Raw genomic sequence first — 118185 nt, 5'->3', positions numbered from 1 at the left:
ACACACTCTACTTTTACAGGACTACACAGGGCACTAGAATTACTAGGACATTATTTACACAGGCAGGGTCAGCCGCTGGTCATCGTGCTGACCCTCAGACTCTTCCCGGCTACCACTCCCAGCATGCCCAGCGGTACTACGAGCGCCTAGGGGCGCTTCCTCCTCACCACCAGGCGAGGGCGTTACACTGCCCCCACCTGAAGCGTCTGGCGTCTCGCCGACGTCGAACACCCCCCTCAGGCTGTACTCGTATTCGGCCAACTGCTGCGGAACCCTGCGTGAGCGGCCGCTGCGCCGCGGTGACGGCTGGCGATCCACGGACGCCCCACTATCGGCCGGCTCCGGCCCCGGCTGCTCCTCTGGAGCCTCCCCACACGGCTCCTCCTCCCGGGCCCGGTAGGGGGCCAGGCGGTCTCGGTGCAGGACCACCACTCTCCCCCGTGTTCGCAACCGGACACGGTAGCAGACCTCGCCCACCACCCCGAGTACCTCAGCGGGCCCCTCCCACGACGGCGCCAGCTTAGGACTGAGGCCTTTGCGGCGCCGCGGGTTGTACACCCAAACCGAGTCCCCGGGCTGGAAGGCAGGCCCCCTGCAGCGCAGGTCGTAGTACCGCTTCTGCCGGACCCCCGCCTGTGTCAGGTGGGTCCGTGCAAAGCTGTGCACCCTCTGCATCCGCTGCCGCAGGTCCCACTCGTAGTCCGGTCCAGCCGGCGGTGCCGACCCGTCTCCGGGCGGCGGGCCGAAGACCAGGTCCACCGGTGTTCGCATTTCCCGGCCCAGCATGAGCGAGGCCGGGGTGCACCCGGTGGATTCCTGGACCGCGGTCCGATACGCCCAGAGCGCAAGGGGGAGGTGGCGGTCCCAGTCCCGTTGGTGCCGGGACACCAGGGTGGCCAGCTGGGTGGCGAGCGTCCGATTAAACCGCTCTACCAACCCGTCGCTCTGGGGATGCAGCGGGGTGGTCCGCGTCTTAGTAATCCCCAGGCGCTGGCACACTCTGGCGAAGACCTGGGACTCGAAGTTACGCCCCTGGTCACTGTGTAACTCCTCCGGCACCCCCAGCCTGGCAAACATCCCCTCCAGCAGTGCATCGGCCACCGTGGGGGCACTCTGGTCCGGGAGGGCGTAGGCCTCCGGCCACTTCGTAAAGTAATCCATAGCCACCAAGACGTAGCGGTTCCCGGCCTCGGTGCGCGGAAACGGGCCCAAAACGTCCACTCCCACCCGCTCCATAGGAGCCCCCACCTGGTGTTGTTGGAGGGGGGCCCGAGAGCGCTCGGGGGGACCCTTCTGCGCCACGCACACCGCACACGTTCGGCAGTACCGCTCCACGTCCCGGTGGCAAAGACCCCAATAAAAATGGCCTCGGAGACGCTGCAGGGTTTTTTTACCGCCGAAGTGCCCCACACCCGGTTGGCCGTGCACCGCTCGGAGCACCGCCCCGCGGAGCGACCGAGGCACCACCAGCTGCCACCGTACCTCGCCACTGGAGGGTACCCGCCACCCCCGGCGCAGCACCCCGTCCTTTACCTCCAAGGCCTCCCACAGGGCGCAGAGGGCCTTGACGGACTTCGGGTGCGGGGCGAGCTCCTCTCGTGTAGGCCGCACTCCTGCTGCCCTCCAGCGGAGCACCGGGCCCACGTCAGGATCAGCTGCCTGACGCTGCGCCAGGTCTGGCAGGCCCACCCCCAGCGGCCCCTCCCGGGCCGTGGCCGCGGCGGTCACCCCCGCCACGGTGCGGACAGCCTCCTCACGCTGCTCCCGCCGGGCGCAGTGATGGCAGTCCGCGGCCTCGCAGGGGCGCCGCGAGAGAGCGTCGGCATTGAGATGGCGAGACCCCGCACGGTGCACGACAGTGAAGTCGTACTCCTGCAGGATCTCTATCCATCGCGCCATCTGTCCCTCTGGCTCCTTAAAGTGGAGCAGCCAGGTGAGGGACGCATGGTCGGTCCTCAACCGGAACCGGGTCCCGAACAGGTACGGCCTGAAATGGTGGACCGCCGCCATCACCGCCAGCAGCTCGCGACGGGTCACGCAGTAGTTCCGCTCAGGCCTAGTCAGAGCCCGACTGTAGTAAGCCACTACGCGCTCCCCATCCGGCCCCTCCTGCGCCAACACCGCCCCCACCCCCGAGTCACTCGCGTCGGTGTCGAGAATATACGGCAACCGCGGGTCGGGGTAGGCCAGCACGGGGGCCCCCACCAGAGCTTCGCGCAACCGGCCAAAGGCAGTCTCACAGCCCGAGTCCCAGTCAAAACGGCGGCCCTTGTCGGTGAGGCGGTGCAGCGGGGCGGCGATGCTGGCAAAGTCCCGGACGAACCTCCGATAGTACGAGGCCAACCCCAGAAAGCTGCGGAGCTCCGCGACGGTGCGTGGAGTCGGCCAGCCCCTCACTGCGGCGACCTTACCTGGGTCCGTAGCCACCCCTCGCGGTCCAACAACATGTCCCAGGAAGGTCACCTCCCGCCGCAGGAGCTCGCACTTGCGGGGGTTGAGCCTCAGGCCAGCACGGCGGATGCAGGCCAGCACCGCCTGGAGGTTCGTCAAGGCCTGGTCAAAACTCCGTGCATGAACCAGCAGATCGTCCAGATATAACACGCACTGGTTCCGCGGGACCGATGCCAGCACCCTCTCCATCAGCCTCTCGAACGTCGCCGGGGCATTGCACAGGCCAAAAGGCATGACAGTAAACTGCCAGAGGCCCTGGCCGATGGAAAAGGCCGTCTTCGGGCGAGCATCGGGAGCAAGCGGTACCTGCCAGTAGCCGCAGCGGAGGTCCAGGGAGCTGAACCAGGTCGACCCGGTGATATAGTCCAGGGCGTCATCTATCCTCGGCAGGGGGTAGGAATCTTTCCGGGTGACCTCATTCAGCTTGCGGTAGTTGACGCAGAACCTCCACGAGCCGTCTTTTTTTTTAACCAGTACGGCTGGCGCCGACCACGGGCTCGCGGAGGGCTCAATCACCCCCGCTGCGGCCATCTCCCGGATCTTTTCCTCGGCGGCGGTCCGCTTGGCGTGGACCATGCGTCCTGGTGGGATGCGGATGGGCCGAGCGTCGCCGGTGTTGATCTCGTGTTGGACCAGGGCAGTGCGGGTGCAGTCCTCATCCCTCGCCGCAAAGAGGTCTTCGTTCTGGGCGAGTAGCTGCTGGAGCCGCTGCCGCTGGTCCTGATCGAGGCCCTCGCAGCTCCGCTGGAAGAGGTCCTCAACGGCACGCTTCGCTTCCACGCAACGCTCGGCCCCCGCCGCCGCCTTGTCTGGCCCCCCGGCCGACTCAGGGGCAGGATCCGGCACGCTCGCTCCCCGGCTCGCAGGCCTGGTCTGCCCCGGCGACTGACGCCGCCGCCGCCGCCGCTGCCTCTTGTTCCCCCGGCTCCGGCAAGCCCGCGTCCCTCGGCCTTCGCCGGACCTGCCCTCCACCAGGTGCAGTCGCTCCCCCTGCCACACCAACTCCTGCCGGTCCAAGTCCAACCTGGCCCCCACTCGCTGCAGTAGGTCCAGCCCCAGAATGCAGTCCTCCTGGATGGGTGCAAGGTAGCAGGGGTGGCGCACCGTCGCTGCACCCAGACGGAAGGCAAGCACCCGTTTCCCCCGGACTGCAGCGAGCTGTCCCGTCACGGTCCTCAGCCGCAGGCTGGAGGCCTCCCATCCTGGGGGGTTGGTGCCCTCGGTGTCGGGGAGGACGCCCGGCCGAAGTAGGGTCACTGATGAACCGGTGTCGAGTAGGGCCAGGCAGGGTTGGTCCTCAATCCGGCAGTGGAGGTACAGGCCCCGGCTACAGCCGACTCGCCCCACGGTGGCGTGAGGGGCGCCGGTTTTTACAGCGCTCTCCGGAGCGGGGGTTGAGGTGTTCAAGGGCGGCCTTCCCCGCGCTGAGCCGCCCCGTTCCCGTTTCCCGACGCCGATCGGGGAGAGCGAGGTTCAGGTGCCCGGCAGACCCGGGCTCGGTGTCCTCTTTTCCCGCAGCGGTCGCAAATCAGCGTGCGGGGCTGCTCCGCGGCGGTCGCTGCACGGGCTGGCTCCTCTTCCCCCTCGCTGGATTCCTCCGTCGCCGCCTCGGTCAGCCGGCAGGGCGCACTGCGTCTGCTGGCGCTGCCAGTCACCCCGAACACTACCTCAGCCCGTGTAGCAAGGGCCAAGGCCTGCTCCAGCGATGTTGGCGCGGCCAGCTGCACGTGGCGCCGCAGCTCCTCGGGCGAGAGGGCCTTGAGAAAGGCCTGGAGAGCCATCTCCCGCTGCGCCTCCCGGGGGAAAGTTGGGTATCCTCGGCGGGCGAGGAACATGACATCCGCGGCGACCGGGCCCAGTCGCTCTCCTGGTCGGCGCCGCCGCAGGGCCAGCCTCTCCCGCATCAAGTCCGGCGCCTCCTCTACACCGAAGCGCAGCTGGAGGGCTGCTGCCAGCGCCGTGTAGTCGCCTCTGTCCTCCTCCGGGACGTCCAGGAGCACCTGGCAGGCCGCTCCTTCCAGCGCCGCCGCCAGGCGGCCGGCCATCTCCGCCCGGCTCCAGCCATTCGTCCGGGCCGCGAGCTGGAACTGCGCCTTATAGGTCTCCCAAGGCGCCTCACCATCGTAGCGACCTGGTCGCACCCGCGCCGATGGGTGTGGGAATCGCTGATCGGCTCCGGCAGGGAGGGCATCCTCTCTCCGGGGCGGCCGCCCCAATTCCACTGGCGGGACCACTACTGGGTAGCCCTGGTAAGGGCTGTGGCCACCTGTCGCACCCAGGAGTTGCTCAGGCTCCCTATGTGCGCCGCCGATGGGTTCTGCGTCTTCCAGCGTCAGCCGGCGCTTTATGGAATCGGGTAGTGTCTGCCACGAGTTGTTCATTCTGCCCGCTTCTGACACCAATGTAGCGTATTGCAGGTTCTTTCTCAGAACTAAAGAACAGTGGAGACGCGATTAACCAAGCACTGGCTTTATTTTACAACCACACCAAAACCAAACACAGGATCTACACACACATGAGGAGACTGACGAACACGTACACACATTTAGGGTGGTAATTACCTAACAACACACTCTACTTTTACAGGACTACACAGGGCACTAGAATTACTAGGACATTATTTACACAGGCAGGGTCAGCCGCTGGTCATCGTGCTGACCCTCAGACTCTTCCCGGCTACCACTCCCAGCATGCCCAGCGGTACTACGAGCGCCTAGGGGCGCTTCCTCCTCACCACCAGGCGAGGGCGTTACACTATGGATCAGGAAGGGTAACTCAAAGTATAACTACGAGAAAGCCGCTTTTTCCAGTGGTGGTTGATTGTCTGTTTGAGGATCATAATATCTATAGATTGGCCACTCGAGGGCGTCAAAGATACCCCTCAAAGCTTGTTCTGAAGTAAATTGTTCACTAATTTGGTTTCACACGGGCGCAGTGGTTAGCATTACGGGCTGTTTGTATGTCATCTTTTTCTTTTCGGTTTCTTCCTGATGCTTTGATTTCCTCCCGCAGTCCAAAGACATACCCTCTTCTGGGAAAATTAGCCCTGGTATAAGTGTCTGTGTGTGTCCTGTGTTGAACTGGGATATCCTGCCTTGCGCCCATTACTTGCCGGGATAGGCTTCGGCTTCCCTGTGACCCCTTATTGGATAAAGCGGTAAGAAAATGCATGGTTAGATAATGTAGGTTGCAGAACAAGAAAACTCCAGATCAGCATGGCCCCTACTTGTGTGGATCTCAGGGTGGCTATATAGAGACCCTCACACATTAACCCAAGAATGGGAAAACATCATCCTGCACAGTGGGAAGTGTTTCTGAGGTTTTTGAAATTAAGATTAATTAATCTTCTTAGTTAAATTCATTCTCCTTAATTTTGGTTCCAATTGTTGCAACAATCCCACTCCTTGGTGGGACTAGCAGTAGATCAGGAGTCATAAGATGAACCCACTTGCTGAGTAAGAGGCAGATGAGACCCAGGTGAGTTGCAGGAAAAGGATGGTGGTGTATCAGGCAGGGATCAAATCTCAGATTGCGGCTGTGTAGACAGGTAAGCATACAGACATTCAGAGATTCAGCTGTGCAGACAGGAGCCTCACCGCGGTCACAGAGCTGCAGGCGTGCCCCTGTGGTGGCAGCAGGGGAAGAGTTGGGGGCTAATCCAAACAGGCAAAAAGTCCAAGAGCTGGAGAAGATTAGGCTAGGTTGTGTAGGGAAAACTTTAAAGAAGCACAGGAAGAAATTGTGGTCGAGGGAACAAGCCAGAGTAAAAATTAAAAAAAAAAAATACAGAACACGGCAGTCTTCAAAACAAAGGGAGTGAGCCTCAGCTCAGAGCTCAAACTTTATATCAGAACCTTGAGTAGAGTTGGAGTACAGGTAGCCCTGAATCACCTGAAGCGGTGAAATAGTAATTGCCTTCAGGTGATTCAGGCCCCTTGTCAATTGGTGTCCATTGCAACCAGTGCTAAGTGACAGGTGGGTGGAGCAGAGGCTGATGATTTAATAATTACAATAATTCCTTATACTTATATAGTGCTTTTTGAATACTTCCTTCAAACCTCTTTACAGGTAATGGGGACTCCCCTCCACCACCACCAATGTGCAGTATCCACCTGGATGATGCGATGGGAGCCAAAGTGTGCCAGTACGCTAACCATAGACCAGCTATCAGTGGGGAGGAGAGCAGAATGATGTAGCCAATTCATAGGTGGGGATTATAAAGTGGCCATGATTTTTAAAGGCCACTGGGAAATTTGGCCAGGACACAGGGTAACACCCCTTCACTTTTCAAGAAACGACCTGGGATTTTTAATGACCACAGAGAGTGAGGACATCGGTTTTACATCTCATTGGAAAGACGGCGCCTTTTTACAGTATAGTGTCTCCGTCACTATACTGGGGCATTAAGACACACACAGATCACAGGGTGAATGCCCCCTACTGTCCTCACTAACTCCATTTCCAGCAGAAACCTTAGTTTTTCCTCAGGAGGTCTCTCATCCAGGTACTGACCAGGCTCACACCTGCTCAGCAGCAGTAGGTTGCCAGTTGTGAGCTGCAGGGTGACATGGCAGCTGGCCATATTTAGCTTAAGAACAGAGTTGAAATGAAAACTAGCAGAATCACCAGCCCTTGAGGACAAGGATTCCAATCTTTACATTAACCTTGCCAACACTGAGATACGTTAAAAACCCTGGAGGCCTCTGGCCTTAATAAATGTTAAAAATAAAAAAAGAACAGATTCTGTAAGTCAAACTATACTCTAAACTAAACATTAAATGATGGTGGCTTCCACCTGCAATCACTGAAACATAAGCACTAGGTAGTAAATAAGCAGAACATTAAAACAAGCAGAATTAATTCTTTGTTGGGTGGTTGTAGCACAGTAAGAAATACATCTTTGGGAATAACAGTATCCAGGTATCCATGCTTCCCTGACTTTCATTTCTATATCTCCTGCACCAAAATTAGTTCCAATCTCCACATCTGAAGTTAAATTCTAAATTCAAACAGAATGAAATTCAAAAAGAAATATAGTTTGTATATGGGAATGGTAGATGGAGTGTTTTAGCTGAATAAAAAATTAATTTGTTGCTCATGACATACTGGTCTGCCTGTTTCGTCTGCAGAATGCTACTTTCCAGCACCAAGTTCATGTGAGATAGGCATGAGAGGTCAGACAACACGTGTCCTCCTAGTAAAGAATTCTGGTCACCTTGAACACCACTTGGTAGCCTGATCTCTTCAGATTTCAGAAGCTAAGCAAAGCTGGGCCTGGTAAGTATTGGGATGAAAACATCAGTATTAGGGTTTTCTAAGGACAACTATACTGTTCCTGTAAGTGATGTTGGTGGACCAGTGTAGTGGTGCTCTTCCTCCTGGACCACACTTTCAAAGCCAGTTGCTCAGGTAAATTGACTTGGGACACTGTGCTATCATCATTCAGATTAGACCCCTCAAAAAATCATGGTTCTGACTGTTTGGTTATTGCTTGGGTTAGCAGAGTCCTAGCCAAATTCTCCAGTTTGTGCAATCTGGCATTCCTAACGTTTTCCCATAATTTAAATGGTGAATCATCTCCTCACTTCTCAACATGATCTGCTGTGAAGTAGGGCTGATGGCACATTATGGCTTCCACATGTCTCCCAGGTGGTTGCTGCACTGTAGTGGTGAATTAAGTGGGTCCCCTCTTACATGTAAGACCTTTTGGGATCCCTTGGGGCTATAATTTATTTTTTTAATTGAAATAAAACCTTATCCATATACTAGCTCTGCATTTCACCCAGTCCTTCTTGTGTCTGGCATGTATTGTACAACATTTGTAGATTTAATATGCTACACATACATGAAGCTCAATAGAAGAGATTTTAGTGGTGCTAAAGTTTATGTAACAGTTAAGACTTCTGTATTTCTGGACATTAAAACAAACTACCTTATCATAGCATATAAAAGAACAAACATAATGAGGGAAAATAGACAATAATGTCAATGTGTAAAAGAGCAGTAGCTACTATATACGTTTTTGTATTCCCTACTTCATGGATTATATTAATTAGGAAAATGTTTTGAAATGTTCTCCTTTTAACACGCAAGAAATCATAACAATCGGAAAATAAAAATACAGGAAAATGTAATGCTTCCGATTACTAATTTTAATTATGATGCTTGATATACTGGCAAATACAAAGCTCATTTACAGTTAGTAAAATTATTGCTACATCAGAAATATAGTGAATATTTGAAATAAATTCTTATTGTCTTGAAATCCACTAAGAACTTTTGCTGTTAAAAATGAAATAATCATTTACTTAAACACAAATACCACATTTTAATTACTATTTGTTGGAAAAAGTGGAATAAAATAAAAATGTAAACAGAAGTATAATTTATAAACTTATACATTATAAGATCTATTTGATACATTATATAATTTATAGATTTATAAGAAAATTCTGATTCACACAACTAATGATAACAAATTAAACCTGACCTTTTTCGGATTAGAAATTCCAAAACTGTGATTGACACTATTAATATTATTTGAGCAAATCTATATTTTTACGTAATTAAAACAAGGATTGTGGAAAACGTATATAGTTTATATTAGTGCATGTTTGCTCAGGCACTGTTTTGATTAATACAGTATGTGTTATTTTTGACTAGAAGAAAATATTTTCCAGGTAGGTGTTGAGGAACACTCCTGATGGGTCCTGCTTCTCCCGGATAGAGCAAAACTTCTGGAAACCAGGGTACATCTTCTCAAAATCCTTACGGGTGCAATTGTGAGCCTGGTACAAACATCATTTGATTTGGGTTAATATTTTTTTTCAGGACATACCAATACTGCTCCTACAGATGAGTTCTGCTTCACTTTAACTCTCAGTGACTGAAACCCTAACAGAACTGCTGTATCTTCAACTGTTTAAGAGTTCAAACAATCATAAAACATCTAATAAAATAAATCTTATACAATAGCCATTTGTGCCTCCAATACAATAATGAAATTTTGTGTTTCAAGGGAGAAACAGAAGACATGACGTTTTGTACTGTATATAGATGGACTAAGACATCCAACCATCCATCTTCTTTATACACTACAGGGTCAAGGGGGAGCCGGAGTCTATCCTGGCAAGCAGTGAGCGCAAGGCAATACACCCTGGAAGGGGTGCCAGTCCATCACAGGGCACACACAAACACAAGTTATTTATTCCTTAGTAACATTTTTATGGTCTATCTTAAATGCTTTGGTACAGTATGTTCTAAGCAGTGACAGTCTAATTTCAACTTCGCTGAAATCACAGACAGTCTGTAATCCCATTTTGAATGGAGCAATAAATCAAAGAGTTACCTTTGCCCAGTGAGGCCTTCCTCCTACATCCTTCATGATGTTTTCGTAAGCAGCCCAATACTGCTGTTTGGGCACATCCTTTCCATAAGGCCTAGAGATTCACAAAAAAATACAGTGAACCATTTTTTTGTGGCAATTTTTCAGAAAACAAAAGTAAAATGTTGAAAGTAAATGAATCTATTCAATATATTTAAAAAATATATAAAAACCTCGCTAAACCTTTAAATGTTTCTTGACATTTTCATGAGGAGCAGAATTATATAATCTATACTCAAACAGGATTTTATTTATGATGCTGAATATCTCCATGACACAAGTTTTCTCGTGAAGCAGACACTTTCCCTAGGGCTTTGAGACTCTCGATCTGTACCTGTACAGGATGATGTTGATGTAGCAGCTGTCTCTCTGAAAGCAGGGGCTGAGGAGAATGTTGTCTCCCCGAGCAAAACGCACTTCCACCGGGAAATGAGCTACTGTGTCTGGGTTATTCTCCAGCCAGGCCTTCAGCTGCAGCAGAGCCTCTTTAGTCTGTTCCCTGGAGGAGAAAGTGTTGACTCAGTCCTCCTGTTTGTGAAGTGGGGTGTGGTTACATCAGAAATGGTGGTATAGAAGCAAAAGGAGGTCACTAGGAAGGAATTCCTTTATTCCTTCTTTTATGTAAGATCTGCTTTGGGATTGATGTATGGACCAAGACATAAGATTTGCTCTGTTTTAAATGTTTTGGAATCATAATTTAAATGCAGGTAAAATAAACACGGTTAGAGATTTTAAAGTAAGCACAGTGTGTACTGTATACATATATATAATCTAACACAGTTACAGTATCTGCAGTGTTTTTCCAGTATACTCAGTTTCTCTTATCATTTTTAAAATCAAATTCAAAAGCACAGGGAGTTTGATACCATATTCTCTTGGAAAGAAGGGTGTTGTTAAAGTTATCTTACATGGGAATAGACCAATCCTGTACGTGCTGTTTGAAGAGACACTCATAAGTGAAGACCTTGTCACTGCGGCCTATTCGCTCCTCTTTGCCGCTGTAGAGTAACTTGAAGAAGAGGTGGTTGATCCAGCAAACCAGGCCAGGAAAGAAAGTGCTGTAAAAATTGCACAGTCAATCAATATTAAATAAAATCTGTAATGCTAGTATTAAACATTTAAACCTGCTGCTAAATTTAGTTTGTTGCCAGACCTTTCTATAGCAAAGGAAACAGTAGAGGGATATTTTGAAAAACTGTTGTGATGGAGAGATTTGTGTTTAAGAAGCCATTGAAATCCAGGAATCCATGGTATCGGCTTCAACACTATGGCTGGGTACTTTTATCCATCCTTCACTCCCAGAACAATTTGGGTAGAGGAGTGCCTCCTGTTCTTCCTCTTCAACACAATTCTCACCTGTGACCCCCGGTTCATATTTCTTTGTTCATCCTGATCCTCTCTGTCTCCTCCCTGTTGTCCTTCTCCACTTACTTCCAGATTATACTGTCTGCATAGGGTCCTGAACTATGCTTCAGGAAGCCTGGACCGGCTCCCGTTACATCTTGCACTTACAGTACTTCCTTTGGTCTTCACTGAATGTTTTCTAAAATGCACAAATTACTTAAGGACCTAAATATGAATAGGTAGGTCAAAATAAGGTAAAATAACCATGTCTAATTTTGTTTTTCTAAAATGGAAACACAAATACATATTATTTTACAATTGAAAAGATGGTTTCCTCGACTAACTGCTCAAAAGAGTTTTAGTGCATTTAATTTTAACATAGAATGTGTGATATGAATCATATCAAAATTCTAAATTAGCATGTAATAGGAAAGGAGATACATACAGTATGTGCAAATACTTATTATGTATATTTATATGACATACTGTATAATACATTATATTGATACATATGTGTGATTTATATCTGACAGCACTTTGCAATTGTGGTCCAAAGAAGTCCATTCAGTTTTAATTGCTATGAAAAGCTGACAAATTTGTTCCTATATACATTGAATAACAATGGCCAAAAATCAGTTATTGCTATGATAAATATGAAATTCTTGGTTAACAACAATGACAGAGAGCACTGGAGTCCTTCATTTAATTTCCCAGGCAGTGTATTGAGAGCCGGTATTTATTTACAGTCCTGTCACATGCAGCATGATTGAGAATGGATTTGTGTTGTCCCTGGTCTAAAGGGGCAGAGGTCAATGGGGCTGCCTGGCTATAATGCAGAAAATTAATAGCACCTACAGGCAAAAATGAGGGAGGGGGAGCTACAGATGAACAAATTACTCCTGAGATGGATGGCATTCAAAATTTGCAAATAAAAACTTCCCAGTAAACATTACTGTTTAGAGATAAATAGGCAATGTTTTCATTACTGGAAAGAGGGGCTGGATGGCACCCCCACACGATATGCATTTGCTCACTAGATTTATGAGCACAGGGCAAGGAATGGAAATGAAGCTTTTGAATGTATTCAGAGAACAAAGCTTGTCTTTCTGAACCTCGTTTTAAAACACAGGACAAGCAGAAATTGAGGAGAGTCACTGACGTGTGTGTGGGTACAGACAGACAGATGTGTACTTCAGAATATGGGAAGAATGACCTTACAAACTTCCTAAATGTCTAGCTGCACTGTATGTGTGCTTGTGCTCATCATAACATCTATACAAAACATCTTAGAGTCCATTTAATTACAAAACATGGAAACAATATCTCTAGATTTTCTATCTCTATGGGTTATCCAAGGACTAAATAAATTCTGTACCTCCCTCGCTATAACATGATACCCGTAATTACATTTTAGTTTTCTCTTTTTCACAAAAGCAGATATTTCTGTATGATTTAGCCTGTCATCAACAAAGAAAAAAACTTGGATCAGAAACATGACTGTCGCCAGGCTATCTGCATCTCTGCACCTATGGTCCTAGAATGTGAAATCAATCCTTACTGTTAACAGACAGACTGCTAAAAAAGATCAATCATTTGTTGAAAAATGGCAGTCCCAGAGCTAACTCCAAACACCCACACTCGGTGGTTCTCTGCCAAATGACCATCAAAAGAAACTTAAAAGAAAAATAAAGTATGTGGATATTGATTAAATGTTTTCAGTGGCACTTAGATTGATTGACCATTCTCCATCATAATACACTCAAGTGACTTCATCTGTTGCATAAGTGTTATATCACCTCATTAGTGAGAGAGTTGATTGGGCACAGATGATGAGGTTATTTAACTTGTTAAATGTCAAAGCTGGGGAAAATCAAAGAAAAACACAGAAAACCAATATGTCGCGCTTATAAAGAGAACAATGCCTTCATGCTTCTGTTTGGAAGTTAAAATGTGTCTGCACTGTCGCTCCCAGTCTGAGGTCACAGCCAGCAATTTCTAATCTAGAAAGATGACAGGCACAGTCCATCACTGAAAGCCATGAGGAATTTGTATGTGACATTTAACCTGTGAAAGGTATACCATATGCCCATTCATGTTGAACCTAAAGGTTTATTCTAAATATACATTTATAAATATACTATATATAATGTCCTAAAATATATTCTTAATTAAACTGATATTTATGGTAATTGAGATGTTTTAAAGCAAAATAAGCTGTTTGTAACAGACCACCTTTCAAACCTTCACTGAACTGCACTATGACTTCTTGCATCCCTATACCCCTAACCTATGTTACTATTTTATAACCTTCTCGGTAGACCCCTTATTTAGCAAATTTGTTGCTGACAAGTGTTAATCAACATAATGACTTAATCCATGTCAAGTCTGTTCAATAAAAGGCCAGTACACCTGCTGCAAAAATGATCATCTGATTTTGCTCACAATAACTCTATGAATTTGTTACAGTTGTAGGTGATGGATTTCTTTTCATGCACAATTCCACAGTAGATCGCAGATCAGCCTTGAGCTGGAATTCACCAGACTATGAGCTCCATTCTACATTTCAGGTGGAGGGTTTTACAAGATGAGTCAATTGTGAGCAGGTTGTAGGTTAGTGGGAGATTGAAGTTTTAGGTTTAGGTTAGTGGGAGATTGACAGTAGGCAAGTGGCATGCTGAAGGCCATTCCAACCCACAGTATAAAATAACCAAATTATGGTCATCAGGAGAAAATCATATACAGTATGTACTTATGTGAGAGGTTATGCATTGTTTTTCCAGGCTTAATTTAAAACACTGGATTTTCTGTTCATTCCAAAATAAGGAATGTGGCCTGAATTCAAATGAGATGCAGACAGGCTCTATGATCAAATATATTAATGGCCTTTTATATTCATTAATAAGATGGTAAAGGAAAGCTTCAGTTTTTCTGACTCAGAATTGATGCTCCTGGCAAGCTATTAATTGTAACAAAATTCATTTTAATACTAGCTACAACAAAATCAATGCACCTACATCAATACCTTGAATAGTGACATACTGGCCTGGCATTAAAGAGAGAATTAGACATTAACAGCTTTGTAACAGAGAACTGCAGATGTGAGTTTACAGTTGAAATATCATGGCCTCCTAATGATCCTCATCTATTTATTGGCTTCCTCACTCTGTTCTCCTCTCCACTCATAGCTGATGTGTGGTGTGTGTTCTTAGCACACTTTAGCCAATCAGAGTGAGGTTTTAGAGGCCAATACAGTCACAGAAAATGAGTTAACTTTGGTCCTTGACAATAATGCATTCAAATAAGCAAGAGTGACAAACAATGCCAAAAAGATTTAGGATGAAAACCTAAATAGTCTGTGTCCCTACAGTGTCAGTCCCTACTACATTTCAATTATGTTCATCAAGGAAAAATTCAGAGGTGAAGATGGGTTCTAAGTCTGTCTTGGCTCTCCTATCCTGTCGCTATTCTCCTGCTGTATTCTTCCTGCCACACTTTTTACCAAGGATCTTCCCCTAGTACATCACATCTTCACAAGAAATACTGATCAGCTTCTGGAAATGTCTGCATATCTGTGGAGCCAGTGGGTCTCGACTCAGAGTGAATCTGCTTTTTTAACTAGACAACTAGACATCCCCTGGTTTGTAGACTGCTTATCTGAACAAAAATCTCAGCTGTCCCAACACTTCAGATACACAATCTTCCAGCAGTGGTGCTACAAAATGAGGGACAATATTAATAATAAACTTACACGTTCATTTTAGATTCAACATGCCAGAATGTTTATTATGCACCATATTAACAAACTTTCATCTCCAGCAACATTTGGGTTATACCATTTAAATAATGACATTATTATAGTCAAAATATTAGTTTTAGTATGATATTTGATCCACATAATGCTCACTAAAAGTAGGAGGGTATTCAAATAGTATTTCAAAACTCAGCAAATTACAAAAATCATGCAAATGCATTATATTCTATTATTGTAGTTTGAAGTTCGCAATCTCTGGTCTCTTCCTGAAGCATTAAACTATCTGGCAATGTTATTGGCAGCTTTTCTAAGTTCAGAGATGGTTAACAAACACTGAGTTTCACAATTAATTTAACAGTGAAAGTGTTGCTTGTCTGTAATGCATGCCCCCTGTCATGGAGATCTCTACCCAGCAGCAGAGTGAATGCTACTGGAGATGTCTGCCAAGGAGATTCCTTACGGTTTAAAAGCAACAGGTGTGTTTCACAGTAAAGATACACAAAGGATTAGCCTTGGCATTTGGCAGGCAAATTTGCAGGCAATCATTAACTAGATAACAAATGATGTTGTGCTAAAAAGCCACTTTTCATTCTTAGTCACTTATGTGCTGTTTCTAACAGAATCTCTGACACAGTTGGCTAGTAATAGGATCCCAGCTTAAACCTGTAATCATATAGCTCAACCTGTACTCAGGAATTCCCAAATGCTAATTGTCTAATGTTACTGTACACTATACTTAATAAAAACTGTGATCATATGGTAGTTTATAAATGGCTCCTTCATTTTATGGTATTCTAAAATCTTTAACGTTTCTTTTTTGCATTCATTCTGTCGGAGTTGTTGGGAAAAGATCTAAGAGGATCTTATCTACATCTGGTCACTTCAATTTTAGAATACAGGGAGTGTTTTGGGACAAGCACTTTAAATATAGTATATTTTGGACTTAGAGGTTTGAGAAATCACTACCCACTATAACGTTGTGTGCTACAGTTTGTAGTTTCATCTGCCCTGTTTCGGCAAGGAATGTACAGTACATTTTCAGGTAAAAAAAGGAAGCACTGATTTTCTGACTTCTTGTGTGATGAAGTTCGATTGTGGTGATCTGCTTGCTTTTTCAAGAATAAATATGTACGGCAAGCACAACCTTTTTGTTTGTGGCAAGACCTGAATCACTGAAATAACTGATTTTGCTTGCTAAAGGAAAACTAGAGAACAAAGAAAGGTTTCAGAGCTGAAAGCAAGCAAGGTGCTTCAAAAGTGGAGCCAGGTTTAATTTTTCCTGACCTTATTAGAAACTAGAAGCTTATCCTGTGCTAGTCTAAAAAGTAACTTAAAAGAAATGCTTCTCTGGGTAGTTTTCCTGTGCTTAATATAGACACAACTGAAAGATTCTGGCTAGTGGTGAGGTGGCATCCCCAAACTATCACAATATTGTGACTAAAAATGTTGCAATATAAATGAAGTGGACAATGTTTTCAAATTAAACTATTTAATGAGAGTTTTGTAATTAACTCAGCTGGAATGTTCAACTGCATTTTGTATGCTATTGTGTGACTATTTTGATATAACTAATTTATCATCTTATTGTCTGTTTTTTACATACTGTGCTGTACTTGTGGGATCGTCATAGGAATGGAATAAACAATAATGATCAATAGGAATTTATCACTTTATGTGCAACTTACATTGACCTGAATTTCATAAGTGCAAAAACGTTTTTTTTAGCTTCTTGAATACGTACTTTTAGCTTCATGAATATGTATGTCAACGTCAGTGGATTTTTCTGTTTAATTATGATGGATTAGCTACTACAACCCAATTATTGATGACTCTCATCACAGTAATGGAAGATGGCTAAATGACAGTTTGGGGATCCTTGACTGGACCACATTCCCGAGGAAATGGTAGAGAATGGGCTGCTTGGTCACCTGAGCAGTTGCTTGAAGACAGCTGGACAGCTCTATGTACATCCATGACAGTCCTGAAACAATATATGGACACCAACCCTTACAGTCATCAAATGAATCATGACTAATAACTGCCTGATGTTGATGATGACATACCCTTTCACAGCCATCTGAAGTCTAGAATGCATTCTGATTCACCTGAGAATATCACGTGACCAAAAGACCACAGTCTTCAGTTGTTGTTGCCATCCTGTCTAACTGTGCCTGCAGGTGTGTTTGTCTGGTAGGTTTGTATGGTTGTTTTCTAAAATATGATGTGCTATGTTATGGTGTGAACCCCTGTGGCTTTTGCAATTAGTAGTTCAGTGTCTTGGTGATCATCTGCTGGTGCTGACACTGAGTGGTTCATCACATACGGCTACTATTGGATCAATAATTTAAATTTGGAATGGTGTTCAGTTGACTTTCGTTGGTAAAGCAACAGCATATTTCCTTGGGTCCTTCTGCTTTCCACTCTTTTTATTTGTTTGAATTCCTGTCCAACAGTGTACTCTTCACTGCATACTCACATTCCATATCAAAACATTTGTGTGGCTCTGACTGACTGGATGCATCGTTTTCTTATTTGTCACTTGGCATACATGAAAACCTCTTTCTGCAAAAGGAACAGGATCTCCTTGATGCTGTGACCCAGGAGGTAATAAATAAATAAAATAAATAAAAGTTAAAGCCTGTGAACTAAGCTAAGTTGGCAGAATGGTAAGCAGGGTAAATGCCCAGATTCCTTTTTAACCAGAAACTGAAGAATTTAGTGCTCAGAGACAGATCTTGTTTTCTGTTTTGGTATCTGATTTTACTCTTTGAAATAAAACCATTCGATACCTTATGACTGTTTCTACTTTTTTCTCCAAGCCTACCTACCTCTGCAACACTGTGCTATCCCACATATCAAAATATGTTTGCATGTATACAGTACATTTATTTTTTAGGTTCAAAATAACTTTTTTGTTAGTTTATTTATAGCGTTGCCCAAAAAGTAAAATTTTCTACACCAATTGTAATATAAGCATGATGTCTTGCCAAAAATACTAAAGGAAAGGCAACATTTGTTGTCTGTGCTTCCTTTAGAATGTTAAAAACTGTAATAGAAAAGATGATTTTGGACAGAGATGTGATTTGTGCAGTTGTCCACAGGAGGTCAGTACATGTCCATCTTCTGAAAAACATTCTCCCACTGATGTATTCACTGATGTATGGCAAGTGATGCTCATTAATCTATAACTTAAAGGAAAAACATTCTGCTTTGTTTACATCTTGTACTCGGAGAGAAAAAATGAATTGTGTGCTTTCTGAACTGTTTTCACTGCTTTTACAGATCTGTTGCATCATAAGTTTCTCATTTCTGATTAATTAATATGCACCCGTACCCACTTTATGTCTTGTTTTACATTTCATATGATACACAAATGTTTTCAATAAATGACTGTGGAAAAAAATTAGGTTGAATCACCTTTAAAAGCCACATGGTAAAAAATATTCTCAGCTTAGTCTGGATGAGAGTGAGATGAATACAATATTGGTAGGCTGTGACCCAAAGATGTGGTTTCACTGCCTGCATAATGCAGGAGACCTGTCTTAATGTGTTTTGTGGGGGTGCAGAGGAGGGGAGTGGGCATGCAGGACAGACAAAACAGAGTGAAGAGTGAGGCCCATCAATTATGTGACTCAGGGCTCTTGGCTATGATGAATGATGACACTTGTCCTACAGAATGGAGCCAAGTTCACATCAGGTGCATTGTTCACCCCATCAATCAAGACAAAAGTTAATGTGGTGTCTTTTCATTATTGCTAAGTGCCAAAGGATTCTGCCAAATAGAATGGGCCTGTGACAAAATGCTTGAACACATTTTAAAAGGAGGCAAGATTCGTTTTTTGGACTTCCATTTGTTTATGATCTATAGGTAACCTCATTCATAAACCCTTCCTAGAGCATTGATGAATTGAGCAAAGTTACAACACTTGCATTAATCTTGGTGGCATCCACAAACAATACCTAAACCCAATCTAATTTCCAGCAGTATTCTCAGAACATGGACTCTAAAGGTACAGTATGTGATGGTACCCTGTGTTTTCTTTTTGTGTTGCTACAAGGGTTGTACGGTATGTGTTTCTTTTTTTTTGTGAGAACATACATTTAAAAATGTTGTTGCATCGTAAGACATCTCTCTTTTTGATTCACCTTCATTTGACTATATGATTTGTGTACACATATTCAATGTTAGCAGATATTTTTAAAAATGTTTAAACCAATAGGGAAAAATAAAGCATAATCATAAAACATATACAGTGGAGGCTAAATTAGACAACTGGAGGTAGAAAATATGAGCTTAATGGGCTCAGGGATGAGCAATCAATGTCATTTGTCAGTGCTCCAGTTACAAATAAGGTGAAACAAACAGTGTCTAAATAAAGAAGTTGTAACCAAGTAACCTTGTTTCATAATTAACAGACTTTTGTGGATTTAATTAAAGAACTAAATTGGCTCAAGATAAATTAAAATGTGACACTATATGCTCAATAATAATGAGAAGAAAAACAGAAAACCTGAAGCTCTCCAAGTCCTCTTCAAGTATTTCTAGAGAAATTCTATTAAGACATTCAGGAGCGATCACATTAACTCAGTAAAAGGTTTTTATTTGTAATTAAGACTCTGCCTCGGTGAAAAATAAACTTTTACCAGATCAAGCTGAATTACAGCGTCATCAGTACATAACACACCAGGATAGATTTTAAACAACCTGTGCCCGTCTTCCTTGGAAGACACAAACTCAAGATACAGTATACTGTATTTAGTAAAAAAGTATGGAAGCATTGTATTGTTCCCTATATATCAGTTCTCTTTCTTCAACCACTTTGACTCAAAAGAAAATTAATGAAGTGTGCTTTTTAGAAATGTCCCAAAGCAGAAGTAAAAGTCTAAAATATGTTGAATATGTCCCAAAAACACCTTCCTTTTTACACACTGGTCCTAGCCTCTGATACCCGGCCTTACCATAAAGACTTTTAATTGAGAATAAAAGAATCAATAGAATCCATTACAGCTAGATGGATCTCATAGGATGAGGTTTAATTCATTTTATTACAAATAAATTAGAAGTGCAAAATAAGAGCTGGGAAGTGCTGATGTCTATGCTGACTAAGACTTTGATAAAAGGGCTTGACATTAAAAATCATGATGAACCTAAAGAACTAATTTGTATTACCACAATAAAAACATCCAGCTTAGCAGATTTATATGCAATGCCTGAACTGGAACATTTTCCCAACAATTGGTACCAAGTGAATAGATAATATTACATGATTTATTTCACATAGTTTTATGTCAGAAGATACTGTAGCTTTTTCCTGGTTAAGTACCTTGCCACCCAATATTTTTCACTTTTATTACATTGTACTGCTGTTTAAAAGATACCAAAAGGATAATAACTAAGTACAGAAAAAGTGAACACCTGAGTTAAAAAAAACAGGAATAACCTATGGATCATTTATGCAGTGGAAGCATAAATAACAGAGTGTCTCAGAGAAATGTGCTCTGAACATACTGTATAATATTCCCCTGAGAGTTGGAAAAAGAAATCCTAACAGCTTCCATTCTTCTGAAAAAAACATCATGGAGCTATAACACAAGCCAGCATCAAAGGAATTTGATTTCTTAACACAATTAATATGTAGAAAATGGGTTCAGGGGATCAACATAATGCATTTTTCACTTAATCCAGCTAAGTGAGAGAGACATAATCATCCAATTTTATGTCTTTTTACGAGGACAGAAATTAAGTGAATGGTACTTAGTTGTAAAATGTTTGTTGGAATTAATCATTGTCCTCAACTCTGATGAACTCAGTTAGTCTGACTTCTTGAATAACAGACAATGAACACCTGCAGAGAAAGAGATCTACGAGCCCAGATTAATGCAAGCCTGGACCAAACAGTGCAAAGCAATTTCCAAGATTCGTTTTATAGGGATAACTTATCACACAGGCTAAATGGGCTGAAGGGCCTCCTCTTGTTTGTAAACTTTCTTATGTTCTTAACTCCTCTTCCTAAAAACTGTGGTTGGTATTTGTTCTTTATTATTTTATTCTAAGGGTTTTGGGGGTGGTGTTACCGGCATACAGAACTAAGCGAATTACTATTTGTAGTGTATTGTTGTGCATATACAGTATGGTTTTTTAGTGCAAATAATATTGAGCCATTTTTCAACTTTGCTAAGGAATTGTGCTGTTTACTAATGGGTCATATGATTATGAAAAGAAAAAGAATAATCTACAGATATGAAGCCTTAAGAAAATGTGATAACGCTGGTAATCAGGTGGATTAATGATGGGCAGCAATACTAGTCCGTCTTCCAGCAGCTTAACCGTTTCTCCACTACAGAAGTCACTGTGGGCACTGCATGCTTGTTTCACTTGGCAGAATTCCCTGACATTTTCTTTCAAATGATAAAGTGCTTCACATATTTCTCGCCTCTGGGAAGTAATAACAAATCCTTCACTCAAAAGTTATTCTTTTTGTTTTGCCTTTTTGTGAGCATTTCTTTTCTTAGCCTGCGTGAAACCTTTACATTTTAGAAACAACTCAGCAAACTAAATACCAACAGCATGAGATTTCTGTGGTTACCCCATCCTTCATCCAGGCATTTTCTTTACAGACTGTTCCAGCATGATTTACATCCTCAGTATCATACAGAAGACAGCAGTGAGCAGTCCCACAGCCTCTGTTTGATGAGGCAAATTATATATTATATGATTTAGCAGAAATCACCAAGCTTTCATGCAGACCTGTCCTGCATTTCTTTGGGAATTTACCGTGGGAAAAACCCCCATGCATGGGGGAATGATTTAAACTCCACACAGGGTTTCAAAGCTGGAATCAAACCCAAGATCCCTGAGTAGCAATGCCAACCTCCACTCCACTGTACTCTGTATTCGTCACGTGAGATGAAAAGTTAAAGTTTGTTTTAATGAATTAACTATCAATCCTGCAGAAACAAGAAAACAAAATATGGTAGCTTAGTACTTACAAAAGCTTAGTACTACTAAACAAGTACTACTAGAAAGCATTTTCACAATTAAGAGATCATTTTATGTTTTGTTTTACAACAACATCAGAATGAAAGAATTAGGTCCCCATTGTATTTCCTTTATACTGCAATTTTTAAACATAACAACAGTATGACAATATCAATTACTTTATGTAGTTTTAGATCTCCTCACAATGTTTGCTTGTCATCCCACCTGTGCCAATGTCCAAGTTTCTGCTGCCAGCTTCATATAAATCTTCAATAACCTCCGGCTGTAGCAGGCCTTTAAAATTAATGAGTCTGAAAAACTTTTTAAAAACTGTTAAGATTGCAATATATGCTGTGACATTTAAAGAAAATTAGAGATTAATTAAAATGGAGTTTTCTGGCCTGTTTTTCTGGTGAGGGTCATGTTATGAAAGTCCTGTCTCCATTCATTCTGAACTCTTTAATCATGAGCAATGTCTTTAAAGAACAAAGCTTATTTGCACAAAAATACAGAACCATACAAAATACAAAATGTGAAATGTGAAAGAGATGGATCACATAAACAGATCACATAAATATCACATAAATCTTTCTATAAAGCACAATCACAAGAATATCTTACTCAAAACAAAGCCACAGATACTTCAGGATGAGGATTTAACACCTCAGCATTCTACTTTCTGTCAGCCATATCACCCAGCAACTCACAACTGGCAACTCTCTGAAGCTTGAAAGGTGTGAGCCAAGTCAATACCTGGATGGGAGGCCTTCTGGGAAAAACTAAGGTTGCTGCTGGAAGAGATGTTAGTGGGACCAGCAGGGTGTGCTCACCCTGCATTCTATGTGGGTCCTAATGCCCCAGTATAGCGATGGGGACACTCTACTGGAAAAAGATGCCGTCCTTCAGAGGAGATGTAAAACTGAGGTCCTGACTCTCCCAGGGCGTTTCTTGAAAACAGTAGGGGTGTAACCCTGGCTTCCTGGCCAAATTTTACATTGGTCCTTACCAATCACGGCCTCCTAATAATTCCCATCTATGAACTGGTTTCATCACTCTGTTCTCCTCCCCACTGTTAGCTGATGTGTGGTGAGTGTTCAAGTGCACTATGGCTGCACATTGGTGGTGATGGAGGAGAGTCCCCATTACCTTTAAAACGCTTTGAGTGGAGTGTCCAGAAAAGTGTTGAGCAATTATTATTATTATAATTACTTGTGAGTCAGAAATGCTAGTCTTTTGAAGGAGGGGAAGAGCAAGAGGTAAGCATACAGTACATCAGACAGCCTTTTCCTGCAAGCCAACTGCTGTACTATCCTTGGGGATCTTTCAATTTGGGATTATGAAAATACAAGAAAAAAATCAATCAAGTTATTTATTTTCTTACAAAATTTACTTAAAATAAAGAATAGAAATAGGTTAATTACAGGTTAACGGGTTCTATGTTGTTTTTCTCCCTTTTCTCCCTTTTTTCTCTATTCTCCTTTTACTTGAAAGCTTCATAGTATGTAACCATGTTCATAATGTTTGGTGGTGTTTGATGCCCTATGATTTCTCTTTTCCAGATGATCACAGAACTCAGACCTCAGAGCTATAGAATCAAACTCAATATTAATACACAAACACAAATATCCTATTCACCGAATACAATGTGTTGCTCAAGCTGCAAATGTCTGTTTCAAATCCAATGTGCTGGTGTACAGAGCCAAACCAAATATTGTCACTGTGTTGCCCACTCTGCCTAAGAAGGGGAATAAGTAAGATATTCTCTATTTTAGGTCCACAAGTTTCAATCAATCAAAATCAACTAAAACTGTTGTCCATGTCTTCAAAATCTGAGAATGTACTGTACATATTGTTTGTATAATAAGGAGATGTGGGGTTGGGTATCACAACCTGTACAATGGATGAACAGATATGAAAATGTGAAATCAATTTTTTTTTCATGCACAGCAGATGTATATATTGTTAAACCTAAAGGTGATGCAGGAATCAGTCTGTGGTTTAGTTTTATTTTGTCGGTAGAATCACAAAAATATGATAGTTCCTACATAGTGCTTCAAATTTCAGTAACAAAAGAAATTAAAGGTTATTTTCCTTTTGTTGTGAGGCTGCCCTTCATTAACATAAATTGAAATGAAAGAAACTATTTCCTGAAGCCATTCATTTTTATTGTTGTTGCTCTTTTTCTATTTCTTCTGATATTGCAAAGAAGACTAAACTGGAAAAAACATGACAGTACAGAAATTTAAGAGCTGTGAGAGATTGGTACTAACACCAGTGATTGCATATTACATTCTGGAAATCAAATCTCTGACAACAAAGCCCAAGCTTAGGGTTCAAAATCATCCATTTTAAGCTATTTGTTTTAAAAAGGCTGTCAAAATACAGTGTGTCCAGCAGGTCACATGGAAACCCTAGCTGTTGTGAGAGTGGAGAAGCTAGCAGCTGTAATCTCATGGAATCTGCAGTTTTGGTTGGTGGATGGAGATTTAAAGCTTTTGGATATTGCCATCAGCATGGCGAGTAATCGCACATCCTTCACATGTCAAGGTTGTTTTTCACACAATGGAAGGATTAGAGGAAATAGTGACCACAGAAGCGCATTGAGATGTGAAACTATGAAGTACACTTATCCATTCTTAGGTGTCTGGAGTATTTCTTTTGGTTTGGTCTCTAATGGTGGTTTTTCCTTGAAATGTAAATAAAGAGCCTGTAAATTTAATTTGTTTAGCCTTATGTCTGTGTGTCTATTGTCATGGATCCACCAATTTTAAAGATTCTGCTACATCACATGCAGTGGGGGCGTCACTGAAGGAATCTTTTATATTCTGTTTAAACCCTGGTGAAAATTACCTCTGAAGATACTTGTCACCTACCTGACCCAAAGGACAAATTCCAGTAGATGATATCCAACAGCATAGCTCCAGAACCAGCTGGATGTACACTGTGCAGGCTGGAAAACACAAATGCTACTATTAAATTAAACACACAAAAACAGCAAAAGTAAAGATGATAAAGTGGAAAGCTCATTATATAGTAATTGTGGTAAATATGGTAAGTATGGTAAATATTTTCCTTTTTTCTGTGGTAAACAAACTAAGAGAAACCTCCTTTCTGCTTTGATGCATTATTTGGCATAGAAAGATAGGTTCCTTCTGGTTTAGCATCAGTTTAGAGAGCAGTTTTGTCCTGAGTAGTGTTCTATTTTACAGGGAACTATCCTAATTATTTTCTTTACTAAGCTTGTCTCATTCAGATGGTATTGGGATCTATCATTCACTGAGATACCTTTGTGGTGAGAGGCATTATTTTGTAAATAATGTGTGATTGTTTTGTGTTTACTCTGTTAAAACGTTTACAACTTAAAAAAAGTTCATTTGTTAAATTATTCCTTAACATTTACTCTGAAATTACTCTATGATAGGAAGAAGAAGAAACCTATCCATGCTCAACATAAAGGGAGAGCACTATCATCCTCTATTAATTTTCTTACAAATCAAGCTGCTGAGAAGACATACTAATTCTATAACTACCCCCTGTTATTTGCAGTATTATCAAGTTAAACCGTTAAAATATATTCTCCATGTATATTTTTATCACAGCTCTGAATACTTCGATTTCAAACCCTTTAATACATGACACATACAGTACATGGGTACAATTTGGGTCACCATGATAATTCATAGAGTGATTCCATTAATTCGTTTAATCATACTAAAACATAAAACAAATTATTCAGCCTGAACAGAAGATATAAAAATTCAGCATGAATAGGAGATTACAAAAAGCTCAAGATTTAAAAATCATTAAGGGTACTAAAAAAGTCAATCCAATATGCTGGCTGAATTTCAAATGAAAGTCAATGTAGAAATACCAAGGGAAGAAAATAATTTTAAGACTTTAAGAGTAAAGTAATGATTTAAAAGGGAAACGCTACATACTACAATCCTACAGCAGGTGTTTTTAATTGTTACGGAGCCCTAGTTGTTCCCAAAACATTGGAAGCCATGTGCAATTTATTCGTTGAGCTGATAAATACCAACCAAAACTAAAACAGACAGCTCCTTTAAAGGCTCCATTTACAATCAATGCAGACCACAGCAAAGCCTGCACCCTACAGAATCATCCCTCTTTTTTCATCACTAATGTCTCTTGCACATTCAGCTTCCTTGAAATCTTCGCTGGCATTGGTAGATGAACAAAGATTAGCTGAAGAAACAAATTGGAGTGAACTAAGTTTCAGTGAACTTTGCCCCGAAAGAGCAGAGAAGACATAGAATGATGGATTGGATTTAGAGCTCAAGTCTTGCTCACATTCTCACAAAATTACACCCAAATGAATCCAGTTCAGTGGTTCAATGAACTGAAATGTTCCAGAGAGAAACTAAATCAGTAAATGAAAGTTTTAGGAGTTCATTTAGTCAAATTATTTGAGTTTATGTATTGTAACCTTCTAGGATATGAAGATTAAAACAGCACTCCCAATTTTATGAAATTCTGATGAATGACAATTCGTATTTAATAACTTTTTTTCAAAATCAATTCTGTTTAAATCAGGCAAACTCTGTTTTTTAGTGATATCTCCTCTTTTTTGATTCAAATACCAAAGTGAAGTTTTTCCCTAATAGTACCTCTACAAAGTTCATATATACATTCACAGAGGAAAGCTGCCCATTTCAAATTTAAGGTCAACAAAGGCATAAAGATTAAAATCTTTTGCTGTGCTATCTAGTTTTAGGATGGACTTCTTCCCAGTGTAAGTTGTATGATTAACAAAGAAGACATCTATGCATAGTATTTTATATGCTGAGCAGAGAAAAACGTTTGTTAAGCTGAAGTAAAAAGTGCATAGAGCCCACAAAAAGCCAAAGCTTTTACTTCAACAAGAAAGACAGAACATTTCCAGGAAGACAATTTAAGACTGCACAGTGCTTGGATCACTGCTTCTTTTTCAAAACAGTATCAAAGTCTTACCATAGCCAACATTTTGCCCTAATCAGGGTCTTACAGAAAATTTCTGGCAATGTTTTTACAAATCATTTCAAATTGCAAACGTCAGGAGAAGAAAGAAAGACTCAGTAAACCTTTGCCAGATTACCATAACCACACAAAAGGAATGTGAGACATTTTATAACAGTCTATTTAGAAACACATGAAGCCCATGAGCTAAAATTGTGACTGCTTTGAGAGGTAATACCATATACTGATGCATTGAAACAGCCATTAATGTATTTCAATGTGCATGTTGAATTTTTGCATATGTACTATAACCCTTATTTCATACCCATTTATGCTAAAAATGATATTGAATGTATCTGATAATCAATGCAGTATTGCACTTTCATTTATTATTTAAAGATCATTATTAGTTTGAGTTGTGCTTGTCTGTGAAAATACTTAATAGGCATAATTCTGCTTGGGATTTAAAAAGACGATTAATCAGACATTGCTTATCATTTCATTCGTAGCCATTCATTAAAGAAAATGGACAAAGGACATTTCTCAACCCCATGGGAAACCAGTACATTTCATACCTTTTCTGTGCGATCCTGATATATTATTCTGACATGTTCTGTATTGGGAAACCATAGGAATCGGAAATATTCTGACTTCTTTCTGTGGAAATCCAAATTATCCAAAACCTAAAAAAACAGCAAAGAATAAATGACAAATTATGTCACTTAAAGAGAAAACATTTGAGAGCTCAGAATGGTTATCTTTCCTGTACATTTTCAAACCTCACATCCCAATACTCAAAATGCAGCTCATTAAACTTTTTCAGATCCACACTTTATAGCTTCTTCTGTAGTATGATGACTTAATCTATGCAAGGTCACAATTTGATTAAAGAGACTAATGTTAAAACAGAGTACTTCATCAGTTTGCAGATTGCCATTATTAGTAATACAAAGAGTTTAAATTGAATTGTGAATTACCCAAGTTCATTTAAATTGAACTTTGTTATTCCATTTAGTGGCCATAGTCCTGGTCACAAAAGATGAAATAGCAGGTGTGTTAAATAAAGAAGGGCCATTATCTTTAGGAGGGAGTTGAACCAAACGGTGCAAAATAAAAACAAATCAAGAAAGTCCCATAAAAAATTATATTTAAAATCTATTAATATAGATAATTTAAACTAAGCCAATAAATATTATAAGGCAGCTGCACTACCAAGAATAAAAACAGCATAAGGTGTGATTTTAATTTGAGGCCAGTTTGTAGGCAAGTTATGTCCAATTTCAACATCAATTACTGCAGGTGCTCAAATATTTGGTAGCGATCAACTGCTTTTGGCAACGCTTGACCTTCATAGCCTGTTGAATCGGCATTAGCAATCAGATTTCCAGTTGCAAAACTTTAGTTTCTAGAGATTTGTACATTACACCATTTTTTTAAAGCTTTTTTCACTTTATGTTTTTAATTTCTTAATGTGCTGTGCCGTACTTTTTTTAATATTGTGTGTGTCTTTCAAATATGAAATATTAATTAACTCTCATCTGACCACAAACACTGGGATATGGAACTGTCTTCTGACCTCTTTTTCCATTTTTTATTCATATAAAGTGAAAGTTAAGAGCCATGGAGAATTGTTTCTAATTGGGGCTCATTATAGATACTTTATTGATCCCGTGAGGGAAATTGCAGTGACACAGCAGCTTAACACACACAACACAGCCACAGTGTAACAAATGATTCAATAATAATAATACAATACATACAATACAATCAGTACAGTGAGAAGTGCACTAAGAAGAGTTACTCACAGTCCAGAACACACAAAGAACAAACCAGAACAGAACAGTACACAAAAAAGTCGTATTCATACAATATGAATATAAATATAAATGTATTGCACAGGTCCCTGGCATATATTGCACAAAAACGGTTGTAAACAAGAAAAGAAAAAGAACAAATGTATCAGTTTACTGTTCAGTCCAGAAACAGGTCACTATCAATGTTGCCTCTGCCCAGATGAAAGGTAGATGCGTTGTACATTCTTATGGCAGAAGGCAAGAATGACCTCCTGTAGTGCTCTCTGTCGCACCGTGGATGGATCAGTCTATTGCTGAACATGCTCTTCATTTCTACAAGCCTGTCATAGGGGGGGTGGGAGATGTTGTCCATAATGCCCATGTTTGGACACCACTCTCCTCTCAGCCACTACCTCCAGGGGGTCCAGGCCAGACCCAATAACAGAGCTTGCTCTCCTGATGAGCTTGTTCATCCTGTTAGTATCCACTGCTCTAATCCCAGAGCCCCAGCATATCACCGCGTAGAAAATGTCGCTCGCCACCACCGACTGATAGAACATATGTAGCATCTTACTACACACATTGAAGGACCTGAGCCTCCTCAAGAAGTAAAGTCGGCTCTGACCCTTCTTGTAAATGGCCTCGATGTTCTTAGACCATTCCAGTCTATCGTCGATGTGCACTCCCAGGTACTTGTACGAGTCCACCATCTCCACGCCACTCCCATGGATGTAGACAGGAGTAGGTTTGTATCATCTTAATACAGCTAATTTTGTCAGGTGACACGAGCATTTATACATGTATGTGTCTTACAGGGGAATACCCCGAAGGTTAGGATGTGTGATCATGCTTTTCCAGGAAACTATCGGTGTAAATATTATTTAGTTTCACATCCAATTATTATACTTCAGGAGATGGCATTGTGTCGATGTGTCTCAACACACATCCTAAAGGATTATGTACAGTATACATCTTCACAAACATAAATATATACCTGTTGTCATACAGTACATTTACAACTAGCTATGTTAAAGTGATGAGCTCTCATCAGGGGGAAACAGTTGTCCATTGTTGCTTATTTTCACTTCACATGTGCAAAATGCAGAAGAAGTAGTTACGATAGGACCGAAGCTAATTAATATCTGCATCCATATTTCATTGCGGTTCATGGTAATTCATTCCATTCCGGTTTGGGAACTGAAAATTTCATTGCCCATGCCTATTTAAAAGGTTGTGATGGTCATGCTTTGCCTCAAGCAGCTGATGACTACTGAACATTCACTTCAAAATCCTCTTTGTAAGATATCCATATAATTACTATAGTATTAGCTTTCACTTTCATTACAGTCATTATGTCTTTATAGCAGCTCATACATTACATAGTACATTATTATTACATTATGTAGTTCTAATTTTGCACAGTTTGTTCTTGTGGACAAACATCTGATTTACCCATGAATTACCACACATGCAATGGGATTAATCTGAGGGAAAGCATCTGTTGGGCCACAAACTAACAGTAATGGTTCTCATATTTAGGTTAACGATAAAATAAAAAAACTTGACTGGGCCTAAGAGCTTTGCAAGAACTAAATTAGCCCTGTGGGGTTTGCAATTAAAGTTTCACTCAAATGCTGCATTCAGAATCTCAGGTTACAGATAAAAGGCTACCTCTTTAATAAGAACATTAAAATCTGCCTCGTTCACTGGCAAAAAAACTACAGAAAAGAAAAACAAAATCTTCAGAAGATTTTTGACAGCAAAAATGCTCAAAAACTGTTTTTGATCAATATAAAACCAGTGCATTGTGGGAGTATTGTATTTATGTTTCAATTAAAACTAACAAGACCAAAATAAAGTGCCAATGAAGACACACTGAGAAAGACAAACCAGTTATAAAAAATAGTTATTTGGCCTAAACAGAAAAGTTTTAGTGTTTAGTTAAAGTTTCTATAACATATTTCCTTAATGCAATTTTAATGCAATAACTTTTCAAGATGTACAGTACTTACAAAAAATCAGCTTCACAGTAATCACATCCACATTGAAATAAAACATTCAGAAGACACCATTATGAATTGCTATTTAATACATAGAATCAGGCATAAATGAAATTATGTGAAATATAAGTGAAATAAAATGTCTTTGAATTTTCAGTGAAAGCTTTGCAAGTTGAATATTTTAATTAGCTAAATTTGTATGTAGGTTACAGTCTTACCTTTTGTTAAAACCACTTATTCTGATAAACATATTCTGATAAAACCCTCTTTTACCAGAATGTTATAATTTTTATAAAATGTTATAATTTTTAAAAAGCTTCTCAGAGCTGTTCTGAAGTATACAATGTTTGTTTTGCATGGAGATGCTAATAAGTTTTTCTAGAATCTAGTATTCCCTACTTTTAATCTTGGGGGTTGAATGTCATTATAGCTGACATCTCAAGCAAAGTAAATATGGAGGGTAAGACTTAAATTCACCCTCCTTTTACACATGTCATATTAAAAAAGTTTGACAGATTTATATTATACACTCTCTGTTTTCACCTTTCCTAAAACTACTACATATTTTAAATTGGTATCTGTATTACCAGCACTATTATGGCAGATTTACTTATTCCAATTGTTGAACCAGCTATTATTTAACACTACTCAATACACTTCCTTAATTAGATTATTAACTGTAGATTCCCTTCTTGTTCAAGGTGTATTATAAAGTGTTGCCATATTCTAACTTTGATTTTACCAAACAAAAATGCAAGCAATTAACATTCCATTTGCCCTTTAACAGTCAAATCCAAGACATGCTATCTGACGTGATTGATTGCAATAAGATATTTCATTTACAACAAGATGTTTTGATGTATTTTTATAATGTACAGTATTTCCACTGTAGTTCTGTGTGTGTGGTAATTAGGCACACTCACATTTCCAAGAAGAGAGACTGTTAATGGAAAAGCATGGAAACTGGAACAAACTCCATCGCAAACCTGGGGTAGGAAAGGTATGTCTTGTTTTGCAAGTGTTGTACGGACAAAGTGGACAGATGCAAAATGCTGTAACAAGATGTTTGAGCTGTACAGTATGCCCTGCACAGTAAAAAAAAATATGGGAGAGGCCTTATGTAACACACTCACTGGTTCATTTATGATAGCTGGTGTCATGGATTCTCCACATAATCGTGGGAGTTGACAGTTTTATGCCTGCAGGCCCCAGAACAGATTACACTTTGTCAAGGCCGCCTCAGGCCCAAGCAGAAGGCGACAGATGAGCTGTCCAGGGCAGGACCCTCATTAGCTTTTGGATAGCTTTCAGTACGCACAAGGGAACCCAGAGCTGCCTGGTAGCTATGACCTGTCACAAAGGCCATTAATCAAAGCACCAGCTGTCACTTGTCTAAGGGTTTTTGTACGAATCGCACAAGCCTTTACTAAGGACAGATCAAAGCAAGGTTTTATCAGGTCAAATGTGAAATGGCTTTTGAATTCTGGAATAGGACATTGAGCATGCTAATTATTTCAAAAAGAAATTGGGGAGACGCAAAAATGTTCAATCTTAGAAAAGCCTATGGAATAATCAATATAATATACATAATGAAATGAAAATACAGATACACAAATATTGCATTTATTCAACATGCATCCAGCTTTTAAATGCATTCTAACCAGATTTGAGCCACTAAGCCACTTTTACTTAATATTTACGGAATAGTTCATTGCTACACACTGAAGTAAAAGAACTTAAATATCTGATTTAACTTAAAATGGGTCAAAGTCCCAAATATGTACAACATGTTTTTACAAATACTAGATATAATACAGTGGTTCAGTCATAGAAGCAAATGATTCTGCAGTGATGTTTGATGTCAATTCCTTGAAAGGATTCAATAAAAAACTGAATAGCATCACTAATATGATGTAATTATTAATCTACTAACAAGCAAATGAGCAAAGTGAGTTTTATTCTCTCCTCTCTTCTCTAAACCTTTTTGTGTTCCTATATGAACCCTCCAAAGCTGGACATAGCACCTATTTATAAACAGACGGAAAGTGTTTATTAACGGTTCAGACATCTGCACCAAGTTCTCATCAATTCCCAGAAAAATAAATCATAGGTGTAGGTGCACACTGAGAAATATAATAGGAAAACTGACCTAGAAAGAGCTTTGGCTGGTCAGAGAAATCCCATTTTGTTTAATGCTGAAGCGATTTTGACATAAATTCTTTTAACTCTAAACATATTCTTGCCATCAATCCGGTATTACATATTTTCCTTAATTTAATGGTAGCACTATTGGTCCTTTTGCCAGATGTGTTGTGGGACAGAGAATAAAATATACGTGATAATGATTTTTATGAAATGTTGTAAAACAATCTTGTTTTAAACATAAAACATGCAAAATAATCCAAGAAGAAATAGAAAGGACATCTTAATGAAGGTTTATTTCATATGTGACCCTGAAAATATTACTTAATATGCCACATTATGTAATCCATTTTTAGTAATCCCGAGATTTGTTTGCTCAGATTTTTACTTGCATTATTCATGTAGACTAATCCTGCTCCACATGCAACAGTGATAAGAATTTGTTATTGTGAATCTATATTTACAGTAGGTTTCTTTGAGACAACACCAATTTGGGGATTGAGTTTCTCTTTCTCAGTACACACATTTGCCAAATTAAATGCATAAATTGCGTAGCAATAGATAAAAATCCTTGTCAAATATTGAAACAAATGTGAAGAAGAATTTTCTAACAAAATTCCCAAGTAACCATTAAGCAGGTTGATTTTTTTTCTGGGTCATTTTTTCTGTTTTTTTTTCAAATCATCTCTAAATATTTTGCATGTGTCTAGTAAGATTCTGAAATAACTAATACACTTACTAATGTGAATCTGGACAAGACCTTATTAGAAGACCTTAGGGGCTTTTCTTTTCTAGAAGTGCATAACCATATATTTTTATATTATTACAGTGTCTGCAACTTCTAACATTCATTTAAGTCTTGAATTGCATTGTTTAGATGGTTTTAAAGGCACTAGAATTCTATATTGCGAAATGTTATACTTTTCTAAAGCATGCTTTACTTGGAAAACCAAAGCAATTTATGTGATAGAGCTACCCAACACTCATGCACTCTAAATGCAAAACCAAGCACATTGAACCATCTCAGTCTACCATAGAGTCTGTATTATAAGCTTACAAACAATATATAATCTTTCCACACTTCACACTGCCAAATCAACACGTTCCTGGCATTTCATTTCCTACCTGCCACACGGTTTGTAAACAGACTTTCAGTTATTGTCGTCATTAAGCTGTGAAATGGGTACGTGAAGAAAAGGTTTGGTATTCACAAAACCGATTCCAAACGTTTTTGCCTGATTCAGTGTGCAAGATCAGAGTTGCTGTACTGCTACTACTATGAAAATGAAGCTGGTTCTTGTAAGAGGGTGGTCTATACTGCTTTGTTCCCCGTCTTCCTTATTAAATTCTACAGATGGTGTGCGACTACGCTTTCAAAATGCTGAGCAAATAAGTATTATTAAAAAAATGATACTCCTGCAGATCTGCATGTCTCTTCTGTGAACCACTGATGATTATATAGTATATTCAGTGTTGTTATCTGCTATTTACTTCTGCTGAGAATCTCATTTGTCTAGAATGTCTTTCAAAGCAGGCCTCCTCGGGAGCAATTGTTGAAAGGAAAACATGACAACAAGCTGAAAAGCTGCTGTGTGGGTTTTATGGGAAATGACAAGGGAAAAATGCTTTATATCACAAAAAAAGAAATGTTTTGGTGCTGTTTGCACCACATGGGGGAAACACTGGCTCATTGAGTGTTCATGAGCATAGCCGATAACTTGTGAACTTTTATTGTCAGTATCATTATCATTTGCCCTTTTCATTGATTCGACTGCGAGCTGCACCACGGATGACGCATAGCCATCATTTCTTTCTTCAGCTGCCCAATTACCGACAACTTTGTCCATGATGTTACATTTGCCATTCCCTTTACTCTTGGTTTTTCTCTACCTCCTATTCCCTTAACAGTTGCTAACAGAAGATCTCTTTCTGATGTGGCTTCTTGTCTTACAGTTCAAACCTACATGTTTATCTTCTGAGTCGCCCAGGGCACTCTCAACATTTCCCTTAGACATTTTGTCTTGAATTGTATCCGTTCTTTTTATCTCTTCTGAATATCCAAGATACACAGTCATACAGTATGTTACCACTGGACATACAAGAGCTTTAATCGGTCTGTATGTTGTCTATAAATTCCCGTCTTTGCTTTTCCATATTGCTGTTAGCTTGGTAGGTACCTCTGTTCCCATTACCAGTCTTGTTTTTATTTCACTTCCACATTCTGCCTCTTCCATTCCCCTGGAGCCCAGGCTTGTGTATTTTCTTGCTCCAGCTTTGTGCCATTTCCATTCAGAGTCACTGAGCCCCCCTTCACTGCTTTGGGACTTTGGCGGTGTCAATCTTTAAGCTTGATTGTTTTGTATTTAGATAGAGGTTAAGTAAACTTTGAAATGGATACACCAGTCATCCGTATTATGTGAATTTGTGAAGGGATGTGTTGTGGGAATTCGTCAGTGTTGGCTGAAGGTTTCTAACCCTTTTTTTATACCGTATAGCCTCATGTACTGTAGTGACAGGTGGTTTGTTTCAGGCTCAGCTGGTTTTTCATCCTGTTCTTTGAAGTTGATCACTTCTTCTTTTAACATGCTAATTAGGAACAAACCAATTACTGCTCTTTTTACAAAAATAGTTCTTATCATACTTTAACAGTCCTTGAGGCATTTTTGGTAACTGATACAGGGGTACAGTACATACCTAAATTTACATCTTCCAGTAAATATTCCCAACATCCCAAAATAAAATTAAGCACTAATATGTAACCTTGATTATATGCCGATATATTTGTCCCACAGGTAAAGCTGTTATCGTATTAGTTTTTGATGTAGTTTCAAAAGTGTATTTCCAAAGGTGTACAGTATATACTGTAAGGAAATATCCTGGTCAACAGCACAAAATCTTTCTATTCGCATATAAACACTGATAAACAAAATATCAAATAGTGTGTATGATAACAAATTACAGATCAATAAGAAGAAGAAAATGCACATTTGAAGTAATATTCTTTTTGATGCTGTTTGCACCACATGGGGGCAACAGTGACTCATTGAATGTCTCAATGAACTGATAACCTGTGGACATTTATGTCAGTATGGAGGAGGATTTTAATTAACCACCATTTTGCAGCATTTTATGGATGCAGTTTAACTCAGAAACACGTTGTAAGAAAAAGCAGACTGATCTGCAAAAAGAAACTTTCTCCATTGACAGAATCCATACTTAATAACTTGCAATTTACTGCATCTCCGAACTATACAAAAAATATTGTGTTAGTCTAAAATGAAGAATAATAAGAAGACTAAGGAAGGAATTCAGTTTTGTGACTCATGTTTTTTTTTTTAATGGACTGAATGGCAAGATTCCCTGAATACTGCAATTGTACATTTAACAGAGTCTGATTACTCTGGAAAAGGGGGAAAAATAGTTACTAGTATAAAATCTAAATTATTCACAGTAAGAGTACTAACAATTAATTATTAATTAATTAATTGTATCTATCTTATTTATCTTCCATCTTAATGGAAGGAAAAACACCATACATATACTGTAGGAACAGAGGGGTCCACTTGATACATACATACATCTGACAAGAGTTAACTTGAGCCAGGATTATGGGGTTAACACTTCAGCTCTTACAAACAGTGTTATGGGATATAGGATAATAAAAAAGCAGTTTCACAAAGGAGCTTGATTTATGACTCATCTCATCCAAATCACCTCTTATAGCACAATGTTCCTTGTCACCGCACTGGGGCATTGTTTTTATAAACCTCTGGCACAAGAAGAGTGTAACCTACTGGTGCACCAATGGCACCCAGAACAGCATCGTGCTTTTTGTTAGTCTCCAATCTGTACTAACCAGGCGCATCCTTGCTGAGCTTCTGAGATTTAATTAGATCAGACTGGGGACAAGTAATGGTGCTGATTCTAGCCAATCAGATCTTTCTCCTCATAACTGATGTGATAAGCAACATCATGATAACATGTTGATATTTCTGGTTGGTGCTTATGACCTGCAATTTCGACATACATTACATTTCACAATCATTTACGATAAAATTAATCAGTTTTTGTAACATATCAGCTTTTGAAAGTGAATCCTTTCAAAACAAACCAATCAAAAGAAATTTCTATGCAAGTACGACTTTCACCAAAATCAAATACACCAAACATAATTTTGTGAAGATCATATCAAGTCCTAATTCTCACTAATCGTATGGAGTAATATAAAGAGGCAATAGCTGTACCAAACAGAAAACACAATGACTTAGATCAATATAAAAAGCTCGGAAATGTTTTCATTCTCAAACTCTTACATTGTTTTACAGATAGACGTTGACTCACTATTTCTGTTGAGAGCTTGGCAGCATCACAGCGTGAAGTTAATGTCTCTTAAAGTTTAGCACGTAATTGCCTGCTGCTCCCTCACTCTCAGATTCAGTGGCGAATACCTCAGGGAATGCCAAGATAGAAGGCGTTTACAAATTGTATATAATTCAGGCATATATGTTATTAGCCATAACTCCAAATTAAGCTTTCCAAGCTAGAAAATAGCCTGAAGAATCAAATTCTCTAAAAATCATGTCTCCTTAGAGTTTTACTTAAAATAAGGAAACCCCAGTATTTACTGTGGTATAGAGAAAGTTAATTATTATAACTTGTGTTACTCTGCAAATCTTAACGGACTGACTTCATAATTGCTTAGTGATTATGGACTGATTTGTAAGTGGTACCCTCGTTAGCACAAAGACTCAAATTTCACCCAGTGTGTGCAATTTAAAATTCGTCACACAGCTTGCAAAATACAGTATATTTTCCACAATTTAGCCCAAGTTAAGTTGGTTACCGTTGATTATAATCCGTAATACTTAACAGTATAACAAGGGTGTGCTTTTTAATTATGTATCTTTCTACCTTGACTTGAGAAAAAAAATGAGCTTACTTGTGTCAATTATTTTGATGTTCCTGAGATCAATTTTGTGAGTATGTTATGTTTTTTTTCCCCATTTCATAAGGATTAATCCACGAGGAATTGAGGTGAAGTTCTACACAGTATTTATAGTCTGTCATTACAGACAGAGCTTCTCAACTGTTTTATTTCTTCCAGACCTTAAACTATTTCCATCAAATATTTTATATCCATTATTGTTTTCAGATAGGCAGAAGGTTAGTAAAGGCGCTTTTTCTACTTCAGACACTGAGTACACGTGATTTGGGATAGTACGAGCCATGGAAGGGCCCAGGATATTAAATTATTAAATAGAGGACACAATGTTGTGAAGACGGATAATTTGACATAACTTTATCTAATACAGTATCAAAGCCCAGACAGCCAGTCTGCCTAAGAAAGCAACTACTCTGACACTGGGCAGGGAAGTTAACTGAAAATGTGACAGCAGGGGCATCCCAATAGACAAGACCAACAGCAAAAGACATTTCTACATTGGGAAGGCAAGTAGTATTGTATGTCACAATTCATATAAAAAATGAGTTCTCCTGACTGTATTTAATAAAGTTGAATGCATTTTGCTTTGAAGTCATCTGCCTTTTTTCAAGGCAGATGTACTTGTACTTGACGTACTTATGATATATTTAAGCATGTGAAATGTAAGGACAGCAGAAAAACAATGAAAAGTACTGTATGTTGTTTTAATGGAGCAACTGTGTCTCTCAGCTGTCTGTGACATTTTGCACTTTGGTGGGAGGCTTAGAGACCAGTTATAGAAAAAGAAAAGACATCCACATGTGACAGGGAGAGCAATATCTGCACCGGCTGTGTTTGATCATTGCTACTGTAGCTCTATAAAAAGTCTCAGAACACAGCTCTAGATGTCTAATCAGCTAGCCTTGAGGTTACACTTGAGGAAAGGATCTATATTTCCTATAAGTTGAAAAGGAGAAGCGAGTTGGCTTTAAAAGGTTGTAGGTTTAAAAAGGCCAAAGCAGATTAAGTTTCCCTAAAACCTAGAAGGCAGATGTGCAGTGTTGATCTTCCATCATTTACAATTAAGCTTACAGAGGAGTTAAGTGAAGCAAGCAAACCAAGTCATGGTTGGTAGGTTTTTACACCAGAGTTGGTCCAGTTTCAGTCCCAGTTTTACTTTTGCCTGCAGGATATACTGTATCTTTTAAATATTTATTAATATATTATTAATAATTAATTATATTTATTAACATTATAAATATTTATTTGCCTAGTACATTTACTGTATATCTTAAATGAAAGGGTCATTAGATTTTGTGTATATTTTGAAAAGTTATTTCTGATTGGTATGATGGGCGTGATTTGTAAATTTCCTAGGATATTTAATTTTCATCCGTTCATAATACTGCATCAGAACGCACCTTCCAGTTTAGTAACATTTGGAATGTCTATGTGTTGATCTAATGGACGTTAACATCTCTTTTTTCTGCTTGTGCCTCGTTTTTAGGAAGCAGAAACAAGATCCAATAGAGCCCTTTTCTAAATTTGAGCAGAGCATTTTAACAGCTGCCCTATGAAGATTTTAAGTATTGATTTGCATTTTTACCCCGTTTTAACTATAACTATTGAATGTAGCATTGTGGATGCTAACTATTGGAGTTATGTTTGGAAAAATAATGCCCATTGATTGGTGATTAACACTGCACTTTTCTTAATGGCACTCCTTCACTCTAATCAATGATTCCTACCTACTGTACATGTTGTTTGCTCTAATGGAAATTGTTTTCATTCTGCTCTGCACAACGTATACAGTTATATCATATGTCTGTTACTTTTAATCAAGATACTGTATGCTGTACAGTTTGAATAAGGACCAAACAAGGGACCTCATGAACTTTTTCTTGGCACTGTACTGAACTGGAAATTTAAATTTAACGAGTCGAGGTGTTAATAAATTATATTTCGGTTTCTTAAACTTGATATTATAACTGTAGCTAACTAGAAACTGCTAGCCCAAGGTGATGCAAGTATAGTACATGTTGTAGAAGGAATCTTTAGGTTGGTCAGGATGTTTGGGATTGTGGTATAAAATATGTTTTGATATATAATCTGGATACGTTACTTTATATCTTATGTCTTTGTGTTATACATTTTATGAGATTATGTTCATTTCATATTTTATATTTTAAGACATTCTTGATATTTTATATCCGAGCATATACAGTGTATTCTCATATACTGAGGACCAGCCTAGGGGGTTCACAAGCTTTTCCTGTATTACAGTATAAACTGTATGTGTGTACATGTATTAAATTCTCCCACATGAATAATCTTCACAATTTGCTGATTTGCTATTACTAACTTTATTGTTGAAGTTTTAAATAAGTACAGTATTCAAAGGATCTCTTTTATAGGTATTTGTTATTTTATTAAATTTCTTTATTGAATTGTGAGTCAAGTTTAGGATTAAGACAACTGTCTAAATACTTGAGTCATAGATACCTGAATACGCACTAATATGACAGGTTAATAACATTTCTGTCTTTGATGCCTATTCTCCAAGGACATGGTACAGTATATGACATGAAAGCAAATTAATTGGTAAGATGACAGTTCAGGTCATCTTACATACTGTTTACAAGAAAGATAACTGGGGAAATAGAAATATTAATTTATTTTACAAAAAGAAAATGTACTTTAAAAGGATTTCGTACATTAAAACCCATCTCTGTATGGATTTAAAATGAAAATGGTACATAATGCCAAGAGAGCAGAAATGTAACCGTATTGAGCTACCTTGTTTTTAATAATGACATTCAGCTTGTTTAGAAAATAAAAAAATCAATAAAAATCAAGCTCTTGAAGAAAACTTCTACTAAACAACGCACCAAAAATAATGGAAATTCCATGCTATGAAAATTAACCAAATTATTCAAGGTCTGATAAAAAGAAAACATCAATTTACTTGAAAATTTGTTGTTTCATTTGTGATGGCTTGAAATTAGTGATGGCTATCCAATCTGAAGAAAAAACTGAATGAGTTGTGATTTCTTTAGAGATCTGTATCACTTTTTGTGTTATCAAAATACAGTATTTCAAATGATATATATATATATTAAGTACTAAAAAACTATTACTAATTGGGAAATGCTGTTCCTGAAATTGAAGTTTGCTGCTTTGGATCTTCACCAAAAAATGGAAACTGGAAGTAATATAGTAACATGTACAGTATATTGCAGATAAGAAAAAAAAACATTTCTTATTATAACCTAGTATCCAAAGAGATTTTCCTAAATGAATACTAACAAACCCACAATAATTTTATTATCTTTTATGTATTCACCGTGATCTTTTTGAAATGGTAGAAAATTAATTGTGGAAAAGCTGACACTTTCTTGCATGTTGTAGAAACCTTGTTCTTTTAAAAAATTACTTTTTTTAATGTTAAATACATTCAATTTTTCATAATGATTCATTTAAGATCAAGTAACAATTGTTCATGTAAATAAATATTGAATTGAACATTGATTATCATCTATCCCCTTTATTACCTTTATTATCTTGTTATAAGATAACTTTGAAAAGCTGAGCAAACAACTGTAATTTAAATTGATTATGCCAGCAATACCAATACAGTCATTAAAAATATATATGAATGACTCAAAACCTACCTAAATAGACCAATATAATGGAAGACCTGCAAGTATAAATGTAGGGAATTTCACATACAGACTATATAAGTTTTACCTAATGACAGCTGTTCTAATTGAGTGATGGTAGCCCAGTTTCACATTTCCCAGGGCTGTATACTGGACTCTGAAGGCGAGTGTGGAACTTTTATTGAAGCACAATTGAAGACTTTTAACACAAAACTCCAAGCTCTCCAAACGTTGTCAATTTCCTCAATGTACAGTAAATATCCAGTGTCGTAGGTGTTGGTCAAGTAGAGAAATTGAGAACAACCTTGACGCACATAAAGAAGTCAGTATTTATTTCAGGAATAGTAAGATATACTATAGCATAAAATGGTCTTATCTGGGGGGTAGCCCAGTGGCACAGTGGTTACCATTGCTGCCTCAAAGTGCTGGAGTACTGGGTGCTGTCTGTGTGGAGTTTGTATGTTCTTGCTGTGCTAGCAAGGATTTCCTCTGGGTGCTCTGGTTTCCTCCCACAATTCAAAGACATACTGATAGGTTAATTGACTTCTGAGAAATTTGCCCCTGATGTGAGCATGTACTGTATGTCTGTGTCTGTGTGTGCCCTGCAATAGACTAGTGTCCTGACTGGAGTATATCCAGCCTTGCATCCATTGCTTGTCAAGAAAGATTCTGACTCCACTGCAACCCTGAATTGGATTAAGTCTTAGAAATTGGGTAGATTTATCAGTAGGTCTCAGTGGGTGTTTAGCTGCTCAGAAGCTTTTATTTAATCTTTTTTATTTTGTTTTCACTCTTCACCAAAGATTTATAAATTTACATTTATAAGAGAAATAGAGGTCAGTGATATGTTACCTACTAAAAAATTACAATCTACAAAGGGTATGGACTCAGCTTGCATCTGACATCATTTATTTTCATTTGTTATCAGTTACTGTAAATTTACAATGTCTGCTAAATTGTCTTAAGTTGACTGTATTTAAATTTGAAAATAAACGTTTTCTATAACACTATAATAAACTATTTTTAATTACACTAGATTAATGAAGTCCAAAGTGGTCACACTCAGATAATCATACCTTTCAAAAAATATTCCTGCAGCAATCAAGCGAACTAATGGGCCAAGCTTTTGGTAATAGTAGCTGTAATGGAAAGCTAACCAGCTTCAGACCAGACCTGGATAATAAAAAGTAATTTACCACACAATTGCTCTTGCAGATAAGGCGAGGTGATTCTAAATGCCACCCTGCTACTTCCAAAATGTCATACAACATAATTTTCCAAACATTATGAAGGGAAAATTAGAGGTGGATTCCAGATCTAAATAAGACATTGTATAGTACTGGAGTTTTCCAATGCGTCGACATCTAGATGATCACAGAAAAAGGACATTCTTTCATTGTAATTTAGCGGCAAATTGTCATATTTCTCTTCAAAGTCAGGATCAAGATATATGATGTTAGAAACGATTTTTCTGGGGGAAAATTTTGGATGATGAGACACTGATAGCCTTCCTGTGAGCAGGTAGTTGAATTGCTCGCTCGCTGAACTGTTGAATTGTTATCATTTATTTTTACTCTTTTTTTAGAGAGCTTGGCTCATGAATACCCTTCAGCCTGTCTGAAATGGCCCTTCTTAACTTGGACACAGTACTTGATTCTGTTACATTGCAATGGATTACCAATCCCTTTAAGGAGGTGTATTGCAGCAGTCAAATGAGTATATTTCCTCATAATAATTATACACTTTCTATGCTTCCCATATTTCTGAGTCAAAAATGGTTTTCTCAAATGGATAGAGTACTAAACACATTTTATTGGATAAACAGAACACTGCATTTTAAACTTTTAACTATTCAAAAGAATAAAAACATGGAGGCTAATAGCACCTAAATTTTTTCTTTATGTAGTCTCCTTTAAACTTCAGTTTTTGCTCAAATGGTTTTAAAATCCATGTATTTCATTCACAATTGGTGCATGGCTAAAGATTCATCAAATCTACTAACAGAAAATCTCCTTTTCACTTTTAACTCCTATTTGGCATAATCCTGATTTCAGAACCAATAAGAAACCTACTGTATACATTTCTCAATTTGAAACTCTAAAGACATTATACAGCTTAAACAACAGTAGCCAGTTGATTCAATTTTCCAGATTAGCCTAATAATATTCTCTCCCCCAAAGCCAGTTATTTCAATATATGCTGTTATCTCAGGTTTTTCTTGGCTCCCATTGTTACTTCATAGTACAAAGATGACAGATATACTGTATTTCTGACCCTTTCAGGAAGTGAGTGTTCGATGTCAACAATTTCAGTAAATAGAAAAATGACATTTTTCACTGCATTTGCATATTTAACTGCAATTTCAGTAATTAAAAAAAGAAACTCTCTTTACATTTCGGTCTGTGTGTTCTCTGGCAATAGAGGTCCTGAATTGAAAGGTTTAAACATGCTGTGAAATGTCAAACATTTTTTAATCATGATTGTGAACAGGAAAAGATCCATTTATTCAATTCAAACATAGTATTCCTTCATTGTCACCCCTATAATTGAGCTGTTCATTAAACACTCAACAAGCAGTTTATTTCGCCAAGTGTTGTGGGGCAAATGGGAAGATCAAGTGTCAATGCTGAATAGCTTTTGTCAACATTGCCCCTCTACTAGTTACACAATAGTTCGGTGCTTTGAAACAGATTGTACTTACATTTCCAGCACATATGTAGATACTGTATATGAAGATAACTTTTCTTTTAATCTACACTGAATGCTCAGAACAAATGTACAGTAGTTAGTATATCTCTAATGGTTTTACAGTTCTATGCCATAACCTCTACAACTTCTGCTCTTCACTTCTTGTGAAGTAAAAATAGCTGAGGGTAGGAAGTCCGAGAATAATCTTCTCATTGCTAGTTTCTTGACACTAAAAATGAAAAACACTCATACAGCAAACACTCATACTACTAAACATTTCATTAATCACTTAAAGTAGTAACTCCTCTTCTCCATATTAAATGGCAATGACTTCATACTGTATATTTAAAAGCCAGGAATCCACTTCTGCACAAATTAGATGTGTCACAAATTCAGGCTTCGAGATTAGTTTTGAGACACATTATGGTGATGCCTAAAAGAATATTAATAAGCCTCAATTACCAGCTTTGTAAGATTGCTACTTGGAAATTAAAATGTACTGTATAAATTACTGAATAAACTGGCTTTCATTTTTTATCTTAATCTCTTTCTAAGGATGTTAAAGCACGATTGCCACCTACGCCCACAAAATGTACCCTATGTTGTTTAGTATATTAAAAGCAATTAATAAACAAAATCTGGCCTTTACATGTTGAATTAAAAAAAGAGTATTTCTTAACAAATTAACCAGTTAGTGTGAGTGTATTTTAATCGTTGTATGCGTACCAGACCAAGGAAATGTTCTATCTAGGCATGTTGAACACAACAGGGATTGATGATATATTTTATTTTAATTCATTCTTTTTTTGTTTGTACTGTACAAATTGATATTCAGTTACCTGATATTCTGCATCATGCAAAAGGGCTCAGACTTGAGAGTTTGACTTCTTTCAGAGCCCTTTTTAAAACTTAAGCAGAGGCAGCTAGACAGAAAAACCAATAGAACTATGGGGGTTTAATTACAATTCAAAGCTTGAAATCAAAGGTAAGGGGAGCACTGCATTCACAAGCTATCAACTGAAGTGCATGTAGCATGTGCAAACGCTCTTGCCAAGACTCAGTCCGCTCATAGTACAGTATGTGTTACCATACACGTTCTAGATATGTAATGCATGCTTATGTATGCAAATTATGTTAGAAGTAATAAGAGCAAAGATATTGTGGCGAAACTGGTCTTGTGTAGGTAAGGTAAGGAATAACAAGAATAACAAGCTGGAGGAGACGTTTTTAGGCTCAGCAAGTAGCTTTATTGCCCTAAACTTTACAATGGGAGTGCTATTCACTGGGAAAGGTAGCTAAGGCCTGAGAGAAGGAGAACAGAGAAAGACAGGTGTGTCCAGTAGGATTGACAAGTGATGAGCCTTGAGAGGAAAGTGGATGCATGTACAGTACCTGTACATGGTGTTCACAAAAACATTTTAGCTGAAAGTGAATGGAAAGCAGATGTGGTGTTCAAGTGAAAACAGCAGAATTGATTATGCTGAAAGTATTTTAAAACTGCTGTGAAGCATAAGCGGTTTATCTTTATGGATATTTGTGAAAAAATATTTATATTTTCCTTTGATGGAAGTCCACTAGCAGAATCTGTATGTTACTCTGTACCTATATAGTGGTAGGAGCTGTGAACTCCTGCTGAATTCACATGCTAAACTCTACCCTTCATGCTTGCTTTAGCACGGATGCTTCTCCCTTTCTGTACTAAACTCCCATCTTCTGTACCAAATACCCTGATAAGGAAGGAATGTTTTAATTGCTCTCTGAGTCCTTGTGTTTCTTGAGTAAGTACCTTAAAGACAGGAGAGGGGAGGGGGGGGGGGTGTAGAGAAACATGTATATAAGCTGTGTAGAGCCATATCCCCTTTGAATAACTACATCAATTATCCTTATTGTATTGTTCCTTGTAAGCATACCATAAAGCTTGGTTTGGTGAACAGACACCTCAAGCTCGAATCTCTTGGTTTCTACACCTTGTTTACCAAAACTTGTTTCTTCTCTTCTTTCTCACGTTCTCAATATTTGCCCAGAGATTTGCCAGGACTTTACTTCCTTCATGCCTCAATCTACTGTATGTTTCCATTATGTCTTGACAAGCTTCCTAGTACCTGCTGATGAGAAGTAAAACCATAGTATGTGTTTCAGAGGTGGTATATTGAACCGCAAACATTTGCTGGAAATTTGTTGAGTTACAGTACCTGGCAGCCATGACCTTATTCAGAGACACTTATAACATTTGACTTGGATTCAGGTAAGGTCATTATGATGTTTTTTTTATTGTTAGACCTTCTGTCACTGATAAGGCTCTGTTGCTGACAGTTGTAACACTGAAATGTGGCTGGTAGTTGCTAAATATCAGTGGAGGGAAATTCGTATTACCTGTAAAATGCTTTGAGTTGAATGTCCAGAAAAGTGCTATATATGAAAATCGTACACATTAAGCAACAAATACAGTGCAACATGCATTCGGCAGTTCTCCATATCACTTTCTGTTGTGATTCCCCTCAGGTAAGATGTTTGCACAATTTATTAAAAATTACAGATGACTCTGGGGGTTGCTTTTCACACCTGGCTCAATTAATATCTGTTCAGTTATTCATAATAGAATTAAGGTAAGCAAATGCATGATGTATATCATAATGCATAAATAATAATAATAATAATAATAATAATAATAATGCATAAATAAAAATTACAGTATGTCTGCTTAAGTACAGTACAGTTTCAGTCCTAGAAGTTAGTCAACTAAATTAAATGTCATGTTCAGTGTGAAAAACCAAAGAAAGGATGTACTGTGGCAAAAATGCCATCAATAAAGTCGCATTGTTTTTCCTCAGGCAGCATTTTGTGTGTCATTTGACATAAAGAATTGGACAGAGAGAAGTTAGAGTATGGTCAAATGTGTGTGCTGACTCGGCAGAATCCAGGAAAATAAGCAAGGGTCTTACAAATATCAGTTTAAAAAATGAATACTGTAGGTTAGTATCTACAGTACAGTACCTTGGCAACTTAATTCTAGTCCTTGAATAATGTTTTACCAATTACAGTATCATTTTGTCACTTTTTTATCAATGCTTATAGGAAAGAATTTGAAATTTAAGTTTTCTATTTTTGTTTTATTTTTCAAAGGATAACATTGTGTAATCCTGAATCTGCAGCACTATTGGATTGAATTATGTAAGATAAGATCACTTTATTAGCCATATACAATTTCCTGTATTAGGAATTTGTCTTTTTGCATACCCCAACTTGTTCTCCATGAGACACACAGACAGGGAGAGAGAAGCTTGGAGTCAGAGCACAGGCTCAGCCATTTATACAGCACCCCAGGAGCAGTTGGGGTTAAGCGCCTTGCTCAGGGGCCCAACAGAGTAGGATTCCTCTGCCAGCTGTGGGATTTGAACCAGCAACCTTCCAGCCACAGGCAAGGATCCTTAGCCACAGAGCCACCACTCTGCCCATGTGTTATTATTAGATTGGGTTATGTGTATTTTAGAGAGCACAGTTCTAATCATATAGTCATAAATGTAACCTTTTCAAAACCAAACCCTCCAGAGACTGGCCTGCCTGGAATGGAAGTGCCCTTAAACATCTGGCATTATCTTTGAAAGAACTGTATAGACAGTGCAGGCCTGGTTGAGGACTTGAATTCAAAGTACTGCACATCTGTAGTGCAATTCTGAGAGAATGAATGGACATTTAGTGTACTTTTCTTTGACTGGACTTACAGTAATCTTATATTGTAATAATTAACATAAGGATGATATTATCAGATGATGTATCACTGTAAACATTCATTTTTTGAGTCATGAAAAATTATATTTGGACACATTAGGAATAAGAGACAAATGTGTTCTTTGTTTTTTGTACCTTTATATTTTTTAGAATGGGTTTTGTTCTTTGTATAGTAGCTTCTTACAGCAATGTCCGGATTAATACATTTTAATAACAGAAATGAAACATTGGTTACATCCTTTTACCTGTATGAAGGGTAACCCAATACTAAACCATTACAATTCAATGGAAATGACTCTGGTTGATTGATGACCACATAAAGTGTGTTTCTTTATAAACCATGTATATTTTTACCTTGGCAAGTCTTAATAAAAATTATTTGAATTACATGCTTTCCATAGTACACTAATCATCTTGCATATTGACAAAATCTAAAACAGCCAATAAATTATTAAAATTATATATTTAAGGGAAGGAAGGCAATGAAAACAATTATCATCCTATTGTATTTGTCACTTTACTTAAAATATTTTAATTTGGATCATCTATATATATTTCACTAGATTTTGATGCTTAGATGTTGATTCATCTTGCTTTGTACACAAGTATAGTAACTAGGTCTTAAATGAAGGTAATTAGTAGATATTCCCATGCTGTGCAGTAAAGCACAGATCTCAGATGATCTGTCAGTTAACATTTTCAGGAAGGTTTATGTGCCACACAATTAGGCAGCAACAGAAAAGTGGTTTTTGCCTCTAATTAGTTTAACAACCAACAATGGTCACTTGAACAAGTGAATAAAAAGGTTTTGCTAGAGAAAAAATACTATACAAATTAATTTGATTTATTTATGTAAATAATTCATTACTACTGAGATACATATTTGTGTAGGTTACACACACTAAACACCAAAGAACAAATTATTAATTAGAAAAAGACATTTTTGTATATATGATATTTTGTATATATTGTATATGATATTTCTGTCATTTATCGATACTCTGTAGTGCTGTAGGTGTCATGTATTTTAAGATTTTCAGATTTGAAAATAACAGATTTTCCTTTTGAGGATGGCTTGATGCTTGGTGACATCATACAGTATATGAATGACCATAAATAATAATAATAATAACAACAACAACAATTATTATTATTATTATTATTATTATTATTATTATTATTATTATTAAATATCTCAGAAATCCATTTTTTATATACAGTAAACATTTATGTGAATGGACTTTGGATTTAACAGACAAAATGTAAAATTCTGATAAATCTGTTTAATATTTTAAAATCTGTTAAAAGTTAAATATTTCTTATGTGGAACAATAGCACATTCATGTAATGTGCAAATACTAAACCAAGTTAAAAATAAACATTGTATATGTTAAAATTTCAGGAATATCAATGGTGCCCTGCAGGCATAGGTCAGTTGCTTATAATGGATGTTATTTGTGTTTATTGTGCTTCAGTAAATTTTAGACAGGACTGTATTATGAACTAGTCTACCTTTTAGGGCGTCTCTTGCCTTAGGACTCCTTGCTGGCATAGGCTCCGGCTGCCCCATGGCTCTTGGGTGAAGCAGTTGGGAAATGTATGGATGGCTATTTACGACACATGACATTAATAGCCTGTATGCTATCTTTTTGATTAAAAAAAAACACAGGGTCAGTTTTCATTTCCTGTGTTGGTTACAATACGTTTTAATTATTTAATTTTAATTTTTTATTTATTTTTAATTAGGTTTTAATTATTTAAAATTGGGTCTTGAATTTTTGATTGCTAACTGTGCCACACATATGATTTAATCCTGGTCTTAGATGGTTTAATATACAGGCTACGTACTGTATTGTTTGGCTAACTTCTAATGGTTTCTTCATTCAGATATTATCAATAACCTGGAAAGCAATTTGAAAAAAAACCCTAATCTTTTTTGATTTCTTGCTTAAAGAATAGATATATTTTTCCTTAGAAAATTGTTCAGCTTAGTAAATAATGGAAGTATGTCCTTTCCTTTGAAGAAAGAATTTGTATAGACAGATAACCCACCATTCTGAAGTAGCACAGAAAAGCAAATCTCTAGTTAAATACAATACGACAAGCTGCAAAGATTCTGTCAATTCTGTTTAAAGGGAAGTCTTTGAACAGAGCAGCTGGCTCACGGAGACCACTGTTTAACAGTTCATGTACCTTCTTAGTGACAAATGCATTAGCTTAGCTTCAGGGGTCAATACTAACAAGCTAGTCCATAATGCAGTTGCTACACTGAGGAACATCACATTAAGATATTGAAACTCCCTGCAGTGAAAGATATGGTTAATTACTACACCATTCAGTCTCAGTGGAGATCAGGACTACAAAGCTACCAAGTATACTGTATCTGACCAAAACCATGAAAATGTGCATCGTATCTAGTTATAGTAAAGCTGTGGCCTAGAATAGACAAAGAATAGTATTTGTATGGAATTTGTATGGTATCATCATATTCTGTAATAAACTCACAATGATCTGTCAGCTTCAAGGTTTCATTATTAGTCTCACACATACAAATTCTCCTGTTTATGTGAAAACACACCTAGTTAAAAGCAAGTGCACTTCCATTTTCTTTGACATAACTTCAAAACCCTACAATTTCCTCTTTAGAAGTAAAAAAATGACAAGAAAAATGAAAGCATATTGCTTCAGAGGAAAACGTTTCAATTTGTGTCTCTGTGTAGTTTCAATTCTAAATACTTCTAACAAATAAATACAGAGCGACTGACATTTTATTTTTGTCATACTTTCAGTTTCATCTTCTAAGTGCCTTATCATCACAGTTCTTTTTAAACTTTTGTTAATTAATTCTAGATGTATTCTACAGTAGATTAATTCCAGATGAATAAATGTTCTTTTCACTCCAGCAATTTCACTTGACCACTATAATGTTAATGCCACTATATTTCTTCATTTTAAACTAATTTTAGACAAGACTGCAAATCTCCTTATAATGCATAAAATAGAATGTGACTACATGTTCCTTGCCAGTCCTCCACAGGGCAATTATGATTACAACACAGTACTTCTCTGTCCAATCTGTCAGCTGCAGTTCAAGAGAAGCAAATGAAAAATGAGAACAGTAAAGGTCTGGGACAAAGAAAGTAAAGGACCAGCGACAAGGTTCTTTAGACTGCACACAACGGGATGTTTTTAAGCACATATCAAAGGATATTCACAGCAATTGTTAAATGATGTAGTAGATGTAAGTGATGTAGTATTTGATTTCATTTCTTTCTGTGTAGACTCAATTATTCCTACCAAATGAAGCTTTGAGGTTTTTTTCCCCAATAACAAACACTCGATAACTTAGAGTCTCAAGCACGTACTCCTTAAAGAGAAACATGCTTTTTCTCAAGGGGACACAGACCTCAAGACAGCAGTGCAGACAGAGGTGAAAAGGGAGATCAGGAAAGCTAAGAATTGGGACAGGGAAAAAATAGAGAATACCATAGCTATATATACCATGTGATACTATATGATACCAGGAAGACATGACAGGGCTTCAGTTGATCAGAAGCAGGAAATTGTAAGCTCAGACCCCTGTATGTATTGTACAAGACTGAAAGTACTAGAAACAAAATGAACACATCACTATTGCAATGTAATTAAGAATTACAATCTACAGTACTTCTGCTTCATTTGATATTACTTTGCAGATGCCTGTTTGGTTTTTAGAATCATAATATTAGGCCCCCGCCTTTGAAATGTTTTATATTCCTCTGTTCTGACAATATTAGAAACACAAAAGCCTCTACTAGGCTTGATTGTTTAGTGCTGTATAAAGCCGCTGAATTTGGAAAGTCAGCATTTTCGGTTAGAGCTTCTGAGTTTATGGCTTCTGAAATACAATAAATCTAGTAGTGAACAACCATCTGCTTTTATATAATTTAGAACTCAAGAGAAACCATGGCTTAAAGCAAAATTAGTCATGTGATGACTAATGTTTTAATGTCTCTGTCAAAGACTAACATCATGTCATTGACCATTCACTTTATATTCAGAATCTAACTTTATGCTATGATTCACTGATAATAATCAAATTAAGTTAACAATCACTCTCGCCTTCTTATATTTGTAATTATGTCATAAATCATACTATGCTTTTATGTTTAATTGAAATAATACCATTTAGATGTATGTAAATCCACAGAACTTGATAAGTGATGATCTAAATTGACTTGCAACTACAATCTTTGATACACAGTATTTTATTTATTTATCATGTCATTATTTTTGTATTTTGTGTTCTCTTTTTTATTGCACTTCACCATTTGTATATCTACAAAATATCTATGTGCCATGTGGTGTGTCTTAATAGTTTTTTATGTCTATATCTTGTAGTTTGTTGGTTGTGTCCTGCCCAGGAACTATAGATGTACAGTGGCTATAAAAATATTCACCCCCTTTGGCATTTTTCATATTTATTTTACTTACATAATGGAATCAAAATAAATGTATTTGGGATTTTTTTGGGATCACTGAACACAACAGACTGTACTCTGTAATGTCAAAGAATAACAAAAACAACACTAAAATTGTTCTTAATTAATCACATATAAAAACAGACCATAATAACTGATTACATAAGTATTCAAACTCCTTGTTTGAATACTTGGTAGAAGCACCTTTACTTGCATTTACAGCAGTGAGTCTATCTGGGTAAGTCTGTACCAGCTTTGTGTCACAAATCGCACGCAAACACGCAGGCATCACCATGTGTAGATCTCCCACATGCCTTATGGCAAACTTATGGCAAAATGAGATTTTATGTGTGTTTTCTTCAATAATGGTTTTCTTTCTGCCAACACCCATAAAGTGCAGGTTTGTAAAGTGCCCAGGCTATCATTGTCCTACAGTATGATCAATTTCTCCCATCTCTGCCATGGAAGACTGTAGCTCTGTCAGAGTTGCCATAGGCCTCTTTGGTTTTTTTATCTTGATGCTGAAGCTTATGTTTGGAAATTCCCTAACCAACTGTTGGATCTCTCACAGACAAGTGTATATATTTTGCAGTCATTTGAAAAACTTTGATTGTACACAGGTGGACTCCATTAAATAATTCTGTGTCCTCTGAAGAATTATTGTTTGTTTTTTATTTGTAATTACGAAAAAGCTTTAGAGTTGTTTTTACATTTGGCATTACAGAATGCTTTGTGCTGATCTGTGGGAAGAATTCCCAAACAAATCTGTTTTGATTCCATGATGTAAGAAAATGAAATGTGAAAAATGCCAAATGGGGTGAAAACTTTTTTGAGCTACTGTAAATACATATTTTTTAGTGAACTTTAGTGCAGCTTAAGAGTTGCGCACTGCCCCTGGTCAATAAACTTAACTTAACCTAAACATCTCTTCCAATAAAAAGTCTGGAGAGAATAGTGAAGCAACACATTACAAAGAACACATGGAATCTTACTGCAGTTTACATACAGAGAAAGGAGGGGGAAGAAGATACATTGTTTAATGTGGTTTATTATCATATTGGCCAAGCAAAGATGTTTGTAAGAATCTTATTTGGTGACTTTTACTATGCTTTCAATGCAGTACAACAACTCTTGCAAGCACAGAAACTCTCAAAGAACTTCAAATTAAACAGTAATGTGAAAGGATGGGTTCTCAACCTCTTAATGGGTCTCAACAGGTCAAAGTGGGTAAATGGTCATCTGATATAAGCTACAGTTCTACTTTATCACTACAGGGCTGTGTCTTGTCTCTCATATTGTACATTTTATACTCTACCAATTCTAAGATCAAACACTCAGTCAACACTCTCGTCATGCTTGCAGGTGACACAACCCTGGTCAGCTTAATAAAGGAATATCATTATGGGCCCTTTCCAAGTGATTTTACTAAATGTTTTGATGAGTTCCCTTTGATGTCAAATGTTTTAAAGACAGAGGAAATGATCATTGATTTTAGGGAAACCAAAATACCCTTCCAACCACGTTTAATTAATGGTCAGAGTTTAGAGGTTGTCAATGACTACAAGTCTTGGAACTGATCATAGACAAAAACCTGAGATGGGACAAATGACGTATCAACATTTATTTAAAAAAGTCAACAGACTTTTTTAAGGTAGATAGAACTATTTGTATTTCAACACTTTACTGCTAAATAATTTATTGAAAATGTTTTGGTTTGGCAACATCATTAATGTTAATTGTAATATTTGGGGAAAATAAGTAAAGATAAGCAGCAAAAGCAGTGGGGAAAATCTTATCAACTGAAATATCCTCTACAAACAGTTTGAAAAACTATGCTCAAAACCCTGTATGCATTGTACAAGAAAACACTGAAAGTACTTGACATAAAAATCAATACATTGTCACAATTGGAATATAATTAAGAATTAAAGTCTTTTTCTGCTTCATTTGATAATTTCAGGTACTTTAGAGATGCCTGTTTGGCTTTTAGAATCATAAATAATCTTAGTCCCACTCCTTTGAAGTGTTTTATATTACTCTGTTCTGACATAAAACATAAGAGCTTCTACTAGGCTTTGCTGGTGCTGTATAGAGAAGAAGGCTAAGAGCATTATGGATTGTCTGGCTCACTCCCTCCAATGAAAATTTACACTACTACCAAATGGGAAACTCCTCTGTGTCCAGAGATGTAAAAGTTACAGACTCAGCAAATCTTTCATCTTCATTACAATCTTACTCTCATACAATGTGAAGCAACTTGCTTACTCTATCTCCTGAAACACTACAGAACTGTCTGTTTTGTTGGTAATGTTAATCCATCTTTGTTGCAATGTTGTGTAGGATTTTACCTTAAAACAAATTTCCCCTAGGAGATAAAGTTTGAACTGAAAATAAACTGCTTTTTTTAACCACAAATTCTGAAGACCTTTATGAATAAACATGGAAGGCAAAAATTTATTTTCCACAATTTCCACCACAGTAAAATTCACTGCAGGGTTCAGTCGCCACTGCTTCCCTTCTATAACTATTTCAATCCTGGAAGTGATTATATCACACATGGTACAATTCTATTTTTTTGCGATTCAGGGTATACTGTATGTACACATCTGGGGTCAGGAATGAAAGTTCATTTCATGGATCCTTCTACAGTTTCTGAGAATGAGCCATACATCTGAAATTGAAGACTTGTTTGGAACATGTGGCTTACTGCTTTTACATTAAGTGGTGGTTTTCAATAATGACCTGATTCAAAGGTCTCTGTTAGAGCCCTCCGCCATCCATAAACCTCCAGAAATGCATTCGAACTAGAATTACATCAAAATGTCTCTGGTGAAGGTGTGGCTATACTAAAAAGCACAAGAAAATGGAATGTTACCATCTCATTAACTTTTAACTAAATTCATTGAGCTATTTCCGATCCGAACAGTAGATGTATAGAGCCATAAAGAGACTAAAATTAATCCCATAGCACATTTCACAAGGCTGTTTTTCATACTATGGACAGATTCGGCACTGAGATCTCATTGAAGTTCAGTTTAATCACATGCTCAATTCAAGCTGGACGCTCCACTGATGGGAGGTATAGTGCAATGAGACTTTTATTGACCTGCTTGATGGAAGTTTTAAGTGGGATTAATGGTCACATCAGGAGACCTAGTGATTAGGTTGTACAAAGTGGAGGAAACAATTTCTTATTAAAAAACGAATAGAAGCTGAATAAGTGAAAAGGCACATTTTAAGTAATTTTCAAGAATGTATACCCTACTGCCTCTGCGTATATATAGATTAAGTGTTCATACATATTAAGATTAAGATTGCTTTAAATGTACATTGCTCAACTCTTACTGTTACATTCACCATTCAGGATGTAACACGTACTGTACATCCTGTACAGGGACAGGGGCGGTGCAGTGGCTAAGGATCTGCGTCTGTGGCTGGAAGATTGCCGGTTCGTATCCCACAGCTGGCAGAGGAATCCTACTCCGGTGGGCCCCTGAACAAGGCCGTTAACCCCAACTGCTCCAGGGGGACCGTATAAATGGCTGACATGGCTTTCTGTATGAGTCCTTACATTGAATTATGTCAGTACAGGAGCAGAGTTAAACACTGTTAGTCTTAAAATAATTACATGTAAACACCCAAATATAGTTCTCACTCCCTTCTAATGATATACTATAATATTTCTAATACCCATTTACCCTAGTCCAATCAAACATACTCAAAATTTATGGTGCTCAACAATTGTCTGCTACCCATTATACAGTATAAGGGAACCCCAAGCAAAATTATAAATCTAGTTTGGAAAGCGTTAGCATAATGTCTTGTCTTAATTCCACTCTGTACTTGCATACTCTGTCCTACCCAAAACCGTCCCTTGATTCAATAAGTGAAGCAACTTCCCACTTCTTTTTCTGATTTGCTCTGTAGTGGGGCTATTAGCTGCAAGTCAGTGGTGGGTGAAGTGAATATCCTACAGTACATGTAAAATGCTTTGGGACCCTTTGGGTCTCCATGATCACCAGTATCCTAAAGAGCAGCTTCAGCTATACATTTGAATAACAAGTGTTTTAGAAATTCAGACATTATTGAATCCAATAAAAAATGGCATTTCTAATAGATCTGTGGTTAGTAAAACTTATTTCTTATAAAATATGCTGGAAAAAGTTTTTTCATGCACAGAAATTTTGAATGCCTATTTTAACATATATAAAAATAAAACTGAACCATGAAATTAAAATTGTTATATTGAACAACATGCAGATCTAATACCTTTTTTAATTTTAATTATTAACAGAAAAGACCAGAAACACTTTATTTTGGAGGTTACTGCAAACGTACTGCTCTCTTCCTTTAAGAGATAACACTTTTGATACTTTAATAATACACATTGCTACACTTTGCCTTTGCAAAATCAGTGGGCCTTTAGATAACTGGCCAACAGATGAACCAAAAGAGCTTATTAAATCCGTTAATAGGAATATGGCATTTTCTACAGAGCAGTAAACTGCAGCTAGTATTTGCAGACCTTATACCATCTGTTGAAAGTAACCTTGGTGTTCAAATAAACTTGCCACCGGGATGAATAAAATATGTAACAGACAAAATGTAAGGAGAAAATTTAATCAGGAAATCATAACTATTGGCTAACGAAAACATTTTACTGGATCAATTATAGAGAGATGGAAAGAGGCTTATTTTAATTAATAATGTCTCTCTACATGAAAATTGAAATTTGATACACATAATTGCCTCTGAAAGCCTTTTATCAAATTGATGTCTTTTACTATATGCATTGTCAGTTTTTGATAAATTGCTCATTAGATACACACCATTGTAGAAAGTACACTGCAGCCCACCTGTTTAATTCATTCAAAAAGAGACCTGAACGGATATGAGTTCTTGCATAAATGCATTTGTGGTAATAGTCTCAGCTGCAGTCTATTTTTAATTAAATGACAGTTTACATTTTTCAACCACAGCGTCTCTTGTAGACCGGTTACTTGAGTATTTACTGGAAGAACAAATTGATAATATAATTGCTATTACTTCAAACACAAAATGATTTGAGTGTGCTACAGTAAGGTACTACCTTGGAAATAAATATGGAATCTTTGTTCTTTTAACCTGAAGTGTTAGAAAATATAAAAATTTAGAATAAAATGCATTAAACATGAAATGTATGAAACATGGAACATTCATTTTGAAATTGTGTATAGAATGTAACTGAATGCATCATACTCACTTAAAACTATTGTTCATGACTTCCAATATCATTTTTAGTTTGATTTCTATTATTTGTTATAAATGATGAATTATTCAGCTTGCAAACCTGTATACAGTAGTCTCAATAATCAATCCTGGGTAGGCCTTATTGGTTGAACAGTCCTGTGTTTGCATAACCTCCTGTAAAAGGCTGAATTTTTGTGAATTACTCTAGAAGCTCAAAGATATTAGGGTTATCTTTTCATTCTTTGTCTCATGAGCAGTAAGAAAAAGTTTCAAACACTTTATATTAATTTCCCCACATAAGATCTTCTTAGCTATTGAAGAACTCAATGGATGTAACCACCGCTACTTGACAAACACACTAACTGCAAAATCGTCTCATCAATATGTCAAAAAGACAGTACGCAGGTCTAATCCTTTTATGAAAAAAAAATCTAAAGTCAACAAATGTTGCCAGTCTTGCCTGGATTACCATCAAGCCTAGAGCACTATCTTTCCTCCACTCTCACACATGAATCAAATGATAAATATTAAAATCCCCATAGCTTCCAAAGCATATTTAAACGCCTTAGTGTTTTGAATGTAAGACCTACTGTGTCACAGTAATAATCTTCAAAATATGACCCTTATACTTAGGTATAAGAGAATTATATTCATGTGTACCTTGTACTATGAAATGACTTCATCTGTTAACCACTATTGAATCTCTTAGATTAAACTGAATATTTCTACAACAGAAGGTGAAAAATTTCTGGGTCATTTTAGAGTGGACCACATCAATGTAACCTTCGTAACTGTGAAACCGTGAACATTTGTTGTCTAATATGAAGGGAAATTATTGTTACAGCTACATGGGGGGTACTCAAACACCTACTGTAGCAAGTGTCAACATGGGTAGTTCTCGGGAGCTTCAAAGCAAGAAAGGAACTTGCAAGAAAGGTGTTTCATGAGTGGAAGAGGGTCTGAGACACACGGATCATAGGAATCTTCTGGTTTACCTGGGTTGATAAAGTACTGGATACTTATGATTAAGAGTCTTCAACAATAGAGGAACAGAGGATAAAACCAGGCTGGAAGGCAGTGAGTCAGACAGAGAGGAGAGAAAGTGGGACAGGAGAAAGAACAGGAAGACACAAGGCAAGAGAAGAGACAGTGTCAGACATGAAGTTTTTGTTCCGATCAGCCTTTGAGAACAGATTCAAGCTATGTATTTGAACCTTGTTAAGGGAGACTGCCATTCTGTTGTTTTTAGAAAACTCCTAAATTACTGGGTTAAAAATAGATCTTTTCCAGTTCGCGGATGCACTTTTTAGATTAGGGAGATAGGTTCCCATTCATTTTGTAGCATCAGGTTTATAGAGTGAGAAATTTAACTCTAGAGTGTATTCTGTTTGGTGTGGAAGGCAGATTTATCCGAGGGTGGTGTGGTGGTTCTGCGGCTAAGGATCTGTGCCTGAGACTGGAAGTTTGCCAACAGAGGAATCCTACTCCGTTGGGCCCCTGAGCAAGGCCCTTAACCCCAGCTGCTCCAGGGGCGCCATATAAATGGCTGACCCTGCACTCTGACCCCAAGCTTCTCTCCCTGTCTCTGTGTCTCATGGAGAGCAAGTCGGGGTATGTGAAAAGACAAATTCCTAATACAAGTATACAGAATGGTCAATAAAGTGATCTTATCTTACAGTATCTCTACTTTTGGGCTGGTGAGGTTAATGGGTTTATAGGATTCTCATGGTAGGAAGCAGTCTCAGATTCTTCTGGTTGGTCAAGATGTAGGACATCAAGACACCTTTTTTGTAAGTAGTGTAGTGTAGCTTGTACAGTACAGTATATTGTATGTTTTATTGTATTTGTGTGTTGTTTAGTTTGTGTATTATTACTAATGAATATTAAATATTTGTTTAACCATGTATGCCTGTTTTATTACTATTTCACCGAAGCTGTGCTAAAGAACAAAGAACTTATTTGCATTTAATTATGCTAACTGCTCAGGTATATTGTTGTAAAAGCTTTACAATTTGGGGGTTATGACTATTTTGCTTATTGACTAACCCTCTCAGCTCATTTTCTGTGTCTATTGTCCCTAAGTCTAACAATATACTGTATTTCTACAAAGCATAGATGCATTTGTCAGCCTTATAGGTTAAAATCATGGAATAGATGTTGAAAAAAACGATCTATGGACTTAACCAACAAATGAAATCTGAATCAATGGCACTGATATAGTAGCTAAGGAATGAATGATTTGATTTACTGTTTTTAGTCATAAGCCTTCATGAAATGGAGGATAACTAGTATCTATACTTTTCATCCAACATCAGAAATTCAATGAAAGTTTTAGTCATGATTAAGGATAATGAAAACATAGTGGCAAATGTCATTCAATTTGTGAAATGGTTGGAATGTTACAAACCTGGCTTTTTTCCCCCAGATAATGCCCCTAACAAAGTAAGCCAGTGTGTAAACACAGTGTCATTAGGGTCTTCTATATTTCAGGTTAAATCCTGAGTAGTCTATTAAACAAATCAATTAAGAACAACTATGTAATTATAACAGTCCTCAGGTGAAATAAAAACACCTTCAGAAACTGACTTTGAGACCCCTGATGCACCGATATTTTCACATACAAAATGTAAGAGAACAACCTGTGTCCACCAAGACTAACCTCTGTGAGTGTGGAGGGGAACTGGCGCTCATGAAGTCGAAAGGCAGGCTGGCACTGGAAGGTGATGGTGATGATGACTCCCAGACAGCCCAGGTGAAGCCTAGCAGCCTGAAAGATGTCTTCATTCACTGACTCTGAGCAGTGCAGTACCTCTCCACTGGCAGTCATCAGACTCAGACGCACGACCTGAAGGACACATCAGAGCTTCATCACGCATCGACATTTGCTTTCAGAGTATTGATCAAATGCTTGTCTCATTCACATGCTTTTTCATTTTCTCCTCTATTTCTTGTGCTGTACTAGAACATGACAAAGTCTACAAACACTTGAAATATCAAATATAACTAACAATATCTTAACTAAAAAAACATCATGCACTTAAAACACTTGCATGAAGTCCTTTATTTAAGTGCTTTCCTTTTCCAACTTTTACTTTTGCTTCTTTGGCAGCTTTCCACTAGTGATGATACCGGTGTTTCATCTACAGAGATTTGTGCCTGTGTTGTGTTCCAAGACAGGTGTTTTGAGAACTAAGTGCTAATTATGATCTTTTAATTTATGAGGTACAGTGCAGGCAAGAATAAACAAGTAAACAAAAAAATGAGTACATACAAACTTTGCGCCTTCACTCAAATCAACAAAATGATTCACACAATACTCCTCAAAGCCAATCAGTCATACTAAAGCTCTGTGAGACAGCTTATACTCCTCTTTGAAAATACAGGACCAACCATTATTCACACACCTGCAAACTCTTTTTAAATCTAGGCTTCCAACCATGCACTTAAACACAGATCAACAAAATTAGTAAAGACAGTATGCAGGGGTAAATACACACAACACAAATAAACAAAGTGAGAGAGAGCACATAACACTAACACAAAAACAAAATCTTGTACTAGCCAGAAGCAGTTAGACAGTCACACACACTGGGTGGATGTAGCTATTCACAACTGTGTGTGTACAATTGTTTTGTGCTTGTGCGTGTCAGGTAATAAGAGCTGAGCTGATGGTGTCCTTTGTTTTCTTGCTCACACATCATGTTTGCTGAGGAGATTGACATGAGATTCAGGAATCAATTTGCATTTTGCCTGTAACGTGGTGTGTTGCGTTACGTAATTCACTGGCCAAAGACCATCGATATGTGGCAGTTGTGGTGCATTAGATGTTAATGAAACAATTGCTGAATTTAATCTGTTTCTCTATTGTGCATGTTTAAATCTGCTTAATATGGAATATAAATATGGTATATATTAATTTTACAACTAAAAGGAAATTTTGCTAAAAATTGAAGTATAACATAACATATACAGTATCTAACGTACCTAATGTAATGCAAATTTCAGCAACAAGTAAGCAGGAAACAATTTAAATTTTGATTATGAAACATATTTCACACATAATGTACTGTGGCAGCTTTTAAACCATACTGTATCATACTGTATATACAGTATATGTATACAGTATACAATCACACTGCAGTTCTTGGTAGTGTTCTCTACTGTTTCGGTACATCTCTGGATATGACATCATATGATTCATGTGGAATGTCGGGAGACGAGACCCAGCAGGTGTTTTGTTTTGATTATACTATGAATCATCCAAGGTTTTGAAATGATAAAATAATCAAATTTTTGTTGAGTTTGCACGAAAGAAAGTGGTACCCTATGAGAAGTGGCGTACTGCTTGCAAAGTAGCTGATTTTAACAAACTTGAAGAGCTTATTTTTGCTTGAAGAATTTAAAATTTGTCAGCCTGACTGTACTGTAGCTTATTTCAATGAGCAGGAAGTTACATTACCTTGCTCTTACAAATCAAAATGATTTGATATTATCTAGCCATTTCCAAATATATTAATCTTAGAACTAATGTAAACCATTTACACTGTACTATAAATATAAATATGTACATATCATTTTGGAAGAAAAAATTTTAAAAAAGCTCATCACCGAACATGATCTTGTTGTCTCTAGTAAAGGTGTAGCAGAGCTACAGACATTTAGAAAAAAATACATTCTTAATAACATAAGTGACAACTAGTACCAGAATGCAAAAATGATTAGATGGCCTGAAAAACATTTTTCCTTTCCTTCTCTGGCATTTGCACAACCTCTGAATACTTTCATGTCAAGATCAAGTTTTTTCAAGAGGAAAATATTTCTTCCTTTCATGAAGAACAAGTGAATGTAACCTCCGAAATAATAGGCACATATTCACATTTATAAATCATTTACAGTTGCCTTCAAGAATTCAAGTGTTTTGGAAAACAAACCTACTGTATATATTATTTGGAGTCTTGACAAGCAATTGTAAAAGGTATTTTAAATTATACTGATACAGTACTTGTGTATGATCCCTTTAAGTGAGACTATTTTAAAAGACTGTTTTGATGGATCTTTGTGAACCACATATAAATATGAAGTTAACAACAGCTTTTCTCTTCAATTAATGTCCAAGAATTTTCTCAACAGCAGATCAGAAGTTAAGACTGTTGTGACCCTCTTCGTAGATAAAAATAAGAAAACACTAGGAAATGTGTAATTTGCTGTTTGGGGTGCATAACATGGGCAATGGATATTGACTGGATCAAGTAGGATTCGTTGTTTGTTGACCACATTTGCAGAACATTTTCTGTAACATCACAAAACTATATTACCATTTTCAGTTTAACCAATTCTGCAAATTTCTAAAACAATCAATGTATCACACTGTTGGCAAAATAAAGCTGCCATCACATATTATACATGAAATAACAGTAATTCAGGATTTACTGAACTTTTTACTTCTTGATTAACAGACTTGATATTAAGTGGATGTGCCTTTTAAGAAAAAGAGCAGGGCTAAACAACAACCAAATCCCCTCCAGATTATTTTAATAACATTAATTTCCTTGGTCCAGATGCTGCTGTCATGTTAGTACACGCTTATTAAATAATGTGCTCAGGCACCTACTTAGATCAATTATTTGATGAGCCTGAGTTCTGTTTAACTGGGCAGCTTGTCAGGTTGCAGATTCCCATTGGTTTTTTATCTGTGAAATCTAGCACTTAACTCTGGGAACACCTGTCTTGGAACACAACACTAAACAGGCACAAACCTCTGCAGATGAAACACCTGTGTCATCATTACTGGGACAATGCCAAGCAGTAAAAGGAAAAAGGAGAAGTCTTTACTAACCCAACCAAAAAATATAAAAATGTTGTTCATTGCTTTGCGATGTTTCCCACATCAAAATAGGAAGAGCTGATAAGCTACCTCTTATACTATGATTAATTGAGATCATGCACGTGTTTTAATTATGAGTTTATCTTTTCTCATGAATATTTATTTGCTGTATTTTCTGTATAATCCCAAAGTAAATTAATTTAACTGTTTAAAATAAAAGTTAAAATCCCAGGAAGGGTTTCCATTATTTTATTTTCACATAGACCTTTGCCTACTGCATATTTTATATTTTTTCACAGTACAAGTAAGGAAATATAAATATGGTCTGAATACAATATATTATATTGAGCAGCACAGACAATTGAAGATTTCCATTATTATTTAATTTAAAAAAAAAAAAATACCACAGCCAGAGGAAAGCTCCACCTTGGTTTTAATGTGTTTCTTCAAAATATCACCTTAAAGTGTGCTCAATAGTTTCTGTAATACCTTTTTATCTACTACAATGCCAGCCTTCTAAAGAGGAAATACTCTATGGAGCCAGAAAAGAGTAGATCAAGCATGTTGATGTTTTTTTCTCCTTTCTAGATAATACGTATAGACAGACTGAATAATCATTTCCTCCAGAGATCTGGCTTTGAAAGGCTGCTAAAAGCAACCTACCGCGAGGAACACAATAAGACATTATGTTTCCTCTGACAGACCTGCTTCTTGCTTAAAGGAGAATAAAAAAAACACGTTGTGATCTCACCTGCGTAGACAGAATGCCATGATCTACCCCTGTGTTGTGGGTACCAGTTCCAGTTACGCCAGCAGCAGACACCTCTGCCACGGCTCCTAAACTGATGAAACAGAGAGAAATGGGATAAAACGCTGGCTTCCTCAAAAGATTATCTGTGTGACTTCGCATGACCATTTTTCAGGATTTATGGCTGACAGTTCACAGTCTTGGAATATGGCAATATTCTGTTTTTACTGATTTTTTAAAAAAGTAGCTGAAAAGATATTGAATTTGTGTTTCTAGTACTACAAATACAATTGCAATTAAATACTGAGAGTTTAATTATAATTTATAAAGCTATAACTGTTTTCTAATAATTGCTAAACTACTAAAATATCTTACATTCTTGTTAAGGGACAAATATTAAGGGCTAGGAAATGTCCTGTATACTTTCAAACTGTGTCCAGGTATGGATATTTCAAATTGTTCTTCTCTGTGGCATAGAATTATTTTTTACATTACTATTTTTTAAATCACATGTAATTAGTATGTGGTGTAAGTATTCTAAACTGTACACTATATTCCCAATAGAAATGCTTTATGGGTATTTTTGTATTCTCCAACTGAAAATATCATGTAAATCAGATTCTTTGATAGCAGTATTACAGCAAGTCTATGGAAATAACCCACCTTTGGGTTCCAGCTTTGCAGGATTTCCCTTAAGTCCTTTACTTGCCTGATGTACATCAAATCTCCGACCCTTTAGTATTTTAGTGCCCCTTGTTCCCCATATATTATTTAAACCTCATGCCTCTGAAGCTCAGGGATCTAAACTGGAAGACGGAGGCCCAGAGGTCTGGAGGCCCACCTAGCATCTACAGTAGTTGCCTCACGTCCGCGGCTTGAGGGCAGAGGCTTCAGAACTGCGTTCAGCTGAGTACGGGGCTTAGACTGCCTGGCCTCGTTACCCTTCTTTTAAACTTTCTTGTTTCTGCTTCCATGTCCCCATTCCCTGTTTTTATTTGTGTCTTGTCTTGGATGGATCTCCTGGTTTTGGATGGACTGTGCCCCGGTTTTCCTATTTGGACTGTTTTGGACTCGTTTGTGCGTGATCCTCCCATGCACCTGGATCACTATCAGCACTGCCCCCTGTTCGCCATCCCTTCCGTTCCTCACTGTATTTTCCCTGTAGCTCTTCTCCAGTCTCTTCCGGATTATACCGTCTGCACAGGGTCCTAAACTACGCACTTCACGGGAGTCACCGGCTCCTGTTACACCGCTTCACATTGCAATGTTCCTGGCAACAACACTCCCAGATTGGGAAAATATTCCCTTTGATGTGTCACATTACTTCATTAATGTAGTTTACTGATGAACCATTTAGCGTTCACACTTTTCTTTTTTTCCCACACATACAGTATATTGTCATTGTGTCAGAATTGTTTTGGCATTTCAAACTCAGGAGGATATATGTAAACTCTGCTATCTTCTACAGACATACTGTAGCACAGCCTCTCATATTATACTCAAAACAGGTTACTGATTAGAAATAAAAATGTGGCTTGCATTCACAAACGTACACTGTATACAGTATGTAAAGAATGTTGCTGAAGTAAACTTGTATTTTTTCATAGAAATTGAAAACTAAGTTGAATACATTCCAGTAGATTTAAGATACAAAGGCATAAACAAAAAAAAAGCTTAGTATTTTCTCTCCAACAAATGTGAGAATGTACTGTAGCAGCAAGCTACAGTGTTTGTAATAAAGGCTATTCTGAAGCAGATCTGGCAGCTTATGAAAGGTGTTCAGCAAAGTCTGTGGCCATGCCCATAAAACATGCTGGAAACAGGCTACTGAAGGAGAAATAACATGAAATATCACGTTACTTTTTATTGTTAAGTGTCAAATTAACTGTTATTTCTGTTATGTTTTACGTTCCAAATTTCGTCGAAACCTGACAAATCTTATTTTAAGACATCACCTGTTAAAGTTTATTGAGGGTGCATATTTTTTTGAAAAGTGTTTTATTCCTGATGGTTTTGTTAATGTGTTCATAGCAAACTGAAATTTGAGGCATATGGGACAATATAATGTTGAAAACATAAAAGGCTGGATTCAATGTAATGCCCAAATCATGAGGCTTAAATTCCATGTTGTACTTTCTACTGATTTTGAGATAAACCAGAACTCAACATGAAGTTAGAAGTTACAAATTACAACCCTGTTTCAGTCTTTTAGTTTTACCACCTAACATATCTTACATAACGTGTTTCACTATTAGAATAAAGACGTAGTTTTAATTTCATTAATGTTCGTGCCCTAAGTATGTGGATCACTGGGCATCAGATATGCTTTTATATAAAAAGTAAATATAATTGTCTTTAATAGATGATACATAAATTTAATTTCTATAATATATGGAAATATAAAGCTGTCACATCCGACATCCCTCCCTAGAGGGCGATTCACTACTCCTGTTATTGTTCCTGTGATTAAGCTTCCCAGGTGTACCTCCTTAGGTGTATTATTTAAAGACTAGCTCCTCCAGTCCTTGGGGCTCATCATTAGGGTAACGATGTCGCAACCCCGACTAGCACCAGGAAACCCTACGTCCGTCTCCTGAGGGCATAGGCCTCATCCCCGACACCTCCCGCTTCCTGAGCCCGGGGTCTGGAGGATCTCACCCCGTCACCCTTGGACCTCCGTGTTTTGTCTGTTCGTGTTTTCCCCCTTCCCGGGGATTTTAACGTTGTCGCTTCCCAGGATGGATTACTCGCTGCTGGACTCCCGGACTGTGCCCTGACCTGCCTTTGGACCCAATTGGATTTGGATGCCATTCTTTGTCTACCCTCTTCACTGTCTCACGGACTGTCACTATTATTTTGTGCACTATTAAACCCCTGTGTGTTCCCTTTTACCACGCCGCCTGTTTTCTCCAGCTCTTACCGCATCGCATAGGGTCTACTACAAGACCTGACACAGATCTCAGTCCGTGGCCGTAACAAGAGCACGATTAGAGAAGCCATAGCACAGATATATACAAGTGACAAAACGTTCTTCTTGAGCTTCTTTTTGATTAACAGGAGTGCAAGAACCCATGACTGCTGTGTAGAGGCTCAGCCAAGTTTATGATATTATTGCAAAACTCAGTCTGTGTTATCTAATCGAAACTCTATCACAGCAGCTAGTATTTATCACATCTGATCTCTGATGTTATGTCTCAGCTTTGGGGATTTAACAAATTCCAAATACAAGAGCTGTCACAAATCATTACTAATACATTTCAACATCTCTCTAGAAATCTGTTAACGTGGGGATATATTTAATCTCCAATTACTGAAAGACTAGCACCTCATATTCGCAGATGTGTTTTTTTTTCTACAAAGGGAGAAAACCTATCATGGTCAAGTGTAGGCAGATGAAAAAACTAAGCTGAGCATATCCTGTAGATTTTAAATTACTAGGCATTGAGTAAACGTCCTGTCTCCCACATGTACAACAATTTACTATTTTTGTAGGCTATTATATTTGCTCTCATAGTTTTACTACTTCCACTCCACTAACAATTCCAAGAAAATGACAAGCTTGAAAATGAATAAAAGGTTGTGTTATTATAAATCATTTTCTTAATGTAGAAAATTCTACATTTAAAAATGTAGAAACATGGTACAACAGAATGTTTTATGAAAAAAATTGAAGTAAAGTTTGCGGCTAAAAACAATGTCAACAAAAAAGAAATTTGAAAGAAGGGCTTTGTACATGACATACTTTTTAATATTAATGACAAAATCTATATCAGATGAAGGCTGATTGATGAAGAGGTTCAGAATCTCAAAATGACACTGATCGCATTCATCTGTTCTTGAACAAGTCTTTTGTTGGCAAGTGGAATTCAAGATTTTCAGTCTTCTCTTCAACACAAGATGAATATAGACAAAAGATATACATTAGTAAACTGTACAAGATGTATTTGTTTTCATCTAAGCATAAAATGCTTTGCAATTGAGTATTAAGTAGTGTATGATATAAATGCAACTTCTTCTAAGTTTGCATTTATGCCATATACTGTACACCATTGTCTTTGAGAACAAATCTTAAATTATCAACTATAACCACCAATGATACCTTTTTCTTGTACAGTTCTGAAAATTTAACCTTTGAATATTTTACCTATCTTGCATAAGTGTTCAATGTAGTTTTGAGAGAGTGTCTAACTGATAATGTAATTTCAAGATGTAACTGTTAGCATCTACTCTGCTCACATCTCTGGGTGCCATATCCCTTTCTTAGAGCAATTTTTCTTTCTTGCATTGGGATACATAAATGTGTGCACCACACATGTTAAATCATAAAATTATAAGTTATACTGTTCTGGTCAGTATTTTTTCCAAGGGGATGCACACAGTGAAATGTCCATACAGTATGTCATCGAGTCTCATCCATACATGAGCCATATTTTATTTTAATCCTGTTTACTGTACCTTTCTACCTCTTAGTGCTTTGATCAAAATCCCACTGTACAATTATGTCTATGGAAAAAAGCAGCACCTCCTCTTGCTGCTAAATCAGACAGAAACCACTGTAAAATGTCTTCCAGGAAGAACTGACTGATGATTGAGAGAGTTTTAGTGGTGCATGTTATTGGGAATGCTGGCCAAGACAAATCTATGCATTATCACACATAGGACTTTGCCATTAACACCAAGGCAATGGAACTTACTACTTTTGTCAATGCTGTTAAAACAGACATACATTCAGACACAAGTCGTAAGTTTTCAGTTTATTCACTGAACTTGGGAAGTTAATCACCATTTTCAGTTACTTCACTCTCTGTGGCTAAGTCTCTGTACCTGTGGCTGGAAGGCTACCGATTCAAATCCCCAGGCCAGCAGAGGAATCCTACTCCGATGGGCTCCCTTAACCCCAGCTGCTTCAGGGGTGCTGGTGATCCTGAGCTCTAACCCAAAGCTTCTCTCCCTGTCTGTGTGGCTGTGTGTCTCATGGAGAGCAAGGCGGGGTATGCAAAAATCCAAAAGTATTGTAAATATTATTTTTTTTGCCTTTGTCTTCTCATGTCAGTGCTAATAATCAAAATATAGTAAAAGGCCTGTGCTGGACCTGCAGAACAACAGGCAGAATAGCTAAGCATACAGTATTAGCAAATCTGTGTGAAACACTACATAATAATTTCTAATATTTAAACAACAAACGTCCTTATCACTAGCTTCTACCAAAAAGCAAATGAGATGTACTGTACTGCCATCAATTAATTGCTGCCCAAGCTTCCATATGCATTTCACACTATTGTGCATCGCCATTTGTATTGGGGAAGTATCACATATTAAACTGAGAAGAACATTTGTAATTAAAATTCGTCATAAACCTACAGCATATTGCATGGAATGAACTGAGTATAAAAAGACAGCAGAATGTCCTGATTTGGGGCACAGGACACACACACTCATACTGTAGAGCAAGGGCTATCAGAAGAAAGGGCAATTTTTCTAATTCATGGAGAAGTATGAACTCTGGTCAGAGACTCTAGTCAGAAACTACCCTTTCCTTCCCACAAGCCCTGGGAGAAAGACATCCCGCAGTCACCAAACAGCAGGCTGTATGTCTAGGAACAATGGATAGGGTATGGTCCAGGGTAAAGTAGGAGAGAAAGATCTGAATATTAGAAAGAGATTTTAAATTAATTGTGGATATTGTTGTTTTTATTAACCATGTACTGTACCTACTGTATATAAACTATAAACTAACAACATATAACAACAATGAATAACAATGTCAATATTAAAAAAATATTAAAGTTTTGACAATTAGCCATACTGTTTATGGTGCTGGAAACCAGCTATGAGAGCACTTGGGGAAGCATAGTTATTTACATCAATAGTTATGCACAGAAGATGAATTTTGTATTGCTGGCCCCAGGGATCTGCCTTTTGACCTCCCCAGCACATCAGCATCCATAATCAGCATGATATTTAAAAAATAATAATAACCCCCCTCAGATATCTACTAAAACAAATATCTTAAGACACTAGCTCTAAGGATCAGCTTTTCACCAGCTTCCGTGGCTGACTCATCAGCATCAGCTACAGCATCTTTGACTATTCCTTAGGTTTATCTGCATCCAACACAAAGTGTAACATTAGCAATTGCACAACACTTATGGAATCTAAGGTACAATCCTCACCTCATTATCTGTGTAATCATCTAACAGTGGATACTTAATTACACCACTAACGTCCTCTACATAATCTGCAACAAACAAGAACTGCACTATGCTGCGTGGCCATCAGTACTCAGTTCCATCCTCACTGTTAAGAAACAGGTGTTCTATCTTTTTGCCTAAAATATGTGCTGCACTAACAGAAACCAGTTCGAAATCCATGTAATCTTTCCCCAAATTGAATCATATCTTTCTAAATCCATCATATTTAAATCCTGTCTTGTCTCATTTCAAACACTGTGCCCTTGTAACTCTTGCCTTTCACATCAAAATCAAGTCTAATTCTCTTACACAGTGTTCTGTATTTGTTAATAGTACAATTATTATTCTTACCAAACCTTAGTTTTTCTACCTACATCTCTCGCCTTAACATGTTGCTTAACAGCCGACTTTGAAAACCGTGCCTTCATAAACCAAATTCTGACAGTGTCAAACACTAAGCTTTGTCTCCTCTTGATGTACCTGGCATTTCCTGTGGCCTACAGATGACACTTTTTAAGTAATTAAACAGTTGTTCTAGGCTATGCCTTTTTCCCTCCTCTGAAAAATTTAAAACTCAATTTTCATTTTTCATGCCAATGACAATTTTCCAAAATTTCAACTGTGCTGTTACTGCAGAACATTTTGTGTATGCATCTAAGTCCCTCAGTTACTTAATTATTACCTCTTCACTGTTCCAAAACCCCCCGTTCTTTCCTACTCTATCACTAGTACTTATTTTGTCCTTACATCTCTTGCTTCCTTTTATACCTTTTTTCACCTTTCCTCCGGAAGTGTCTGCAACCTGGAATATCTTATTTTAACCATCCTTTTAGAAAAAAACACAGTCCTGTTCTTTAACTGACACACAATTGAAAGATTTAACTGAACCTAGTTTTGTAAGCCAATGCAATATCTGTTCTCCTTAAACATAACCACCCCCTCAACAGCTATTGCCATTGCTGTAGTGTTAACATCAAGTGAGTTGTCTAACATGCCAAAGTCCCTCTCACAGCTTACATTTGTCTTCAGTACAGATTCAAGCTTTCTATACATCTCCTCTGACACCTCATCATACCTGTCATATTCCAAAAGCTCTGCTGCCATCCTATAACATATCTTTACTAAACTAGTAAGGATCAGTTCCACAGCTCCCTTCCATATCCTCAGACTCAGGGCTTCTCTACTCTGTGACTTTCAGCAGAACAGGTCCAGAATGTTCCTCTATGTCAGTGAACATGCATACCTCTTACAGATCTACAACTGTCTGCTTGCCATTCCTTCAGTATACAAACTACTGTAACACGCTCTACCTTGCATTCATTTCTAAAACATGCTATTCTTCCCAGAGCTCTCCACAGAGACCCTATTACTAACTTGCAAATAATTCCCAGTGCTCTGCATGCTGCAACAACTGACTTACACTCAAATCCTCAAACACTGCTTGTATTGATTTCTTTTCATCACGGATATCATGCATTAATTCCAGCAATTCAGGATTCAAAAAATAAACTCCAGCTGCATTGTAGAACATTGGATTGTTTTGGTTTCCTTTAAAGGGCACCAGTGGGACAGGGTTAGATCCTCCCTTGCTCAACAAAGAAGATCTAAACTGTACTAGTTTGCCACTCTTCTCATACCCTCTTTCTTGGGTGGCTATGCACTTTCTCCAACTGTTCTGTGCATCCAGTCTAAACTAACACTGCCCACCCTTTCTCCACTAGAAATTATTGCTTCCTAAATAGACATTGTAACATTGTAAATAGACATTGTAAATAGAGTAAAAGCAGAACACCTCATTGATAACATTGATCCTAGGCAAGATCTCAGTTCTGTATTTCACCGGGATTTCATTATTTTTTTCTGTACTTGCCCTGTTGCCAATTACATTTGCAATTTCTCAGAAAATGTCTTTCTCAAAATGAGCCACTTCTGAATCACTGCTTTCACTAACAACATATTGCACCATCTTCCTAACAGTGTCTAATATACACTGAACTGAACCCGATGCCTGCTCTCTACATCCAAAATCCATCCTGCTATCATCCTTGAAATAAATGCCTGTAGTTTTGAATTTTTGACCATATTTAGTGATCTTGCCTGTACCAAGGGTTAAATTTCTTTCTTGCACACTTTATCCTTTAGATGTTGCAAACAAACTTGTACAGTATCCCTTCTAACAAGATATTTACAAAAGCTTTCCCTGGCAATCTATCTACCTAATTCCCTACTAATTTATCCAAAACTATTTTATTTGTGAAGCCTTCTGTACTCTAAAACCCATGTTTACTACTGAATCTATTTAAGCCTCTATGATAGTATCTCTACGCTTTTTCATATGTGCTAATATTCTGACTCTAGGTTCTGTCTCTCACTCCGTGTGCTAAATCTGCTTCAGAATTACAGCTTTCTGTGATTCCTTTTTTGTACATGTAAGCTTTTGCTTTTGCTCCTATAATTCATCAATATGAATGGACAGGGGTCATTTTCCCAGTCTATAACTCAAAAGCCAAAGCTAAGTGAAAGACAGAGTCATATAGCCAACAAAAACCAGGCCCCAAAGTATTGTAGCTGATTGCCCTCTTACATTGGTTATACTGACAATTCACCAGCATTGCTAAGTTTACTGAGGTACATACTCTCTGAGCAGCTCCATGCTGCTTGCCCTCCTACAAACAATGACAACCACTGCATTCATTAGTGCTCCATTTGTGGTGGTTCTGTTGAAATTAGCATTTGTGCTGTTTTAATTTTTAAGATTCAAGACACCTTCTCTTTTTGGGGGTGTGAAGTCATTTAGGTTTCGGACGACAGCACAGAAGAACCAAATCAGTCTCATTAGTACTCTGATTAATGCCATTTTGTGCCATGGAAAACAGCATCCTCCCCGCTTTCGTTCTCAATATATAATGCCTTATGTTCATGTGACTACAAAAAAACTTTATCATTAGTAACATGCTCTGGATAGCTAATGCACCTAATTACTGAATGTGAGAATAACAACACCTGTAGTTTGCTTTCTCAGTCTATGTGGTGGGTATAGGGTGGATGTTTTGCGTTGAATAACAGTATTTGTTGTGTGATTGTGTGAATAGTAAAATTAAATTGGTCTCTAAAATATCTTAATATAACTACTTTACCCTTTAAAAAAGGGACAATTAGGAAACAATTTAAAAAAAAGGTTTTAACTAGTGTGTCATAATACTTCATAACTGTATCACTTTTTTATAAATATAGTAAAACGTACTATGAACTTACTTAATATAGTGAACTTACTTAATTTACTAATATTTCTTTACACTTGATGAAATTAAAAATGATCATTCTATTATTGCTATGGAGTATTGGGATATATCTCATTTGGAGCTGTGGAAGCAGCATTGAAACAACATCCTGTCTCAACAATGTAATCATTGTATTTAATGGAATTGTCACTAGTATGTATATAGTATGATTAGCCCAGAAAATCACTAATGGGTTAATAAAAATATAATACTCTACTGATTTGTGTGACAACCACACACAGCTGAGGTAATTTAAAGATTCATCCAACTTGCAATTTGCCTCTTGTAGAGTTAGTTGATGAAGGCCATTCCATAACAGTGGAGCAGAGGTAGAAAAGACAAGGTCATCAAAACTCTGATTTAGTTTTAGGTACAGTGAGAAGAGGACCAGTCTCAACTGAACAGAGGGAGGAAGTGTAAACATAGGAGAGGCCAAAGATGTATGTTGGAGCATTCAAGATGCTCAAACAACATGTATGTTTGCACATATTGACAATTGCTGAGTACAGTTAGGGAGCTGGAGAAATCTAGCCTTGATGCATGAATCAGGCACTCAGCATTGGATATTGATAGAACTTGCCTAATCTGAGCAATATTTCTAAGGTGAAAAAAAGATATCTCAAATCCAATTTTTCACATGAGGTTTAAAAGACAGGAGAGGATCAGGTGATTTCCTGTTCCTGACTATGGCAGATGTGTGAAAGGGGAATCCATCCAGCATAACTTTGAAACCCTTGAATGTTTTCCAGCTGGGATATGCTACCCACCAATAAAATGTCTGCTTTATCACTTGTGAGCTTTAGTGAATTTGATTTCAAACCGATGTTACACAAACAAGAGATAAGAAGTTTAAACGTAAATCTGAATATAACCTGAATAACAGTGAAACAGAAAACCATGCTTGCATATATTTTGTCTGAGAAGAAGCATGTAAATCATAAAAAGCAAAGCACATATTATTCAAACATTTAAAATGAGGCTCAGTGATTCCACGAAGATGTAACTCTGTTTACTCACATAGAAAAAGTTTGTGATGAGGAAAACAGGTCTGCATTTCTGAAAAGTATAATTTGTAATAAAACAAAATATATTATTATTGTTTATTTAATTATCTTAATTGTTAGATCGCTCTGATTACAGTTAGTTATTGTCACTGACACAAATTCCGTTTTACATTCTGTTGCTGATTTCAAACTGAGAACAGAGGGCATATTTTTAAACAAAGGGTTATGGGAGATTAGAACAAGCTTCTGAGTTAGGCTTTTGAAGGCAATGCCCTACCTTCTTTCAAGAAATCCTCAGAAAAAATAGCAACTAGCAGCTAGATACAGTACATCGTCTTGCTTGTTACAATTTGTATTTTCTTACGTTATATATATGATTTTAGAATGACATTAAAAAAAGAGAATTCATATTTTATTGGGTTAAACTAGTTATATCTTAACTTGAGATTCAATGGATAGTTTCATTTTTAAGACTGAAGAAATTGACTTAGAGTCTAGCAGCAGGGGTAAATTACAGCAACTAGGAAAAAAGACAAGGTTGTTATTTACACAATCATAAATCAGCCATTTTCAAGGTAATGCTCTTTTGTGGTAGACTGCATAACAGTAACTCAAAATGATGAGTATTGAACTTGAATAATTGAATAAATCAACCTCAGTTAATCTGTTGCCATTTAACTGTGTGGTTTATAAAGTATTTTTATAGTATGAGACCAAGAGGAAGCTGTTCATATAAGTAACCCCTTCATTTTTAAGCTTGTGTTGGTGAATGAAATGAGTTACAGTATACACCAGCTAAATTCAAATGTTGAAATAAAGGCATACCCTATCAACATTTCTGCAACAGAACATCCATTTGGATAGATCAGCTCCAGACAGGAACTAACCCATACTCCAGGTCTATGAAAATGTAAGTCTTTGTACCAGCACTGCCGTCCAAATTACACTTCAATCTCAAATGGTAAATATCTTTAAAAAAAAGCTTGTTCTCGCCTATTATTCAGCTTTTACTTTCCTGTCTCCTCTCGCTTTAATCCTTACCTCTCTGCTTCGTGGTTTCTAATTGAATATGGGAACTATAGAAAATACTGAAATAATTCAGTGTCTATCTATTGACATAAAGTAAGTATTGTATGTTGAATTTTGTTAGTCACACGTTAAAAGCATGAAAATCCACTCCAAATCAATTCCATGTTGTGAATTAATATACCATGTATATACTGAAGCAAAGCTTCTTTAATCTATAGACAAATTGATGCCTTGTATGGATTTAAAAAAATTGTTTGACATCCTTTTAATTTTTAACAGTTAGACTGTGATAAATAGGACATACTATTCCCATTTCTACTTGTAATCATACAGCTCTCCTAATTTATAGATCACATTTTTATTTTCTTCATAACATTAATATTAATTTCAGATACCAGTAATTATAACCTTTAATCAAAATCTAGCTAGAAATCACTCCAACAGCTTTCACACCGATTGATCAACAATGCTGAGAGCAGTGATACAGAATGATTCCATTACAGCTCTGCTGTAAAAGCAGCAACCTAATTAAATTAAACAGCCAGCTCTGGCGTTTTGACAGCAACATTGATATCTCCAGTCTGAAATGCGCTTAGGTGCCTTTATTAACAAATGACTATTTTTCTTTAAAACCTGTTCTGTCTTTGTTAAGCCATGATTGTCCACAAATAATACTGCATTTAGTATTAAAATAATACAGTATACACGAGTATTGTGACATTGTTCCAAACCACAGTTTCCTTAATTATTTGTAGCTTACTACTTATACTGTAAATCTAAATTATAGAAGATAAATTATTTGGCCTTCAGTAAGTTTTTTTAAAGGCTTAGAATTTTAATGATGTTATAGGTGTGGGAATTCTACAGTGATACTCTCGAACACCAATAATTAGCTTCATACTGCTTTATATCCCCAAACTCTGTTCAGGAAAAGCACAGTGAGAATATATTTTAACTATTTATTCTCCCTTTGGCACTATTAAAGATTTAAAATGAGTATTTGAATTGTTCAGCTCCCACACTGATACTAAGACTGAGGCCTGAATATCAATTATTTCTTTCGCTCTTAGCAGTGTTAAGTGGAGGTATTGACAAGATTGTCATACCAACACGGAATGCAGCTGAGCTGGCTTTTAGGATACTACTTACTTTATTTACATTTTTAATTTGTTTTAACTCAATAGTTTATTCTTATTTTATATTATTATGTTGTTTTTATGTATTATTCAAAGTATTCAAAGGAAATTATCTACTTAAATTAAATCTTAAATTGTGTATTTGATGAAAGTGTCATCAAAATCTATTCTTATCTATGCATTTTGGTTAAACGCTACAGTAATTGCAGCCTGGTGTCCAGTAGTAACTATACTCGTCTAGAACAGAAGCTGTGTCTGTGCGTGCTAGCTGCAAAGGAACAAGTAAAGGATAATTCCATGCATACTGTATATCACCTGAAGAAAGCTGATCAGTTGCGTTTTAATTTCACTCTATTTTTCTATGTGGAATAATCTTCATCTACCACAACTGACCATGCCTTTTGCACTGGAAAAGCAATTTGATCTTAAATCTAATTTGTATTATTTTAATTCATTGTTAAAATGATATAATGATATACTGAATCAGCACAACAGATTTTTAAAACTATATAAATAGAAATAGTTACATATTATAAAGCCTGTTACAAGCCTGTTATATGTTTGTACAACATACTCTGTTGAAAATATACATGCAAATAAACCTTTTTAAAATGATAATACATTCATAGTATATGTTTTGTATCCGAGTATCATTGTTTATCAATTATGCGTAACAAAATGCATTGAAATAAGATATTTTGGAATTATTATGTTTCTGATATATTACAACATTAAAATTATTTTAATAAATTAAATTGCAATGTATTTTCTGTCATGTATTCCAGGACATTATTGCATCTGAAATTCACACTATATTTTTCAAAAGCTTAGTAAATGTTTAAACATTACAAAATCCCTTTTATATGGGGGTTAATATGGTGGAGCATCATCTGTTCCAGAGTGATAGACACATGATAGGTCTTAATGCAAAAAATCCCTGTATGGTTCACAAAAAGAATCGGTCGTAATTGATGAACACTTTCATAACCACAACTGATCTGTCTCATTAGGTCCTCCTGAGTGCTTTAATGGGTCTTTAAATCCACTGAACTATTAAACAGAAAACGTGTAATGATAGTTTATCACTTTTTTAAAGATCGTCTTAATGTTTATACAAACTGGCACTATACCTCTAGAAAAATTGAGCTCACAAGTTATTTTTTATAAATAGGTGAGTGTAAATCAAATAAGTACTGTAAGGTCAATTTAAAATAAAAAGTGGGTCCTTGCACCAGCTTGCCTAGCAAGGAAATGTAAGCATTTTGATTTGTTCTTATTCTTGTAGGTTTTCTTAGCTTAGTGCAGCATCTGGCAACAATGTACATACACAAACTTATTTATGAAAACTAACAGACAAAAGCACAAAATACAAGGATTACTAGTTACAAATATTTACAATACAAACGAGTACCTGGGAGTTGATTTTATCTGCCAGGTGTTTACCCAGTTTTGAATTTTATTTAAATCCTTTTTTAATTTATTTTCCTTCTTCTACAGTGTATGATAATCCTCACTAAATTCATATCACTTGCAAATGTGAGTTGTTTACTAATTATACTTACAGTATATTATACTAATCTAGATCATTGATAGAATTAAGAACAGCAAGAGTACTAGTCCTTAATGCTTCACTAATAACCTAATAGCCAGCAGCCACATCACTCTGCAACTCACAACTGGCAGCCCACTGAAGCTCAGCAGGTGTGAGCCTGGTCAGTACCTGGATGGGGAGCCTCCTGGGAAAAACTAAGGTTGCAACAGATTAATATTTGTTGTTCACCTTTGCCTGGTGTGGGTAGAATTCCTCAGCATATACCTGATTTAGTCCTGCTCTTCAGTTTCGTTCATGTTGTCTCAATTTGTCTCAAAAGGTGGCACAGTGGTTAGCATTGCTGTCTTACAGTGCTGGGACTCTGTTCACTTCCTGGGGTGCCATTTGTATGGTCTCCCTGTGTTTGTGGTTTTCCTCTGGATGATCGGGTTTCCTCCCACAGTCCAAAGACTGGTAGGTTCATTAGTGTCTATAAAAGTGTCTGTATGTATCCTACATTGGACTGACATCCTGTTGAGTGGGTATCATGCCTTGGGCCTGTTGCTTACCTCCTGCAACACTGACTTGGGAACTATTCTAGAGCCCATTAAATATCTTTTGCTTGATGGATTCAAGATAATATTTCCACAAACATCACAACAGAACTCCCTTTTTCTAAAATTTAACACAAGTCTCTTCAGATCTCAATTACGTGATACGTTTTTTGTTTTTCATCAGGAAGGTCCAGATTGCTGGAAGCCTGGCCTGTAGAACGTGACACCCAGTCACACGATGATTGCAAGAAATAGAGTAACTCTGATATAAACTGATCTCGTAGACAAGACATTCACCTCGTGGCATGCAATTTCTGTACTTCTGTACACTGGGGCATCATTTACACTGGTCTCCACCCACCTATTTGTACACCTTCCACTCAAAGAAGGACTTAAGTATGTAGCCTACTGAGCTATCACCCCCACTTTTCCTGTCCAGGCATGACTAAAAACTGATGTGGAACTGAGGTGAACAAAAAACAGACTGTTCAGTGGTTGGATACTATATACTATATACTATATACTATATACTATATACTATATACTATATACTATATACTGCAGGTATCCTTAACATCCCTTTGGCACATAACAATAGCCAATAACAATTCTGAACATTATTATCTCTTTAGTAGAATGCCCCATTTTTAAACAGTGGAAATGTGCAAAACAGTACAGAAGCTGAAATGGGTAGAGGAGTTGAAGTTCCTATTTTATCTGATCTTACTTCTATGAGAATATTTTGTTATGCATGTTCATTATTCTGCAGTCAATGTTAAGAAAGTGTGCTTACTTTGAGAGGGCAAGGCCATGTTTTGCTAATTCTTCATTCAGATCACAAAGAAATATCCCAGCTTCCACTGTGACCTGTCTCTTCTCTTCATCGACCTGAAAGTGAAACAAAGCATCTTTATTCACATATAAATGTGAATATATATTTAATGGTTAAAGACGTAGCAACAAGCCAAGGTGGCTTAAGTGGAAAAAGTACAGTTTTCAGGCACTGTTTCCAAAAATTAAACAGAAAACTAAACGGAATAAATTAAATGCAGCAAGAACAATACCAAAAACACAGAAAGCCTGCTTATTTCATTTTTGACACACCATGCGACTAACAAAATTAAAATTAAAATAAAATGCCCCTCAGAAGATAAAATAAGACAAACATCTTTAGCAGGTCCATTTCCTTGAGGTCTATCAACTGGCAATTTTTGCAAGGGTCTCACCCTCAATCAACTGATGGATTGGGTGTTTGGTGAGCAGGGAACAGACTGCTGAAAATTACTGTGTTCCCACTGCAATTTGGTTAGTACCCCTTTCTTTCTGAAGCTGTAGTGACAGACCTGTAAAATGCTGCAATGTGTGTTTGATTGTGCTCTATGTAGATCATGTTTTTGTCTAACTTCTTTAACCAAGGTTTAGAGACACTTGAGATGCTAGTTCATACTGCAGGGATGGGTTACTGTAGGTAACATCAGTGTGTTTACTGAGGCTAAAATATGCTGTGTTTTCAATTTAAGATAGAAATAAAATAGAAAGAAGACTGATCTCTGTGGATTTGTTTATTCTATATTTAGAGAAGAATAAAGAAGGGCCACATTTGTAAGATGAAAGTCGAAACATGCCAAATTGTTGCTGTATCATGGTCTCTGGTTCAAATCTCTGCAGTGAATGAAATTCATTCACTTTCAGATCTATTGTAGACAATGGAGTATCCAATAAACACTTCTCCTTTAGATTCTTGGTTGAGACCGGTGATTGAGATTTCTGGTCAGTGATGGAGGTGTCTTGCATTCAGTTCCTACATCTTATTTTAAATCGTGGAGCAGGGCAGTTAAATTGGTGAAGTGATGCTAGGTGGTATTCTTTGATTTTATTGGTGAAAACAGTATTTCATCTAATCAGCTGGTACCAACTTCTCTGTCCTTTTTTTCTCCATATTGGTTGACAGTCTCTGCACACCTTCCTGAATGCTGGTTTTTCATGCTTTCAGTATAAATCTTTAACTTTAAAATCTGATGGCAGAAAAATTGGCTATTTTGAATGCTGAACCAAAAAGTGTCTTTCAAAGAAGATACAGTAATATGCACCTGAACTCACTTTCCATGCATGTTTGAAGTAAGAAACTGACTGCAATATTACCCTACAGTTCGGAACCATCTTGCATAAAAATAACTGACATGGTAACTAGAAAAATGTGATTTCATGAGCTTTTACTGAGGAGCAATGTCCATTTTGCCTTTTTAAAAAAGCACCACATAGCAAGGTACACATTCTCCCCAACAGACTTCAGCTACCCTAGAACAAAAGAAACGTCTTAAGAATAGAAATGTTTTTTGCACTCTTGTCAGAAATACATATAGTAAACTTCCTCCTTTACTTAAAGTTCCGAATTATATATCCTTTTGTTCTACATTCTCTGGAAAAGGAGTTCCTAAATCCTGGTCTAGGAGAATCAAACACAGTTGCTAGTTTTCACTCCAGCCAAGCTCTCAGTTACACAACTGAAACATAAATTAATTTAATCATAGAATGGAGCTGAAATTTTTTAATTTAATTCTTTAATATGTAGGAAGTTGTCTTTCAACTATTGTGTTTTATATGCAACGCAAGAGTTTGACATTTAAAGTTGAAAAAAAAATGAAAATGGTCTAATCAATAAACCTTTAATTAAGGCTACAGTCAAGCAATTAACCCCAACTAATCATCTTGACTGGACCACATTAACCACTTCTGATGGTGGTGCTTTAGAGAGACCTAGATACCATGCTGACACTCCACATTTCCAGGATTGAACTCCCCGTATTCTAAAGATTTCAAATTGTATCTCTTTAATAAAGACAATCATTCCTCTATTTGAATGGAATCATTTTAATTAAAAAAGTGACTTATGTAACAGTCACCATGCTGACACTATGATATATACAATAAATTCTTACTGGTAAAAGTAATTGAACTAGCAAGGGACATTTTCAACAACCGTTCGGTTGTTGGTTTTAGAAGATTGAAACAGACTACCTGCTCTGTCCAGATTAATCTTTTAATTTTCAATCCTGTTACTTGTAAATGTCTGTTCACTATATGTGATAGGTGCAGCTTTGTTACAAATGTAAACATAAAAAGGAGTTAGTAAATGTTTTCAGCATTACAACATTATAACAATAACAAACATGAAGCAAAGTGTCTAAGAGAAAAAAAGTAAACTTTTAGATGAAGAGGAAATGGCTTAGGCCTCTAGTGAATATTTTTACCCACCAAGGAAGGAACTGACAACATGCCTCAGGCTGGGAAAACACAGAGTCCTATATTATATGACAGCAGAAAAGAAACAGAAGTATTGCAGGTACTGGAAGCCCTTACAGTAAGACAAATAAATCTCCAGACCCTGTACTCTACAAATTGTACACAAGGAAACAAGAGTTGTTAATCATACTGTTGGCCATTAACAAAACTTTTCCAGCTTTCTCCTAGACAGGGGTAATACCCAGTGACTGGAAATTTGCTAATGCACTGCCCATCCATAAGAAAGGCTGAAGAAACGGACCCATGTAATGTCTGTATGTATCAGTGATCAGTGTAAAAAAAGAACCTTGAGTGCTTAAAGATCATAGCCCGTTAAAGATTTAGTAAGTTTTCTGATGAAAAAGGACTTATTAGATGGGATTATGTTGGGTGTGTTTTTGAATCTGCCTCTCTTGCTAATTTTGACTAAATGATAGTTTTAGAAATATTAGTTTGCAGATATTCAGTCACTCTTTGTTTGAAGAATCTGCCTCCATGGGGCTTCTTTTCTAATCCAATACGTGTAATATAAAATTATTCTTACTGTACCTCAAGAACCTTATTCATCTTATCCATACGCATCATGAAGTCATCTGTGCAGGCGATGTCTGAGGGAGAGTGCCCCCCACCCACCACCTTCACTCTCTTGCTGCAACGCCTAGCGAGTTCCAGGATCTGTCAAAAAGAAGAACAGCCTTACAGCATCTCCCAAGGCTGTGACATATTCTGAAAAGCAAGGAGAGTCCTGGGAAATTTGTATTGATCCATAAGCACTAACATTGTATTGCAGGAGATGATCAATTTCATCACTTGAATCATGAAATAATCCTCAAAGTCTGAAGTAATTACTCCTCATGTTGCAAGCATGCAGGCATTCTGTGAGCAGCCTTAATGTTTTAAGCTATCTACAAAGCTTTAATATCAAAAAGGGGTGAATGTACATTACAGAGTTGTGTCATATAATCATTGGAGACATTCTGAATTCATGTAAGCGCTGGGTACAGTATAGTCAGCAAACTAGTGAAGTTCAGAAGTGATAGTGTTCCAACTGAAGAGCGCACAATTAGCAAACACGGACACAGGAACACAAAACCATATATTGTCATGTAATTTGCCAAACCGCTTTATAGCATACGGTGTCGCAGGAAGCCAGAACCTACCTGGCAAGCAATGAGCACAAGGCAGGGTACACCCTGGATGGGACGCCAGTCCATCACAGAGCAAATACAAGCCAATCACACTGTACATGGGGACAATTTGGAGGCCACAGTAAAAGCCAAGCGGAGAAATTTGGCCTGGACACCGGGATAACTCCCTACTCTTATCAAGAAATGCCCAGGAAACTTTAATGACCACCGAGAGTCAGGACCCCGATTTAACGTCTCATCCGAAAGACGGATCATATATTGTGAACATGATTAATAAAGATAAATATACTGTCAATTTTTTATTACTTAGTGAATTAAATGTGTCCTTTATTGTTGTTATTGGCTTTAAAAGTTGGTGTTGGAGTTTATGACATAGACAAATTTGTTTACTCATGATTTTAGACCATGGCTTCTGCATTACGACTATAGTGCACTTGAACTGAACTTGAACTTTATTGCTGTATGTAACTGATACATGTACTGATACAATGGAATTCTTACTTACAGAAAATCTCTCAACTGTTAAAAAAAAGTGTAAAACACAAAGTGCAGACAGTACATCGATATACGGTATACAAACAAACAGTAGACAATGTTCAAGTAAACAGTTTGAATGTAAACAATGCCGACATATAAACAACAACTGCAGATATGCAATAAATAAAATTATAATGAGGTAGATGGTGTAGGTGTGGTCCAAGTGGCATGGCCAAATGTGTTCACCTATCACACTGCTTGTGGGTAGAAGCTATTGAATCTGGTGGTAAGTGTCCATATCTCTTGCCCGAGGGCAGTGGGGTGAAGAGCTCATGCCCGGTGGTGACTGTCCTCTGTGATGGCCAGAATTCTACCATGGCAGCAGTCCTTATAGAGTTGTTTAACCTCTATGAGACCACAGCCAATGATCTTCTGAGCCACATTCACCATTCTCTGCAGTACCTTTCTCTCTTGAAAAGAGGTGTTGCCGTACCACATGGTAATCCCGTTGGTGAATGTCGTTGTTAAACCACTGTCTCTTATTGGGAATTGTCCAAATTTTCTTTTCTGGCACACAATTGTCGGTGCAATATTTAATATAGCTGGTTGCGTCTGTACACTCATTTAAATCTGTTTCGGGAGCTCTGAATGCGTCCCATTCAGTGACTAAATTGATTTTAGATAAACCATGGTTTTTGCTTGTTAAGTACAGCAACTACAGACAACACAATATTGAAATGTGGTGCTATGTGGTCATTTCAATTACGGTCATAATGGCATTTAATATAGTAACTTCATTTACTTTCAATAAACCATAGTTAATCCTATGATTACCCAGTTGAAATGTGTGACACACTATGGACACAAACTACAAGCAAACGTTTATGGGAGGATGGAAAAGCTAGCCAGGCACATTTTTAAAGCCAGCCCTTTTTTCAAGAAATGGGTGGTAGAGACCTTGGTCCAATTAGCTATTAAACATCAAATGGTAGTTTGGGCTAGATGGCCTTATTATCTTGTTTTTTATTCTTATTACAGTTTTTTATTCCTACGTTTCTTTTCAGTTGATTTTTGAACTTAAAAACTAACAACTTACAAGCATAACTACGTAAGTGTAGTAAATTAAGCTAGTTCTATATCATGGTGTTCTATTGTATTTATTTTAAAGGTTATTTCTTACACATTTCAGCTGCAGAAAATATTTATCTCAATTAATATTCTTCATGCAACGAGATTTCAGACTTGGTCACTTATGCCCAATGAAGATTAGTAAGATTCATTAAAGAAACTCTAAATCTTGTTAGAGCTTGATGAGTATTATTAACCTTGCAACACATGAAAGACTTTCAGGTAAATACATCTGATGGATCAAAGGTGCATTAAGAAGTTTTAAAGAAGAATAAAATTAAATTAGCTTTCCCATGCATGGGAAGAAATAGTTTAGAGAGACATTTAGAGAGCCAAACTTAAACATACAGTGTGAAACTTTACTCATTTAAAGTCAGAAAATCCCTTGAAAGTATGCATATCTTGAGCCAAAGAAGGAACATAGATAATTAAATTGCTTGAATTATTTGAGCATTTATAGTCTATTGAAAGACTTCTATTACAAGAGAATCACCCCTCTCTCTTTTAATTTTATCTACATATTTTAATGCTTTTAGCAAATCTTTTTTTCTATTTAACCTTAATCCTTGATTTTGTAAGATGGCCATTCTTTTATTGAAGTCGGTGGATTTGAATAGGCAGCTCATGAAATGGAGATGGAATCTATGACTTTCCAGATTGGCTGAGAATGTTCTAAGTGACAGTTATCATTCTATAGGATTATAAACTGGGCACTGTTACATGCTGCTTTGAAGAATGCTTCTTTTATAGTGCTTGCTTTCTTCAAGTATTATCTGAAGACTACTGCATGATGTCACAAAGGTATTTCTGGTCAGATCTTTGCACTCTCCATAGATCAGTGCAACTTTGGAAACTTTCTGTGGGGATGACCTTGCAATTTATTTACTTTACTATTGTTATTTTTATTTTTTATTTTTTACTAATACAGTGCTAATATTTCAAAGCATTTGTATTGCTTATGGCAAAACCTTTAATGAATTCAGAGAGAAAGTATTTGCCATGGTTAGAGACAAATGCAGCGTTTCCATGATAAAAAAAAGAGAAAAACATTAGCCTCAAAGTGCCCCCGAACAATAACACATTCAGACTTCTACATACCTGTCTGACATCTTCCACAGAGCTGGGCTGGAAGTACTGCTCAGGGTGGCAACTGTATGTCTGAGCCCAGTTCTGGAAATGATATCCTTCAGTTCCCTGTATCTGGAGGGAAGAGGAAATGAAAAGGTGAGCTGTGTATGGTTATTCAAGTTTGACCAAAAGTGATAGAATATTATTTATAGCAGTGCGATTTAATCTGTTTGCTGAAAAAAAATAAAGCTGAATAGAAAAAAGGATAAACATTCTACTGAAATTGTCTATTTTTATTGAGTGAAAAACATTATATATTTTATATTTGCATATTATAATGGCAAGAGAGCAGTCTTAATTTCTTCTTTTTTGTTTTATCTTTGTTTGTACACTATGTGAATATAAGAACACTTAAAATGGAGATCAACACTGGAGATCAATAACACTGGAGATCAACAGATTAACAGTAGTTTTTGTGAAACAGTCATTTTAATATTTCATGATGCCAGATTAGAAAATGGATGGATATTTCGTGATGTATTCATTTGAAATCCACATGACTTTTTTTACATTTTGACATTATTAATTTCTAAAGGTTTTCCTTAAATAAATATTCCATGCTAAAATGTTATATATGAGACCAAAATAAATGTATTAGAAATACAAAAAGCACACTGGTTATTTATTAGATATTTCACAGGAAGCCATTAAGATTCCATAGTTATTACTGAATACAACAGAGTGCATTCTGTACTGGGTTGGATGTAATCTACAACGACATTTTGCAGAACTATTTTTAATAAGTGAGAGATGTTCAATTTACAAAAAGCAGGATAGGATAGAAATGTATTAATCCCATTGCCAACTACTGTATTTATTTGTTGCCTTTAAACTATGGAGATGCATTTATACAGTACATGAGCAAGACAGATGGAAAAATGTTGAAAAGAAATAAAACACATTTCATTTATGGATAAAAAATGTAAAGACCCCACATGTGAGTATTGTGTGATATAATAATCATCACCTGGTACTATAGGTCCAAAGATGGAGCAGCCAAGGAGCCACTCTACATGTTTTGTCTTCTGCAAATGTTTTTTTACAATTTTACAGTAAGTAGATATAGCTTTGGCTTTATATCATCTGGATATGCACGACAGTATGTCTGTCACCGTGTACCATTAACACAAACAGCATGCTGAAACAGCAAACCATACTAGTAGGTGCATATGTTTTTTTGTGCACAAGATTACGTAAAAGTCTTCCCCTCAAGATATGACATAGTAGAACTTTGCTATTATACTATTATGTGTAAATACTGTAATACAAAATCACAACAAAAACTTACATGGATCTGCCAATAGGTATTGGACTGTTACTGAAAATCTGTATTGTATAAAGTATAATGTAATCTGGTATTATAATTAATTAATAAAACTTCTGTATTACTGCATCAAAAATTAATTAGTTGTGATACAGTACTATCAATGGGAATGCATTTTGGTAAAGCATCATACAAAACAAGGTTCCAGATACAACTCGTAATTTATTCTTGCTCTAAATTTCAATTGAGTGTTACATACAGTACCAACAATCTGTCTTTGTTTTTGTGCCAGCTGTTCTGCAAGACAATATTAATTTAGCCTGCACTTAGACAAACGGTCTGCGTCAGCACTTCTCTGCCCTCAGTCAAGTTACTCAGAAAGTTACTCATTCAACTAGAATAAAGTATGAAGTATGCCATCAGCCGCCTATTTATGTATTTAAGAATACATTTGACTAAAATTATTTCTGCTATGTCTTTTGGAATTAAGGCAGTGTTCAATAAACACGTAATTAAGTTCCTACTGAAACTAGCTCCAATTATACTCAAATTGCCGCAGTATATTATAATGTACCAGAAGTGTGCTGTCCCAGAAGCCTAAGTACCTGATCTCTAGCCTGCCAATTTTAGCAGACTCATTTCTCTTTTTTCACTTTGTTATAAATAGGGGACCCCTTTCCCTCTCTCTGGCATTCTTACGCCAAACCCTAGCTGGGCAGTTGGCTCTGTACCCCCTTCCCTGTTTTGCTACGTTCCCCTCCCTGCCTGAGCATGTAAAAACATTTTTTTACAAAGTATAAGTGAGACCCAATCCTGATTCTGGGAGACCACTGTATCTGCTGCGGATTTTCATTTCACCTGATTTCTTCATTACTGATGTTAATTGATGCCTTTAAATTAATTAAAGTTTAACTGGTCTGATTTGTCTAGACTTTTTATCTGTTTCTGAACTGCAACAACTTCAGCATACAGAACATTAAGCGGTCTCTCTCCATCATGCTTATTAAGTGCACACTTCCCTATTTCTGACTAAAAAGCTCCTAATAATTGATTATTGTTTAATGAGCAGATACAGGTGAGAATGGCAATGTATCAAGCACTCCCGCAATAAATGTTTTTCATTTCATTCTGCAACTGATTGAACTTGAATTTGTAGATCTTAGATACTGCAATGCAGGGTTTTTATTAGGGTTGTTATTAATTACCAATCACATTCAGTTTCTGAGGAGCAAAAATTACGATACAGAAGTCACCAGGGACTCTTTTCAACATGATGTACATACAGAATATAGGAGGGAGGTAAAGAGAGCAGATAACTTGTCGTTATTCTAATTTGTGACTTCCTTGTACATTCAGTTTTGCCTTTTCTGTCTGTTCTTTTTGGCTTTAGTGTAGCACAGGCTAAGAATCCAGGTCTGAAAGAAACTTACTTCCTTACCCCAGCTCCAAAAAATAAGCTGGGGCTAGTCTGAGGCAGGCGGCCATATTAGATTTTCTTCATTTTCATTTCCCATGGCTCTTCCCATGTTTCAGCATATGTCAAAGGAAAATATCAACTGTAGAATTAGTTACTGTTCTAAAAATATTTAGTTGGTCCTTCCATCCATTTTCTGACCACTTTATCCAACACAGAGTCACAGTTGAACTGGAACCTATCCCAGAAAGCAATGGGCAAAAGGTAGGATACACCCTGGACTGGTCGCCAGTCCATGGCAGGGCAGACACAAACATAAACGTGCTCACATTCACAACAGAGCCTACTTTCCCAGAAGTCAATTAATCTACTAGTAGGTCTTTGGAATGTGGGAGGAAACCCATGTCAATACGGGGAGAGCATACAAACTCCATGCAGATAGTACCCCAGATCAGGAATTGAAAGCAGGGCCCCACCGGTGTCGGGCAGTAACATTGAGCACTTCACCACTGTGCTGCCCATATTTTAGTTCATGTTTGTATTAATTAATATCTATGCTGTAACAAGACCTGATGTTAAAAGCAAATTATTTGTCCAGTAACAAATGACTTACAATTGTTTACATGAAATACATACTGTACATTAACTCATGTGTTTTTAGGAATCTTTTTGTTGTATCTATGAGAAACTGAGTTACCAACTAATGGAATTTTTCCCAAACAGAAGCTGACTATAGTATACTGTAGTATTCCATAAAATCTATTTAACAATGGTCAATTAAATTAACTGTGTATTATTACTGCAACCTAACATGTTATAAAAGCAAATTGCCTTCACAGAAAGTAAAATTATTAGATGAGTATGTTGCAAAATATATTTTACATTCTGTAGTGCAGTTAGAGGGCATTCAATCATTTTTGTTTATAAAAATAAAATCTTGTGCTTCAGACACAACATAACTCGTGCACCTTAGAAAAATTATATTTCCTTTTCACTTTGTTGCTGTCTGCAACCAAAATAAACATCTGATCTGAACTCAAAATTGAGTAATAAAAAAATCGATACCCTTGATATTACTGTGACTTTGGGTTAGAGTCACATGAATATGCATGAACACTGATTCAATTTCAGAAAAATAAACTAATTCAAGTGCTTTAGATTTTTTTAAACACAATTTTCTGCCAAGCAGAATATAAATATTAACTGTGAAAAGCTCCAGGGTAGAAAAATAGGCTAAGTGACATTGCTTCATTTTCTTTATCCTCCAAATTATTTTCAAATAAACTCCAATACAGTAACCAGTGAATTACTTTGTTTACAATTCTGTGCTATCTTACAGTTTTTAGAAACAAAAATGAAAAGAAATCTGTTTATGCTGTAAAGTTAAGAAAAAATGTTTTACAGTTCAGTTTTTGAATGGAAGATATGTGATTGGAAGAGTTTCTGAAATCAGAGTTTTTAATTTATCTTATCCCCCTAAGACCCTGAAAAGGATTTACTTACCATTTTATGCTCTTTATTTTTTTAATTCACATTAAGTAGTGAAGGAATCTGTAGATGAGAGAGCCTGTTAAAGGCGAGGACAAATGAAAGTGTCAGCTTCAAATTTGTGCCTGCAGGTTTCCTGATAAGAAGATGAACAAGCTAAATCTTTTCAGTGTTAATAGAAGTTAATGGTCTACTAGAGTCAACTGGTGCTTCTAATGATTACAATAATGACCAAGTGAATTAATATCAGAACATGCAGTGTAATCATCTTAGATCCTTTAGTAAATTGTGGACAAGTTTCCCTCTTGTGCTTATACAGTATATAGATATTAATCATCTCGGTTCTCAAATTGTTTGTAAACTAGTCAATCTCACAAATGATACAGAATCTAGCAGAATGCATTTGTTCAGTCAAATTCTTATAATGATTCAATTAACTGACAGATTTAAAGAGATTGTGTGTGTAGTACTTTGGTATTAATTTGCCTAGCCGAGGAAATGACAGTGATGGTTGGAGATCAGTGCACCACCCAAGTTTCTGTTCCAGAACATCTCTGACCCAGGTGTGGGTTCAATTCCTGGGTTTCCGTCTGCATGAAGTTTGTATGTTCTCCCTATGTTCATGTGGGTTTCCTCCCGCTGTCCAAAGACATACTGTACTGTACTGGTAGGTCAGTTGGATTCTGGGGAATTTGACTCTGGTGTGAGAGTGCTGGGTGTACCTGGATTGTGTACGTGGCTTTCCGGGATATGGGCTGGCTGTACCATAAATGAATGGGTGGCTGGAATAGCCAATAACCAAATGATCCAAATTCACTTGTATGGAAAATGTATCTACTGTACCTTACATATCTAAGCTCATTTGTTGAGCTTGATTTTAAACAATACAGTATGTAAAAGATGGAAAACTGTGGGGTGACATGCAGTACATTTTGGAAATATGATTTTATCTTTATATCCCTGCATTGGCATCCCATAACAGAAAATGTTTCCCGTATGAACATCAATATCCCAGGCCTTGATATTACGTCATTGACATACTGCAGACTATTAAATCTCAGTCCCTGTACTAACAATTCCTAGCAGAAACAGAAAATATGTGTACTTCCCAGCAGGTCTTTGGGTAACTGCTTGTTTAGTTACTCAATTTTCCCTCTCTAGTTTTTCCCAAGGCAGGATATTTACAGCAGCTGCTAACAATAAGATAACATTGCTCATAAGACTAAAATGAAGTAAGAAGACAGTTCTATGTGCAATTTACTGCAAGTATGACTGAAGGTGGTGGATACATTTCTGATTATATTTATTTATAAAAATAATTTATATAAGTATATCTATATACTCCTGCCTAATATACTTCAGAATAGATTTTAAATCAAGTTACAATTTTAGAATACACTCAATGGTGGTCAGTATGAGGGCTCAAGATTATTATTATTTATTATTATTATTATTTTTAGCTCCAATACTTTAGGGTTTTATTTCAATATGGGGTAAGTTTAATATTGTTATTGTGTTTTTTTCTATTGCTTGACATTTTTCTTCTGTATGCAAAATTTGTGAAGAAGAGATTAATTGATACAATGGATAAGGTTGTCAGGGATTTGATATGAATCTGAAATTCTTTGCATACAACATAAAAATAGTTTGTTGTGCAATTTTTATAGTTATGCATAATAATGACCTTGGGCAAAGCAAAATGTCCTACTTTTCAGAGAGTTCCAGAAGAACATTTTTAATAAAGAATATAAGGGTTACTAAATTTGTTCCATAAAACTTATGACATTATTTGTCATAAGTTTCCAAAATGGTATGAGATACAGTAGCTTTGTATTTGACTGCTAGGACAGGTCAGACGTTTCAAGCAAACATATCTTTTGATACATCATATTTGATTTTCTATATACATTCCAGAATAACCATGACTCTATATAAACTCTGTAAGGAGCTACAAGACAGGTTTGCATTTTCCCCTAAGTTGAGGTCAACGGGCATAGGCAAGTACATTTCCACTGATGCACTGATTCCTGGGTTTTACACACAGTAATACCCATAATCCTGTTTGTACTCATTATGTGGATATAAGAGCTTAGATAGGTCAAAGATCTTAGAGGGCTGCCACCTCATGTTATCAACCAGCTTTATTCAGTTGTGGACCACGATTCCCATAGACTACTATTATTCTATGATTATTAAAGAGACTGTACCCTGGACATTACCTTGTTTCCCCTGCTCAAGATAGCAGAGTCCTGGGCCTAGCTTTTCCTTTTCCTTAAATACAGTAGATCTTTTTCTTTTTTCCTTTTGGATTCCCTGCCTATAAGCTAGGTCATTTTTGGTTTGTTTGCTTCAAAGAGTTACTAAAAGCCCCTTCTTATGTTAAACAGGAATAATAGTATTAAGTATATCTTCTATTGTACTGGTTTGTGGTGGCTTTTATAATCATAAAAACTGTTAATTAAACCTTTTCAAATGCCAGAGACATCTTTCATCAGTCAACTTTGGAGACGTTCTGTTCCTGTCTGCCCAAAATAAGTAAGCAAGCTTTGTCCTACTCGGTCCATTTTCAGCCACCTATCTGTGTGAGGCTGGGTTTTTAAAGATCAAAAATAAGCACTGCAATAGACTTTATCTTGAAAGTGACTTGTGTTGTGTTGTGATTAGAAAGGGCACGATACCAAAGAAAAGTGAAATAAACTGTTGGTTCATCAAACATATGTTTCTACTACTGTGCCTAAAAGTCAACACCATGGAATGCATGTTTCACATTTACAAAAGAAAAGTGTTTTAAAAACTAAACATTTCTTTCGACAAATGTAGGTCAAAGAGAGCATGCCAATGAATAACCAGAAGTTTAACCACTAATAACGTTTTAGGAAATCAAGATCAAAGGTTCTTTGCCAAGACACCAATATGTCAAGATTTTAAACTGCATGACAGCCTGTTCTGACTATTATAATTCACCTGATACATTTATAAGTGCAGTATTATATATAAATCATAAGATGAATCTGAAATTAGATAAGCAGTGCCGTTGCCCCTGTCATCAAGGTGATACAGGGTCTTCATGAATCTTTGATGATGAAAAATAAAGCCATCCAGCTTGTTGCTTGATAGTACATATGAACACTATTGCTACCTGAAGATGGAGAGGAACAAAGAAATCTGAATATCTTAATATATTAACAGGATAAGCAGTCCTGTGTACAGTATGTCAGCCTTTAACAGTATGTGATAAAGAAATACTGTATTTTTTCATTCAGAATGGAATCATTGTGACTCTCAATTAAAACTTATTGTTGTCTGTAAATTTCATTATGGTAGGGTACACCCTGGATGAGACTCCAGTTCATATCAAGGCAGTGCAAAGATATATGCAGATTCACACCTGGGTCAACTTTTTCCCAGAAGCAAGTTAACCTACAGTACCAGTATGTCTTTCAACTGTAGGAGGAAACTGGAGCACCCAGAGTTAACCCATACAAATATCGGGAGAACATACAGTGTAAACTTCACACAAAACCCCAGGAACTTAAATCCTTACTTAAAATTTTAAATTTTATAAAATGAGAATACCATCTGCTTCCTATTAATATTCGGCAATGGCAGGAACAAAAAGTAAATCTTGTGGAAACAGAAAGTAGTGCAAAAATAGAGCCCTTGTACAGTACATGTGTAGCTATATGTCTATTATTTTGCTCATCATCAGTCTTAGCAATCTTGGCTGCTCTCAGATATGATGATTATATTATTATCAATCATCATCATGACAGGTAACCTCATTTTTTACAGCTTTTCTCATATTCGATATATTAATGTTACAGCATAAGTTGAAAATAAGTTTTCTACGTTGTACTTTAATGTTTATTTGATTAATTATTTATCCTACTACTCATCATCAGGAAGCCTATTTTTCTGGTGAGAGGTTATGGCAACGTGTAGCCTATCCTTGACACAGCAGGAGCAAGTTGGAACTGAGAGAACAAATCTGCTCTAGTCCTAGATAGGATACATCTCTGTTGCAGAACCACAGAGAATGGGACTATTTAGACACAACTAACCTAATAGTGTTCTTTGGAACGTGGATGAAAAACTGAGCCCCCAGAAAAAGAGAACACATGAATATGAGAACATACAAACTCCACAGAGCAGCCCTCCTCCAATCCAGAATAGAACCCAGGATCCAAGAATTGTAATGTATCAGTAAGACCCACAAAACTACTATGCCACTCCCATTTAGTTTACTATTTACAATCAAATAATGGTTACAGACATATTGTAGGTGGTGTATATACAAATTCTGCTATAGAGATTCTTGCAAATGCCCAAGCATTTATTGCCTAAAATAAGCTGTATAATTGTAATGAAACTGTTAATTCTGTGGGTCTAAACTAAGTAATAACAATACCATGGTATTTACTGTTAAGGAAAACTGACACTTGTGCAAATGAAGTTACCCATTTTGCTGAGCAACATCATATTTGCTAATTAGAAAGTGAAGAAGAAACCTGTTTCTGTTAAGGGATATTCTTAAAAACATTTAGTTTGAGCAAAGGGCACTGCTAATTGTTGTAATCGTTTAACAGAAGAAACATCTTTGCAAATGTTATGGTCATACTTGTAATGCTAGACTTGCCCCTGAGGAGATTAGTACATAAGCAGTGAAATGTATTTATTTTCCATTACATAAATTCCTAAATACACACTTTGTATCAAAAGCATTTTACAAAATGTAATCTTCAATACATCGTATAAACCCAGGTTATAAATATTTATTATCAGAGACCAAAATAATTCTGAAAAAAAACTAAATCAGACTTCAGCAATTTTTTACCTTTGCTTTTTATTGATTATCATGCACGATGTAATGGTCACCTGTGTTACGGTGAAATAAATTGAATCTGAAACATTCAGAGTTCAACATCATCCAGGTTGATGCTGCACATTGGTGGTGGTGGTGGAGGGGAGCTCACTTTACTCAAAGTAAAATGCTTTGAGTGGAGTGTCCAGAAAAGTGTTATATACTGTAAGTGTAAGCAATTATTATTATTGTTATTATCATCATCAAAGATCTTGAAAAAAAAAACAGAAGTGAGCAAGAACTGATGGCAGGTAGCTAAAGTTCTTGAAGGTCATCGTTCCCATGACAATTCATGGCCATTAAATGCAGTTCTGCAGAACATTTCAGATTAGGTCAAAAACAAGTGAAATCATAGTAGAGTTAGTAATTTCGGAGAAGTTGTCTATCAGATACTTTTATTTTTTTGTCAGAATTTTTAAATGCCTTTAATACTCAACACCCTGGATGCAAACACATTAAATCTGGAAGGATTATAAAGACTTGGGAGGCACAGTGGTGTACTGGATAGAATTGCTGTCTCACAATGGTTGGGCCTGGGGTTCAATTCTGGACCTAAGGTAGGACCTGTGTGTTCACATGTTCTCTTTGTATTTAATGGGTTTTCCTCTAGGTGCTCCTGTTTCCTTCCAGAGCCTGAAGATATACAGTATTTACAAGATGGAACAGATGGAGCTTTCATTCCATGGATTAGGATCCCTACAGCTAAGGCTATAACACCTGTTTTTTTTTGAGAATTTGGGGGATTTTAAGATTCCTCATTCAAATTCTTACTTTTCAACGCTTGAATTGTCCATCTATCCATTCCATCCATTTTGTAGCCACTTCTTCCAATTCAGGGTCGATTGGCTGCCGGAGCCTGTCCTGGCAAGCAGCAGGCACAAGGCGAGGTAAACCCTGGAAGGGACTATCGAAAGGCAGACTCACGGACACAAACAGACACACACTCACGACTTGGGCTGATCTTCCCAGAAGCAAATTAACCTACCGATATGTTAACGGACTGTGGGGAAAAAACCGGAGCACTCAGAGTAAACCCACATGAACATGTTGAAAACACACACACTCCACCAGGAAGATTTAACCTAGGGCCCCAGTGCTAACCATTGCACCACTGTGCCGCCCTGTTTTAATTTTTTATATCTATTTTATATAGAATTTATATCTTAATTCTGATATTGACCATTAAAACACATAGCAACTGGGTAAAGGCTATCATTCCATCTTTATTTTGTGAGTGAAAGTTTTGCCTTTACAGCCCATTCTATAATTTATACTTATAGTATAAAGACAAATGATATAATTCTGTAACATCCTTTTCTGTACATATATCATAATAATGCAGCTGATAGTCAATAGTTAATGAAGAATCAGGATTTGATTGTTGAGAATAGTTTAACATCTTTAGACTGTTAGAGTATGCAGTATCCAAGCTAATGTTTTTTACGTTTTTATAATTGTCAAGCAGAGCTGGCTTAAAGCACTGCATATATATCCTAATCAACTGCGCAATCAACTCTGTCATGATCGTAAGTCCCTCCTCTTAAGGGTGCTCTGGCTCTCTCTTGTTTGAGTTGATTTTGTGCACCTGCTTCCCCTATAATAGCCAGACGCTACTACCATTCTAGGCTCAGCTTTGGTAGATGGGCGCCTGGAACCCTGCCTACCAGCGGGTCCAGGAGAAACCCGACGGCATAGGCTTCACAAAAGCGTCCTGACTATCTGGGTCCTGGGCTTGGAGCACCTGGCCCCGTTCCCCCTTTTTATCTTCCCGTTCCTGCACCGGATTCCGCTCCGGTTTTTAACTTTTGTCGTGTCTGTCGAGGATGGATTACCCGGTTCTGGACTTTTGCTCTCACTCTGAATTTCCCTTCGGAGTCCCTTTGGACTTTCGCCTGGACCAAGCCCCCCCGTTCTTCTACCAGCCCCGGTCCTGGTCATTCTCTCCCCATGTTCAAAGAAATTAGGACATAAGGTGATGTGCAATTTTAAAGATGATTCTTAAATGATAATGAAACTGTATGAAATTAAGAATATTGGAAAGGTTTCAAATGAGGGACAGTCATACAGTATGTGCCATCTAGACCATTCACTTAGCTACAAGAAACCAAATGAGCTAGATTTATTAGTATGCATGTTTAATCTTGTGTGATTAAGTATGGTAAGCAGTAAAGGGAAAACCAGTTATATTAAATTTGTATATAAATAGGTTAACTAGCATGAAAACTATTCACCCTTCTTTAGTTCCTTCTAACTCTATTCGGAAAGGAAGAAAGAAATTATTATCCCAGTGTTTTGCTATCAGATTAGATAACACACTGTGATAAATGTGAAGTTCTATCTAAATTGGTCTGTCACTCCCTATTAAGAATACACTGTTGAAAGAAATAATTAACATGTCACACCTTTCATATTGCATTCAGTTAATTTGTGACAGACATAAATAGACATCTTGTACATTGCTGCACTCAAAACAAAGTCATTGTAGTTTTATGACATAGCAAGTCTTTTGATTAGGTGCCTAAACTGTAACTAGCCCTATGCCAATTATAACATTAATCAATGCATTTCTGATTATCCTAAATTGCATTCAATTTGGAAAATTTCTAAATTATGCATATTACTATCATAATATGTTGTTAAAAATTAAATGGTTAGTTTAAATCTGTTTATCGTTAATGAATGGCTTTTGGTTTAAGACAATATTTTTGGCAAAATGATTAGTGCTGATTTGAAATACCAGGTGTATCCACATCAAAGGTAGGGCTTTATTCTTGTGTCTTTATTGGACTGTTCAGCTTAATGAAGAATGGAGAATACATATTGGAAAAAGCTTTGAAAGTTCTCAGTTTTGTAATGACAGATCCAGAATATAACACACCATCCTGCCTTTAAGTGCATTACAGTATTGTACTTTTGGTATACTGTATATAGCGTCACAGACTAAATCTTTAAAAGGGAAGGAAATGAAAGGTTTATTCAATGTGGAAAAGAGAAGAAATGAAACAACGTTTTGGCTGTGGAGCCTTCTTCTGTATACCCCAATTTTTCCTTCATACTGTACATTAATATTTTACACTATATTTTTATGTATGTAATTTGGACACAAACTGAAAAGCAAGATTAAAACATTGGTTTTCTCAGGAATTCTGTGTGCAAATGTAAAGCTGAACAAATGGAAATGTTAATCCAGAAACAAGTGACTGAAATAGTGAAGCACTGAAGAAGGCTTCAGCTTTCTAGGCCACTGAAAATCTTTCAATGGCAAAGGCTATCAGTATAGACATGATGGATTACTTCCAAATGAGATGGGTACCAGTTCGCTTTGGGCAAGGATTTGCAGAAAACTTAAAAATAACTTTACTTTACTTTAGTTAAAAGAAAAATACTTTAAAGCTTTTATTTTCTTTTTGCATGAGCATTCAACTTTGGAATTGTATCAATGTTGACAAAGGAAAAAAATATACAAATCAATTAGTTCCTTGAACTTTACAAGATTTTCTGGAAACCTGTAATTTATAATAACTTTATCTTTTAAAAGCAGGCAAATATACATCATACGTTTTCAGTATTTATAAGTTTCAGTCCTGAATAAATTAATTGGAATTAGTTATAATTTTATTTTAATTCAACTATAAATATAGTGTAGGATGTGTCAGATACTGAACTTTCAGGCATAGATGAATTAAACAGATAAACAAACACCACTTGTTCGTTAAACTGCCTTTTTAATCTATGATTGTGAAAATGTTTTTTCTTCATTAGTTGTGCAAAAAATACATGAATAAACATAGACTTCACAAAACATTTTTTTTTCATTTACTAGATAAAATCCACTGAAAAAGACAGCAGAATCTCAGTTATATTTTACCTACATGCAAAATACAAAATCAAAATAAATCATAAATGCTTTATATGTATAGCTTATTTATTACAGTCCACTGAGAAAGGGGCCTTCTGAAGTCAATTTCTATAATCATGACATTGATTATAAAGAAGCAATCATAAATATCCAAGGAGTATGACACTGAATCAAATACAGAAGAAATATATTTCAACCAAACATATCATCAATCAATTTTCTCATTCTCACAGCACAACCCAAAAATAGATTAACAGATGTTTGACTTGTTTGACTACAGTATACAGACCCTGCCTGTATAGTAATATTGACTAATTTATAGTTGAGTTTATTTAAATTAATCAAAATACTCAAACCTGACATGTAACATTTAGCCTTCAAGTATGTCGTTCAATAAGGTCATCTGAATTATACTGTATGTGTTTAAGGTAAAGTTTTTGTAATGTTCACTAAATAACACAAAAAAATTACAAAAAGAGGAATAATTCTTAAAATTGCAGGAAAACATTGACAGGAATTAAAAACTGGAAAAAGTATAAAAAGTTTAAAATACCAACATACAGATAAAGGAAATCTACGGTGTCAGTTACTGTAGATAGGCCTACACTACCTCAATTACCTACAGTACATGATATATAATAAGAGTCATATGTAATGAAGATGGTTAATTTCAATCTGGTTCTCAGTACCATGGAAGTCTGGATAGTTATCTGCACAGACCATGAGGGCCCTGTATTGCTATGACCGTGTTAAGCATTCCACACACTGTCACAAACGCCGTCACATTCATACGCGCACCCTCTCAAACAGACGCTCACGCAGCAACTAACCTTCTTATCGCCTGTCACTCCTGTCACTACTCTAACCCTCCTCTTTTATACCTTACTTCCTGACTCTCGCTCGATTCTGACAACGTTTCTGCCTTTGTGTTTTTGGATTGGTTGCCTCGCTGTATTGTCTCCTCCCGGTTTTGATTATCGCCTCCCCTTTGGATGGATTTCGGATATTAGGACTTGTTTCTCTTTTGGTAGCCTTTTCTATTTGGATTTCCTATTGCTACTCGGGAAATAAGGACCCCCTGCAGGGTTCGAGTTGGCTTAATTTCAGCATCCATTATTGCTAACAGACCGTAGGAAGGTGATCCCACTAGACGAGCCAGTCAGATGAAGAGGTGTGATACCAACTATTTTGGGGTACCTTGTCTAGCCAAAAAGTCTAAGCAGAGTTACTTAAAATCACTGATTAGTTATGAACTGCACAAAGAACATCTTTTAAAAGATGAACAGGCCTTGAAAAAAAGAGCAACGCGGCTTAATGTCAACATTAATCTGTTTAAGAAAAGTAGCTTGAGGACAGAGAGGAACTTAATCTTTTCATTTTCAGTTGCAGACTTCTGATTGAGTTTTTTTTTATTTTACACAGAATAATATTGATAATAATAGTTATTTCAAACTATATAAACTAAAATTTGTACTTACTAAATACAATTTTCAAACTCAACACGTAAAATTACAAGAAAATAAGATATGGATAGTAGTAGTCCACAATCATAGTTATATTCCTCATATTGCTAGCAGGTTGTTTTTTTGTTTGATTTCTTACTTATTTGTCTTTTCTGCTTGTGTAACCTGATTTTGACTTTGTATCCAAATTTTTTCTTGAACCAGAAGGCTTAATTTAATGACAATAACATAACTTAAAAGGAGGTCCCTACAAAACTGTAACATCAAGGGCACAAAAAGTACTCTTGACTCTACAATAACAAAATCTTCCTAGTTGCATTGGGATTACAATTCAAAGATCACTTCTAAAAACACGGCTCATCAATATGAACATTGTTTCCTTGATGCCTGCTAATTTTTTATCTGTTCCCATGGAATTTATAAATCTGCTTTATAATTCCATTGATTCCTGCATGCAGATGCAAATGTCATGATTGATTTAAAGGGTTTTGATGCTGTGCATTGTAAGTAGCATCTGTATAAACAGATTGTCTAAACTAACTCTTCAGTATTGTGTTCTAGGCTTTACCTTAGGGACCTCTGAACAGAATGACTCACTGGTGTAACTTGTATTAGAATAAGGATTTTTTTTCTGTTAAAATGCACAAATTCTTACAATTATTAAATGTCACTTACTTCACATCCTACACACTCGATCATAGTCTAAGTTGATTAAAAAAAAATGTTTCATCAGCAAATGTCTCGATAAAGTCAGAGACAGAAATTGCAGTTTTAATGTAATATATACAGTAAACCGATGTCCAAAGATCTTAGACATGTTCAGGAGTTACAACATATCTACATTAGGAGCTAAAGTATTTAACAGCTATTGTTGGAGCTAACAATGATAACTACTGTTACAACAGCTGATTTTTGATGTTTATCATTTTGCAGACATTAAGTCACAATAATTAGAATCTTCAAAAACTTCATCACAGTAGCACAAGGTACACTGTACATGAAAACTAAAAGGCTACAATGTCAGTAGGAAATTACGCTAGAACTGTTTCTTCATAAAGAATGAAATAACTTTGACTGGAAAGAGTAAAATTGTGCAAATTGGCTTTTGCGAAGCAGTGTATAAGAACAAAGGGAAGGTTTCACATGAAAGAAGGCTTTTCATTATTAATGAAATTTTGTTCCCATTTGAATTATCTAGTTAAATAGAGGATTATAATGAAAATACTGCATATATTTTACTTCTGATTTATTCCTTGTATTTGTATTTGTACTGTATATGATATCATGATCATAATGAACCACCAGCTGATCTTCCACAATTTCGCATTTAGTTATTTTCTGATCATGAAATGCATTGTTACCATACATCAGTACTGGTAATAAAGTTAAAATTTAAATCACAATATGTCAGCTGATATTCATTCAAGTGAATAACAGACTAAGGAGCTGCAGATACATATACAACACCTTCAGAAGAATAGTTTGTTTTCTTTAAAGTATTTCTCACTCACATTCAGTAGATTAGACCAATTTCTGTTTATTGTATTTATTCACATTTTATTTTCACAATATATTTATAGCATTGAAGAACATTTGCAGGTTACATTGCTGACTACTTCCCTGGAGAAAACAAATGAGAAGTTAACAATTTAAGGAGCCATTACATTTGAAGCAGGAAAGTACTGTCATTTGTTAATGGCTGTTTCAGTATGACAAAGCCCATTTACAAAAGAGGAATGCTTGGAGGGGCTAGTTATTGCACAGTAAAAATTAGCTGTTATTTTTCTCAAGCAAGAGGGTGTTTACCATTGTTATTATTGTCTTCTCTGTTTCAATTATTAACTGGATTCTTAAGAGTCATCACCATGTCTTAAGTATTAACAGCAGGAGCTTTAGATTCATGGGGTTTTCAAATTACAACCTAATTAAAATGGGCTGTTGTTTAATTTACAGCCATTCTTAGGAGTAACTCTGAAAGTCGCCTATTTACAAGATGATTGTAATGCCACTAGATCTTTTGAGAAGATTTTTCAAAGAGGATTTTAAAAGGTCTTCCTTCTTTTCCCTGCAACGGTTTAATTACAAACTACTGCTTTATTTAAAATACTATGTATTATCCCTATGCCAAAGAAGTTAGTATTAGCTGTTCTAGTTTTAGTGATACAGTAGTTGAAGAAAAATATCTGCTTTCCCTTAAAACACAACCATGAGTCTGTCTCAAAAGTTTTTATTTCATGTGTATGGGAGCGAAACACACAGAGATGCTAGTTGTATTTTTCTCATGATTTCTCGTGATTACATTACAATAGTCCTTAAGTAATTGTCTTTTATCTATCATGCTTCCCCATGCTTATCAGATTGGGAGCATTCCAAGATCAGGCTCATCTTCCTCTTCCCTATTAGTCAAAGATAACTTCTTTTAATACAATTGGTTACTTAGTTTCGTAGCATGTGTTCCTACAGTATGTTACACAATATAGAATTACATAGTAGCCCTTGTGTCCAGCATTCTTCCATTCCTGTTCAAACCAGCTCTGTATGTGCACCTTATAAATTACTGCACCGTTAGCAGACAAAGTATGTACAAAGTTCATAGAGAAACCCTCTTAACCCTCTCAACACAGGAATGTGAAACTCTAAGAGTAAAATATACAGTATAAGGAGTTTTCTTTAAACTACAGCAAGAATAGCTATTACACTGACACAGCTCACTACTCTAACCTCTTCATTTCCAAATAACATTCTAAGATATGAAATAAGAAGCCATAATATGGATCCATCTCCCAGGTGTTGTGGCATGGCAAAAACTAATTAATATTTATAGCCGTAAATCACAGTGACTATTCTTGAAAATGGCTTCCATTATCCAACTTATCTTTCTAACATTACATTCTATTTATGTTTCATGTTTTTTTTTTAGGGGCATCATGTTTTTTAGCCTTATCTATTAAACATTAAAAGCACTTTTCTGTCTTTTCCATCTAATGTGTTTGATCATCCATCAAATGGTTTTATTTTCAACTTTAGTGTTTATTTCCATTTTATTCTTATTTAATGTCTTCCATTTATTTTATATACTATATACTGCATGTCCACTACATTTATGCAAATATGTTGCTGATACTCTATAGTTTCTATACATATATTGTACATATGCCAGAAAAGAAGGTAAACTAATTAAAACAGTCTGCATCACGTCTGCCAAAAACATCAACACCTACTTCATGACAATAGTTTAAAGCATTCAGTGATAATGAACAGCACTTATCCCGATTATTCCTTTGGGACTTGTAAAGATAAGGCATTTAATCTAACAGCATACTGTATATACGACCGTTGGGCTCCTAAAGACCTGCTTTACAGCAAAGGTTCCTAATGAATGGCTGAAAAATGTGTTTTCCACAGCAAGAACAAGCATGTGTTTGATGTTTTTAATATTATTATAATATAATATTATAATAGTTTATTTGTAAGGAGATTAAATTGCATATACTGTGAACACCCTTTCCAACAAATCGTAATCCGAGTATCTTCAAATGGTTTTTGTTTCTCTTATAGCAAGACAAATACTAGCATTCAGGGTGGATACATTCTTTTTTATTGGCTCACTAAAAGAAATAAGCCTGAATTAAAAAAAAAACAAAACATTGGGCTATTTTGGAATAAGCTTCCTTTGAAATTGAGGTATTGTAAATAGTAACAGAGTGGGCAGCATGGTGGTGCAGTGGTTAACACTTACTATGTTACTTAGGCACAAAAATTTCTACCGCAATACTGTATGAGCTCTGAGACTACACTAGCTTCAGCAATCTACAATGCTTAAATGTTTCTACATTTTTAATCATTGATAAAAACTAAATATCATTTAATATACAGTAGGAATCAATGTTAATGTAATGAAAGATTAAGCTTTAGGTATGCAAGTGAATGTTAATGTCAAGCCATGCATAAAGTCTTGCATTTACCAAGATCTTCAAAAAACTAATTTTGCACCTGAGCCAATTTTCAACTTTTTGCCTTTTTACAATACCATTAATGATTTTTAAATAATTCTATCCTTGCAATAGACTTTTTCAACACATCTTAAATAAATGTGTTAAATTATAGCATGTATACTGTACGTGAACATCTAAACATTTATAAAACATCAATACATACAGTAGCTAGGATGAATATTAATTTAAAATATTAATTTAATTTGCAATAATTTGTGAATGCTAACCCTAACCCTACCTGGGGTGCCAACTGAGCATTTCCGCGATCTATATCTGAGCCTCCCTGGGCATCGGATTTTGACATGTTCCCAAAACATAAAGTTATGAGTGGGGAAAAAATCAAGACCGTTGATTAAAGCTCTTGCAATTAAATGAGATATAATAATGCTTGGTGACAAGTTTTGATGCCACCGTTTCAGGATACAACTACCATGCGGTGCACCTCGCCACCCAGGCCCCAGAGTGGTTCTAAAAAAAAAATAATCAGATAGGACTGCAAAGCCACCCGTCCTAAACGTGACTTGGGCCCCAAAATCCTGCGCTGAACTTAAAAAACTTATAAGTAGTGTGTGAATGCGAACCCTAACCCTACTTGGGGTGTCCACTGAGCATTTCCACAGACTCTGAAGTTCTCTATCTGAAGTTCTCTGGTCATCGGATTTTGACATGTTCCCCATACTAAAAGGTATGAATGGGAAAGAATCAAGACTGTTGATCAAAGCTCTTGCAATTAAATGAGATTAAATTATGCTTGGTGACAATTTTTGATGCCACCGACTCTGTTTCAGGATACTACTACCGCATGGTGCACCACGCCAACCAGGCCACAGAGTCAGTTAGAACTGCAAAACCACTCATCCTAAACCTGACTTGGGCCCCAAAATCCAGCTCTGATCTTAGAAAATCGTCTAAGTAGCGTGTGAATGCTAACCTTAACCCTACCTGGGGTGTCAACTGAGCATTTCTGCAATCTACAGTATATCTGTAACCTCTCTGGGCATTGGATTTTGACATGTTCCCTAAACCAATAACTATGAGCGTGAAACAAACAAAACCATTCATCATAGCCCTTGCAAGTGAATGGGATTCAGTATAGTTTCTTAACTTTTGATTTGACAAATTCAGTTTTGCGATACAAATGTGAGTTTCCCCAAAAAAAAAATTCAGATAGGACCAAAAAACCACTCATCACTAACCTGAATTCAGCCCCAAAATACAGCACTGAACTTTAAAATTGTCTAAGTAGTGTGTGAACGCCAAACTTAACCCTAGCTGGGGTGTCAACGGAGCATTTCCGCGATATACTGTATATTTGAACCTCTCTGGGAATCGGATTTTGACATATTCCCCAAAACCAACAGGTTTGAGTGGGAAACAATTAAGACCATTGATCAACGGTCTTGCAATTAAATGAGATTCAATAATGCTTGGTTACATCTTTTGATCCGACCGCCTCAGTTTTGGGATACAATTACTGCACGGTGCGCCGCACCACCCAGGCCCAAGAGAGTTTCTGAAAAAAAAAATTCAGATTGGACCTAAAAATCATGCTTCCTAAACCTGACGTGGGCTCCAAAATACAGCACTGATCTTAAAAATCCTCTAAGTAGTGTGTGAATGCTAACCCTAACCCTAGCCGTGGTGTCAACTGAATATTTCAGCAATCTATATCCAAAACGTCTCTCGGCATCGGATTTTGACAAGTTCCCTAAACGAAAAACTATGAATGTAAAATATATACAAAACCATTAATCAAAGCTCTTGCAAGTGAATGAGATTCAGTAATGCTTGGTTACAACTTTTGATCCGACCGACTCAGTGTTGGGATAAAATTACTGCACGGTGCTCCGCGCTACCCAGAGTTTCACCCAGAGAGTTTCCGAAAAAAAATTCAGATAGGACCAACAAACCACTTGTCCTAAACCATACCTGGGTTGCTAAATCCAGCGCTGAACTTAAAAATTGTCTAAGTAGTGTGTGATTGCTAACCCTAACCCTAGCTGGGGTGTCAATAGAGCATTTCCGCGATCTATATCGGGCATCAGATCTTGAAATGTTCCCCAAACCAAAAAGTGAAACAATTAAAATCATTGATAAAAACTCTTGCAAATATTTTAGATTGTATAATGTTTGCTTGCAATTTTTGATCTGACCAACTCACTTTTGTGTTAAAATTACCTTGTGGTACACCATGCCACCCAGGCACTGAAAAGTTTCCGACAAAAAACAATTCAGATAGGAGCAAGAAATCGCTCATCCTAAAGATGACGTGGGTCTCAAAATCCGGTTAATGTTAACCCTAACCTTAGCTGGGGTTTCAACTCAGCAGTTCCGCGATCAATAACTGAAGCCCTCCGGGCATCGGATTTTGACAAGTTCCCCCAACCAAACAGTTTGAATGTGAAATAATCAATGGCAATGATGGAAACTCTTGCAAATGTGTTAGATTCTATTATGTAAGCTTGCAACATTTGATCCGACCAACTCAGTTTTGGGTTAAAATTATCGAGCAGCGCACCACGCCATCCAGGCACCGAAAAGTTACAGACAAAAAAAATTTCATATAGGAGCAAAACATCACTTTTCCTAAAGCTGACCTGGTCTGATCTTATAAATGGTCTACATACAGTGTGAATGTTAAGCCTAACCCTATCTGGGATGCGAAACGCGCAGTTTCGCAATCAATGTCTGAAGCCCACCGAACCTCAGATTTTGACATGTTCACCCAACCAAACAGTATAAATGTGAAACAAGCATGAAAGCTCTTGCAAATACAGTATATTCGATTGTATACAGTTTGCTTGCAACTTTTGATCCGACCTATTAAGTTTTGGGTTAAAATTACCGAGTGGTGTACCACGCCATCCAGGCACCGCGCTGGTCTTAGATATGGTCTAAGTAGAATGTGAATGATACCCCTAACCCTAGGTATAGTGTCAACTGAGCAGTCTGGCAATCAATATTTGAATTGTTTCAATATCTGGATAGGATTTTGACATGTTCCCCCAGAGAAATAGTATGAGTGTAAAACAAACAAAAGCATTTATGAAAGCTCTTGCAAATGTATTCGATTCTATTATTTTTGGTTGCAACTTTTGCTCCTAATGACTCAATTTTGGGATAGCATTACCGAGCAGAGTACCGCGCCACCCAGGCACCAAAAAGGTTCCGACATAAATTTTCAGATAGGAGCACAATATCAATCAATCAAAAGTTTATTTATTAAATGCACAACAATACAATGTGCTGCAGTAAATGCTGGCAGTGAAATGTCTTTTCTGAGAGCTCAGCAGGGGGGCAATAAAAATAAAGATCACAAAATTAAAAGTTATAGAACAATGTTACATAATAGTGCAATAAAAATTGAAATAAAAAACTCAATATAAATAGTGTAGTCCATGGTGTATGCAATACCTTATGACCAAATAGTGCAATATGCAGTGTGCCAAATACAATGGAAAACTGACAATGTAACCTTACCTAACAATGACCATGAGGGTGGATGCTGAACTTGACTACAGCTTGGCTGTTTAGCATTCATTGCCTGGAGGTAGAATCTGTTCCATAATCTGTTGGTCTTTGACTGAATGCTTTGATACCATTTACCAGATGGTAGGAGAGAAAACAGTTTATGACTTGGATGACTGGCGTCTTTAAGAATAGACCTGGCCTTCTTAAGAAATCTAGCTGAGTAGATATCCTGGATGTTTGGTAGCTCACAGCTAGTAATGAGCTGCGCTGACTTCACCACCTTCTGCAGTATTTTGTGATCCAGGTTGGAGCAACTCCCATACTAGGCAGTGATGCCACCAGACAGGATGCTCTCAATAGTGCACCTGTAGAACTTCTACAACTTGGTCTGGATATGTGATGTGATGGCATGCCCAAACTTCTTTAGGCTGCGGAAATAGAATAGGCACTTCCATGCTGTTTTGACCACGATGTTGGTGTGGTGAGACCAGGTTACCTCTTTTGTGATGTTAACTCCCAGGAACTTAAAACTGCTGACCTCCACTACACTCCCCATTGATGTATGTACTGTAGATACCTCCTCCCTGATATTCAAGCCAGAGTTGTCCCTCCTAGACTGGTGCCCATTCAATTCCCTGCTGCACATCTAGAATCTCTCCAGGGTATCGACTCAGCTCTCTGGGTTGCTTGGTCTGCTTAGAGCACTAGGTGGCGAGGCCATACATGACGTGGCAATTAACCAGCTCTTTCTGGGTCCCCGTGGGGAAGCATGGATAGGCCAAGCATACTAGACAACTAATGTCTGCTGTGAAAGCCCCGAACCTTTCTTTCACCCACCCTGCGTCATAGCCTGTTCCACTAGGCCTCTCCAGCCTTCCTTGACTATTGCACCCAGCCTGCTCTTCTGTCACCTCAGTCTGCATTTTTCGTGACTTATCACACTCCCACTGGAATTTATAGAGTTATATTCCTCGGTCTTCTGAGCTTCACCCAAGAAGAGATCTCATGGCTTTCTACTCTGTTTTTCCAACACCTTTGTTTCGACATTTGCCGCTGCAGTACTTTTAAGGATTCAGTGCTCCACCTGGTAGTTTTACAGAGTAGAGCAGCACTGCATCAGATTATTAAAAAAATAAAGAAATGCAGCACTGGAATCCATGACACAGAAATGCCTATCGAGGTATACCTACTGACAACTTGCACATTCTAGATCACTGTGTCTGTATACTTAGTTACTCTTGTTATTTATGCATGGTTTGGTGTTGTATCAATAAATTGTATATTTAGAATCCGTGTGCAACTGTAAATTATGTTTGATTGATTCCTAACAGTCATCAATCAAAGTAGTTTCATATAAACCCTCACATCGCTACATCATTAGCATACATTAACAGATATAAAAGGTGTATGTACTGTTAAATATGCATAAGGAAACGGTGAAAGAATATTTATCTTCATAGAATTATTCCTTCCATTTATATAATACATTGTATTCCAAAGGATCTCAAAACAATTTACATATGGGAGGGGTGCCACATTATCACTCAATGACACATTCACCTGTGTGTTGCACAGCAGCTATAATTTGTCACCTGTCCAACCACAGCAGATAAGGAAAAAATGAAGAAATTAATTTACCAGTTGAATTATAGAAAATTTAACAAAGGATATATTATCCAAGCCAGAGTTTGTTATAGCCAGGACACTCTTAGTGATCAAATGATTTGGATCACTTTAATGATCAAAATCAGGATTTTGTTTAAATGTGTAATCTGAAGAACAGAACTGCCAAGTGGACATTGTCCATGGTGTTTGTACTAGGAATTGGTTCAGAAAATCCACCAATTGTACTTGAAGTAGAAGCTTGTTTTCCTTGAATGCCTCCCATTCCAGTACTGACCTGTCCTAACCTTATTTAGCTTTTGAATTGGTGTGGATCACATTAGAAGATGCAAATCTGCTATTCATATAGTTTTCTGAACACTTTTATGAGACTATTTTTAATAGTTTGTGTTAGGCCTCATTAAGGTCTAGGTTTGTAATAGTTTGTAATAATTCGTGTAAAAACACTACTTTGCAGATGGTGTGACTGTTTCTTTTGAAGCAGCAGGGTATAGTTTAACAATACATTTGTATCTGGTCATTATCTCAGAGCTACGGTAGCAGTTCATAAAAGATCTGCTTGGTTCTTAATCAGATAAAAAATGAATAGAGCCACATAGCATCATTAACTATTTGGAGGTATTTCTCAAAGAATTTAACAAAGAAGGGAACATAAATGACCTGGAAAGCAGCAAACTGGGAATATAAATCAGATTAAACAAGGGCAATACACGAAAGACAGACTGTAAATTGACAGTATTTCAACATGTGGTTTACAGAAACCTGACAGCAAGAAAAATACTAGAGCAAGTGTGAAAACTAATTGAAATGCTTGTAATCTCTGGAAAATATTAGATACAAATTAGATATTAAAAAATACAAAATTATTTGTACATTAAATTTACAGCTGTAACCTTCACTGGTTTACTATATGCTGTATAAGGTAGAAATAAAGTGAAAATCATACAAGTACCACAGACTAAATGAATAATCAAGATGAACCAATATAAAACAATTAGAGTTTGGTTCATAAAGTGTCTTAGGGTAATGCTTGGTTTTTAAATTTAAATTGCCTTTTTAACGAATTTATTAACGAGACCAGAATCTAAATCATTGAGATAAATTAAGAGTAGTGTAATAGTACAGATTTCAGTGGTACTCAACTGATTAAATCACTAATTTTAGAATTTACCCCTTACCTCTACTCTGCTTAATATTAACCATTTATCAATCCAAACACTTGTATAGACCTAGTGCTCTTATTACTTATTCTGTATAATTACTTTTGTCTATAATTAATGGACTCAGTTTTTTCACCTTTCTTCTGAATTGGTACATCACCAATTCTCCAGTCCTAGGAAGAGTGATATCAACGGCTTCTGAATAACAACACACTTCCAAGAGTACAATTTCGAAGATACTATTGGTCCCCGAGGATTTATTACTCTGTAGTGCTTCTAGCACTAGAAACACTTTAATGGAGAACTTTGTATGTCCTCTTCCTTGGACATATTCACTTTTCTGAGTGAAATACTCATTTCAAGCGTCTGCCATTTCCCTTGCAATGTCTGGGAGCTCCCCATTGTTTTCTCTAACACATTTTATATAATTGGTAATGGTCATTTTGTTGTATTTATTTCATTCTACTCCTTTTATTTAGCTGAATTACGTTAAGATAGACATTGAATTACATTGTTTAAGATTCTCTTCAACCATTTGAGTGGGAAAATCTTTTTAATATATTCCCATCCAGTTTCCACTGATTGTACATGTATGATTCCATTTTATTTCTCTTTAACCGTCACATTCCTTCAAATTCAACTTTATTAAACTTGTAAAATTATGTTTTGAACTCAACCCTTAGAACTTCAACTACACATCATATGCACATAGTTCCATTATGTTGCTTCATTTGTTCTTGTAGGTGCTCTAACCTGGGTAAGAAAATAATTATTAACATGTATATTGGTTCCCACTTATTTTCCTATATTGTATATATAGTGTATTTTGAGTTTATTTTGCACTTAAATGCTTAATATGACTATACAGTGGTGAATAATAATCTGCATTATACTCATAACACTATTTTAATCAATCCATATAGATTCAAAAACAGTACATAATACTACATCTTATCTTCTTTCTTCAGAACAGTACGTGTCCATTAATTACATTCATCTCCATATTTCGGTTAGCCATTTCTTTTCATTCCTAGCATTCAGGTAGTACCTGATCACTTTTTCCATTTTCTTCTTGATTCTTCCTTGGTCTGTGATCCACGTTGCCACTCTTTCAATTTTCTTTGGTTTTGCCCAGAAATGTACCCAAGAAAACTCATGAAGTTCTAATGTTCAGTCATGTATTCATGAGGAAATACTGTAACTATTACAAGTTCAAAACAATTACCCTCCCAATTTTGAATGACACGGGTATGACTTAACTGAACTGAAAGTACAGTATTACAGGGAATTATAACACTTATTTCAAAATGAAATAGCATCCAAACTATATATTATGCATAGAGACATTGGAAAGTTTACATTATAATCAAGTATAGAAATAATTCAAGTGATTTAAAATCCTGAAATGTGCTGAAAAAGCTCATCAAAACAATTATTTTTCACCAATGAAAGTAGAACCAAAGGAAACAAAGACATTCAGGCTAGAGAGGACTGACCATAAAAATTATTTAAAGAAAAGGGTTGTTGGGAATTTGAAACAAAATAAGCTTAATTTAATTAGGTACTTGATTCACTAAACAACTAGCAGCAAAATAAGCAAAATTCATTGAGTGTTTTTAAATTTCTCTTAAAGAGCTGAAGCTTCAGGCTTTTCTCACTTAAACGCGCAATTTAGAAAATAACTTCATTTCCATTCCTAAAAGGCAATGGCGAGATGTTTAGTGGCACTGGATGATTAATATGTAATACCCAAGGTATTTGTTGCTTCTGCTGTCAAATGTATGCAAATATGAAAAAAAACCTTATGGGCATGACTTGCATAGACTAATATTATTGATATTAGTCAATGATCCAGTGCAATAGACAATACATGAATGTTGTTACCATTGTGACTTCATGCATTTTAAGTTAAAAAATAAATTTTGAACACGTGCATAATACTGTCCCTACTTCTTACAGCAGGCATTTGGTGGCTGGGACAGAAGGGTTTCCCGCTAAGCAGCTTCTTGGGCAGGTACTGTATATAACCAAGCCAACATTTTCTATTTTGCTTTCTCCTGGATTTGTTAGGGTTACAATAGGCAACCAGTCCACCTGTTCACCAATATAAAAATTGGCACATGGTGCAGAATAACACAAAAGTCAGTAGATGAAGCACTTTATATTATCACCACACAAACCAAGAAGTTCCACCTTCAACTCCCTGCAGCCTTTTTTTAGCATTCAAAAAGAATCCTTATGTATAACTCTGTATCACAAACATATTATTACAGAGTTTTATTTGCAGAAAAAGTCCTAAAAACCATCAAGTTCAAGAGATGGTTTGTCAAAGGTGTGACACTGCTTCAAATTTCTCCCACGCACGAGTCTTGACTCAAGCAATAATTTTTTAGTCATGACATTCAGAATCTGAATCACTCACACTATAGTCCTGACCTAGTGCCATGTGATTAGTCAGTTTGAACATTTGAAGGTTCCTTTTCATGCTACAAAGTTTACAGGGAACAAAACCCTGGTTTTCATTACGTGGGGGACAAACTGAAGAATCTGATTTTGCCAATATAGACAGACAGGTGAGCCATATACAGTAGATCAATGTCATGGGGATGGAGAACATTGTCCCTTCCTATAAAAAAATATAATGAAGCATTATGCTTTTTGAAAAAGAGGGTTCAAACTCCAATGAAAATATTCCACAATTTGAAAGAAATATAAACCACTTTAGCAATTCCTAATTTGGTATCTAGAAAGGTTCATTTAATAATTTAACTTTTTGTGTGGTTTTCTCACTGAAAAACCAACAAGTCTAATTTAGTGATTTAAAAAAAGAAGAGGGGTGTAAGGGAAAGAATGGGGTGTAAGACATAGCCTACAGATATACAGTGCCTTGCGAAAGTATTCGGCCCCCTTGAACTTTTCAACCTTTTGCCACATTTCAGTATTCAAACATAAAGATATAAATTTTTTATTTTATGTGAAGAATCACCAACAAGTGGGACACAATTGTGAAGTGGAACGAAATCTATTGGATTTTTGAAACAATTTTTTAACTAATAAAAAAATGAAAAGTGGGGCGTGCAAAATTATTCGGCCCCCTTGCGTTAATACTTTGTAGAGCCACCTTTTGCTGCGATTACAGCTGCAAGTCGCTTGGGGTATGTCTCTATCAGTTTTGCACATCGAGAGACTGAAATTCTTGCCCATTCTTCCTTGCAAAACAGCTCGAGCTCAGTGAGGTTGGATGGAGAGCGTTTGTGAACAGCAGTTTTCAGCTCTTTCTACAGATTCTCGATTGGATTCAGGTCTGGACTTTGACTTGGCCATTCAAACACCTGGATACGTTTATTTGTGAACCATTCCTTTGTAGATTTTGCTGTATGTTTGGGATCATTGTCTTGTTGGAAGATAAATCTCCGTCCCAGTTTCAGGTCTTTTGCAGACTCCAACAGGTTTTCATCCAGAATGGTCCTGTATTTGGCTGCATCCATCTTCCCCTCAATTTTAACCATCTTCCCTGTTCCTGCTGAAGAAAAGCAGGCCCAAACCATGATGCTGCCACCACCATGTTTGACAGTGGGGATGGTGTGTTGAGGGTGATGAGCTGTGTTGCTTTTACGCCAAACATATCGTTTTGCATTGTGGCCAAAAAGTTCGATTTTGGTTTAATCTGACCAGAGCACCTTCTTCCACATGTTTGGGGTGTCTCCCAGGTGGCTTGTGGCAAACTTTAGACGAGACTTTTTATGGATATCTTTGAGAAATGGCTTTCTTCTTGCCACTCTTCCATAAAGGCCAGATTTGTGCAGTGTAAGACTGATTGTTGTCCTATGGACAGACTCTCCCACCTCAGCTGTAGTTCTCTGCAGTTCATCCAGAGTGATCATGGGCCTCTTGGCTGCATCTCTGATCAGTCTTCTCCTTGTCTGAGCTGAAAGTTTAGAGGGACGGCCAGGTCTTGGTAGATTTGCAGTGGTCTGATACTCCTTCTATTTCAAGATGATCGCTTGCACAGTGCTCCTTGGGATGTTTGAAGCTTGGGAAATCTTTTTGTATCCAAATCCGGCTTTAAACTTCTCCACAACAGTATTACGGACCTGCCTGGTGTGTTCCTTGGTCTTCATGATGCTCTCTGCGCTTTCAACAGAACCTTGAGACTATCACAGAGCAGGTGCATTTATACAGAGACTTGATTACACACAGGTGGATTTTATTTATCACCATCAGTCATTTAGGACAACATTGGATCATTCAGAGATCCTCGCTGAACTTCTGGAGTGAGTTTGCTGCACTGAAAGTAAAGGGGACGAATAATTTTGCATGCCCCACTTTTCATTTTTTTATTAGTTAAAAAAGTTTCAAAAATCCAATAGATTTCGTTCCACTTCACAATTGTGTCCCACTTGTTGGTGATTCTTCACATAAAATAAAAAATTTATATCTTTATGTTTGAAGCCTGAAATGTGGCAAAAGGTTGAAAAGTTCAAGGGGGCCGAATACTTTCGCAAGGCACTGTATAGGCTTCAATTATGTTTAAAACAGGTTTTCCTTTCCTTGGTTCATGAAGACACAGAGGGTAGCACTGCACACATAGGCCATGTCTAAGAATATGCGGGCTTTAACAGGCTGAACTGGAAATCCCCACCATTCTTTAGTATCGACAAGGTCAGCCTTGATCTGACAAAATTATCTACTGTATTTCTTCAGCAGATCATATTAGAAATTATCTACAAAAGTTTTCTGGAAGGTATTAAATAATACCTTGTTAATAGTGACATTCTATTGATTTATTATTCCATAAAATCAAACTGATTTCAAAGGTAGAACTCAGTCACACTACAGCTATTAGTAGTGCAGACCATGTAGTTAGTCGTCACAGAAGAGAATAAATCCAATGTAACTCAAGGCAGTGCACTGGAATATTTCACTTCAAGGTCAAGAATTCATGTCATTAATCTTCTGCCTGTATATTACTTTGAATGTACAAGTCCTGAGTGTTGATCATGGGAAAAGCAACACTATCTTCACAAATGTATTGCAAAAGATCTTAAGATTAAAATACAAGCAAAATATCTTATGTTTTATCGAAAATAAATTTTAAGCATCATTGAGTAGCTCATGGATCTGTTTTTTGTAAGCATTCTTTTCATGGCATCAACATAAAAGACAAAGGTAGATGAGGATTTTATTTCCACTGCATGAAAGTCAAGGTGGTTTTGTTGTAAGAAGGTAAGGAGCAACCCATCTTGTATGTGAGCCTCAAGCTTCTGCCCCGAGAAATCTAGTAGTCGACCTTTGAGAAAGAATGTCTTGCCAATGTCTTGTTGGGAGGAGAGTTTTATTTGGACACTGACCACCAAGCACTCACTTGGTAGCAGACCATGAAAGATCATAATGCTAGGGTGACGCGGTAGTATTTGGCGTTCCAACCATATTGTTTTAAAATTCGTCACAAAGCCGGCAAGATGAACATCACCGTGGACTACCTATCCAGATTGCCGATCTTCGCCAGTCCTGAAGAGGAGGGAGGTAATGTGACAGAGGGATCTCTGTCACCGTCCGCAGACGGTACAGTACATGGCGCACATTATCCCACTTAAGTTACACATGTTCTTGCATCCACTTTCCTGTCAGCTAGCTAGCTCATGAGGGTGCACACTTGGGGCTCGGCTAGCAGTTTCCCATTTCATACACGCAAAACATAACCACATTTTATTTCGAAATCAGTTCCTGTTATCTGTAGAAACTCAGACACAAACACAAACTCTGAGGGTCAATTGCAACGAACTGAAAGTAGCGTACTAACAGGAGTTCAACAGTGCTTAGTACGCAGCTGCGGTTTAAACTTGTGCTCCACTTTAAGACCAATTGCAACAAACTTTGCCGCTGTGCTTAGTCTGCAGCACCGTACTAAACCTGTTCTCAATTGCAACGAACACAGTAACAGTAACAAAGTAACAGCTGCTGCCCTCTAGAGATGACTAAAGTAGCAGACTAACTTTAACCACCTCTTCATATGGTTTAAGCAACTTAGTACCGTACTTGGCATACCACTAAATCTCATTAGAAGGCTCCCGAATATCATGGAAATAATATCACAACGTACTGAATTTATGCATCTGTCGCTTGAAAAATTATAGCAATATTTAACTCAAATTGCTTAACACTCATACCACATTTATTAATAATGGAGTTTATTAATACATGTGTATTAAAAAAGTGTCATTTACTAATAATTACATTTAATGTCTCTCATTATTATTGGTTGTTGATGTTGGAACTCACTACAAAACAACTTAATTTGAAACATACTGTAAGCTCCTACTGACACAAGAGGAGAGAAAGACAAGCTCATTTCCAGATAAAATGAAAGTGCTCAAAAGTAAGCAAAAAGGCACCCTGTGGTAAAGAAATGTATTAACTTAAAAAATAGAAAAGCTTAGAAGGTCAGAGGAACAATAAACGTTTCTTTTTTTGCTCAAGTTAATACAATTAATTTCCAGCTCTTTTAAAAATAAAACTTAACTTTACTGGTCATTAGTTGGTGTCTTCTGTAACGATTTAGCAATAGCAATGTGTTCACTTGTTCGTCTGGAGTGTCTTGAACTTGAACTTTATTGCCATATGTAACCGGTACATGTACTGGTACAATGGAATTCTTACAGAAAGTCTCTCGATTGTTAAAACAAGTGTAAAAATAAAGTGCAGACAGTACATCAAGACAAACAGTACAAACAAATAGTAGACAATGTACAAGTAAGCAGTTTGAATGTAAACAATGCAGACATGTAAACAATGACTGGAGATGTGCAATAAATAAGACATCATAGTGAGGTAGATGGTGTAGGTGTGGTCTGAGGGGCATGGCTTGTTAAACTAAGGAAATTAAAGCCGCAATAGTACAGCAGAATAATTTCAAACACGCAGGTGCGGTTCTCATTTGTTTCGTGACTAATAGCAACTGAGTATCTCATTAATAACTACGTACCCTCATCCGGTAACATATAGTCAAAATGCAGCTCTCAAGTTAAAAACTAACATTAATTTGTCAGGAAATTTAGTTTAAATATAAACAAGAAAAAGATAAAGTAATAATTGTACAGTATATTAACGCGGCCTACGTATTAACCCTCTAATCAAATTAATTGAAATGTTCTGATGCACAGTCCCCTGAAGTTCTCGCTAATTAGTACAACAACAACGCCGAGCCCTGGGAACCGGATTAAGCACAAGTTCAACTGAACTCCAACTTTGTTCCGCACATTTTTTCAATGCAATTGAACTCGGAGGTGGAGATGATCTCCAGAAAGTACCATACTAACTAAACCGCAACTTAGTACGCAGCTATGTATTAACTCGGGAAGTTCGTTGCAATTGACCCTGAAGGTCTATCGTTATGTTTTCCGTTTATTCGTACTGTAACGCAACGGGGGCTCAGGCGGGCGCCCTTGCCGCATCTGGTCGGCCCCTGCACCCTCCGGGGCTCGAACCCGGGACTTCCGCGTCTCTCTGCAGCGACCTAGCCCCGTGAGCCAAAGAGAGATCTCTCCACAGCCCAGTAGCTGTGGTCCTGCTATCACAGGGAAGGGCGGTGACGTCACCCGCTTTGGTACGCCGGCTCTTACACAGTGCCTGTCGGCCGT

General features: G+C 37.2%; 1 protein-coding gene across 1 annotated transcript; it reads right to left on the bottom strand.

The window, feature by feature from the left end:
- Window positions 1-8593: 8593 nt before the first annotated feature.
- Window positions 8594-90248, bottom strand: LOC102697922 (L-gulonolactone oxidase-like). Its single transcript, XM_015352295.2, has 12 exons — window positions 90129-90248; window positions 85918-86019; window positions 82616-82741; window positions 79578-79672; window positions 64062-64152; window positions 60146-60331; window positions 27441-27548; window positions 24783-24859; window positions 10744-10893; window positions 10170-10334; window positions 9800-9890; window positions 8594-9239 (listed from the first exon to the last, which is right to left on the bottom strand). Exons 1-12 carry the CDS (start codon window positions 90129-90131, stop codon window positions 9111-9113), a joined length of 1323 nt encoding a protein of 440 aa, XP_015207781.2. The 5' UTR covers window positions 90132-90248; the 3' UTR covers window positions 8594-9110.
- Between the last annotated feature and the right edge of the window lie 27937 nt (window positions 90249-118185).

This window comes from Lepisosteus oculatus, chromosome 2, assembly GCF_040954835.1.
Source record: "Lepisosteus oculatus isolate fLepOcu1 chromosome 2, fLepOcu1.hap2, whole genome shotgun sequence".
NCBI lineage: Eukaryota > Metazoa > Chordata > Actinopteri > Semionotiformes > Lepisosteidae > Lepisosteus > Lepisosteus oculatus.
The sequence above is the reverse complement of the archived record's forward strand: the minus strand, read 5'-3'. Positions and strand labels throughout refer to the sequence as shown.

What these genes read in the sequence shown, in the direction of transcription:
- LOC102697922 (XM_015352295.2), bottom strand. An exon ending in CATGGCCTTGCCCTCTCAAA is followed by an intron (nt 64,153 to 79,577) that starts GTAAGCACACTT and finishes CTGTTTCATCAG; the next exon opens with TTTAGGAGCCGTGGCAGAGG. An exon ending in TCCCCTCCACACTCACAGAG is followed by an intron (nt 27,549 to 60,145) that starts GTTAGTCTTGGT and finishes CTGTTTTTTTAG; the next exon opens with GTTTTGGATAATTTGGATTT.